The sequence below is a fragment of the Rhinopithecus roxellana genome, chromosome 1, assembly GCF_007565055.1.
Source record: "Rhinopithecus roxellana isolate Shanxi Qingling chromosome 1, ASM756505v1, whole genome shotgun sequence".
NCBI lineage: Eukaryota > Metazoa > Chordata > Mammalia > Primates > Cercopithecidae > Rhinopithecus > Rhinopithecus roxellana.
Genome location: NC_044549.1, coordinates 28,650,193 through 28,794,371, shown reverse-complemented (window position 1 = coordinate 28,794,371; position 144,179 = coordinate 28,650,193). Strand labels below are relative to the sequence as shown.

The 144,179-nt window shown below is 40.8% G+C and overlaps 1 protein-coding gene across 8 annotated transcripts; it reads left to right on the top strand.

Moving 5' to 3' along the window:
- Positions 1–30,943: 30,943 nt before the first annotated feature.
- CD47 (CD47 molecule) lies at positions 30,944–76,800 on the top strand. 8 transcript variants are annotated; one of them, XM_030940635.1, is made up of 13 exons: positions 31,316–31,503; positions 40,332–40,433; positions 41,294–41,377; positions 42,298–42,651; positions 49,423–49,512; positions 59,647–59,754; positions 60,942–61,034; positions 62,050–62,142; positions 62,914–63,006; positions 68,476–68,507; positions 69,839–69,863; positions 70,789–70,821; positions 72,803–76,800. In XM_030940635.1, the coding sequence occupies exons 4-13, from the start codon at positions 42,387–42,389 to the stop codon at positions 72,805–72,807; spliced, it is 837 nt and encodes a 278-aa protein (XP_030796495.1). In that variant the 5' UTR covers positions 31,316–31,503; positions 40,332–40,433; positions 41,294–41,377; positions 42,298–42,386; the 3' UTR covers positions 72,808–76,800. The 8 variants fall into 8 exon arrangements, 5 of the variants coding, with proteins under 5 accessions (XP_010384913.1, XP_010384912.1, XP_010384914.1 ...); XR_004060017.1 differs by lacking the exons at positions 40,332–40,433; positions 41,294–41,377 and adding an exon at positions 64,908–64,954 and having other exon boundaries at positions 30,944–31,503; XR_004060016.1 differs by lacking the exons at positions 40,332–40,433; positions 41,294–41,377; positions 70,789–70,821 and adding an exon at positions 64,908–64,954 and having other exon boundaries at positions 30,944–31,503.
- The last annotated feature ends 67,379 nt before the right edge of the window (positions 76,801–144,179 follow it).

Here is a 144,179-nt window from a genome sequence, read left to right as displayed (position 1 = left end):
TTGCTACATCTGGGACCCCTAGAATAAAATAATAATACTTACTACAGAAAGTTAATGAGAAGATTAAATCAAGCACCATATTAAAAACCCCTAACGGCATGCCTAATTGGGAAGTTGAAGAACAACTAAAATTTCTTTCTTCTCGCTTTCCTCTGCCATACTCATCTGAAAGGTTAGACACTTTTTATAGAGCCTGGAAGTACAGAGCAAGGCCAGTAGCAGTGGACTGGTTTTGACTCAAGACAAGAAAAGACCTTTCTAATAGGTTGACTGAGGCAAGGGGTCCAAGCCCAGGCCCAGATGCCTCCTGAAGAGAAGACCCAAGCATCAGAAGAGTGACTGGACATAACCTTTAAGATCTCTTTCTACCTGAGTTTCTGAACTAGTATTTGGAGCTGCTTTTCTTGTGATTAAGCACTGGGAACAGCTTCGGAGGACCCAGAAGTACAATGAGGAAGTGTGATGACACAGGGAGCACCCAGCGCAGCAGCAGTTTGTCCAGCGCATTCACAGTGATTCTCAGGAAAAGTCAGGGATGGAATCCAATGCTAGATTTCACACTTCGAGGTGCTCAGCTGGTGTTCTGATGATCCATCTCACCAAAGGCACCTTCAGGTTTTGTGAGGCATGAGGCTTATACAATTATGGGAGCCCTCTTTAAGAAGAAGAATGCAAAATTGCAAATACAAAATTAGGCATGAAAGCGAATATTTACTTAGAATGAGAAATTATATCATGACAAATTACAGGAGTGCTGGAGAATTAGTTCCTTTTCTTCTGAGATCGCTTTAAGCAATTTACCCGAAATGCTGACATAGAAATGTTTCCTGATTGTAACCCAGCTTCCTCTCTCCACCTGGAACTCTATCACTCTTAGCAACCCAGGCTTTCACAGGGGCCCTGCATGGGAAAGGACCTGTAACTCAGGTCCTTTGTTCATTAAACTTTATTCGTTTTATGATAGATCTTCTCTTGTAACCAAGTACTTTTTTGAAATATAATTTTATTCTTTTATTTTTAATCAATACATAATAATTGTACATATACATGGGGTACACGTGATATTTCCATACCTGTATATGATGTTTAATGATCAAATAAGTATATTTAGCATATCCATCATCTCAAACATTTATCATTTCTTTGTGTTGAGAACATTCAAATTCCTCTCTTCTAGCTGCTTTGAAATACACAATAAATTTTTATTAACTATAGTCACCCTACTGCACAATGGAACACTAGAACTTATCTAACTGTAACTATTCTTATTTTTTATTTTCATTTTTTTGAGATGGGGTTTCAAAAATGTTTAAGCCTGTCATCCAGGCTGGAGTGCAGTGTGTGATCACGGCTAACCGCAGCCTGGACCTTCCCAGGCTCGGGTGATCCTCCCAGCTCAGCCACCTGAGTAGCTGGGACCACAGGCACGTGCCACCATGCTTGGCTAATTTTTTAAAATTTTTGTAGAGATGGGATTTTGCTATGTTGCCCAGGCTGGTCTCAGACTCCTGGGCTCAGGCCATCTGCCCACCTCAGCCACCTGAAGTTCTAGGATTATAGGTGTGAGCCACCACGCCCAGACTATAACTGCTATGTCACTCCTATCTAACTTCCTCCTGCCTTACTGTAACTTTGTACCCTTTCACCAACTTCTCCCCACTCCCCACCCTACTCTTCCCAGCTTCTGGTAACCACTAGTCTACTCTACTTCCAGCAACTTCCAGCTGCCGTGGGTGGACTCGTATCACTCAAGTCCCCCTGACAAGCCCATTGGCTACACCTCCTTTACTTTTTACTTTTTGGATTCCACATATGAGTGAGATAATGTGGTATTTGTCTTTCTGTGCCTGGTTTATTTCACTTAACAGAATGGCCCCCAGGCTCATTCATATTACTGCAAATGACAGGTTTCATTCTTTTTTATGGCTGAATAATATTCCATTGTGTATATATACCACATGTTCTTTATCCATTCATCTGTTGATGGACACTTAAGTAGATTGCATATCTCGGCTATTGTTAATCACCCAGCTGAATAATTTTAATATCATGTTTATTACACAGGCAATGTTGTAAGAGTGTTAATGGAAAACAAAAGAATGAAAAGGTGGAGAGGGAACTCTCATAATCCCATAATTTCAACCAACCATCTGTTTCTTTTTTCCATACTTCTTTTTCAGCTCATGCTTCCATATGCACAATTTAAGTACTTGAAAGCATGGCAAAGATAATTTCATATTCTTTTCCACTTAACATGCCATCATTTCCCTATGGCTCTCCACTGTCTTAATCAGTGTGATATTTCAAGGCTGTATGATAATCCACTAGCCTGCCGTTGTGATAAATTCGTATTACACAAACAAGAATTATAAAGATGGGATCTGAATTTTAGCCTGACTACAGACGTTCTACACACACGCACACACACAAATGTAAAGGAAAGAAAGACCATAGCAACACTGTAATTCACAGAGGTGTAAATAATCTGTCAATTTAAATAGAAGAATCAGTCAAACCCATTATGAGGTGTGGACAGATAAAGAAACTATCAGCAGGTTGGATTTCCACTTTTCAACTAATTTCTTCAGTTAAGAAATTGAAAATCCAGTGAGGATGACCCTTCTCATGGGGTTATGAAGAGGAATAAATAGAGATTGTTGTGTGATTGGATACTACAGTTGATGGACATTTTTTCCCCTCTAAGGAGTATTTATTTCTTAATGGAAAGTATTTCTACTGGAGCCATACCATGCAAATTCTGTGGCAATAATTCAATTATGCCGATTAGAATGCAAATTATTCTGTAAAACACTATGAAGACCCTCCCTCTGAGAAACTTCTGAACAAAACATTTCAATAGTGCTCAGCAGCTTTCCCTTCCTGGGTGGAAATTACAAGTCGAGTACAATATGATTCATAACTTCATGGAACAGTTGCTGTGGGTGGACTCGTGTCACTCACATCCCCCTGACAAGCCCATGGCTACGCCCCCTTACCTTTTACTTTCTCAACTTCTCAGTGGGATGCAGCAACCAAACAACCCTGTCGGGTTTTGACTTTTTAAAACTCCAGTGTAAAAGACAGGCAGTAAAGACATGGCAACAGCATCCAAAACTCCTATTCTAAATTCTCTGCGTGTCATATCGGGCAGCAAGCTCAGAGTTTGAAATATCTTTTCCGTGGTTTGCAACTGTTCCCACAGTCTATCCAATTTATAAGCAAAGGTGATTACAGCTTATCACAACTCACTTATAGCATTATACCAAGATGGACATAAGCTATTAAAACTACAGCTAAGTCATTTTTAGGATGAAGGTGCACACTAACGGGTGTGACTCACCTTATTTTGGGATTCCTAATATGACAAAGGTTGTTGCAAAGTTTTCCTCTTGGGTTTTTAAATCTGCAACTCTTTTGTTCTCCTATTAAGGGCAGGATCCTGAGAGCATTGGAGTAGAGACTGGGTGCTGGGCCAGTTCTGAAAGCACAGTCTCCGTTTCAGCCGGAGGTATCTCGGATCCTATGTTGTGACGACATCAAGGTTTAGACACTCCCTAATCCTCAACCTGTAACATCCCCTCAGACTTTATGGCTTCGATTCCTTGCAATGAAAAACAGAAATTGGTGAGCAACTTCAAAGAACTGATTCCACATGGTCTCCTCATGTATCGATCTTCCTTCTGCATCAGGGACTCACCTGGCGTCACAGGGATGGTGGTGATCAAAGGGCTTCTTCTCGGCAAAGTTAAAAATGTGTACAATTATTTTTTTCTTGTAATTTTATAAAAGACAACGTGTATGTGAACCAAAACCAGGGAATGACATTCTGACCAGCCAATTTTCTCACTGAAGCTTTTGTAAAATGAAATTTTCTTTGCTTCCTATTTTTATGCTGTCTTCTAGTGTGGCTGGCATGGGTAACAATCATACTTGGCACTTCTGTCGCGCTTTTCATCCAAGGATTTCAAAGTGCTCCACACAGGATTTCATCCTCACGGCGGGGCTGGGAGGAAGGTCAGTTCTGTTATGCCTAGTGAGCAGATAGGATGCGGAGAGGGGACATGACTCATACGTGGGCCCTGCAAAGCTTCAGTGACAGAAGCAGGTTAGAGCCCAAGCTTCCTAATTCCTAACTCTGTCTGCTGTTCACTTGTCTCAGCTGATACGGCCTTTTCTTCTAAGGACTGAACATTAGGCCCAGCATCGCATATTATGAACAGCTTGTTAAGTGTCTGACCCCGAGGAGAAACGAGAAGCCCACATAAAAAGAGGTTTGATTTGTTTCTGAGAACTCCTTTTCAGGCTTTAAGAACTTGTACCAATAAGCCTTAAAAGTGAGGGCAATTCTACTGGGTGAAAAATGGCTACCAGATTTCAATACTTGAAAATATCAAAGTATTGGCAAGAAAGTCAAGCAACAGGAATCTTATATTCTACAGTTGGGAATGTAATTAGTACAGCCATTCAGGAAAACAATTTAGCAATGGCTTGTAAAATTGAACATGCACTTCGACTTCAACCCAGCAATTCCACTCCCACATAATATATGTAATAAGAATACAATATAATATAATATTTCTCTAGGAGAAATTCTTGTACATATGCACCATGAATACATACATACATATAGATGAGAAATGAAATGAAATATTATCCAGTGCTGAAAATGAATGAACTACATCTTCTCATAAAATATGGATAAACATACACAGTACTTACTGAAAAAAAAGCAAGACTGAGACGAAGAGATAAAAGAAGAATCTAGTTTTGTAAAGCTCAAAAATATTAAAACTAAACATATGCTTAGAGGCACAAACATATATAATAAAACTAGTTTTTTAAAAGCAATCAAATAACAAAGGCAAAAGCAGGATGACAATTCCATATTGGGAAAATTAGGGATCTGAGATTGGGGAGGAACACAGGGTATATGTTCTAGTGCGTGAACTAGGTGTGTTCCACTCCTTAAGTTGGGTGGTGGACTCATGTAATTTTGTTTTATCTTTTCTCTTTATGATTACATATGCATTGCACATATTCTTTTCAAATATTACCAAATAATTTTAAATCAGCACAGATGGGCTAAAAGTGAAAAAAATCAGAGACTTTTAAAGGAAAGCATAAACCTCTAACAAGTGCGTATGTATATGAGTACAGGGCTTAAAATACTGCTTAAAGAGCATAAACATTTAAACAGTTTTAGGATATTTTAAGACATCTGTCAAACAGTGAGTCAAAAATGTATTTGAAACAATTATGACCTAAAAAGACTTATTGTAGTTAGTCTGTAAAGAGTTCACATAAATTGAGAAGACATGACAACTCAATAAATTATCTGGAAAAATATATGCACAAACAATTTCCCAGGAAAATTCAAATGAGAAAGATATGAAAGAGGTTTGGACTTCATTAGTAAACAAAGAAATGAAGATTGTCTAGTATAACTTTTTTAAAAAAATCTATAAGATGAGTGAAGATTGAAAAAACTCTCAGTGTTGGCAGGAGTTCAGTGGAGTGGGCATTAACACTGCTGATTTACCGCCTTTTCCAGAAGCATTTTAGAAACAGGATTCAGTAGCTTTAACTAAGCCCATAACTTTTCATCCAGTAAAGTCCTAGAAACCACTTCAAAATAAACCATTAGAAACCCAAAGATCTTCACAGCAAAATTATCATTAACAGCAAAAATTAGTTTAAGTGCTGAACAATAAGAGAATGATTAAATAAAATGTAGTACATCCTCAGTGGAAATTATGCAATCAATAGCAATGGTGTTTTCAAAAAATACTTATTGATATGGGAAAATGCTTATACTAAGTGAAAATCAGCATACAGAATTGTTCTTACTGCACAATTTTAGATGTATAAAATATGTGTGTACACAAACACGCAAAGAAAAACACACAAGATGTTGAAAGGTTTAAACATTGACTTCTGCATAATGAGCTAGTGAATGGTTTTTAGTTTTCTCTTTGTTTATCTCCATAGTTTCTATAGGGAATTTCCTAGGCCAAAAAAAAAAAAAAAAAAAAAATCAATATTTTTTTGAAATAATACAAAGTAGTTACAGTAGAGGGGCAGATATTTCTGTAACATAGCAATGTTAGGCCATAAAGTGTCCATTGTAGGGTGACCGATTGTCGCAGTTTACCTGTGACTCTCCCAGTTTCAGAGAGGAAAGTCCCATGTCCTGGGAAACCTATCAGCCCCAGGGAAAACTGGGACACCTGATGACCCTTCCAACGCCTGAGAAGCTCCTCGGAGTGGAAAGATTTCCCCACCCTAAATTGCAACCGGAGTCTTGATCATTCCTCAGTCTCCCTATAGAAATGGCTATTGTGACCTTGCCGTTATTTTTTTAGAAGATTTTTTAAAGTCACAACTTAAAGGGCTTGTGGAAAACAGAGCAGATTGCATAAATGCTAAGTAGGCTAGTTTAGCTGCGTTACACAAGCTCTGAATGTGCAGTCAAATAGGTCAGGAAACAAGAACTAGCTCTTGTCTTAGGGAAGAGGAGAGTATTTATCGCTCATTTTGGTATTTGTGCTGTACATAGTCTTTCCTTTTGCAGAATGGGAGTGGCAGGTGTATCACGTTGCCAGAGGAAAACTGAGTGCTGGGGAATGCAGCTTACAGGGTGAAGCTAGTTCTCCAGGTTGGAGCTAAAGCCCTGCGGATGAATAGATTGAGGTTGGACCTGCCTTCACACAATCAGGGCACATCTCCTCCTACGCTAAATCTCCAGGAAGTGTTTCTACATTTCTGCTTAGGAAAGCATCTGGGAAATATAATAGGACCACGATACTGGGTATGCTAACAGCAATCTCTATGTCACAGAGAAGAGCAGTGAGTGGCAGTTAAGGGGGCGGCAGGGAGTCACCATGTCTGTGTTTGAGGCAAGCCTTTGCTACCTCCCAGGAGCATGAATTCCTCTGGGCAGCCACTTAGCCAGTCTCTGTTCCTTAGTTTCCTCATGCATAAAATGAAGATGTTAACAGCACCCACCTCAGCGTTGTGAGGATTACATACGTGTTAACAGGGTAATAAGAGCTTGGAGCAGTGCTTGCAGATGGGCACGCAGGCGGTTTATTAGGGGGTGCACTTAAAATCAGCCCACGGGCAGCGAAGGGAAGGAAACAGGATTGAGCAGAGCAGAGCAAAAGGTCGAACTGCGATGAAATCTTGATAGAGCCTCAGTGGGGACCACCACATCTTCCCTGACTTGGGGCTAGAGATGGGTCCTTGATATCCCTGCAATCAATCACCCAGCCACCCCCGAAAGGGGCTGGGCCTTGACTTGGCAACCCTGAGAGTCACCTCAGGTTTCCTCCCACAGCCCCCGGGACTGAGATCTGAAACCCATGGCTGCATTGCACCGCACAGGCTGCGCCTTGCCCTGGATGCTCCCAGCCGATAACAGAGCCAGCGGGGTTACTGAAGCAGGCCCCTTGCTGGGAGCAGGAGACTGATCTGATAGCTGATTTTTATCTGGGGAAATCCCCGATGACCTTGCTGAATGTTCCCGAACCTTCACGGTGGTCGAGTATTCTTCTGCCCAGCCTTCCTTCCCTCTCTTCTGTACTTTGGATTAGCCTTCTCTGGCTTCCCTAAAATTGATGATGAACACGGTGATGTGCCACCCCAGTTCCCCTTTAGGAACAAATTTTAAAATTTGCTATTTTTAATCCTCTTTAATTTTATTTTTTGAACATATAAAACTTTACATGGCTCAAAAGCCAAAACTCAACTAAAGAAACAGAGAAAACCAAGAAGTATAATCAGAGAATTCAGGCATCCATTCTGAAAGGCAGAAAGCAGTGCAGAAAAATTGTTCTAGACTAAAGGAGACTAAATAACATGGCAGCCAATTGGTTCAGGAGGCGGGGAAGGGAAAATCTAGCTAGCTATATATCTTGCTAGATATAAAAAAACAAATATAGCAAAATGCTAACAATTGTTGCTCTAGATTAAGAACACTGTAATATTCTTTGAGTCTTTCTGCAGATTTTGAAAGTTTTTGTAAATGCGAATTCTAGGAAAAAGTAAGACATTTCTTTTTGCTGAAGTGTCCAGTATTTGAGTTCTTATTTATCTGCAAACATATTAAGACATAAAAGACAACTAACATGGCCTAAAGCATAGCAAATAAGTAAAACACTACACATATGCCCTAATTTCTTAAAAGTAAAGCAAGAATTCATAACAGGAGATTTCTAGGTTTAAATATAAGGCACCTTTTAATTTTCAATGAATTTCTAGACAGAAGAGTTAAATACATGATTTGTGAGCACTTAGAAAGGAAAGCAATGATCACTAAGAGAAAACATATGTTCATTAAGAAAAGGTCATGCAAAATACATCTCTTTTTTTCCTTCGGGGGGAAACATCAAAGACACAATATAATTCAATTACAACAAAACATTTGAAAAAGCTGATCATATTGGCTTTGTGACTAAAACGAAGAAATATAGCTGAATTATTAGTTGAGCACTGCTTCCACCCTTCATTCTTTCTTTTGTTCAGTCATTCATTCAGTATTAATCATGTGTCCAACACTGTACTAAAAAAAAGCACCCTATTAAAATTAAATGAACATGTTAATGTCAATTTAGACCAAAAGGAAAATTTTGAAGATATGTCTAAAACTGTAGCCTAGGACAAAAAGCATCAGAATCAAATGTGGTGCTAGTTAAAAATGCACATTCCTGGAATCACATCCCAGACTTATTAAATCAAAATTTCTGGAAATGGGACTTGGGGATCTGCAAGTTTAGCAAATGTCCTGGGTAATTATTTTGCACACTAAAATTTTAGAACCACTATTAAAAGTGATTCTTTGTCTTCTATTCTGAAATTCTAAACATTTTAATCAGTGAATTGGGTGAATTTCAATAAAAACTTTGCCTATCAAGTTTGTAGATGGCTGAAAGTTGGAGGTAAAGCTGATAGACAATATTAAAGAATCAAATTTGAAAAAGACCTTGGAAAGGAGAAGGATGGAATGAAATTAACAATATACAATTTAATAGGGTTAAATGTTAAGTTCTGCGTCTAAGTTCAAAGAATCAACTACTTAAATATAAGGTAGGAAAGCTCTGAATTGACAGCAGTTCACTTGAAAAAGATTTAAAGTTCAATGAGAGTCAAAAATGTGATATTATTTCCAAAAAAAACCTGATACAAATTTTAGGATGCATTAATAAAAACCAAAACTAGAGATGAGAGGGGCAAGGTTGTACCCACCATGTTCTTCAATGGCAGAGCATATCTATTTTTAAATGTATATATATATTTTAAAAAGACTATCAAACTAGAGTGTGTCCAAGGGAAAGTGACTAGGTAGTAAAGTGCCTTAAACCCACATCATATGAAGAATTGATGAAACAACAGACTATGTTTCACATAGAAAAGTGAAAAGTCAGGTGTGTTAATAGCCAACCTTGTAGGGTTGAAAGGCTATTGTGTTGGGGGAAGAAATAGACATTTCCTACATGGTTCTACAAGAAAGAACTGAGGACATTAGGGCAAAGTTAAGGGAAAGTTATTTTTGGTTTAATGTATGAAAGAATTAACTAAGAATTAGCAAGTTCAATATATGAAATAGGCTGTCGCCCTTATGAGATAGTAAGTTCCAGCAGTAGGTTAAATCCCTGTCAGAGATTATGAAAAGGATTCCAATCAATCAACCAATCAACGGAGGTGCTAGGGCTTCAATGTTTTTGTCCGCCCAATGCAACAGTATTAAGAAGTGTGGCCTCTAAGATGTAGTTAAGTCACGAGGGCTTCATCTTAAAAAATGGTATTAGCATTAGGCCCTTTAGACCTCAAGGTTGGAGGAAGCACCCTTTTGCCCTCCCATCCCTTCCACCATATGAGGACACTGCATTAACCCACTCCAGAGGATAAAGCAACAGGCACCATCTTGGAAACAGAGACCAGGTTCTTACCAGACACCAAACCTGCTGGCATCTGTATCCTGTACTCCCAGCCTCCAGAACTGAGAGAAATAAAATTATGTTCTTTATAAATTACCTAGCCACTGATATTTTGTTACAGTAGCACTAAAGGACTAAGGGGGTGATGAACCAGTAGTAATGGTGGAATAGGAACTAAGAAGTATGTTTAACTGAAACCACTGTAGCTGAAATACAAAACTTAAAAAAAAGGAAAGGAAAATAAATAAAAAAGGATACCTGCATTATATAGGACATCTATCCAAACAGAGATTCCATTCTTTAAATTTCTGTGCAACTACTTACAAATTGGGGTTCATTACAAAGCCTTCAAAGCCTTATCTGGTTATACCATTTGTGTACCATACCAAAGGAATCAGTTTCTGACACCTGTTAGCGGGGCTATTTTGAAGAGGGCAAGAATCAGAATGACCATGACACACTTCCATGGTCTTCTGCAGAGGAAACCTGACCACGGTGAATCCTTAAGTTGATATATCTCAATTCTTAGTCTGTGTCACCTTGCTACAGAACAACAGCCAGCCTTGCCAAAAGTGGGAAGTGAACTCAAAGGCAAACAACTTGTAGACTGGCCAGTGCGCTACAGGCAGCATGGCACAAATCTTTGTCAAAATGGGGATGATGGTGATTAATTGAAGGAATGATAATGCCTTCTTTGGCTGAATTTTTTATTTTTTTTATTTTTTATTTGCATTTAATGCACAAATTGGTTTGAGCATTTGGAAGATGGAGTGGAAGCAGAAGATACCCAGAGAAAAAGTCCACTGTAGATATTGTGAAAAGCCATTGGGTATACTGAAATTAGAAGTGGGCAAAAGCTATAAGAAAGCTGCAACCAAAAGATAAACAAAGGGCAGGAAGCATAGTTGGTTGGTGGGAACAAGGACTGTTAAAGCAGATTATATGTATACCTTTGCCAGAGTTACCTAACGGCACTCTACTGCTGAGGTGATGTCAAGATAATTCAGTTGCTAGGGGTCGTCTCGCATGTTCGGGGGAATTCTGTTCTTTGACTAGCATTCCAGTCTCCAGTATCAACTCTTGTGCAGCTCTTGTTATTGTCCTTATTTCTACATGAATCTTATACAACACTTTTCTGACTTTTCTACTAAACAAAAGAAAAGAAAAGAAAAGAAAGAAAAGAAAAGAAAAGAAAAGAAAAGAAAAGAGGAGGAGGTACCAGTACTACTAGCAGTCTGGGGCACAGCCCAAGAGGCTTATCACGAGCTTAGCATTTCTTTGCTGTCTCATGTTGTTTTCATCTTCAAAATTCCATTTACATTTTCCTCCTTGAGAGATTGGTATTATTTTTTATTAAAAATGTTGCATTCATTTAAAATGGATAATTTAGGGAGACATGACGTATTTTTTGTTTTGGTTACTTCCCATATTTTTGGCTAATGCCATGTAATCCCTTGAGACATGGCTACCTCGGTTTGAGACATATGACCTTACAATAAACTTATATTACTTTACGTTATCTGGGTGACTGTTCCCTTAAGATCCTAACTAATGCAGTGGTTTTAGGGAGATATAAGAGTGTGTGTGTGTGTGTGTGTGTGTGTGTGTGTCCCATTCCAGAATGTTATCTGAATTACAAAAGTCAGAAAACAGCATTTTACATGTTTTTTAAAGTACTTGATAATTTATGATAAAATTAAACACATGCTACAGAACAATGCAGCACGTGAATGATGAAGTTTAATGTTCAAACCCAAATCTGCTAATTTGTAGACATTTTATATCTTCTTGTATATAAACATAAATATTTTGTTTTTCTTAAGTCAGTGTCACTTTACTTTATTGTAGGCCTGAAGGAACTCCATCTTCTTTCACATAAAACCCACTCAAGAAATATAGGAAAAGAGAGAGAGAAAGCAACAGACATGAGCAACACAAAGAGAACCAAGGATAAGACTTAGAATTCAAACTTGGTCAAGGTGTAGACTTCCGTGTGGAGTAATTGTTTCCATTAGATTCTATATGCTGAAGTGTCATTGGTAGTTATTAAATGTTATTTATTAAAATCCTAATAAGAATTAGACTTTAAATTAAATATTGACTCCCACTAAATTAATTTAAATAATTAAGCCTAATGTTACTGGTGAGGGATGACAGGAGGGAGGAGGAAAAGAGTCCATTGTGAAACCCATTTTTTTATAGAAACTTATGTATGTAAATAATGTGCTAAAAGATTATGATTTTCCAAGCCACTTTTTTTGTCCATTGCTAATATCTACTTTCTTTAGAAACTGGCTTATACTTTCCAGCCATTATTACAATCCATGAAATTTACAGAGAACCCGCTAATGACTGTGCACACCAGTTCACTTCAAAAGTCTGTACTGGAACACACACAACGATGGAAGAGGACTAAGACACGGTCCCTGCCCTTCAGGAGCCCACAGCCTTGAGAGAGAAAGGGACTTTTAAACACACAGTTACAGTGCAGCATGAAACGTGCAAGACAGGAAATATGTACTGGGCATCAAATCAGGAGGCTTAGAAGAGTCTTCACAGATGTGGTGATCACTGGGTAGGATTTTGACAGATTACTAGGTAGGACTTTGACAGTTAAATATCAGAGAGGAGGATTCCAAGCAGAAATACTCTGAGGTGCAGAGATGTGAACCGGCATGCTGTGTTTGAGAGACAGTTTTACTTCGGTAGGACTGGGAGAGGTTAGAGGAAATGAATTGTAGCCTCAGTGAGAAAAGAAATGGGATCAGGCTAGATTCACCTTTTCTTCTCTCTGTGTGACCTGAGGCAAATTATCTGGTCTCTATAAGCTTCCATTTACTTATTTATAAAATTTCTCCCTAGAGCTATGTTGTTTATGATTATGGACAAAGACCTGGCCCCTAGCACTCACTGAAGACTAGCGGCACGGTGTTGGTGGAGTTTGACATGGTTAAGTACACGAAATGGGGACACCAGGCCTGTCGTCTCATAGGACCACCTCAAACTCACCACCCTGCAAACATCTGTGAACCAGTGGTATAGTAAAGACAGCGGTGTGGGTGGGGTGTGTGTTGTGTGAGACAGACAAAAAGACAGAGATAGAAAGACCAACCCTGGGAAGCAGGAATTAATTCCAACTGTGTCTCCTACTTTCTGACACCACGCTGATTATGTACTTCACATATTTTTCTTTCTTTCTTTCTTTTTTTTTTTTTTTTTTTTTGAGATGGAGTCTCGCTCTGTTGCCCAGAGTGCAGTGGTGCAATCTCGGCTAGCTGCAGCCTCTGCCTTCCAGGTTCAAGCAATTCTCCTGCCTCAGCCATCGAAGTAGCTGGGATTATAGGCATGCGCCATCACACCCAGCTAATTTTTGTATTTTTAGTAGACACAGGGTTTCACCATGTTGACCACACTAGTCTGGAATTCCTGACCTCAGGTGATCCTCCCGCCTTGGCTTCCCCAAGTGAATACTTAACATACGTAAAAGTTAGTACTGCCCCTTTTCTTCTCACCCTAATGCCTGTGCTGGTCAGCCATGGAGCTTGTGGTAATAGTACATGTTCCCCCTCCACTCTCTCAGAAATCCACAGAAGCCTGGCAAATGAACACACCTACATGAGTGATGCCTGTTATGATGAAACTCAATACAATTTTAATAAAAGTCTTAACATCAAAGTTCAAACAGATATCTTTCTGGTTTTTGATAAGACAGCATCTCAAATTCACATGTCTGAAAGCTAGTCCCCCCGAACTTTGTCTCCCAAGCTTGCATCTCCTTCTGTGCTCCCTGTGCTGGCCAATGGCATCATCATACACCCAGAGCACAAGTCAGGATCTTACAAGTCATCCTCGACCTCCCTCCTCTTCACAGTTCACACTCAATCAATCACCAAGGCTCAGGAAACCCAACTCTAAAAAAACGAGCTTGTCTTCTTCCTTCCTTTCTTACTGCGGCTTCCTCACTTCAGGTCCTTGTTACTTCTTGGCAACATAATTGGAAAAGCATCTTCACTGGACTCTCTGTGTCCAGCAGGGCCATTCCACATGGTGGCAGGGAGATCTAAATTATAGAACTCTGCTTATAATCATTTCAGGGTCCTCCATTGTCTACGAAATGAAGCCCAAACACAGGAATCAGGTCCTGCGTGCTCTGACCCAGCTTGCTTTGACTGTCTCATCAACCATCATGTAATGCTTTGCAGTTTGTGCTCTGATTATACCAAGTCACTGATTGTTTCCCAGAAAAAGTCTTCCAAACCTTCAAACCTTAGCACCTTCAATCCCCTCTGTCTAGAACTTTGCTACTGAAAATGTGACCCATGGGCCAGGAGCATCGGCGTTATCTGGGGGCTTGTTGGAAATGCAGACTCTCAGGCCTCACCCCAGAACCACTGAAGCAGTAGCCACATTTGAACAAGATCCCCTGGTGATTCATGTGCACGTTAAAGTTTTAAAGTGCTGCCTAAAATGTTCTTCTTTCCCCATCTCACTGGTTCTCATCCTTACAGACCCATTGCTCTCCTTGGCATATATTAAATGACATTAACCTGCCCTTTACAATCTTGGAATAAATGTTATGGATAACATATATGATCTATACTCATAATTTAAAGAATTCAATATAATGCTTTCACTATAATATTGAAAAAGACAAGAAATATGAAATAAAATATCTATATCTCTATTATTTTTAATTATACTTTAAGTTCTGGGATACATGTGCAGAATATGCAGGTTTGTTACATAGGTATATATGTGCCATGGTGGTTTACTGCACCTATCAACCCATCATCTAGGTTTTAAGCCCCGCATGCATTAGGTTTTTGTCCTAATGCGTTCCCTCCCTATTTCTCTATTTAAATGTGTTAGTATGACTATACTCAAAGACATAACAAAGTAATGAGATGTTTGCTTAGGATCACTGGGGACTGACAGATACAAGACTGATTCGGGTGTATTACACTGGACATACAAATACCATGAGCGATGAGATAGTCGGTGATGTGGTTTTCCAAGATGGTGAACTGCTTTTGGCAAAGTTCCAAAGATAGCAAAACAAAATATTCCTTTGATTCATAAGGGATTCATATTTCTGCAAAATGCAGCTTTCATTAAAATTGTGTAAAGTATGCTTTGTGTACATGTGACATGAGTTAGGTTTTAGATTCAGATAATTATAACCACATTTTCACCTATGTGGATATCTTGCGAGACATTCAAACATCATGCTGGATACAGGATGAATCTTTGTTGTGTAAGATTAAACCATAGCACAGCAGGACATCTAGCATATCTGGCCTTCATCCACCATATGCCAGAGCTGTCCTGCCATCAGTGACCACCAGTAATGACCCCTAAAATTTCCAAACTCCCCGAGAGGCCAATGCCTTTCCTACTGAGAATATTGGTCTGCCTGTACTATAGTTTGGATACTCGACCCTCTAAACCTCATGTTGAAATTTGATCCCCAATGTTGGAGGTGGGGCCTACTGGTAATTATTTTGGTCATGGGGGCTCATTCCTGATGAATAGATGAATGGCCTTCCTAGGGGAGGAGGGGTAAGTGAGCTCTCGGTATTAGTTTCTGAGAGATCTGGTTGTTACAAAGAGCCTGGTATCCACCTCCCCTCTCTCTTGCTTCCTCCCTTTTGCCACGTGATCTCTGCATACATCAGCTCCCTTTTGCCTTCCACCATGAGTGCAAGTGGCTTGAAGCCTTCACCACAAGTGGATGCTGGCACCATGCTTCTTATACAGCCTGCAGAACGATGAACCAAATAAAATTCCTTTCTTTATAATTTACCCAGCCTTGGGTATTCCTTTATAGCAACACAAATGAACTAAGACAATCTGACACACTCTAAAGCTTCCTTCAAGCCTCAGTGGAAGGAAGGAAGTCAATTGAGAGTGACACAGTTTCTCTCTCCATCTCTGGTGATTTCCTGGTTCTTTCCTTCCATGGTGCTCTCCCAGCTCCCCTAAATGTAGTTCTAACCCAGTCCTTTTTAGTATACTCAGCTGTTAGCAGAGCAAGAGTTTTCCTCTCTCTGGTTTGAAAAGAGAGAAATCTGTTGTCTCGCAGTTGTGGAGGCCAGAAGTCCGAAATCAAGGTACTGGCAGGGCCACGTTCCCTCTGAAGGCTCTAGGGAAGAAGCTGATGTTCTATGCCTCTCTCTTAGCTTTTGGTGATCTCAGGTATTCTTTGGCTTGTAGATGCATCACTCTATTCCTCTATCTTCACATGACATTTTTTCCTCATCTCTGTCTGTCCTCTTCTCATAAGGACATCTGTCATACTGGACACCCATCATACTGGCCAACCCCACTTCAATATGACCTTATCTTCTTAACTTTACTAACTACATCAGGAATGCTTTTTAATTACCTTTGTAACCCCCAGGACATCACAATCTGAAACTGAGTAAATGTTTAACAAAAATTGTGGAATAAATGACTTTTAAAAAAATTAAAAAGAAAAACTGTGAGAGTATGTAGATATGATATTGGCATCCATTAAAGTGGAATGTTTTCTAATTTATCTATTTTACCCTGAAGATAGTATGATAAAAATGGACATTTGGTAATCTTTCATTTTTCCCTCATTATAACGGCAACAATTTCTGCAATCTCTGCTCCTTTTTTCAACATACTCGAGTGTCAATTGTGTGCCAGGCACTGAGCGACAGATTCTTTTGGCAAATTCACAATGCATCATGAGAAACAGCTACATACATAACTTGGTATCGTTAAATGTGACTTTATGCCTCCCTAGTGGCACCAAGGGAAGGAGTGATTAACTTTGACCAGGGGATTTGGGGAGAACTTTTCAAAAGACAGTTCTACACAGTTCCAAAGATCCACACCTTCCATATTTTGAAAAGATTCATATTTTGAAACTCTCATATAAAGGCAATATGAAGAAATATGTGATTTATTCACTAATGGTACTTTTCAAAGTCTCTCAAAAAGAACTGAAGGCAAGCATTTCCCCAAAGGTTCCTTGTTATGGGTATAATGTATAAGCCCTCTGTTGGGTGACTTGGGGTCCTTTCCTTGGAGCCCAAATCCTGCTGGCTGTACCTTCGAAATACAGCCAGTATCTGACCCCTTCTTGCTTCCACTACTATTACAATTCTGATCCAAAACACCTTCATCTGCAGACCTGACATCAGCTATTAAAACTGTCCTTTCCAAGTGGATGTCACCATCATGGTACTCTTCTCAAACTGGTGATTTGAAATTAATATTGTTGCCCTATTCCCACTAATGCATTGAGTTTGTTACTTGTACCCCGAGGAAATTTACCACTAAAACATATACTTCTTTTAGTTCAAATAGTGGAAGAGGCTGTGAATATATTTTTATTTTTAGGGGTGGGTTAGGAGATAGTGATAAAAAATTAAAATTAAAATACTTTCAACATGTTTAATCTTTAGTAATTACAACATATCTCTCTGCCTCGTTGTTCTCTGCCTCAGAGTATTCCATAGATTCTGCCATGTCTGAGCCATGTCACAAACATTTTTCAAATGAATTAATGCATGCATGCATAAATGAAATGGGCTATATTTCCATTTGTTCTGAGCTTCAGGATTTTTGTTCTATTTACTAGGCTTTAAGGAAGTAAAAAATATTAAAGAGAGCAACCAGGAAGGTTTTTGTTTTTTCCAGTCGTAGAGTGAATGCTGTCTTTGAGGCACCGAGGACTCAAGGTCAGGGAACGCTGTGACCTTCCGAACCTAGCACAAAGGTGGCCTTTTTTTCCCCTCCTTCTCTTCACTGGTTTCATGAGCTGGTGCCAGCTGAGTCTAGATGGTGTGCCTTTACACTTGAATGAAACACTCCCTGCCCTCAGTTCTGGGAGCTCCACTCTGCTGCCTCCATCTGCTGCTTCTGATAAATGCTCATATTTTAAATATATTGCTATCAGCTCACTCCCAAAGTGGTTTGCCGGCTCTCCATATAGCAAACAATCCCACTGGCACACAGCCACTTTTTGGGTGGAAAGAATTTGGGCAGACAGAAGACATATCTCCCAGTGATGAGAGGAGAGAGAAGACAGAGGAAATTGCCTGGGAAGCTAGTGACAAAGACCATGGCTGTGTCCTGCGGGCGTATAGAGGCCATCGGAATCCACATAGGGCTCCAGGGCATCTCTACAGAGGGTGAGCACAACTGAAGTCTGGCCATTTGGACCATGGAGTAAACGTGAAGTTTAAGAAGTTGCATTGCTCTTTTCTGAAAACATGTTAAAAATTAGCCTGCTCCACTGACAACACTCCATTACTAGTAAACCCTCAGAAACTAAGATACACAGGAACTTGCCTCCAGTCCTCCAAGCCTCCTCCGGCACATATACTGTTTATGACACTCTTCCAAGTCCCCCTGCTAGTTTCAGCTGGAAGTTGCCTCCCTTTCAGCATTTCTTCCTTCCAGCAACTTATCTCTAGCCAACATAATCACCAATTGCATTTGGGAAGGATGGAGTAACGCAGTGTGGAAGGTCTCCCTGAAGAACACGATCACAGCAGAAGCCACTGGGGTAGACGTCATTCTCTCACAGTTGTACAGTCATAGAATATTAGAGCTAGAAGGGGAGTTACAGAACATTGAATCTAATTCTTTTATCCTAAAGGAATCCCAAATGTTCATGTCCCAAATGGATTCCTTATACCTCTCCTCCTACCTACCTCCCCTTTTGGTTTTCCCCATTTCAACAGTGTGACTCTAGTTGCTCAGACCACAAACCTTGGAGCATTTGATCTGACAGCAAATCCTGCTGGCTCTACCTTCAAAATATAGCCAGTATCTCACCCCTTCTTGCTTCTACTACTATTACAATTCTCCTCCAGATGATTGCAATAGCCTAAGGGTCAACATGGACAAAATCTGTCCTATGAACTGCTTTGGTAAATAAAGTTGTGTTGGAACACAGCCCTACTCATTAGTTTACCTTATCTGTAGCTCTTTCATGCTATAATGGCAGAGTCAGGGAGTTGCAAGAGATCTCACAGCCTGAAAAAATATTTACCATCTCTTCCCTTTTACGGAAAAAGTTTGCTAACCCCTGTGATAGCCAATTTAAGTTGTAAGTTGAATAATATTATTGTCCTGCTCAAAACTCCCTCATTCAGCGTTAAAGTCTTCTAAGGCCCTGTATGAACTGAACTTCCCCATCCCCACCTCCCTTCCCGTCCCCGTGCCATGATCTCTCTGATCTCAGCTGCTGCTGTTTTCCTTTCTCACTTTGGGCGGGCCAAACTGACCACTCCCTGAGCCCCTGATCTTCCTCTATAAGCCAGGCATGCTCCTGTTGCAGGGCCTTGCATGGACCTTCCCCTCTGTCTGAAATGATCTCTACATTGACATCTGCCTGGCTTGCTCACCCTTTACTCACTTTATACTCAAATGCTATCTTCTCGTGAGCTTTCTCTGACCACCTTATTTCAAACAGCATCCCCTCAGTGCTTTACTTTTCTCCATAGCATCTAACACCATTTAACACCACATTTTCCTTATTTATTGTGTCTGTTGTCTCTCCCCATCTCACCACTAAAATGCAAGCTCCACGAGGGCAGAGGGTTTTGCCTGTTTTGTTTTCCTGATACCCCCACGGTGTATAGGCGTGCTCCAGGTGTTTAATAAATGAATAAATTCTTTGAAGCAATAATGCTACAGCAGAGGTAAAATGTATCAGTGTCTCAGCAAGGGTTTCCACAAACAGTTGTGCTTAGGACAGTCACTAGGAGCCATAGGCAGAAATGACCTGTGGACTTATGAAGGTATTTTTATCTTCCACTTTCCCACTTCCCTTTTGTCATTTCATGTCTTACCACATCATTATTGTCCTCATACTATTCCTTAAGTCTGTGGCTTTAGTTTCTACAACGTTTCAGAACTTACTCTTTCCTCTTTGAACTGTCATTATTAAAACACATCTCTTTGACTTGCATTGCCAAAAGAGGACCCTGGCACATTCTCTTAAGTTGATAGATTCATTAAAGCCCAAATATTAATGAATAATAATGTCTCTACCTTGTGGAAAATAATTTGCATTTAAACAACTTTCAATGCCTAAGTCCAACTTTCAAAGATTGTGGGAATTTCCAACAGGCACTTGGCCTGGACCAGCTGGGGTAGTCGTTGAGAGGTCCCTGAAGCAAAATCCAATCACAGCCCGTGGACAACTGTCCACTCTGGCTCTGTAGGGTGGGTTCAGCCATGTATGACCCCCTCAGAATGTGCATGCGCACAGATATGCAGGTGCCAATTAGGGACACTGAGACCATCTTAACTTCCATGGAAAAAAGCTGTCACTTGTGATATGCGTGCTCACTTACATATACTGTTTCCCTTAGCACTTTGATACCTTTTTGTCTAGCTTACAGTCCCATTAACACAAAGCATTTCTTGGAAGAAAAATGAAGCCAGATAGGCATAAGGCTCAGACCCTGATATGGTTTGGCTATGTCCCACCCAGATCTCATCTTTTAATCCCCATAATCCCCACATGTCTAGGGAGATACCTGGTGGGAGGTGATTGGATCACGGGAGTGGTTTCTCCATGATGCTTTCATGATAATGAGTTAGTTCTCACAAGATTTGATGGTTTTATAAGAGGCTCTTCCCTCTTCACTACTCACTTTTGTCCCTCTTGCCTGCCGCCATGTCAGATGTGTCTCTTCCCTTTCTGCCATGATTGTAAGTTTCCTGAGGCCTCCCCAGTCATGCAGAACTGTGAGTTAATTAAACCTCTTTTCTTTATAAAATACCCAGTCTCAGGTATGTCTTTACAGCAGTGTGAAAATGGACTAATAGACCCCAAAAAGGCAGGCAGGATACAGATTATTAGAGCACAAATCACAGGATTCTATTGGCCTCCTGGGGCCATACTTATCACACTCCAAAACACAGTGAGAGCTCTGAAGGTGGAGAGGAGGACAAGATTAAGAAGTAGAACTTTTTCACATAAAAAGGACAAAAAAAATATCCTGATTCACAGACTGCGCTGTGCAAGAAACCAGTGGGTTTTCTGAGGCAATTCAGTACTATCAGACAAAATTAAGAGAATTATCCAGACGACTGAAGAAGCGGAGTTCATCGGTTAGGTCTGACTGATTCGTCTGCCAGGAGCCCAGTGCAGCACTGATGCAAGCCCTGTGTAGAGAACGCTGCTTTCGAGGACAGGGCAGGTTAGGATGAGCTCTTTACCTTAGTGTGCCAGAAACAGCTCCAGGTGGTCTAGCCCAGATGGCTGTCAAAAATGAACATATCATTTTCTTTTGAATTATAGAGTATGACTCATTTCTCCTCTACTCCACACACTGCCTCATGGGACCCACTGAATTTGCCACCTGGTGAAATGGGTTATTGATCTGTCATTCCTCCAGGGGATCCCCCAGTTTCGTTTCCTTCATTCTCCAGACAAAGAGACAAAATTGCATAACCATATGGACACTTCCTGTATTTTATCAAAATGGCATCTTGTAAATGGAAACTCACAAGAGATTAGCAAAGATTTCAGATACAAAGTACTTTGATAGACACACAAAAAGGGCATTTTGTAAACCACAGTGAAACCAGTTTCTTAAAGTATTTCTAAACTCACCAAATATAGAACTAAAGAGATTCTCAAGCCACTTTGAAGTACACATTGGTTTCTATCAGAACAAAGGTAGAACATGTGCTGCTTTAACAGATGTTAGAGACCCTGCTGTCCACATGAGAGGCTTCACTTGTAGCTGACTTGCTTCTGTCTCCTGGGTGCTACACAACCCCGACTAGCACTTGTGACCTGAAGCTAATACAAAACACCCAGGAGGCCAGGATACAACTTGGGTTCACAGGGATTCTCCACTCTACTACAGGTGGATCCCTCCTGACCAAGCAAAGGGGACAGAGGAACCGGTGATACTTTTACCAAGATAAATCATGGAACAGGCAGGCCGCTTGTCTTCTGAGGTCAGACACTAAGCCAGTGGCTCACAAACTTTAGCATGCCCCAGAATCACCTGGAAAACTTGATAAAACACAGATTGCTCGGCCACACTCCAGTGTGTCTCCTTTAGTAGGTTTAAGGCTGGGCCCAAGAATTTGCATTTCCAAGTTTCCCGGTGCTGCAGATGCTATAAACCCAAGTAGCACCCTTTGAGAACCACCCCTTTAAGCTCAGTGTTGGTAGAACATTTTTCTTTCTTACTACCGTTGTGGTTCCCAGGGCTTGTGGTTGGGGAAGAGATGAGGGAAGTTGCAGCTTCTGCAGCAGCAGTTAGTATGTGGGAGCAGTCAAACCCAGGGACTGTTCAAGACGGATTAGTGAGGTGGGCGGGGCCTGGAATCAGGCAGCCTTTCTCATGATTCCAGACATGTCTGTCTGTCTTGTCTGTTTGAACCCAGTTTATCCATTTCGCTTTTAAGGCCCCCTAAAGATAGTTTGAGTCCATTGGCCCACACCCATAGCAATGAGATCAGTATCAGAGAAAAGAAGATTGGCAGATGGAACTCAGAGAGCTCATGTAGTAGCATCAATAAGCAAACTTCATTTGAAATTGTCATTTGGAATTGTCAGTCTGCAATGCAGACAGCTACTCTGCAGCTCATTTCAGAGAACACCCATGTACTCTAGCCTTCATTTTCTTTTCCTACAAAACTTGTCCCTCTAAGGATACAAAAGGCAGTCTTTGGAGATCTATTTCTTTCTATACCTTGGCCCCAAAGAGGAATTACAGTGCAGTGAAATGTTGCCAATGGGGTTGGGATTAAAAGAAACAATGAGTCGATAGAATGGTTTCGGTCAATTCAAGGGTGTTTGTGTGAAAGGAAGGAAGTAGGGAGTTACCGTGGCTGCCGGCAGTATCTCTGAAGGGATGGGCTGTGGTCATTAACTACCGTACATACGTGGCATACTTCAGGAGAGATGACACATTTATTTCTATTTATGTTATGTTTCCTTTGTAGGTCACCTAGGGCTCTGCTCTGCCTCATCCTCACTCTAGGACCCAGGCTGAGCGGGCAGCTGCTGTCTGAGCATTGCTGATTGCCATGGTAGAGGGAAAGAAAAAAGAAAAAATTGCAAGCTAGGCCTAGAAACTTTGGTCCAGATGTACATGTTTATCGTAAGTTGAATTTTATTTATTTATTCATTCATTCATTCTATTGTTTTTGTTTTTGTTTTTGAGACGGAGTCTTTTGCTCCATCACCAGGCTGGAGTGCAGTGGTGCCATCTCGGCTCACTGCAACCTCTGCCTCCTGGGTTCAAGCGATTCTCGTGCCTCAGCTTCCTGAGTAGCTGGGACTACAGGCATGTACCACCACACCCAGCTAATTTTTGTAGTTTTAATAGAGACAGGGCTTCATCATGTTGGCCAGGATGGTCTCGATCTCTTGACCTCATGATCCGCCTGCCTCGGCCTCCCAAAGTGCTGGGATTACAGGTGTGAGCCATAGTGCCCGGCCTCGTGAGTTGAATATTATCCACCCCACCTCCCTCCACAAATTCATGTTCACCCCAAACTTTAGAATGTGATCTTTGTTTAGAAATAGGGTCTTTGCAGGTATATTTAGTTAAGGATCTCAAGATGATCCCTAAATCTAATGATGGTCCCTAAATCTAATGATGGATGTCCTTATACGAACAGGAAAGCACACAGAGACAGAGAAGATCCCGCGAAGACAGCAGCAGAGCCTGGAGTGATGCAGCTCAAGTTAAGGAATGCCAAAGGCTGCCAGGCTAGGAAGGCAGGATTCTTCTCAGGAGCCTTCGGAGAGGGCGTGGCCTTCAGAATAGTGAGAGAATAAACTTCTCTTGTTTTAAGCCTTCTGTTTATGGTAATTTGCTATGGTCATCCTAGGAAACTAACACACTGGCCTGAGTGAGTCCCACTGCCATACCCGATTTCAACGGCACAGGGAAGGACAGTCTCACAGTGCTGGATAGTCTCTCTCAGATCCACCCTCTACCTTTCTATACTCTGCTCTGAGCCTGGAAAGTTAAAATTCAAGAACTGCATAAACAGACTCCCCTTTCCTCTGGCTCCTGGTTAAGATTTGCCAACAGTGGGAGTTCAGAGGGAGTGAGGAGAGTGAAGTCATCTAGTTTGCCACCTACTTCCCTGCCAGGCTGGTTGTAGCGGTGTTCCACTATGGAAGGCCACAGCTCCAGCCAGGCAGCTCCTCCTTCAGTTTCTCCTTTCTCTCGGGGTTCTAGTAACTTGTTTCTTCCCCATACTCCTCTAGGCATGGGGTGCAACAGCTGTTGTTAGCCAACGTGCTCTGTCATTCCTTGTTGGTTTCCCATTGCCCCACTCACAGCCTTGTAAACAGTCCTTTTATTAATCTCTTCTCAATAACTTCATTTGAGCATGCCATCTGTTTTCTGCTGAGACCCAGCAGACACACATACCATGCACCCAGGAGGGGAGTTAGAAATCTTTGGTGGACACAGTGACGACCTTGCTAAATTGAGAAGCAGCTCTAGTGAAATAATGGTGGGAAATACAATGAGAGTGGCAGGTCAAACGATGGCTTTGCTTCCACCCCTCCCTCTCTGTCAGAGGAAGAAGTGTGAGCTCTGAAGCAAGATTCAAACCCTGGCTCCCCCATTTATCAGCGGTAATAGGAACCTCTCTGAACCTCAGCTACTATACGTGTACCATCGGTATAACAATGCTTCCTTTACAAGGCTGTTACATGGATTATGGGAGAAAAATATGAAAAGAACCTAGCTGTGATAGGCAGAATAATGTCCCCCAAAGATTTCCAAGCCCTAATCTCTGGGAACTTGTGAATACGTTACTTTACATGGCAAAAGAGACAGTGTTGATATGATTGAGGTTACAGACCTTAAAACAGGAAGATTATCGTGGATTACCAAGGGGGCCCCATCTAATCACTTGAGCACTTAAAAGCAGAAGTGGAAGGCAGAGGAGTTTGTCATAGAGATGCAGCACAAGAAGCAGAGACAGAAGAGATCCAGGGTGAGAAGAATTTAATATGCCATTCCTAGCTCTGGGTGTGCAGAGGCTACCTACAATGACTCAAAAGAGGCCTCTAAATACCAAGGGAGATGCCCAGATGGCAACCAGCAAGGAAACAGACCTCAATCCTACAGACACTGATTTCTGCCGACTACGTGGATTAACCTGGAAATGGACTCTCCCCTAGAGCCTCCGGAAGGGAAAGCGGCTCAGCGAATGCCTTGATGTCAGTCTTGTGAGACTTGAAACAGAGAGATCAGCTGAGCCTACTGGACTTCCGACCTACAGAACTGTGAGATAATAAATGGGTGTTGCTTTAAGCCCCTAAATTTGTAGTAATTTGTTATGCTAGCAATCGAAAGTAAATCCACTAGCACAGCGCAGTCTTGGTGCGTGGTATATGCCCACTGCACGTATGTTACAGACTCTCAAAGAGGAGAGGTAGGCAAGATACAAAGGGGTCTTCTCCGGACTCAAAACAGTACATGCTCTCAAAGAAATAAGCCTGCTGCAATTTTACAATGTAACACAGAAGCTGGCTTTCTCTAGTGCTTTCAAGCTGTCATGAATATGGGTGCCCTACATGAGTGGCCTCCAGCAGCAACTGCAGAGGGAGGAGTAGAGAATGTTGTGCATCTTGTGGCAAAAGCAAATGAATCCTTGTTATTCATTTGACATGCAGAGGAAAACACATACCAGATCACATTATCATCTTTGTAGCAGTATATCCCTTACCTAAAACCCTCAGTCCTATTATCTCCTACCTTGAGGCAGTTCCTGCTTCTAATATTTGTCCCTAACTGAAACACAGGCTAGCAAGAAAATGATGTCCTGCTGCTGGAGCCTTCCTTCCGTTCTCCTAAGCCAAATCTCTCTCTCCAACCCCACAATCCCATACCAGTATCTTCCAGCTCCCTAACCATCCAAATCTAACCCTTGACCAGACAGCACAGACCTTCGTTGCTCTGCTGCTTTATTTGATGACTGGGGCTCCTATGCTTTTATAGCTGGGTCAAGTTGAAATAGCATCCTAGGAGACTGGGCTCTGAGCCAGGTATCAGAGACATGAGTCCCTCAGCATTGAATCACCAATGAAATGTGAAGAAAAAGCAAATTAAGGGCTACCCACTAGGCATAGACATACGCATCTAGCTTCAATGAAAACTGTTGACACTTTTCCAACTCAAGGTGCTCCTTCAACGCTCCTGAGCCGCAATTGGTGATTCTTTTGATAATATTTTCACCGCCTTTCTAGGAGACCAATCTCACTACATAAGATGATTATTATAATAAGGGCTAATATTTATTGTGTGCCTACTGTGCCTTGGGCACTGCTCTACATAACTGTAAAGGTGTTAACTCATTAAATTCTCAAGCCATGTTCAAAAGTTAATTTATATTATTTTCATCATCCTCACTTTACAAATGAGAAAACAAGGGTTCAGAAAGGTTAAATAATGTCTCCAAGGTTAACAGGTAGTAAGTGGCTTGAGCTATAACTCAGACCTAGGCTAAAGTGACTCTGTATACTACATACCACACTGTGAGTTTTCTTGATTGATTCGACACACGTAGGTCTCCACCAGGCACTATGTTTGACTTTGGAGATTGTGATGGTTAATTTTAGGTATTAACTTGACTGGATTAAGAGATAGGTGTTAAACCATTATTTCTGGGTGTGTCTATGAGGTTATTTCCAGAGGATATTGGCATGTGAGTTAGTGGACTGAGTGGGGGAGATCCTCCTTCCACGTGGGTGGGCACCATTTAATCGGCTGGGGGTGTGGATAGAGTGAAAAGCAGAGGAAAGGCTCTCTTGCTCTTTCTACTGGAGCTGAGACACTCTTCTTATCCTGTCCTTGGTCATCAGAACTCTAGGTTCTCCAGCCTTTGAACTCTAAGACTTGCACCAGTGGCCTCCTGGCTTCTTAGGTCTTCAGCCTCAAGTGAGAGGTGCACCAAGGGCTTCCCTGGTTCTGAGGCCCTCCAGTTTGGACAACCATGCTACTGGCATTCCTGGGTCTCCAGGCTTACAGATGGTGTATCGAGGAATGTCTCAGCCTCTTTAATCACATGAGCCAATCCACCTATCTCTCTATCCTATTAGTTCTGTCCCTCTAGAGAACCCTAATACAGACATGCAAATATACTCAGGACACATTTCATTTTCTCCAAGCTAACGTGATAGAAGAGGAAGCTATTACGTAGAAACAAATATCTACTGACACATTTTGTTAGTGTATGAACAAAGCATCATGGGAGAGATAACTAGAACTATGAAATGATGGAGACTCATGGCAAAGAGGAAAAGTAGGGTTGAGAAAGGCTTCTTGGGGGAAGTGATATTTGATCTTGGCCTTGAAGAATGAGTTGGAATTCTTTGAGTTGAGGAGCAGAGAAGAAAACATGAGGGAGAATTATGAGAAGCAGAGCAAACAGCGCAATTGAACCACAAAAGCCTGAAAGTTGCATAGTCCAGGCATGGAATAATCCAGTGTTGCTAGTGTTGCCTGGCCATGCAACAGATGTTAGTTTGCATTCCATTGGCCAGAAGTATTAACAAGTGAAGAATCTTAATTACAAAAAAAAAAAGCACATATTCAGAGACACTAAGAAGAAAGAGATAATACTCAGAAACTACAACCAGCTGATGACTGATAAGTCAAAAATAGGAACTTAATGATGCTAAGAACCTCTAATATGTCAGGTCAGCTCCAAGGTTAGTTCAAGTTTCATTCACATATGTTTACACAACACCCTTTTATGCTGGGTGCTTTGTCAGACACTGATGGAAGATATGGTTCCTGACCCTGAGAGCTTTATTTACTCATTCAGTCATTCATTTCTTCATTCTATTTATTCTTTTAACAACCATTTGTTGAGTACATACTATGTGCCAGGCAAAGGGGCTAGCAGTAAAGAAGACTCATATGGTCCCTCCCCTCATTGAGCTTACAGTATAGGAAGGAATTATTACTGAACAGGAAGATAACTATATAAACAGATAATTTCAATAAAAGACGGTAACTGATATGCACCAAAGTAAGACTAAAACACAGAGAAGAGCAGTTAACTTATACTGTCATTATCTTGGACCTTGATTTTTTTTTTTTTTTTTTTTTTTTTGAGACGGAGTCTCGCTCTGTCGCCCAGGCTGGAGTGCAGTGGCCGGATCTCAGCTCACTGCAAGCTCCGCCTCCCGGGTTTACGCCATTCTCCTACCTCAGCCTCCTGAGTAGCTGGGACTACAGGCGCCCGCCACCTCGCCCGGCTAGTTTTTTGTATTTTTTTTTAGTAGAGACGGGGTTTCACCGTGTTAGCCAGGATGGTCTCGATCTCCTGACCTCGTAATCCGCCCACCTAGGCCTCCCAAAGTGCTGGGATTACAGGCTTGAGCCACCGCGCCTGGCCTGGACCTTGATTTACTGTGGGATCCTTTGCTGTTATGTTCCCTTATGTTGAAAGATGCATCTGGCCCAACACAAAACACAGAGTATGAGTAGGTAGGCACATACAGTTCTAAGCCAACCCCTGGGGGTACCAGGAAACAGCACTGTCTCATGCTGTTGCATGACATACCACCATGGGGCAAAACATTTGCTGAATGAAAAGTTACAATAAAGATACAATTGTATCTAGGTAAACGTTTAAAGATACTATCATATCCATACCTACTATGTGGCAGGATCTTGATGTTGTGTGGGGAGGAAGATAAAAGTAGATATATCCTTGAGACAGAAATGAGGGAAAGGGAAATTTTTACGCATTGAGAGAGGAAATTTGTGAATTTTTTCACTGGCCGTGAAGTCAGGGAGACTTCAGTCCAACCACAGCCCCTCCCTGAGCTTGTGACCAAGCCTCACTTTCCTTATCTTTGATGACAGGAGTGATTTTTGTAAGTTTATTTATCTGTAAAGGGGAAACTGCAACAACTTTGATATTATAGGGTCAAAAGAAAAAAGGATGAAAATGAGAACAAGGGAAAGAGACGAGAGAGAGAGAGAGCAGTGTCACGTATAACTGTGGGCAAAGTGCTCACCATGCTTCTTTCCCTTTGTCTCCTCATCTCAAAAAGGGATATCATAACATTTATGCTGAGGTTGTTACGAAGAGTAACTTAGGTGATATAGCTAATGTGTACTTCCTGTGTTCAAAACATTCTAATATGTATTATTCCCTCCCTCTCCACCCAAGAATGAGCTCAACATCCAAATTAAAATGCTTCGAAAAGTTAAAAGGGAAACCTTTAAAATGATTAAATATTGAAAAGAGCTTAAGGTTATCTCAGGGAGAGGATAATCAAACCTAGGCAGGCTGCTTTGGACTGTCTCTCCTGGGATAGGCCTGCTCTTGCCTCACCACCAAAACATACCCCAGCTAGATTCCCAAGAGCAGCAGTGGTCACCCAGGTGGCGTCTCATTCCATTTTCTGCACAAAAAGACATTAAGCATATAGCTCAGTAGCTCCCAGTGTAAAACAGAACATCACCCGATCTCTACCTCTGAAGGTTGGGGACAGTCCTTTCTAGTCACTCTTCAGCTTTAGGGGGGTTGGTTGATATCAGGGACAGCTGACAGCCTTATTTAGCCAACCAGCTGCTCTGTGATACACAATGTCCCTAATGCTCAAAGTCTGGTGGGTGATTCTTTTGTATCCACATAAGCAGCAGTTGGAGGAGAATCGATGAGTCCCTTTGGTTGCCTCGGGGTGTCAAGGCTGCCATTCAAATCATTACCACCATAATTATTAACCATTGTTTTAGTGAGATGTCTGCCAGACAATTGTTTTTCTTTATTTTTTAATCATTAAAAAAGCAATCAAATTTCACTAGAGCAAAGCTTGCCTCAAGTTGCATCAACACATTTATTAAACCCCTTCTGTTTGCCGAGCTCAATGGAAAGTCTTGGAGGGAATACTTTAAATGCTCTCGGATTTAAAAGAATTGATAATGCTGTGGGGAAGAGGTTCACACAAAAAAACAATTACAGGAAGAACCTCGATAGTACACAATACACTGGCACAGAGTGTCATAGACAGTGCCACTTTCATACGCTGGGTTTTATTTCTGTGGCAATGGGGTGCTTGGGAGGAGCCGCACTGTGTAGAGGATTTGGAGAAGTGGGGTATTGTGGTGGGAAATTGCTTTCTTTCCCAGCAGGTAGGAGAAAAACAATCAAGGAGGTGGACAGGATGGGCACCCCATTAGAGCAGCCACACCAGAGCCTGACTTTTTGATGAGAGTACATCAGTTAGAACAACTGTTAAAAGTATCTTCAAAAGTAAAAATACTGTTAAAAGTATTTTTGCTTCAGGATGAATGACGTGGCCTGTGTGATTCAGCGATAAATTCGGAAGCCTTGTCCCTATTGTGGCTTGCGGCCACATTTCGAACCCATTTTTCAAGTATGTTAAACCCAAGCGCAGCGCAGAGGGCTGCACACGGGGCAGTCACAAACCAAGCTGAATAACCTTGCTGGTGGGGATGTGTTGGATACGCTGCTAATGCCTGTTTCCGACAATACTCGCTAGTCCCGGTGGTGGCGGTGTTCGCAGGTAACAATGTTTACCACCGTTAATGGAATTTGTTTGATTAACCCTGATCAGAGGATGAAAACACTAAAGAACCAAGTGAGAAAGAGGGAAGAGAACCACATAGGAAACAGCAGAGCGAGTGGACGAGCGGAAGGCAGAGCCCGCCAGGACCAAGTGGAAGCTCCCTGCGGGCAAGGACCGGGCCGCCGCCCTGCCCTGGGCGTGGCGGCCTTGGGCTCAGGGACGCACTGGAAGCAGCGAGACTCCCCCACGCGGAGTGCGCTTCGGGGACAAACGGCCGCTTTCGGTGGAAGTGGGTGCTGGTGAAAAAGCCTAGAAGGCGTCCGGGTCCACGCGCGCAACCGGACGTCGGGTCCAGGAAGAGACGAGGGCGAGGGCGAGGGCGAGGGCTAGGGCTAGGGCTAGGGCTAGGGCTAGGGCTGGGGCGGCGCGGGCGGGCCTGGCCCCTGAAGCGCGAGGGTGGGAGTGAAAGCAAAGAGGGAAAAAGTAGAGCGATAGGACAGTGCGGCCCAGCGCCGCGCGAAAGGCAGGAACAGACCCGCGGAGAGGGACGGGTGCAAGGAGGTCCACGGCGAGCGTGGGAACACAGGGTTCAGCCTCCTGCGGCGGGAGAGCACGCGGACCAGGGGCGGGCGGGTGCGACAGGACGTGACCGGGAAGCGCGGCGCGTGCCACTGCCCTGGAGCAGGCATCTGGTCTCCGTGGAGCGGGCAGGCGGGCCCCGGGTCTGGAGCCTGCGACTGGGGAGGGCGCCGCGTCAACGGCCGCGGTTGCGGGGCGGGGCCGAGTGCGCGTGCGCGGCTCTCGCGGGCGGGGAGCAGGCGGGGGAGCGGGCGGGAAGCGGTGGGAGCGCGCGTGCGCGCGGCCGGGCAGCCTGGGCAGTGGGTCCTGCCTGTGACGGGCGGCGGCGGTCGGTCCTGCCTGTAACGGCGGCGGCGGCTGCTGCTCCAGACACCTGCGGCGGCGGCGGCGACCCCGCGGCGGGCGCGGAGATGTGGCCCCTGGTAGCGGCGCTGTTGCTGGGCTCGGCGTGCTGCGGTGAGTGGCTCCTCGCTCCCAGCCCTGCGGCTGCTGTCGCTTCGCCCCCGCGGGTGTGTGGGCTGCGCCCCAGCCAGCCCGGCGGCGCCCTGAAAAGAGGGTGGCCGGGGCGCAGAACGCTCGGGCCCCGACCGCCCGAAGTGCAGACGTGGGAGGGCCCCGCGGGGGAATCGGGCGCCCCCTTTCTTCCTCCGTTCCTTTCCCTGGTCGTCTTCTTCCCCCTGGGTGAGAGCGGGGCTCATCTCCTCCACCCGGTTCTCCATCTCCAAATGCACACGCAGAGGAAGACTCTAAACCGCGCACCTCGCGTAAAAATTAACTGGAAAGAAAGGGCGCGATCGGAGGCGAGGGGCTGCAGCTGCCAGGGATCCCCTTCTTTCGCACCCCTCTCCCTTCTCAGTGCTTAGACGCATTTGGGGTTGAGGGAGGCAGTGGGAGGGCCCGGGCCTCTTGCGATGGAAGTGCGCATTTTGGCGAAGTCGGTGAGAAGGGGTTTCTGCCGTTTGCCTCCCACATGAACATAGGAGCGAAGAGGACGTAAAGGACACAATTAAGTTTCATTTTCAACTCAGCATTCAATGAGAAGAATCTTCCGGCCGTGTAATTTTTGCTGTAGTTTTTAATCCTAAAAATAAGCTTGCTGGAAACTCTTTCTTTCTCGTGACCCCCACGCCCCATCAGCCACTTGCATACATTCTAAATTGTACGTTGAAGTTTTTCCCACTTTATTTGGGGGAACCGTTTTAAAAGTAATCTGGATTTCGCCTGAAATAGGAAGACAGTAACCTCCAGTCAAAACATGTGCAACAGAATGGGATTTGGTGTCTTTCGACGCCAAAGAACCTCCCCCCCACCCCCCACACCGAGCTTTTGGAATCCATTTCGCTTTTGTAAAACGTGTGCTTCGTCTGTAAAAACTGAGCAAGGAATAGAAACATTCGTAGCTCTACAGTGAGTGCCTGTCACACTTCACATCTATAGAGCCTTTTGTGAACTTTTGTAAGATTCAGAATTCAGCTTGAGTACCAGTAACAGCAATTGTTACATTTATCCTAGAATGCTAAATTAATTCAATTTTAAACTGATTATTAGCCTCAGTATGCCATTCCTAAAGGCTTGTGACTTTAGCTATTTCCAAGATGCCCTTAAGTCTCTGCTGACCACTTGAATCTACATCTCCGTTATCTAAATGATTGATGTTAGATAGTGTTTCCTGTCATCACGTTTAGTATGCTTGTTGCCTTTACTATCATTATTGCCAAAACTGCTTTCAGAGATGTGTTGTATAATCGCATAATAATTTCAGAACGCTTTCATTTTGATCCAGATATGAAGTGATACAGTATCACTTATTCGAACTGCCTAAATAGTAAAAAGTATAAACCGTATACTATTTTTAAAACAGGTAGGTTAGATTTAAATCAAGTAGATTAGAACTGTTGGAATGGTACTTTGAGTGATAGGATTTATGTTAGGCCTTCTTTAGTAATAGTTAATATCATGTAATTAGCATTCGTTTACACACAATTTTAATGTGTTCGAATCCCTGGAGTCATAGAAATCGTTATTTATAGTATTTTATTGTACTTAGTTAATATTCACCTGAAAGACTGCAAAATACAGGCATTATGCAATTGATTTAAGTGTGGACTGTAAAACAGGAAGTGATAGTATTTGTTATAAAATATGTTTTTGTATGTGTTTAATATATAGCTTCGAAAGGGACATGTATGAAGAAAGATGTCTCAGCAAACCGAGGGTTTGAGAGACTGACTTTAGAATCTAGAATGAGTAAGAAAGTCATGGATCTGTACATTCATTTCTATTGAAGTTTGATTTTGTTTTCAGTTTCATTAATTAAGCCCCAGGAATCAGGGACCTTTCCTGGCACCCTCTACAGTGTTAGTGGCCTTTGTGGTAAAAGAAGTTATCTCAGATACTCATTTCATGCAATTACAAGCAAACTGCAAGGCACCTTAATGGTTTGCGAGATGTGGAATGAATTACTATGTTGCGTTCCACTCTGCCCCCACTCATGTCCAATTATACTTTGTTTAAAAGTGCATAGTTTCAGTGGTATTTATTAGCTAGCAAATAAAACCTTAAATAAATAATGATGGTGTTGTGAACTGTCTTTTTAGTGGTTGAATGATTTCTCTTTGTTCAAAATGAGTTTTTTTTTTTGTTTGTTTGTTTGTTTGTTTTAAATCAGGGTACATATGATTAAATAAAATTTTTTTCCATTATCCAAGTCTAGTAGTAATTCGGCTTGTTTAAATAAAAATGTTTTCTCTTAAAGAATATATTATTTTTAAATACAAGTTGCCATTTTAAGGAAGTAAACCCCTATTTAAAAGTACGTATTTATGGGGCCACCCCAGCAGTCTAGAGGCAGTGGTTTTTTAAAGCATTACACTGAACACTACCATTAGGACACTTGCTCATGCTGTCATCTGTGTTTTGGCAGATGTTTTATCTTTGCCACTGAGTTGTTCATGGAGATTTGAAAGGCCAGGTTCTAAAGATGAGAGATAGATGACTTTCCCCCCAGATTGTTGCATATTCTAAATCCAAAATAATCACGCATGTTAGCAAAACTAGATTTGCATTTCATAATATGAATTCAGCTTATAGCTAGTATATAGGCATTGTTTTTAATATAGTAATGTTCTTTTTGTGACATAATTTTCAACCACTTTCCCTATCTTTTAGGTTTCTGCCTACCTTTTTATACAAGATAAACATTTCTATTTTCATATCTTATCTCTCAGTCTGATTTTAATAATATTGTCTTGGGTTATCATGAAGATACTTTCACTTTGTATACTGGTGTAGATATTTCTTCTGTGATAAAAAGAGCAACAATAATAGTGTAGGATCAGTTTTGTTAAACTCATTGTAGTACTGAAGTAGAAAATACAGAGCACCCAGGAAATTTGATTCTGATATGTCTAGACTAAGACAGTAGAATCTGGGGTTTTCCTCTTTATGATTATACAGTGTTAAAAACAGAAATCAAGCTATACCCGCCTCTGAATATTTCATTCCAAATCCATGGAGCAGTTGCATAAGACTCAGACTCTGGTCAGTCTTATGGTTTGAGATTCAGATTAGGAGAATTAATGTGCATATTTGAATATATATCACACCTGTAGGTTAAAAGATAAAGCAAGGGGTTTGGCAAGTTCAAGGTCTGTCAAAACCACTTTTTCCATTTCAAGCAAGTATGGGCCTATGCTATGCACCAAGCAGTTTGCAAAGCCCTCTTTGGCATATAGACAAATTTCAGACAGTATGTCTCTTAATGACTTAAGATGTAGTATATAGACCATAGGGATATCTTGTTTTTATCCCCTGATGGTACTTAGGTGCTTGATAAGGCCATAATTCTGGATGTTATTGATTTTAAACTGCCCTGCCCCTTGTAATTCTAAGTTGGCTTCTTCCATTCTTACATTCTTATAAGGCCACCTTTTTTTTTTTTTTTTTTTGAGACAGTCTCGCTCTGTCACCCAGGCTTGAGTGCGGTGGCTCCATCTTGGCTCACTGCAAGCTCCGCCTCCCGGGTTCACGCCATTCTCTTGACTCAGACTCCCAAGTAGCTGGGACTACAGGCGCCCGCCACCATGCCCGGCTAATTTTTTGTATTTTTAGTAGAGACAGGGTTTCGCCGTGGTCTCGATCTCCTGACCTCGTGATCTGCCCGCCTCGGCCTCCCAAAGTGCTAGGATTACAGGCGTGAGCCACCGCACCCAGCCAAGGCCACTTTTAAATTCATTAGGGGGATTGCTTTGGGTCAGAACTAAGTACAACTTGTGGACACCCCACTCTACCCCAGACCTTTATTTTAGCATTCATTGAGGAGAGATCTGACTTCATCCTTTTTGTACATAACCCAATTTAGTTAGAGACTCCAGTTATTCAAGCCAGACACTAGTTCTAAGGGCAAAAGTAGCTAGGATTCCTTTCTGGCACGTATCTTTACTGATGCTCTTTGCTTCTTTACCTTAGAGGCTGCTGAGACTTCTTACCCTATTCCTGAACATCCATTCCCAGCAGATAATTAACTTCCTACTCTACCGCAAAAAATAGTGGTGTGTGGTTTGGACTCCCTCAGCTTCCCTCCCACCATTACTAAACTGATCTATAACATCTTAGATAACCTTCATCTCATTCTCTTCCCTCATCCAGCATCAGAAGAAAACCTACTCACCTTTCCAAGGAAGGGACAACCTGTCTACCATCTTTTCACTTATACCATCTTGGAGACCTGCTCAGTCAGCTTAATTCTTCAGTCTTGCATCTTAGATCTTTCCCTCTCCATTGACTCCTTCCCCTTAGCTTGCACACGTGATCGAATTTTACCCCATATTAAAAAATAAAACAAAAAACCTCAGAAACCAAAATGTCCTTGCCCTTGTCCCTGCCTCCACATTGTCAGTTGTTGCCTTCTCTGCTTTCTTACATTGCCAAATTTATTGTAAAAGAATCACTGCCACTTAATATATTTTAAGTGCTTGATAAAGCCATCTTCTTCCTCTTTCACGTCTCAAACATGGTGTACATCAGATCTCAGTAGTCCATTAACAGATGGAAAGATATTCCCCACAAATATTTAAGCCTCTTTTCTCTATAATTAACCTACCCTTCAGCTAGCTATGCATACTATTTTGGTTAACCATTTTAATTTTCCCCTCTTTATCTCCCCTGCTTTCCACAGCTAACTTCTGTTGATTACTGTAAGTTTTAGGTCTTCTCTCCAGTTGTTCTTTACCTGGACTATTGCAATAGTCTCTTAATGGATCTCCCTTTCTCTTTTCCCTCGCTGCCCTCAGTCCTTCCTTTACACTGCTGTCAATGTTTTTTTTTTTTTTTTTTTAAATGAAATTAAATCTGAGTGGTTTATGATTGTTTATGTTATCAAGTCTAAACTCAGCATGACTTTCAAGGAAGCCCTTTAGAATTTTTCTTAATCGTCTTTTCCAACCTCATTTCCTAGAGCTCACTTAAATAATTCTCTGCTTTCTGTTCTTCACTTTCTGGCTGTACATGTTACTCTGCCTAGAAAGCCCCTTCTTTCCCATAACATTTTTATTCATCCTTTAAGACCCAGTTTAAACATCACCCTCTAGGAAGATCATTCACCCTCTAGGAAGACACATTCTTGTGATTTTTAAGGAACTTTTCTATCCAACCATACAAGTGACTTGAGATTTTCCATGAAAATATGCAGCTTCATGATTTCATAATCAAGTCTATACAAGTGAGAAGCAGTGGCAGGTTCTCTTGAAATATGGAAGAACAGTGTATCTTCTCCCACATGATTTTTAGATTTTTCTTCTATGGAATTTATACTTTAAACTTTTTACATTCACAAGGAATGTATTGAATCCTACTTTCTGGACCCTGTGTTAGATTCTTGGGATACCAAATGAAGACAGTGTCTTACTTTCTGAGCCTGGAGAGATCAGTTAAGTAACATAGTAATTATACAGTAGTAGGTACAGTGACAACATTTGAACACAAGGCAGTGGGAGCAATAAGGAGGGGAAGAATACATTTGAGTAATGGTAGGGAAGGGAAACAAGATTGAACAACTCAACTGCGCCTTTGTAAGAAGAGCAAAAGTTAGCAGCTGTAGCTGCCATTTATTGAATACTTGCTGTATATGTGAAAGGTGGTACAAAAACATGTTCATTATCTTATTAAATCTTAACAATATCTCTATGAGGTATATACCACCAGTATTCACATTTCATAGATGAGAAAACTGAGGGGCAGAGGTAAGTAACTTACCTAAGGTTATACAGCTAAGAAGTGCATGAGCTGAGTCTTAAACCAGGGTCTGACCCCTAAATGTGTGCTCTTAACTATTATACACCCTATGTACTCAGTGGGGTAATAGTGTATAATAGTTAAGAGGCTATTTAGGTTTGAGGAACAGTATGTGCTAAGGCATGGGGATGAGAGTGCATTTGCATAGTCATGGAATTGCAGTAAGGTCATTATGATTGGAGCTTAGAGTGGAAATGAGGGAGTACAGGAGGTGGGGCTGGAAAGGATCTTGAAGGACCTCGTTTGTATTCCATGCTAATATACTTAGAATTTAGCCTGAAAAGGGTTGAGGGTGTTGTTAAAGTATCTTAGGCAAAGGAGTGCACATTTGCATTTAGAACAGTTATTTTGGGAACTGTAGAAAATACGTCAGGGCCAGGATGGAGAAACCTTGAGGATGGAGGCAGGGAGCTGGTTAGGAGGGTATGGCAGTAGTTCGAGGGAGAGGATGAGTGTCTAATTCATTCATTCAACAGACATTGGATTTAGGAACTATTAATTAGGTTGAACCTACAAAGAGTTCTCCATGGCTAAGGAGAGGGAGGAATCTAGCATGATTCTTAGGTCCAGGTCTGGTTCACTGGTAGATGATAGAAAATGCTTTAGCAAAGTGATTTAGGCTGAGGGTAAGAAGTGGCGGTACATAAGTTTTTGGACATACTGACTTTGCAGTAACTGTATTATATCCAAGTGGAAGTGCGCAGCAGACAGTTGGCTGTCCAACATCTGCAGTTGAGAAGAAAGGCAGTGCATGATTAAGTTTTTTATTTAAAAGTTTGCAGGTGAAGAAAACCATGGGAGTCAGGGAAAATACTGGGGGGCAGAGGGTGCTGAATCGGAAGCCGTTAGGGACACTAACATTTAGTGTGAATCAAGGAATAGATTTCAACAAAGAAAACAAACTAGGATCGGGGTGGACCAAGCAGGAGGAAATTCATCATCAGGAGACACCATGGAGGCCAAGAGAGAAGAGCAAGAAAGAAACCACCCACTGGCTCAAGAACTGTGGAAAAGTCAAGACAGAAAGTGAACCATGCATATTTGATTTTTCACAAGGGATTGGTGGTGACTTTGGCAAGAGCTGTAGTAGTGAAGAAATAGGGGTGAATGGGTGGAGGCCGGTAACAGATTTAAGGATTGAATTGGAAGTGAGGAAATGCTTATAGATTGTTAATTTGGGATGCTAGGGAAGAGAGAGACAAGTATGAGGGATTTTTTTTTTTTAAGTTGGCGAATATTCAAGCAATTTTTAAAGACACACACAAAACACCTTGTAAATGGAATGGGGGATGTGGGAGGCTGATAATCAACTAAGGGAAGTCCTTGAGGAGACTGATGGGTATGGAGCAGAAATGGAAACTAGCTCTCAGGTGATGGGATTCATTTCTGAAAAGGAAGCAAAAAAAAAAAAAAAAAACGGTGTGGATAGTTGGGGTTGCAGGTAAGTTTCTAGGCAAGGAGTATTGGAAGCTTCAGGATTCTCCTCTGAAGGATTCAGTTTGTATTAAATAGGGAGACAGGACTGTTAGAGAGTATGGGATAAAGGGCAAAAGGGAGTAATTTAAGAGTTGTTAAAAAGAAGAGAACATTTACATGAAACATGTAAAAGGATAAAGATTGAAGGCCTGGAGGAGCAGGGACTATGACATTCTTCTGTTTTTGCCTAGTAGCAACACAAATTTTCTTAGAAATCTGTAAGACCGATTACTCTTCTGCCCATCCATAAGGACGTTATCCATACAGAGAAGATAACACTTGTAATCTTGTATTATATAAAGTACTTATCATCGCCCATATGAGAATTGTAAGCTCCTAAAAGATAATAACTATATTTTTTCATTGCTGTATGCCCACATCCTGTCACAATATTTCATCACAGGTAATTCTCAACAAATGTTGGCTGCATTTTTAAAATTTCTAACCTGAACTTGTGTGCTGTGACCACCATGGATTGAGTCTTCTCTGCCACTACAATGCTGTTTTCTAGACTGTGATCTGCGATGGTTTGGGCTGATAGTCTATATTCACCAGTACTTGTACAGTTCCAATGAAGGTTTCAAGTCTAATACTTTTGGCATTTGATATAAAATTATTTTCCCATTTTATTTGCTAGTTTATCTATAACTCTGGCATTACTCTTGGTTACATTTGTCTACTATGTGAATTAGACTGCTATAAGCATTATTTTGTTTATTCAGAGTTTTCTTATTCATGTTAATTATCTGTGTTTCTTTATTTGCTCTCTACATTTTAAATAGTTTCTTCACTTTGCTGTTTTATGAGAAGGCAGTAGGCAAAAGGAAGAAACCCCAAATCAGACAGTTTTACTGCTTAATAGTTTTTTAATGCATCTTATTATAGAGATTGAAGTTGTAGTTAACAGCTAGAGTGATATTTTTGGCCTGCCCTTATTTATTAATTACTAGTGCAAAGGTTATTCAAATTATGGTTTATCCAGGTCAATTTTACTGTTATTTTTACTAATAGCATTTGTTCTACTTAAATTGCTTCAGCTATAAAATGTTTTTATTATAACAAATAATGCAGTGCAATTATTGCTTTCTGTATTCCTTTGAAAATTCATTCTCTAAACATTTATGAAATTGTGGATTGTTCACCAACTACTTCTTACTTACTTAATTAAAGCCTTTGCAAAAAGTTTCATAGGATGACTGAGTTAATTTGTACCTCTTTTTTTTTAAAGAATAATCTCTAAAAAGTCAAACCATGATTTATGCAAATATAAAATGAAAATGTGTCAAAGATTTTATTTTACTCATTAATTAACAAGCAAACCAGCAAGAAGGCAAAACCCTTTTAAAAGAAAATTGGAAAAACAGACACTTTTATAGGCAATCAAGAATGCCTAAGTGAATTTGCTAATAAATGCAAAGTTGGTCAATATCCTCAGGGCAATAAAATGTAATCTTTTGGAGTCCTCTCTTCCACCAGGTGGAAATCAATTGCAGAACACGATTTATTTTTATCTCTAGGGACACCAATCCATTTGAATTACCTTCAGTTTTCTACAACTTATGAAACTGTAAAACAGCCCAGTCAAAGTCAGTGAAAGGCGCACGCTTCTATAGAGTCAGGTAATTCCACAGGGTCTGTTAGACATTGCCCAGCACTTCACTGAAAGAATACCCAGTAATCTTTGTATCCCTTTCAAAATCTTTACCATATTTTCTGATACTTTCCTGCCTTTGTAATTTGAACATCTTCACCCCCTTTTTCTTCTCTTGTATACTACATTCTCTCTCCCTCAGTGTTTCTCTCTCAGGGGAAAGAATTCACAATTCTAAGTTTTAAAGAATGCAACAGAAGTCCAGGTTTTGCCTTGGGCTTCCTAATATTTGGGTGGCTAGAAATGTAGAAAACTGGTAAGAGGTTAGCTATGGATGCCCATAATGTAGGTTCAGACTGCAGTTTCCCAGAAATATAACCGTTTGGACTAGTCAAAGAAGGTCCACATCATTACATTAAAATGCCAGATTATCTAGTTTTTATAGTATCGCCCTACATTTTTACAGCATAGTATTGTTTAGAGAGCACTTGCCGCTGTATTTTCCACGTTAATGCTCAACACAGTTCTGTGAAGTAGCCCAGTGTTTGTTTTTGATCCTCCTATTTAAGAGATCCTCCTATTTTAGAGAGTAAATCAAGGCATAGAAAAGTGAGTTGCTTAAGGCAGCATATTAAAAAGGGGTAGAAATAGAATTTTTACTCGGGTGTTTTGAACATTATCCAGTACATATTCCACTATGCATCCTTGCATTCAATTCATGGGGTATTTATTGAATAAACATTGTGTTCTTACAATAGAAACATTCTATGCCTCTGATTTTTATTCCAGTTTATGTAGAAGGAAATCTTAATTGTGAACTATTAACAAAGTTGATATTTTATTTGTATTTGTTAGTAATTTGTGTTTTGTTTTTGTTTATATTTTGAGGGGAAGGCCAAGTAGCTACTTAGATAAAAGAATTGCTGAGTGGCTGAAGAATATGGAAGACAACTATAATTCCTACACATTCTTGTACGTTTTAGTTGAACAATGAGTGATTACATTTATTTACCCAGTCCCTCTTCTATAAGGCAACAACTGATAGTTTATCCTATTGAGAAGTATTGAAAGGATGCTTGTTAGCAGTAACTGCTCTTGGTTTCAACTTGTATCTACTTAGCTTTTTCACTGTTTTGTGGTTTCTTGGAGGAAGAATACCTGTAATACACATTTGGAGATTGTTGTTCTGTAGTGTCAATGAAATGTAGGGGTGGGAAAATGTCATTCAAGAGTCCCATACAAAATGTCTATTGCTGCCTATATTTTGCAATGGGAAAGTAGCCACAGATATTGGGTTTTTTTCCTCATTAGTATTTTAGGATTTTCCATCCTAGTGGAAAGATATGATTTGATTCATCCTATTTACTTTGTATATTATAGTACAGTAGAAGCTGCCACTTTTTTGGGAAATGCAGCATAAGGGTAAAGATAAATTTCATATCAGTTCAGCAAGTTCTATTTAGCAATGTATTGAAGCTGAGACTGAATAAAATATTTGGTTTGATTTTCTGTTCAAAATTTTACCTTGATAAGTACAATATTTTTCTACATATATCAGTAGGCAGTAATGATTACTTCACAGCTTCGGAAGCCAGATAGTACACCTGCATGTTCTAACATAGTTGCTGAATTTATTCCCAAGATGCATGTAATATATACTTTGTATTATTGAGAATGAATAAAGAAAAGTCATAATGATGCCTTCCAGCTGTGCAAGTTAATATTAAAATATAATTTGTTTCCATGTTTCACCTAATAGGTCTTCTTCATTGCTATACTGTTTACTTAAGTGAACAATGGAAATGTTGCTGTTTATCTTAAGGATTTGTAACTTAAGATCTTACAGTACAGACTTCTATAACTAATGAAATATTTTTCTTTTTCCTTTCCAGGATCAGCTCAGCTACTATTTAATAAAACAAAATCTGTAGAATTCACGTTCTGTAATGACACTGTTGTCATTCCATGCTTTGTTACTAATATGGAGGCACAAAACACTACCGAAGTATATGTAAAGTGGAAATTTAAAGGAAGAGATATTTACACGTTTGATGGAGCTCTAAACAAGTCCACTGTCTCCACTAACTTTAGTAGTGCAAAAATTGAAGTCTCACAATTACTAAAAGGAGATGCCTCTTTGAAGATGGATAAGAGTGATGCTGTCTCACACACAGGAAACTACACTTGTGAAGTAACAGAATTAACCAGAGAAGGTGAAACGATCATTGAGCTAAAATATCGTGTTGGTAAGACTTCTATGAAAGTTCCTTTTTTTATTTGTCCTGGTACAACCTGATCCTCTTTCGAGAGGAGGCCAAATGGGGATAGGTACTCCTTTGAATCAAAAAGCAGGCTATTAATAATAAATGTTGATGTAATGATTAGCAGGTTTAAGGTTGTGATTTCTATCCTATTTTATCCTACTCTTCACAGTAAAACACATTTACTGTTTAATTTGTATTACTTGTTAATTTGTATATTGGGTGGTTCTCAAACTTTTGGTCTAAGGACCATTCTATTTGGGTGATTGGTCCTGGGGTAATGTACTCTTCATTTCTGTTTGCCGCCATCCAAATACTTGCTTTCCTGTGACTAATTTTAAAGTCTCTTTCCAATTATTCAGCCTTCTGGTATTTTTTTTTTTTTTTAACCTTACACTTTGACCAAGGGTTGGCAAGTCCTAGCCATGCTTCCTTTGGAGAGAATAGAGGAGAATCAGGAGATTAAATCACATTATCATGGATGATTTCTTCAGATTTTCTGTGCTTAGCCTTACTTTGGTCTTCTTTTTCTCGGCCAAAATATGAGAGAGGTAGGGATTCAAATTAATTTATTCAAATTCAGACTTGATTATAGCACCATGATTCTGCCCTTTTTGTCACAAACTTGGGTTGGTGAGGTGTAGAAGGTAGTAAAATTAGCTGAATAGTCTCCTCTCTTTGCTCTTTCCTGCTGTGCTAGCTGAGTTCTTCAGCCCCATATGAGTCTGTTCTTTCTGTTTTGAAATCTCTATTTAAAGTTACCTGTCGTATTATCCATCATGGGTTAACCACATTCTGAGAACCTTAACTATGGATAGCTTCAGTTCTGTTCAGTTGGATCAACTATTTGTCTAGCTTTTGTAAAATAATCTGCTACCAGATTAGGAATGGGGTGTTTGGTTTGATGAAATGTTTGGACATTGCTTAGGATTGAGAATCAGGAGGTCTGAGTTATAGCCCCTGTTCAGCAACTTACTATTCACCTGTGTGATCTTGAGAAGGTACTTAACCGAGTCCAAGTGACCTCATGTCCAAGAGATTACAATAGATACTTGCTTTTATGTATTCTATAGTCTAATGAGCATCAAATGAGATCCCATGTAAACATGTTTTTTTGTAAACCAAAGTGTGTTGTAAACGTTAGTTGTTTTCCTGGGATGTTTATTTTGTGAAGGAAGGTATCAAGTTGTTGAAGTTAGCCTGGAGCATTGTGAGAGGGATTTGTGTGCCGTGAGGAACGGGCAGGGAATGGCTCTGAGTAGGCAAGGAGAATTTGAAAGGTGTTTCTGCTAAGAAATCTCTCTTACCTTGTAGCTTTTACTAGTGATATTAATTTGGGCCAAGGAGCTTTTTTTGTTGTTGTTAAGTATACCTTTCAGGAAGGGTGTAATCAGTCAGTCATATGCACTGCGGCTAACTGGAGTTAGATCATCTAATACCTAGTTGAAATTTTTCTGAGGGAAGGTACAGTTTTGTGGAAATGAAAGAATAAGACATGGGGGAACAGTAACTTTGGGGGGTAATATAGGTCACTGAGAGGTAAACTGGAAAACTCAAGATACGAGATTTGAAAGGCCAGAAGATGAAATGAAGATGGAAGAGAAAGGAATGTCAGGATCTGAGAAGAAAGCAGGATCTGAGAAGAAAGCATTATTTTGCATGTGATTGAAAGATTGTTTTATCTTTCTTTGTTTTCCAAATATCCTATAAAAATAAGAACTAGACTTATTTTGGGGGGCATTAAAAGGAGAAAGTGTTGTTTTATTATAGAGAATGTAGAAAATTCTACCAGAGTTTGAGACATTTGGCTTTGCATCCATTTTAATTTTTTGAAATAATTATTGATTTATAGGATGATTCAAAGATAGAGAGGTTCCATGTGCCCTTCACCCAGTCCCCCCAATGGTTTCCTCTTATGTGACAATAACACAATATGAAAATCAGGAAGTTCACAATGGTGCAGTGTGTGAATGGTTCTCTCTCATTTTATCACGTGTATATTTGCATATAACAGTCAGGACATAGACCTATCCATCATCACAAACATCTCCCTCATGCTTATTCTTACTAGTCATACCACCGCCTCCCACTGTCCCTAACCTGGCAAGCACCAATTTGCCCTCCATATCTATAATTTTGTCATTTCATCAATACTATATAAATGGAATGATACAGGATGTGACCTTTTGAGGGCTTTTTCACTCAGCACAGTGCCCTTGAGATCTATTCAAGTGATTGCGTCTATCAATAGTTTTTTTTCCTTTCTTTTTTTTGCTGAGTAGTAGTCCCTAGTATGAATATATCACAGTTTGTTTAGTCATTTACCTACAGTAGGACATTTTGGTTGTTTCCAAGTTTGGGCTGTTACAAATGAAACTGCTATGCACAATTGTGTACAGTTTCTTGTGTAGACACAGTTTTCATTTCTGTGGGATAAATGCTCAGAAGTATGGTTACTGGGCTGTATGGTAAGTATATGCTTAGTTTTTAAAGAAACTGCCAGACTTTTCCAGAGTGGCTATTTCATTTTACATTTCCATCAACAGTGTAAGAGTGATCTAGTTTCTCCACATCCTCAGCAATATCTGGTACCACTATGTTGTAACCATTTTTAACTGAAAAAAACAACAAGCAAACAAACAAACAAAAAACAGTTAAAAACTTATCGGCACAAAAAGTTAAATGGGGCAGGACTCTTACTATGGAGAATTTTACCTGTTACGGACTTTGAGGATTTAGGCATTAGAAACCATTTTTACTATGTTGTGATTTTTGCAAATACAGGCATACATGAGAAACAGAATTTACTCAATAGAGAAGTGAATTATACTTAATAGAACGCAGATAATAGTGACCGTTCTTTGTGCCTTTTTTTATTTTTTGGAGGACTAGGACTGAATACATGGAAACACTATAAGATACAGGTTTATGTACCTCTGTGCCTATGTATAGTATAGTCCACTGGAAGGAGCACTGTACTTGAATTTACAAAGCTGTTTTCTAGACGTCACTGTTTTCTAGACTTCACTGTTTTCTAGACGTCACTGTTTTCTAGACTTCACTGTTTTCTAGACTTCACTGTTTAATAGCTTAAAAAAAGTTAGATAAGAAACTCAACCTATCTGGCCCTCAAATTTTTCTTAGTACAATAAAGATGCCATCACCACGGAAATGTTTGAGATATAAATAATATCTCTCTTACTTAACAAAATTTTACTAAGTGCCTACCATGTGTCAGGTACCATGCTAGGCATCACAGATTCCGTGATGAGGAAGACATCATTGGTGATTTCAAGGAAGTGGTTGCAGTACAAATATGTAAAGTGACCTAACATTTATTTGCACATGTGCCACATACTTTATGTAAGTCGTGTCCTGTTATCCTCTCAAGAACTCTAGGAGATAGATGGAGGTCTTACCGTTTAACAAACAGGGAAGCAAAAGAGATTCGAGGTTGTTCAAGGTCAGAGTAATAGCCAGGAATTACACCTAGATCTCTTTGGCATCAAAACCCAGTATTTTTACCACCATAGTATGTGGTTCATGTGACAACACTTTGTAAATAACTAAATACTAAATGCAAGTAATAGTAATCATAAAATTTGTCATTAATATTTCTATTCTATTAGCAATACAAAAACTTGAAAACTTAAAATTTATTTTTCTCTAAGCTATTAAGAGTTTTGTTTAGAAAGGTCAGTTCAAGTTCCACAGAGTTGCCAATTCCATTATTATCAACAAGACATACAGTCTGTTCATGATGAAGACATGAAGGCATTGCAAGATCTTTGTATTAGTTTTCTAGTGCTGCATAACAACTACAAATACAACAGCTTGAAACAATACTCATTTTTTAGTTCACAGTTTTGTAGGTGGCAAGCCTGGTCATGGCATGACTGGGTTCTCTGATCAAGGTCTTGAAAGACTAAAATCAAGGTATTGCCCAGGGCATACTTTCATTTGGACTTTGGGGTCTTGTTCTAGGCTCACATAATTATGGCAGAATTCAATTCCTTGTGATCGTAAGACTGAGGTCCCTGTTTGTTTGCTAAATATCTGCCAGGGAATTCTAGCAGCTCCTAGAGATTGCCCTCATTGCTTGCCCCCTGGCCCCTTGCATATTTAAAGCCAGCAAAGGAGAATCTTCCTCTTGTTGAATCCCTCTCACATACTGAGTTTATTTTGCCAGGAAGAACCCAGACCCTTTTAAGAGAACACTTGATTAGGTCAGCTCTCTCTCCCTCAAAAATAATCTCTCTTTCTTAAAGTCAGCTGATTCGGGATCTTAATTACGTCAGCAAACTCCCTTTTGCTAGGTGGTATAAGCATGGAAATGAAATCCAATACATTCATAGTCTCAGTCTCCCACACACAAGGGGAGGGAAATATAAAAGATGCATGGCTAGGGCAGTGGTTTTGGGACCACCTTAGAATTCTGGGTTTGATTAAATAAATAATGGGACTGTAGCCTAGCAAGTCAACACATCAAAAAAAGCCACTACAATCCTGAAACATCAAGTAAAAATTTGGTTTGCATTTTAGTATTGTAAATGTTACTGTGGGGTGTGTGTGTGTGTGTGTGTGTAACCTAGTGTTCCCTGTGTTTGTGGAGGTTTGAAGGAGACACTTTGTTGATAGAAATGGTGTCTTCACTTTTTTAGGTTGTCTCATTTTTGTACAGTGGTAAGACAAATGAGGTCCTGGGTTTTAATAACACTTAAGCTTGGAAGTAAAAATTAGACACTCGTTCATAGACTACACCCTTGTAATATCACTTCTTTGCCTTTCCACTAGCAAGAAGTTCATTTTCGTGGAAGCCATTCTGCCTGTCCAGGAATTGGAGGAGAGTGATAGACACAGTTGTCAGCCATAGCTTGGGTAGAATAAGAATGTGAATGTTCTTGGCTTTTCTTTATTAATCTTGTGATGGAAAAATATCTGACATTGTTTAGTCCATTTTAAGCTTAATTTATGTTCTTAGTGGCATAGAAATTCAGAGCTGAAAGAAGTATCATGTCTCACTCTCCCCTTGAGAAACAAGAGTTAACGTCATCTGACAATACTACCATAACAAATCAATAGATTAACAGGCATGCAAGTGTCTTTATATAAAACGTTGGTTTTTTTCTCCCAGCATCTCAATTGGTTCTTAGATATCTAATTCAGTGATCCTCAAATTTTTCCCACTGTAACAAATTAGAGAGAGGAAGAACACGTTCATCAGTGACCATAGCTCAAATCCAGCAGAAATGTGCAACAGTGATTTCAAACTGAGAGAATTATGGATGCTCTTCTCCATTGCTTGCCCTCCCCATCCCCTACACACACCAGGGAACAATTTAAAATCCTGGCACAATAGTGAGAAGGGAGAGTGACAAACTGATAAGTTTCAGTTAAGAATCACTTAGGGTGGGTGTGGCAGCCCGCGCCTGTAATCCCAGCACTTTGGGAGGCTGAGGCAGGTGGATCACCTGAGGTCAGGAGTTTGAGACCAGCCTGGCCAACATGATAAAACCCTGTCTCTACCAAAATTACAAAAATTAGCTTAACACAAGAAATATGTGGCTATCATTATGGAGTGAAATGTTGGAAAATTCCTCACCTGTTGACCTGAGGGGTAGTGCATGGTAGAATTCGAAAGAAGTGTTGATTTCAGAGGAATGCCAGTGCTTGCTTAAGGCAGTATCAGAAGTACTCTTCCAACCGCACGGCCCCTTGTACAGGCAAACTCCGGAATACGTTCAGTCCATTTACTTGGCTTTATTGTTAGAGCAGACATTTCACGGCTAAAATTATGGTCTTAGGGGTTTATAAGAGGCAATTAAACTTAATTTTTAAAAGTTCTCACAAATCTCATTTGAAGTCTTAATATCTTAATTTCCTTTATATAGGATATGTGGATATATTTTTATGATAAAAGTAGCATGTGACCCACTTAATAACAGCTTCGTTAATACCCTAAAGCCACTCATGTTACTTTACGTATAAACAGTCCTTCTGAAGCCTAATTGTGCCTGGATAATTGCAGAGTGAGTTTGAGAAAAGACCGACCAGGCACATCTCTCTCCATCTAAGCCACAGTGAGAATAGAGTACCTAGTGGTGCATCTTCCTCGCTTAGGTTCCCTGAGTCTGTCTTTACAGGAATGCTTCACTGTTACTTGAAGGTACATTCTTGGGACTTTACATACACAGCTACTCAGCACATGAACACATACTAATTTTAGTTAACTGAGTAGTTGGTGAGTGCTAAGCTTTGTTTTAAGCCCTTTGCATGTACTTTATTAATTTTGTTAGTAGTTACAACAGTCCTTCAAGATACAGGTACTGTGCTATACTGGTGTAACAGTTGAGGACACCGAAGAACAAAGAGGTGTCAAGTGGTGGTCATGGTTCCACAGAGTGTTAAGTCAGAGTTGGGTTCAAACCCTGGCAGTGTGGCACCAGAGCCTTGTTCTCAGCCACTGCACTGCACTACCTCCTTCCTTGAAACATAGGAAAAATGTGAGAAACGCTTAAGTAAGCGTAGTTTTTTTTCATAAATAAAATTTACGTAAGTACATTATATGTGTAATTTGTTTTACGTATATGTGTGTATACATAAAATATGTGTGTGTATAAATAAATATATGTAAAAATAAGGCCACAGTTTTAATTTTTTTCCATCTCCATAATAAAGCATGTATTATAGATCATTAGCAAGATTTAAAGTGTTATAGTAAATATTAATTGTGACTTTTGTTTTCTTTTTCCCCAGTTTCATGGTTTTCTCCAAATGAAAATATTCTCATTGTTATTTTCCCAATTTTTGCTATACTCCTGTTTTGGGGACAGTTTGGTATTAAAAGTAAGTATTATTTCTACTTTTCATTTATGCTTCAGTGATGATATAGTTATTTCTAGGAGACATTATCAGTGAAATATTTAAAGTTGTACTAGGAAAAGTGCTATTATGATAAATATGAGTATGTAATTTGAATACTGCTAGTCTCCTTGAAGTATATGTTGTCACCCACGTTTTGCTGTAGTTCACTTTTAATTCCTAAGAAGGTGGTTTTCATTTGGTGTTTTTTTTTTTTAATCTCTTAAGAATGGATAGTGGGAATATTAGTAACAACACCTGAAACTCATGTCACATTTTAATAGTCACAGAACATCTACACACACACTATGTTACTTGGTAAACAGGTGGTGACAGCCTGCATTAGTTTTGAGATAGGATGTTATACTTTGGAGCATTTAGATTCCCCTCTTTTTATTTTCCCAGTTTGAATTTCTCTGTGTACATGTGTTCACCCTTGGAAAAGTCCAGTGGAACCATGTTTTGTCATCCTCTCTGTGCAGTTCTGCAGCCTCTAAAGAAGCAGCCACCAGAGAGTTATGTTCTCTGACCTTGCTTTCCTATGATAGTAACATAACCAGACTTCTGAGGGCAGACCTTGATGCTGCACTAGATTTAGCTTCAACAATGTAGAATTGTCATTACTAGGCAGATAGGTAATATGTATTATGGTTAATGTTTAATCAACCATATTTTCATATTTTGATAAAGAAAATTTACAAAATTAATGAAGTTCTGAGGTGACAGTCTAAACTTTTAAGCTTTTTAAATACAAGATTTATTCCTTCTTTCCATGTAGCATCCTGAAGACCAGTAAACATTTATATAGGCAAGGAATAAATACTGCTTATTTAAGTTATTCTGCAACCTTTAAACATACAAAAGCTAGCAAAATATTGCAGTGGATTGCCCAGTTGTATATTTTATGAATTTTACTTTTACTCAGCAGTTTAAGCTGTGTATATCTATGGTGATGTATAAACATGGAAGGGAGATGACTGAATGATTATATGTTTTAAGCAGTTTTCTCAATGTATGGCATTCTGGAAATGCTCAGTGATTTCAGAAATGTTCTCAACTTTTGTCTGAAAGGGAAAAAGGGGGAGAAAGGAGTGGCAGTGGCAATTGTCAAGACATTGAATAACTTTTACTTTCAAGATAGTGTCTAGACTTCTTTTTGAAATTTTCCTAGAATTTCTTAGTTTTTTATATCAAGAAAAGGACTGGTATAGCATTAAGACCTATTCTGACATCAGTGATATTAGGGAAAGCTTTTAACCATATTGGCAGAGCCAGGCTTTTTAAGTGCTAAGTCATATGACGTGGGCAGGGAAACAGCCTTTTTTAAAGATCATGAAATTATTTCACATACTGCAATTTTTTGAGTTTGGCTTGATGGATGTTTGCTGATCCAGATGTTATCATTGGTGACATTATTTTTAGTGAAATACCAGGAGTGAGTGTGTGCACTGTTGGCTGTATTTTTACAAAATGAGCTTTACAATATTTTTTCTGACTTAAAAAAAAATACATATCACTTTAGAACACCTCATACAAAGTAGGAAGTTATTGAAAAAAAAAAAAAAACTCATCTGTAGTCACCAAACCTAGAAATAAACTATTGGTGTATTCTAGTGAATTTCCTGTTTCCCTTGCTGTCTTTTTCTATTCATTTTTGTTATTTCTTTTTTAAAAAGGTAACCATAAATGGACTCATACAGCTTATATGCTTGTACATTCTGATTTTCCCCCGTGTCTTCAGAAATCTTGTTATAGCTGCCTGTGTTCTACTTTTGTGAATGCACTATAATTTACTTAACTCTCATCTTGATGGATTTTAAGGATGTTTCCAATTTTTTTGATACTATGAAAATAACTCTGCTAAAGATATGAAGCCTGGAAATGGCAGAGATATTTTAAGACTCTAGATACGTACTGCCAAAATGTTTTCCAGAAGCGTTTGTATCAACTACTATTGCAGATGAGAATACCTGTCTTTCACCTCAGTTATAATTCTGGTATTATAACTCTAAAATCTCTGCTAATTCGATGGGTGAAAAAGCATCTTATTTTAATTGTAATTTTTATGTTAGTAAGGTAGAATGTTCTTTTTTTATATTTTTTATACTAGTCATATTTTAAGGAACGTGCTTATAAACCTAAAGAAATATTTTGGTGGGAATTTTTTGTTTTGGCTCATCTTGAAACAGGTAGATGTGTGTGTATGTGCATGGAAGAGGTATGTCTATACATGATTCACCCAGCCTGCGCTCACGTTTAAAGGTGTTGATAATAATAGTAGCTAGCCATTTGTGGAGCTCTTGCTCTGCATGACAGGTTCTGTGCAAAGTACTCTATATCTGAAATGACATTTATTTCTCCCAGGAACTCTATGGGCATAGGCACTGTTGTTATTCCCATTTTGTAGATAAGAAACAGGCACAGATAGATTAGGCAATTTGCCCGCAATCACCCAACCGTTTCCTGGTAGTACTAGGATTTGAACTAGTACTGTGTACCACTGCACTGTACTGCTGCCTTCCCGTTTTGCATTTATTTTGAGGATTTTCTTTCCATGAAGGGTGAACCTGTATCTAAGCACATAATACTGAGTAGTTAAAACTTATTAGGAGAGCAGAATGTTGACCTAATGTGTTTACTTACTCTGCAAATACCTAGTGATGGGGTGCCTGCGGATTGCTGGGCACCGAGCTAGCTACATGCCTGAAATGTGGGTGTGACGTGCATATTGCCCTGGCTTTGTAGCACCCACATTTAAGTCATTGCAGCGAGGGAGACATGTATGTATGTGCATCTTGTGCTTTGTCACGTCTTCGAGATAGTCATGGATCCACATCTAACTTTTCTGTTAGTGCCTCCTGTTGATGGCCTAAGCATTCCACCAAATAGAAACAAAAAGCATCTCTATTTTCCACCTGCTTAGATGTGTGTTTTTTAGAATCCAATATGGTAAAGCCCCTAAAGCATTCATAATAACTCAGACCCATGACTTTTATTTTATAGATTTCTAGTTCTCTTTAGCTTTTCCTGATTAACATTTATGGTCTGTACTTGGCTACAGGTCTGTACTCTCAGTGGTTTCTCCAGCTCTGCATGTGAGACTTTGTGGTCCAAGACAAAACCTGGACCTTTACTGGGCTAAACTTTCAGTAAAGACAGCAGGTTATGCCCTCATTTGCTCACTCTGAGGAGAAAGCGTTTCTTTATACCAGAGCTGTATCTTGAATGATATCTCAGGATGCCATTGGTCCTACTGAGGAAGAAGCCCAAGAAGACTCTTAAACTCCCAGAGCCCAGCCAGGACTTGGTGAGCCCTGGACCATGTTTCAAAGATAAAGGCCTCTCACAGGGAAATGTTCCTGAATACCTTCATCTTTAGCTTAGCTTTAACTTAGGAACTGTCATGCAGAATCTCTATGCTTAGCAAACAACTCTGAGATTGCTAGAATCAGACACCAAGCCTTAACTGATAGTATTGCATTTAACACGCTTTGTTTGTGTTCTGAAAACTACACCAACTCAGTTTGCCACTCTACTGACAATTAAGTTCCTGGCTGATTTGCAGGATTCTTCTTTCTCACTCTTTGATATCATTTTAAGTTCTGTCCACCTACAGCTCCAGTTCCTGCAGGATTAAGGTCCAGCTGTATGTAAAGAACTGGCTAACATTTTGAAATTCTTTGAGATAGGTCTGTCTGTTCTTTCTTTGCCTTTATAACTGTGTCTTCACACAAACAATACTTGCTTCACACAAAACTGCAAGACCATAAACATGACCATGTAAGCTGAAACTCTGCAAAGCAATCTTCACGATGAATGGGAAAAACTATTATTGTATTGTTCCATGACCTTAAAATTTTTTTTGTTAAAACCTTAAAAACTCTGTTATTATCAATAACAATGACATTGAGAAATGAAAAATAGTAAAGCCAGTATTTAGTATGTGGTAAATTAAATCATTAGAAACATTGAGAATGAAAGTGTGTTATCAAGAGTAGTTTGAACAACACTTGTGTGTTCTTCTTGTATAACTTTGGATACAGAGCAAGCATCTTCTCTATGGCATGGTGAATTGTCATACCCCTTTCTAAGTTTGGTCAGTTTCTACCGTTTTATCCTTTGCACTCTCAATGTCATGAAAGAATTCCTTTAATGTTTTTGAATGTTTAAAGTTTATTTTATTGCCAGTGACTTCCTCTGGGACATCTTTATTCTTTTTGTTACATCCTCCTCACTTTCCTCTTTTATATCAGTAAGTCCACCTTCGCTGAGTTCTTCTGGCTTCGTCTCTAGAGTTTCTTGCATTGCAGTAATGTCAACATTCCCACAATCAGCTATTTCTTCTCTTATTCCGTTTATGGTCTATTCAAATTTCACTCCCAGCATTTGTCAGTTTTTATTTCTTTACTCTTTCATGGTTCTTGCCTAGTTTCCTCTTTTGATTTCTCCATTATAAAATGTCACATGGGTTTATCACTGGGAAACAAGGAGGTAACAAAACTCCATACTTTGCTGTCTGTGCATGACCTAAATATCAGATGTACAGTGAGTAGTCACCAACAGTCTTCAAAAGAAGTGACATGATTGACCACTGATCATGATGGGGCATCTGCTGTTTACATAGTTATTTTTGAACTGAAGAAATAGCAGTGAAGTTGTACTTCATGCAGTTACTCAGTTAATATATTGTGGTAATTGAAATTTGGACTATTTGTGAGGAATTTATTTGATTAAACCATGGTAACTGGAATTCCTATCAGAATAGTGCAAAGTGAGGACTGCTGTAATTGATTCCAAATTTAAAATAGTGTATTCTAGGCATCTTTAATTTTTTTTCAACTTTCCCCTCCCTACTCAAAATTATTCCACAGAGATTTTGGTTATGGCTCAGATGTCTTTGAGTAGATGTTCCTGTAGAAATCATTGTTAGAAAATTCAAGGAAAAAAGTTCTCATTATACTACCTTGAGATCCTATTAAGTCCTTGAGTTTTGACTTGAGGACAGCTTAATAATGAAAGTAATTCGGCCGTGAAAGCATATTTAAAATAAGTAATGGGACAGGAAATCTCTTCATAGATTAGAAAAATTATTCTGAAAAAGTGAAGACATATCCTAACTTGGACTAGGAAATTTCCATCCAAGAAAGTAAAATATACAATAAATATTATCACAAAGAATCATTCTGTGACCTGGTTGATGGCCCCTGATAATGAGACTTTGTTATTATGTTTACTGTGAATTCTTTTTATTTTATTTTTTTGAGATGGAGTCTCTCTCTGTCGCCCAGGCTGGAGTGCAGTGGCCTGGTCTTGGCTCACTGCAACCTCCACCTCCCGGGTTCAAGCATTTCTTCTGTCTCAGCCTCCCGAGTAGCTACAGGCTACTGGTGTGCACCACCACACCTGACTAATTTTTGTATTTTTAGTAGAGACTGGGTTTCACCATATTGACCAGGCTGGTCTCGAACTCCCGACCTCATGATCCGTCTGCCTTGGCCTCCCAAAGTGCTGGGATTACAGTCATGAGCCACGTGCCTGGCCCCTTACTGTGAATTCTATTCAATAATCTTGAACTCCCAGTGCTTTCCCTTGGTCCTGTCCATATAATGAGCACGTTCTGTTATTAATGTGATTATGTGCTGATTTTATTGTAGGAGGAATTGAACAAATCTATAGCTCAGCATTTTACTCTTTTGTAGAAATCCCTTGACCTTTTCCAAATCCAGACATCACAACTTTCTCCATACACTCTAAAATTGTGAAATCCACAAGGCAGGGAAAGTTGATAATGAAAAAAAGGAAGTTTGGTCTGTTGGACATCCTCTTCTTTCATCTTTTATGTTCAAAGTACTTGATGCACAAAGCCTGGGCTCTTTTATCTCTATCCTATAGACTGATGTCTAGTCAGTATTCATTGTGACAAAATTGTTTCATCAGAGCAAGTTGGATAGTGTATGGAGTTTATTATAAAATTATTTAACTTGCCTTCTGTCAAGTAACCAGTTTATAATGGTATTAATGTTCATTTTTTTCCCAGTACCAGTTTCAGAAGCTTTCATTTGTGTGTGCTTGTGTGTGTTAAATAAGTGTATTAGATATTTGAAAAATAGCAATTTAAATTTAAATAATTTAAAAAATGAAATTGCAATTTTATGTGTAAAGGTGTCAGATGTGCTTTATTCTGCACTGAAAACAATATTCATTTACAGCTCAACAGATACAAAAAAGATTCTAAAATTACTTTCCTAGAGTTATCAGAAAACAGCACTATAATAATGAAATCAAACCCATCTTTCTTTATGATTTATTCTTAGTCTGATACACATCAGCCTGGTAAGCCTTCCTGTCTCTCTCCTTACTTACCAATCACTCCAAATGTCATGTCTTTGGGCAGGCATTAAATTCTTAGGTTTTGGGTTTTGTTGGATGGACTGCAGTCTGTGTGAGCCTATATGGGTGTGTCAAATCCAGTCTTTGGGGTGTCATGGAAACTTAACATGATAGACTTGATTTTATCCCCAAGTTGACTTGGTAATTTCATTAGATTTCATCAGTCACAACCTGCATTTTATCTTATATGTGCTGTCTGTCGGTCACAAAATCAGAAAACCTTCTTGTCCATCCATAACATTAGCTGTTTTCTCAGGTGGCTAGAGGGACATGTCATTGCTTCATCTGAATGAATTTGAAAGATTAAATGCATAAAGGAATTTTCTTAGACTAGAGTAGGCCTTCGCCATCTATTTAACTGGGAAAGAAGTTTTGGGAGTAACATACTCATCACTCACACTCTCCTGCCCTTAAACACACACACTCACCCATTAGAATGTAAAGGCTTTGGAGGCAGGCCTTGTGTTTGCTTTTTATGTTCACCATCAGCATTGAGAATAGTGATTGTCATACAGATTGATAGTGCTCAATCAATTATTGTCAAATTAAGTAATCTTCTACTTGTTCCTTGATGTAGACTAGCAAAAGGGGCTGGTACATTGTAGGTACACAGTAAATATTTGTAGAACAAATGAATGAACCAACCCAACAGATTTCTGAGAAGTAGGCTGCTTTTGGTTACTAATTATTTTATAGAACATATAAAAGAAAATTTTTGAATACCTAATTTGTTCACAAAAATGTTATATTGTCTCCCCGATACTTGGTTTTCCTGTGTCAGGCTAAGCACTAAGGTTATAAATTTTTTGTTAAGCGTGTAACTACTGCTATTTCTCACGTACTTTATTTTGTGTATTGATTTCAGTAGTTGTAGCTGAGGGGAATCCTTAAGAGCACGCAGATTTTAAAAATTACATAGATTGCCTTGCCAAGCAGTCTGAAAATCATACTAGGAAATTTGATAAGAGCCTCCTGTTAAGAACACATTAAGTTATTTTTGTCTTAATACTAGGTGGAGAATTACTTGAATTTATTTTTTTGTTGCATTTAATGTTTTGATACATGCAATAAATAAGGATAAATCCACTTATTGAAGGATAAGAAAAGATCAATAAGATCCTTGAGGTTATTGGGTTCTATGGTATCTATTATATCAAATTCCTTGCCCTTTTGCTGCACTGAGAAATTTGACGACTGGGCTAGCAACAAGATACCTACCCCACATTTGCCATGGTACCTGCTGAAATGTGGCTATGCGAGCAAAGAAAATGAGCCAAAAGAAACTCTTTCTGAAGATTCACTGAAGAAAACCTGGAGATCCTCTTTCATTGCCTGTGGTTACTTAGGTACACCCCACAGAGACTGGTGGAGTGTCCGTCCTGGGACCAGAGTGTTTTGGATTTCAGATTTTTTCACACTTGGGATCCTCAATGTGTGTATTTGTTGGAAATGGCTGCTTAATTTAAGGAAAAGGTTAAGGTGGCCTGGAAAACAAGTAGTAGTTGAACTAATCAACAGGCCCCAAAGCTACTTCCAATATATAGTGTACTTATAGTCAAAGGGAGACAGACCATTTTATGATAGAACCCTGTCTATGGTAGTATTTTGTGGTGTTTTATTTTTGTTGCTATTGTTCGCACTGTTTTCTCCTATAACAGCTCTTCTAAGCCTAAAGAGGATAAATTTTATATGAGATTCAAACTCTTATTTTTATTAAGAAGGATGAAAGTTACCGGGAGCAGTGACTCATGCCTGTAATCCCAGCACTTCGGGAGGCCGAGGCGGGCGGATCATGAGGTCAGGAGCTGGAGATCAGCCTGGCCAACATGGTGAAACCCTGTCTGTACTAAAAAAAAAATTCAAAAATTAGCAGGGCGTGGTGGCACGTGCCTGTAGTCCTAGCTACTCGGGAGGCTGAGGCAGGAGAGTCACTTGAACCTGGGAGGCAGAGGTTGCAGTGAGCCGAGATTGTGTCACTGCATTCCAGCCTGGGTAACGGAGCAAGAGACTCTATCTCAAAAAAAAAAAAAGAAAATGGAAGAAGAACGTAAGTCAACCTTTTTCTATGAAAATATGCTGTACTCTAAGGCAGATTCTTGTTGCTTGATCTTAGTAGCTCTTTTATGCATTGACTTAAACCTGGAAGAGTTTCTTATGAATGATTGATTGTGAGGTGCGTTTGAAACAGCTTCTATTTTATAATCCTTTGCAGAACCTTCAAGCTGTATTTAGATCACAATATATATGGGGTTAAAATGGAAAATGTGACATATGTCTAGAGAAAGTTCCTTTTTCTGTGTGTGCGCCTTTTGTGACTTACACACTCAGTTTCATTCTAGCCAGCATTTTAGCCTAGAAAATAGGGAAGCTGTAAAAACTCTGTGCCTTATAAGAAGGCAAGGCTATGACTATTAGGCACATAAATCCCAGGGCTGGGCAGAAGTAACGAATCAAATAAAAACTTAGGGAACTTGCTATAGGATGTTTTCTGATTAATATGGGTTCTCTATTGGTTATTTATTGCTTAGGACTTATCTCCCCATAAAGAGACTAAAATTGAGGTTATAAAGTATGGGTAGATAGAAATTCCAAAAATATTTAGGTACCTGTCATATACCTTAAACATAGATTTTTATCACGATCATTTAGGGGCTTATTTATTGCTTTTACTTTATTTAATGTTTGTCACTGCAGAAGAAAAAAACCTAAATGCTAAATATAACATTTAAAATATTTTTCCCTTCATGACAGTCACCCATTGATTACTGGCATGGAGAATATCTCTATGTGAATAACACACAGAAGCATTTCAGTCACACACAGTTTCTTTCTGCTACTCAGTTTGCTTTTAGGTTACCTTAAACAACTTCCTTAGTGAAAAAATCAATGTTAACCAAAATTTAAAAGATTCATATATAGTAAAAGAACTAATATTTGCAGATTGATCTATTCCATTCGTCTTTCAGAGGAGGTATGAGATACATGACAGTAGAGCTAGCAGCAGAAACAGTAACATGTATGATGAATCCTGTGAGTCTTTGCAGTTTGTTTCTATTAAAATATTTTACTTGAACAATTTAAGCTTTTTTTCTTCATCAGGATTTCACAAGGGTGTAATTTGCCCAGTTTTATTGTCATTTTTTTCAAAACAAAATAACTAGATTTCCAGATGGTTTACTAATTTTATATAAGGTAGAACAACATTCTCTTTTTCTCAATATTGTTAATTAACCTGTTATTTCCCATTAGTATTATGTACCTCAGTGTTGTGTTTTCAGTCTGGAGTGGTTTTGCTCATCAGGGGACATTGACAATGTCTGAAAACAGTTTGATTGACATAACTGGCATCTAGTTACTAGCATCTAGTATGTACAGGCCAAGGATGCTCCTAAACATTCTATATTATGCAGAGCAGTGTCCCCCCTCCCCCAGAAAACTTATCTAGCTCAAGATATTAGTAATACATCGACCGAGAAAGACTGATGTATAGAACTTCATTTGTTAGTGTAGGAAAATAAAGTGTCACCTATAAATTCACCATCCATATTTATATTGCCATGACAGTATCCATTTGCTTGTGAAAGATGTGAGGTGACTTGATGATATGAAGGAGTTGTTCCTCAGAAGTTATTACGTTATAGTACTTTTGTCACTTTGTCTCTGTATAAGTTATTAAAATGGCTTCACTTGTGATTGAGTTCATGTAATTCTTTTTTTTTCTTTTTTAAGCACTTAAATATAGATCCGGTGGTATGGATGAGAAAACGATTGCTTTACTTGTTGCTGGACTAATGATCACTGTCATTGTCATTGTTGGAGCCATTCTTTTCGTCCCAGGTAAGATGTGCAGTTCCTAGGCAGGAACACAGGCGGTAAATGAGTGCATTCCAAGGTAAGGAGGGCTGCATTAGTTTCCTAGGGCTGTTGGAACAGATGACTGCAAACTGGGTGGCTTAAACAATAGCAATTCCCTCTCCACGCTGGAGGCCATAAGTCTGAAATCAGGATGTCATCAGGGCGATACTCCCTCTCAAGGCTCTAGGGAAGAATCCATTTCTTGCCTCTTCTAGCTTCTGGAATTTGCTAAAGAATGAGAGTGTTTATTATTCCTTAGTTGCGACAGCATAACTCCACCCTCTGCCTCTCTGGTCACATTGCCTTCTCCTTCCTCTATGTCTTTGCCTCTGTGTTTTTGTTAAATCTCCCTCAGCCTCTCTCTTACGAGCACATTTGTCACTGGAATTAGAGCCCACTCATATAATCCAGGGTAAGCTCCTCCTTTCAGATCCTTAACTTCATCATATCTTTTGCCATATAATGCAGTATTCACTCTTTTGCTTTATTAGGTAATATTCACAGGTTTTGGAGATTAGGAGGTAGAAATAACTTTAGGGCCATCATTCAACTCACTACAGAGACAAACTCCATTGGCCAAGACATGAAAGTGGAATGAAGGTGGAAATTGGCAGTTGCATTTGGAGGATGGGAATGTGAGTGGGAAATGAGGATATGTAGCACATATAAAGAAAAGCAAAGGAAGGCTGGGACTCCACCTGATAGCTATAGCACACCATCGTTTCTGGAGAAGAATGCAGTACAAATGTAATGCTTAGGAACCTGGGCTTGGCAGCTCTGTTGGTATCTGAAGTTAGTGAAGACAACGAGAAGAAGGAGGTGGATTCAGAAGACAACTTGAAAGAACAGTTGAGTTGACTTTGGGACATACTGAACACAGCAAATGAAGGGAACGGTGAATGATGAATACACAGTTTCTCATCTGGAATTCTGTAAGCTAGTTAAGAAGGAGGCAGAGCCAATTCAAGGTTTCAGCATATTGAAACTTCAATGTTGAGATTTAGATGTCTTAAGTTTGGTCTTAATGAAAAAATAGTCACTAATTTTGTGTGAGGTTTTCAGGGAAACGTATATTTTTTAAATTTTCACAGTTGTTAAGCGTAGAATTTAGATTAGTACATTTAAAAAGTATGCAGGAAAATATTTTAAATGTTTTTATTTATTGACAGGTGAATATTCATTAAAGAATGCTACTGGCCTTGGTTTAATTGTGACTTCTACAGGGATATTAATATTACTTCACTACTATGTGTTTAGTACAGGTGAGTATTTGTTGTTACAGTATGACTTTGCCTACCTTTTTCATTTACAAAACAGTAGTTTTGGTGAAAATACTCATAGTTTTTTTACAACTCAATAAGAGTTGGTTTATTAAAAGATTTTTCATGCTATTCTTAGTGACTTTTCCCATTCATATTAACTTTAAGTTTATTCTAGGTTAGCTATTTTGTAAAAAGTGATTTTCGTGTGTGTTTGATGCCAATCAGCATAATTTTAAATTATGCCATATCATTTCTTAATGATTATTTTCATATTCTAATTTCAGTTTTTTGAAGTTATAAGTGGATGCTAAACAGTCTTTCTCTTCTTTTGCTAAGCTTCTGCTTCTGTATTAAGAAGACTGGTTCTATAAAATGGAATTATGAATCACAAATAGTAGAAACTTGTTTTAATTATTAGCAAACCTTAATACTGTAGTTTTAAAAGATGGTATGGATATCCAAACTATAATCAGTATCATTTACACCGCATTTTGAAAGTAGATCACTACCATATTTAGTTATTACAATTAAAGAGTCACATTTAACACTTGGTCTTAGAGCCTATCTCTGGCTTGTTGTACATTGGAAAGGTATTAGTTTGTTATAAAATGACGGATCTAGAGATAGAGAGCATGATGTTTACAGTCACGTATTTGCATAATGGTTCTCTCAGCAAGAGCAATTCTGTGTGCATGTGGAGAAGCCATTCATAATAGCCGTTCATATTGTAAAATGCACGAGTGTGGTAAAAGCAGCATTGTTCTAAGATTCAGGGTAAAAACTTCCAGTCCAGCTTAGCTGACTGTGAAAATTAAAGGCTGCTGAATGTGTGAATTTGGAGCTGACTACTTGTGTGGAATGGTTAGATCACTGAACTAACATCTACCATCAGACAATGAACTCCAGAGTCAGTCTTTGGTCTTAGGAGATCCCTGATTATACCAAATGCAAGTGGAGGTGATTGCTTTTTAAATACTCTTGACACGCTTCTGTTACATCCTTTTGCTTCCTCCAGCGATTGGATTAACCTCCTTCGTCATTGCCATATTGGTTATTCAGGTGATAGCCTATATCCTCGCTGTGGTTGGACTGAGTCTCTGTATTGCGGGTAAGAGTCATCTTTCTGTAGACCTAATTTGGGTTACTCCTGGACAGAGCTCTTCTTCCTTTTTCTTCTTTTTCTTTCTCTCGTTTTAAAAATATATAAACTTGATTTTTTTTTTTATTGCAGTTTTTGGTTCATGGCAAAGTTGAGTGGAAAATACATTCAAATACATATTTTTGTGTGGACATAAGTTTTCAATTCAATTTGAGCAAATACCAAGGAGTGCAATTACTGGACTGTATGTTAAGAGTATGTTGTAATAAACTGCCAAACTCTCTGTATCAAAATGGCTGTACCATTTTGTATTATCACCACCAATAAATAAGGGTTTTTGTTTATTCATATACTTGACAGCATTTAGCATTCTGAGCTTCTCTTTTTAAACTTCCAATTTACCCCAGTGGTAGTAGTGCTTTCCTCCTTGCTACAAAGATATTAGCTGTATCTATGACTTGGTGGCTGATTGTTCTAGCATGCAAACTGATATGCCTGTATTTGTGGAAGAACTTTTAAAATAACTGGGCTCAAACTGGTTGGAGCCCTAGACTTGAAACACTAGTTCCCATTTCTTGATATGATAAGGTATGTGTTATGCAAAGGCGGGCTTTGTTCTTATAATAATTTTGAGTCATTTTACTGGTTAAGTTAATAAACATATGGATACTTTTTGTTTTTTGATCATTAGAATAACTCTTTAAAACTTGGGATTATTACTGTTTTTTAATAAGCTGTTTCATCTGCTTTTCTAATACAGAATCTTATTTGTTTTTACAGCGTGTATACCAATGCATGGCCCTCTTCTGATTTCAGGTTTGAGTATCTTAGCTCTAGCACAATTACTTGGACTAGTTTATATGAAATTTGTGGGTAAGTCAATCTTATTTTCATTAACCTATGCCAGTAATTTCAGATATATCACTTAGAAAATGCTTTTTAGTTTGTTCTTCCAGCTTAGGACCAAAAATGTGAAAATACAGTTGGAGTGATTTGAGGTTAATTAAAGAGGGTAGAAGACATATAAGAGTTTTAGTTAGTTCTTCCAGTTTAGGACCAAAAATCAGAAAATACAATTGGAATGATTTGAGGGTAATTAAAGAGGGTGGAAGACATATAGGATTAATGAAAAGTTTGGTTTTCAAACTAGTTTAAAGAAAATGGCTTTATCTATTAGAATGTGTATCTTTTTATACTACGTAAAAGGGGAGCGATCTTTGAGGATCCATGTTAAGTAATAGAATAGGAGTTTTAATTGTTGCAGTGTTTCTGTGATAGAGCTCTCCTGCAGAGACCTGTTTGTTTATCACTTGCTCTTTTTCTTGCAGACATAGACACCCCTAGACAGGAATTAAGATTCACAATCTATCAGTTTTGTTCATTTAAAGGACAGTGACCTCTAATGCATGACTTTAAAACAGTTCTAGTCAAAACCAAATTATGAAAACATCGAGTTTCAAAATTTAGACTTACTCCTTTTAAAATCAATTATTAATAAGTATGGAATTTACTTCATTGTTTCTTTTATATTTAATCTGCCAATTTTCAAGTAATGTTTCTACATAAATTCTTATTTTTATTGAGATATGTGCCCACAGAGAGATATTTTTAATTGTGCCTGAAACTAATGTTATCTTACCTAAGCTCAAGATGTTCCCAATAATGTAATTTATATTAGTTTCCCTTTTTTAAAAAATTATATTTTTTTATGAAATAAAACATACTTTTAGCCACCTATCAAAATAATCCAAAGTTATAAATTAATGGAGTAAAAAAATAGTGTTTCTGCTTTGCTGTAGGTAAACTTTGCTGTATGTGTTTCTAAAAACTAATACAAAACTTGAATTGTTACAGTCAAATAATTTCCCATATGACTCACATAATAGTTTCGAAAAAATTTTACCTTTATTTCTGAACTTTTGGTTCTTGGTAATTGGTAATTGAATTCAATTCTGTCATATATTCTGTGTCTTTCTTTAATTAATGCTTATTAGATAATTAAAATACTTAACCAAAATCTGCCTATCTTTAGCATATGAGTTCATAAGTCTTAGTTGTTGCTCAATGAAATTTTCTAATTTTATACCACATAATGCCATAAAATACAATGGAGACATCTAAAGCAGAATGGAATCCATGTGGTAGCTACAGTGAACATCTTGAATGTTGGTGCATATTCTATTTTTGCTACATCTTCCAATCACCATGTGTCTGGTTCTGGAAGATGACATTCCTGGTTTTGTTGCTCCCCATGAATGCCTGAGAATAGTGTGTGATTTGCAGTATCCATACAACTCTGGTGAATTAGTATTAGATACCTTTGGCTGATGGGCAGCACGCTCTTATTTTTTCCTCACTATCTGGGTTGTCCTCCCTTTTACTCCCATGCCACCCCATGCCTTCCGTATCTAGCACAGAATGATCTTCAGTACAATTGCTAGCAGGTCTAGTGACAATGCCTCAAGTGGAGCTAAGCATTGTCTATCTGCCACCTCCTTAACCTCACTCTCCTGCCTTCTCCATCACTTACATTCTTCCAAGCCTGTGAAACCACTCTACTGTACCTGTCACTGTTCTGACATTAAAATTAAAGTGACTGAAATCCTGACAAGTACCCCAAATTATTTTTTCTTTGTCATAGGTTAGCATATAAGTATACTATATGCTAAAATGTATGCTATATGTTTAAAATTTAGTGCAATCTTATTGATAGTGTCCTAATTTTATTGATAGTATCCTAAGTTAACTTTTTAAATCAACTTGTCTGATGCCAGAGTTCAGAGGAACACCTACGGTCAGTTGAAAGACAAGAAGAGACAAGGTACAGGAAAGTTGCTCTTTAGATAATGTGGTAGACTAGGAGGAACATTAATATGGTTTGCTTATATAATCTGACTGTGTAAATCTGAATCTATGTTACATTTAGGTTGCAAATTTGAGCGTTTGTATTAGGAAGTTAAAATTTTAAGTGTCTCCAAAACAATTTTTACTCATTGCACGTGTTCTATTTTAGAAAACGCTAATGATTGTGTTTTGATTTAAATGCAATAAAATCCTCAGATAGTTAAAAATCCAAGCTTTCTCTTCAAGAAGAAGTTAATGTCACTATGAGATTTTTTAACTTTTATAATTTTTATTATTTCCAACTTTAAATTTGTAGCCTTGTTATTTTAAAGAGTAGGCCTTTCACTTTCTACAACTTTCTGTGAAAGTGACTTTCACTTTCTATTTTTAAATTTTTTTAACTGTTGGGTTTTTTTCTTTTATTGGAAGCATTTTAATTTTATAAGATGAGACAAAGGACTGGGCACAATAACTTAATGTGAAAGCATAGAAAAGATTACAAGCAACTAACCAAACTCACTAAAGTTGGGCTTGTTGTTTGTAGAGAACGTTTATATAATTATAAGGGTCAATACTTTCTCATTTTTAAAGCTATTACCAATTAGTTCAATATAAGGGCATATAGTGTTTTGATACAGATCAGTCTAGTAGCAGTAAGAACCATATTTACCACAACATCCCAGACATTTTAGAATGATGCAGATGCAGAATGTATATGTAGAATTTATATCTATGTATAGGTATAAATTCAGATATTTTCTTGTTCCATTTGAGAGGTAAATTTGGTATCAATAGAAAAAATGTTTTTGAAAAATTTAAACCCTGGAAATATATTTATGGCATGGAGTCAGATGTTTCAGGGAGAGAAGAACAAATCAAGAAGCACTGCAAGTAAGCTCGTATGGAATGCTTAAGGCTTGTGGTTAAAAAATATATGTATATGGCTGTCAGTGTCTTAGGCTCATGGTAGCAGCAGCTTAATCATAATAATTCTTTTGTCACATGGGTTATATCCATATTGGAGAGAATTAACTCAGGTGAAATTAACTTCTACACTATTTGGTTTTATAATATTTAGAGGGATCACAACTGACTGATGTCCCTTTGAAGTACCGTTCTTCATAAATCTCTTTTTTCAGAATGGGCCAGCCAAATGTGACAACCCTTGGATGTGAGATTTAGAACTAGAAACTATTCTTTACACATTATTAGGGAAGAAAAGGAGTTACTTGGCAGTTAGCAATATTCTATTTTGTTTTGTTTTGTTTTTAGAGACAGGGTCTCATTATGTTGACCAGGCTGGCCTTAAGCTCCTGGGCTCAATCTATGCTCCCACCTCAGCCTCCCAAGTAGCTGGGACTACAGGCATGTGCCACCACACCTGGCAACGTTTATTCTGATAAGTAAATTTATGAGCTCAAAAATGTAACTCTAAAACCGTATCTGTGACCTTTCATATTATCATCAGAAATTTAGGTAGCTGTTTAGTTCTCTTTTTCTTTGTAGAACATAGATATAAGGCATGGTTTCATTGAAGTTCAGTTGTATATACATGTAACTATCTTGATGTTCCCAAATAAAGCTCTGTATTTCTAATTGGTTTATTGGGGAAGCTGCTAAATGTAGTGCATCCCAACCCATTTTACCCCGTTCTACTTTAAAAAGAGGTTGGCTCCTTGTTTGGATGCAAGGACCAGATCACTCCCCCAGGTTCCTCCACAGTAAGGGAGGTCTATTTAAAGCCACCCATGGCACTAACGGAGACTGGACTCCTGTGAGCTCAGGTACATAACTGGGCCTCACAGGGGTGGGACAGTATGTAGTCTAGGAATTGGAAAGATCCATTCCATCTCAAAGAGCTGAAGCATCGTGTTGCCCTCTCAGCCGCGAGAGTAAGGTGATGCTCCTGTCAGTTATAGTTCCTGAGTTCCTCTGTCTTTGATTCTTTGCCTATTAGCCAGCTAGCTCACCCTCTCCTTTATGCCCCCATTTTTCATCCTATTCATGCCTTCTCACAGACAGCTTTTCTTACCTACAGCTTTGAGCTCGTCCTTGCCTCCTTTCTGTTTCTTTTTCACTTTCCCTTCCCATCACCAACTTTCTGGTCTTTTTTCTGTTTCTCCTTAGAGTCCAGTGGTGGGGAGAAACTTGTCAGTCCAGTCCTTTGCCATTTTTCCTGTTGGAGAAAGACTCACCAGCTTTTGGCTGGCTCACAGATTGGCTTTCCTTGGGTCAGGACCTGCCCTTTTCCCTGCCAGCTTCAGAAGCTTAACAGAGTACAAGTGTGCAGTGGTGGTAAATAAATAGTAAGGAACACAGAGCAGTCCTGGAGGTGTGCCTCGATCTGCTGATGAGAAAATCCAATGCTGTCATCCAGCCCAGGTCTCAGTGGAATGGACCTCTCTGTTCAGTAGGATCCCCCTCCTGCTGAGTGGTTCATGGCATGTTTCTGTTTGACGCTTTTCCATCTGTAGGATTCTAATTCTGTATTTATTTGGTTTTTTGGGTTCTTTTATTTTTGAGACAGAGTCTCACTCTGTCACCCAGGCTGGAGTGCAGTGGCGCGACCCCAGCTCACTGCAGCCTCTGCCTGCCAGGCCGAGGGAGATCCTCCCACCTCAGCCTCCCATGCAGCTGGGGCTATAGGCATGCACCACCACGCCAGCTAATTTTTGTATTTTTGGTAGAGACGGGGTTACATCATGTTGCCCAGGCTGGTCTTGAATGCCTGAGCTCAAGCAATCTATTTGCCTTGGCCTCCCAAAGTGCTGGGATTACAGGTATGAGCCACCACGGCCGGCCTTCTCATTTGTTTTTTTTTAATAAGAAAGCTATCTCTTCTTCCCTACCCAACTAGGGTATTCTTTTCCCTTTCGTCACTTTGCTCATGTCCTATATTCCTTCAACTTCATTAATGAATCCATTTAGAAGCAGTGAAAAAGGCGAGTCAGAAAGCTAAGAAGAAATACATACAGGAATACTCAGAGCGATCTGAGTATTTTCTTTAGTTTGTTAGCTCTTTGGAGCTTTGAAACTGGAAAGACCCAGGGAGTGGTGTGAAGAAAGAGACTGAGCAGTAAGAAACAGGAGCAGTGAGCTACGGGAGATGGAGTAGTGGGGACAAATTCTGGCACATTCTGTCCACACTGGGTAGACAGAGGAGGGAAGATGGAGCAGCCACAGTGGGGGGATGTTGGTGACAGCATTTTCCCACCAACCAGTGTAACAAGTGGCTGATTTGGGGGAAAGATGGCTTTAACAAATGAGAGAATGTGTTTATTATTTGATGTAGGTGGGTTATTTGCTTCATTTTTCAAATCAGTATATATAATCAAGAATATTCAGCATGTTTGAATAGACAGAGCTGGAACTCTTTCATTAACATCTCTGGCACCTTTAGTTTTAGCCCTGAGCATTTTATCTTAAAATTAAACATTACCAAATGCCTTAGTTTATTTCATTTATTAAATTTATATTCTTATTTGTTATTTATATCAGCTTCCAATCAGAAGACTATACAACCTCCTAGGGTAAGTTAATGTTTATTAAATGAATTGTGAATGATCATTTGAGGGATTAGACTGAGGAAATTGGTAATTGAGATATTTTGCTATCTGTTTAGTGTCACATCAAATTAAGAGAAGTTTGAAGTCATTGCATGACCTCTGCATGAATGGGCCCAGTTCTATTTTAAAACCTGTGTTTGGTCATTTTAGTATCAATGGGATGGAACACATGATTTCTTAAGATTGTACTGACTTCTCACACCCAGAACTGCAAAGTAGGAATAATGGCTATATTATCTCTGCAATCAGAAGGAAGCTGATTCCAATATATCACCTTACCTGTTGGATTCATTGGATGTACATACACAGAATGACAATTTCAGGCTTAAAAATGAGGAGAAATTCATACTAAATTGACATCATTAAAAATGATAATTATAAAAGTAAATGTAAATATTGCTGAAAACATCTATTTGGAGTTATGATTCGATCCCCTCCCATACAAATGTTTTACACATTTTTTCGCTTAAAACCGTGCTTAAGGTTTCATTGTACCTTAGATACGTTATTAGCCATCTGAGAAAATTCCAAGAAAGGAGTAATTTTAGGAGGGCATAAATGAAGAGAAAAGCATGTTTAAAAACATAGACTTATCACGGTGACAGGCCCAACGGCTATTTTGTGGAGATAAGCTCTGGAAAGGATTATATTGTACTTAGCTTCCTTTTACGGAGTGATGATAGATTTATCTGGAATGCCAAAGAGAGTCTTCTGTCTGTGGCCAGAGGTAGAGGTCACATGTGCTTCTAAGTCTGACAAGCCTCAGTGTGCCTAAAGGGCAGGCAGGGCGGCTATGTGTGTCTACCACAGGCGTATATTCTAGAAGAATTGGTGCCATAGCTACGTTGGTCACAAAAGGCCAGCAACTTAACCGGACCTGTAAATCCTAACACGTTTTCTTTCGTGGTTACTGAGCGCAATTTGCAATACTTGAAGATGATTCTGTTTTGCTTCCACCTTTTCACTGTATTATTTATTCTCTTGTTGCTATTTATGCTTGCACTTTAATAGTTTTAGAAGTTAGAATTTCTTGAGCTGAGAGTGGTGAAGTGGGAAATTCTGTTGAGAAAAATAATATTAAGAGAATAATACAATTATTATTAAACTATTAACCGGACTTGGCAAGCTTTGCTTTAACATTTATAGCCTTATTTCATGTTGTTTTTTTTTTTTTTTTTTGACTATAGGATTTACTGCTTACTACATAGTTTAAATATTAGCATATATAAGTTTTACTATAAAAGGACATCACATAAATTATATTTTTATGTAAATATATTTTAAATATTTTTCAGAAAGCTGTAGAGGAACCCCTTAATGGTATGTGGTTATTTCACTCTTAATCCCTTACCAGATCATAATTTGAACTGGCCCGCAAAACAGTAGAATGCCCCGTCTATGCCTTAGGAAGAATATAGGGTTTTTTCCCTCTTTTCCTCTTGCCTTGGCATCTCTACTCTTGATTATTCATCAAGAATTATTGGCTGGGCACGGTGGCTCACACCTGTAATCCCAGCACCTTGGGAGACCGAGGCGGACAGATCACGAGGTCAAGAGATTGAGACCATCCTGGCCAACATGTTGAAACCCTGTCTCTAGTGAAAATACAAAAATTAGCTGGGCATGGTGGCACGCGCCTGTAGTCCCAGCTACTCAGGAGGCTGAGGCAGGAGAATTGCTTGAACCCAGAATGTGGAGGTTGCAGTGAGTCGAGATCGTGCCACTGCACTCCAGCCTGGCGACAGAGCAAGACTCCGTCTCAAAAAAAAAAAAAAAAAGAATTATGAATATTTTATAATATTCTCACCTCTGGGAAAAATGCACTATTCTGTGTCTAAGTAGTTGCTTACCTTAGCCAAGTGCTATATGGGCAAGGAGATCGTTGCCTTTTGGTACTGGCTGAGATGAAGCATGACACCCCCTAGTAGAGAAGGATCCCAATTACTTCCAATTTCTGATTTACACGTTTTAAAAAGATACACGCTGTTGCCACAGAGTGAGACCAAAACATCTCATTTCCTTTCTTTGTAAACCTAGATCTGATTTCCCTGCTAAGTCTGTTTCCTTTGTGAATGCTGTGGGTATGATCCACAAAAAGGCAACATAATAAAATGATAGCTTTACAATTAATTTGGCTGTAGAGTTGTAGACTAGTTAGCATATCATGGCATATTTGTTGATTTAGAAATGATTTCCAATTGTGGAACCTTACTAACTGCCTGCTTGGCTTGTTACTAATCCCTAGCATTCAAAGAATCAAAAGGAATGATGAATGACGGTAAGTATAAACTGCACTTAATAATTATAGATCAGTTAAAACACGGACATTGAAAAACAAAAAAGCTTCTTGAAAATGTGGCTCTTTTTTAGTAAAAGGGACACTGTCAGATAATAAAGGTTCACATTTCTTGGTGTATACAACTTAAAACTACTTCACTAAAAATTGCAAAACTACTACTATAAAAGCTGTAGGGTGTCACGAATCAGACTCCAGTCATATGGCTCTCAGCAAAGAGAAATTACCACTTTTTGTAAAACGTTTTTCAGATTCAGTGTCTGGTGACTGTAAAATGCCTTTTATAAGGCACGTAAATAATCTGGCACAGATCTTTATCATTTTGACAAAGTTTCTTTTTTGCTTGTGTTGGTGATTTTGTTGCATTTAACCCATGAGGACTTAACATCTCTGCTTTTCCAATCAGGAGCTTGGTTCTAACATTTTGGGAGATGATTAAAGAGCGAGAGAGAGAGAAAGAGAGATGTTTTGTCCTCAGTTTTTGCTGCTGCTGCTGCTGCTTTTTTTTTTTTTTTAAGGACTCTGGGCTAATAATTTCTAATCTTTACAGAATATTTCAAAGACATATATTTGTTCTTAAAGATTAATACGTTTGAGATATTGAGTGCTACAAGCATTCATTTTGGTTTTACCTTAACATATTATGATTCCTCAGTTTTGTTGGCATTTAGTAACTATGTTTACGTTTTTATCTTATCAAAAACATCTTCTTACCTTTGATATTTATAATCACTCCTCGGTCATGTAAATAGTTTGCTTTATATTTTACTGTTTTAAAGTCTGTGACCTTACCTGCCCACTTCTGTAGCAAAGTGCAGCATTTAACTCAGGAAGCTATATTCCCCCAAGTACCGTTAATATTCGCATAAGATTAAAAACACTTCATGCATTGGTGAACAAAGTTTAAAACCATGTATATTCAAAATGGAGTCACAGAATGATCCTACTTTTGTACGTTTGTGTCACAGCCTTTAAAAGCATGTTTTGTTATGTAAGCCATTACCCTCCTAAAAAAGACTTCAAGGAATAAATTCACAGGAATAAACTAAAAGACATTAAAAAAACAAAAAACAACTGGTACCAGGAATTGTGGCATGGTTTGTTCCAGTAACTGTGGCATGGCATGGTTTGTTCCAGGAATTGTGGCATGGTTTGTCCATGTTTACATTCTGATGTCCTTTTTTTTTTTTTTTTTATTTCTATGTCCTTTCCTTTTCCTTGTTAGTGTCATTGTTCTGTAGTCGTATGAAGAAACTAAACTTTTCTCCATTTTCAGGAAAGCAATCTAAGAATCTTGAGCGCCTCTTCTTTTGTTAATTTCTCTTAAGATGTGACTTTTTTAAACTACTGCATCAGGAAATATTGTAAATCAGTTTTGCCTTGAATATTTGTGATGAAGTCTACGATGATCTTCAAGATTCCCTTAATTTTGCTAATATTCACCTGATCAGCATTTGTTTTTAAAATGTCTGTCTGGTGGGTCCTTCCCACTGACAGCTGCTCATTGCTCACAGTGTGTCTGCCTTGTCAATGAATGAGGTTCAAGGTGCTTCCTAGGGATCAGAGTCAGGACCGTTCTTCTCTTTCATCTACAGCTGATCAGATGTTTATTTTACTTACATTAAATGAATGGTGGAGATCCAAAGTGAATATTATAGAATATTATTCTAGGATCAATGTCTTTTGCTTTGAAAAATCAACATCTCTTGGCTTTTCCTCAGCCAACCGAGCAAACAGAGATAATCAGACTGTGTTGACTTTTTACTTTGATTTGGCATTGGCCTTTTTCTTACTGAAATTAAAAAGGCTATGATTCGCCTGGTTTCTGTCTCTGACCTTTGCAGATGTATTTTCTTAATTTTTAGATACTATATATCTGAAACTATTTTTTAATGCATCAACTTTTTAATGGATAGAAAATAGACACCAATAGTGATTATATGTTCATTTTTCAATTTTCCAGAATAACTGAAGTGAAGTGATGGACTCCGATTTGGAGAGTAGTAAGACGTGAAAGGAATACACTTGTGTTTAAGCACCATGGCCTTGATGATTCACTGTTGGGGAGAAGAAACAAGAAAAGTAACTGGTTGTCACCTATGAGACCCTTATGTGATTGTTAGTTAAGTTTTTATTCAAAGCAGCTGTAATTTAGTTAATAAAATAATTATGATCTTTGTTGTTTGCCCAATTGAGATCCAGTTTTTTGTTGTTATTTTTCATCAATTAGGGGCAAAAGTAAAATGGACAATTTCCAAGAATGATGCCTTTCAGATCCTAGGGCCTCTGGTCTCTAGGTAACCAGTTTAAATTGGTTCAGGGTGATAACTACTTAGCACTGCCCTGGTGATTACCCAGAGATCACTATGAAAACCAGTGGCTTCCATCAAACCTTTGCCAACTCAGGTTCACAGCAGCTTTGGGCAGTTATGGCAGTATGGCATTAGCTGAGATGTGTCCGCCACTTCTGGGTCAAGGGAATAATAAATTAAGTACAGGCAGGAATTTGGTTGGGAGCATCTTGTATGCCATCTCTGTATGACGTGATATTGATGGAGATAGTGGTCCTCATTCTTGGGGGTTGCCATTCCCACATTTCCCCTTCCACAAACAGTGTAACAGGTCCTTCCCAGATTTAGGGTACTTTTATTGATGGATATGTTTTCCTTTTATTCACATAACCCCTTGAAACTCTGTCTTGTCCTGCTGTTACTTGCTTCTGCTGTACAAGATGTAGCACCTTTTCTCCTCTTTGAACATGGTCTAGTGACACGGTAGCACCAGTTGCAGGAAGGAGCCAGACGTGTTCTCAGAGCACTTTGTTCACACTTTTCAGCAAAAATAGCTATGGTTGTAACATATGTATTCCCTTCCTCTGATTTGAAGGCAAAAATCTACAGTGTTTCTTCACTTCTTTTCTGATCTGGGGCATGAAAAAGCAAGATTGAAATTTGAACTATGAGTCTCCTGCATGGCAACAAAATGTGTGTCACCATCAGGCCAATGGGCCAGCCCTTGAATGGGGGTTTATTACTGTTGTATCTATGTTGCATGATAAACATTCATCACCTTCCTCCTGTAGTCTTGCCTCGTACTCCCCTTCCCTTATGATTGAAAAATAAACAAAACCCACATTTCCTATCCTGGTTAGAAGAAAATTAACGTTCTGACAGTTGTGATCGCCTGGAGTACTTTTAGACTTTTAGCACTCGTTTTTTTACCTGTTTGTGGGTGTGTGTTTGTATGTGCATATGTATGAGAAAGGCACATGCATCTTCTGTATGGACAAAGATGGGGTACCTACAGGAGAGCAAAGGTTAATTTTGTGCTTTTAGTAAAAACATTTAAATACAAAGTTCTTTATTGGGTGGAATTATATTTGATGCAAATATTTGATCACTTAAAACTTTTAAAACTTCTAGGTAATTCGCCACGCTTTTTGACTGCTTACCAATACCCTGTAAAAATACGTAATTCTTCCTGTTTGTGTAATGAGATATTCATATTTGTAGTTGCATTAATAATAGTTATTTCTTAGTCCATCAGATGTTCCCGTGTGCCTCTTTTATGCCAAATTAATTGTCATATTTCATGTTGGGACCAAGTAGTTTGCCGATGGCAAACCTAAATTCATGACCTGCTGAAGCCTCTCAGAAAACTGAACATACTAGCAAGACAGCTCTTCTTGAAAAAAAAAATATGTATACGCAAATATATACGTATATCTATATATACGTATATCTATACACACATGTATATTATTCCCTGATTGTGTAGCTGTCCAAAATAATAACATATATAGAGGGAGCTGTATTCCTGTATACAAATCCAATGGCTCCTGCAGCACTTTTTCCTTCCGAAAATATTTACACTTTGCTAACATAATTTGTTACTTTAAAAATCAGTTTTGATGAAACGAGGGAAAAGCAGATGGACTTGAAAAACATCCAAACTCCTATTAGGAAAGGTATGAAAATCTTTATAGTAAAATTTTTTATAAACTAAAGTTGTACCTTTTAATATGTGGTAAACTCTCATTTATTTGGGGTTCACTCTTGGATCTCATCCATCCATTGTGTTCTCTTTAATGCTGCCTGCCTTTTGAGGCATTCACTGCCCTAGACAATGCCACCAGAGGTAGTGGGGGAAATGCCAGATGAAACCAACTCTTGCTCTAACTAGTTGTCAGCTTCTCTGAATAAGGGACCACAGCAGCAGGAGTCCTCCTGCTTGGGCATCATTGGGCCAGTTCCTTCTCTTTAAATCAGATTTGTAATGGCTCCCAAATTCCATCGCATTACATTTAAATTGCAGACAATGTTTTGCACATTATGTATCTGTTTTGTCCCATAATATGCTTTTTACTCCCTGATCCCAGTTTCTGCTGTCGACTCTTCCATTCAGTTTTATTTATTGTCTGTTCTCACAGTGACACCATTTGTCCTTTTCTGCAACAACCTTTCCAGCTGCTTTTGCCAAATTCTATTTGTCTTCTCCTTCAAAACATTCTCCTCCAGCCCTGCAGCCCCTTCCCCCAGCTATCCTTTGCAGTCTTTCTCCATCTGTGTAGCTGCTCTTTTATCTCTTAACTTACCGTTCCTACAGTACTTTATGCATCTTTGCTTAGTTCTATTAGTTTTTTGGTCTTGCTCCTCTCCCTTGATTTTAAAATTCCTTCTATAGCTAGAGCTTTTCTTCCATTCTCTCTTCCTGCAGTGTTTTGCATACATCAGAAGCTAGATACATAAGTTAAATGATTGAGAGTTGGCTGTATTTAGATTTATCACTTTTTAATAGGATGAGCTTGAGAGTTTTCTTGTCTTTTTTTTTTTTTTTTTTTTTTTTTTTTTGACAAATGTCACATGCTCTAAAAACCTTCAAAGGTGATTATTTTTCTCCTGGAAACTCCAGGTCCATTCTGTTTAAATCCCTAAGAATATCAGAATTAAAATAACGGGCTATCCTGTAATTGGAAATATTTCTTTTTTCCGGATGCTATAGTCAATTTAGTAAGTAACCACCAAATTGTTATTTGCACTAACAAAGCTCAAAACACGATAAGTTTACTCCTCCATCTCAATAATAAAAATTAAGCTGTAATCAACCTTCTAGGTTTCTCTTGTCGTAAAATGGTATTCAAAAAGGGGGATCTGTGGTGTGTGTGGAAACACATACTCCTTAATTTACCTGTTGTTGGAAGCTGGAGAAATGATTGTCGGGCAACCGTTTATCTTTTATTGTATTTTATTTGGTTGAGGGATTTTTTTATAAACAGTTTTACTTGTGTCATATTTTAAACTTACTAACTGCCATCACCTGCTGGGGGTCCTTTGTTAAGTCATTTTCAGTGACTAATAGGGATAATCCAGGTAACTTTGAAGAGATGAGCAGTGAGTGACCAGGAAGTTTTTCTGCCTTTAACTTTGACAGTTCTTAATTATGATCATTGAAAACCAGCTTTCTCATAAATTTCTCTTTTTGAGAAAAAGAAAGCATTTGTACTAAGCTCCTCTGTAAGACGACATCTTAAATCTTAAGTGTTGTTACCATGGCTGGTGAGAGAAGAAAACATTTTGTTTTTATTAAATGGAGCATTATTTACAAAAAGCCATTGTTGACAATTAGATCCCACATCGTATAAATATCTATTAACCATTCTAAATAAAGAGAACTCCAGTGTTGCTATGTGCAAGATCCTCTCTTGAGAGCTTTTTTGCATAGCAATTAAAGGTGTGCTATTTGTCAGTAGCCATTTTTTTGCAGTGATTTGAAGACCAAAGTTGTTTAACAGCTGTGTTACCGTTAAAGGTTTTTTTTTTTATATGTATTAAATCAATTTATCACTGTTTGAAGCTTTGAATATCTGCAATCTTTGCCAAGATACTTTTTTATTTAAAAAAACATAACTTTGTAAATATTACCCTGTAATATTATATATACTTAATAAAACATTTTAAGCTATTTTGTTGGGCTATTTCTATTGCTGCTACAGCAGACCACAAGCACATTTCTGAAAATTTTAATTTATTAATGTATTTTTAAGTTGCTTATATTCTAGGTAACAATGTAAAGAATGATTTAAAATATTAATTATGAATTTTTTGAGTATAATATCCAATAAGCTTTTAATTAGAGCAGAGTTTTAATTAAAAGTTTTAAACCAGTCCAATGTGTTTCATAATTATTTTTTAATTTTCTCCATGGTGCAGTGAAAACATCACATGAGAAAGCAGGAGACCTGGGTGCTAGTTCTGGCTACACTACCAGTTAGCAGAGGACCTGGGAAAGCTACTTCCCTGGATCTCAGTGTCCGTCTCTACCTGTAGAATGAGATAAGTCTCTTCAAGACTGAAATGTATGGTTCTCCATTTTAATTATCAGTTAGGACTATTTTGATTACAAGTGAAAGAACACTTAAATGTAAGAAAAATGGGATCTACTGGCTAACATAACCTGAAAATTCAGACATGCAACTGGATCCTGGGCCTCTGAAAAGTGTGATAAGAACACAATGTCTTGCCAGCTCTCAGCTTTACTGTCCTTCATGTGGCTTTACTCTCCCAGGTTTCCTGTGATGGCAAATGGCCAGCAGCAGTCCCAAACCCATTTTCTCCCAGGTTCAGGGAGAGTAGAGGGGTGAAAAAGAGCACATCTCTCTCTCTCTCAATAGTCCTGTCCACCCTGGGTTGCACCTGACCTCAGTGCTCTGACTGAGTCATGTGCCATGCCTCCTTCAGTCACTGAGGCCAAGCGTCTCTGGTGCTCTGATCAGGCCTGGCTGACTCCTGAGTCTAGACCGGAGTGGAGGTTCTGGGCTCCATCGGAGCACATGTACCTGGCTGGAGGTGCCAGGCGGAGGGGAAGTTCACCTGAAGCAAACTCTGGGGGTCTTTCCAGATGATGAGATTTGATTTGAGGCACAGTATTCCTAGTCAACGCTTCATTCCTTCAGGTCTGTACTCTATGATTCTACATTATATGTGTGATTGTAGACCATTTGAACAGAAAGTAATATTTGGCAGCAAAATACCGTCTCATTCCTTACCTCATAGGCAATTTAAATTTTATGCACTTATGAGAACTTTTCACTCTCAGCAGGGGTAACTAATGGAGTTCAGAAAGCATTTAATGGCCTGCCTCCTGCACTGAAAGCTGCTCTGTGCAGCACAGAACTGTACTCAACTTGATTGAACTCCCACGGAGGGGTAGGCTTCCAAACGCAACTGAATTTCATTTTGGTGCAGCACCTGTCCACCTCAAGGCCTTAGCTTTGATAGCTTTAGAAAATAATGGATACGGTAACACTATGCAGGTAAGACATGATTTTACCAGTGGCTCAGAGATTTAAGCACAATTGGCAGTGTTTGGTGTTAGAAGTAATCTTTATTTTTTGTAAGCTTCACACTAAGTACCCATTCACCAAATCAGAGGGAAATGAAGTATTTACTCCTAAGTTAGGGATAATTGGCCTGGTTATTTTATGTATCTATGACTACATAGAACAGTAGGCTAATGATTAGAACTCTATGTACTTAGCAAGTATTTATTTAATCACTTGAATAGCAGGCAGCAACTTTGCAGCTCTGATGATAGCCAGTTGTGAAAGACTAGGCATATTTTCCAAATCTGGATGATGAGAAATGCTTGGTAAGAAGTCCAGTTTGGAGAGAAGTGATTTGTAAATCTAAAGACAGCAGTCTTACGTCAGTTTTGAAGCCAGACTGCAAGACTGCTACCATTGCTCACTTAATGGACAGGCTTTCTGGAAGCCTCTACTGAAAATAATCTTATCTGATCGTAGGCCTCCCCTAATAAAAAGCAAAACTATAATGTTGCTTCCTACTTTTCTCTGGGTTGCCTAAGAAATTCTTCAAGATTAAACTAACAGCCTGTAAGTGGTTTGACTTTCTAAACAAATGGATTATTTGAAAAATTTAAACGTATTGTTTATAACACAAGCCGGACACTGCCTCACTGCCTCACCCAGCACTTAGGGAGGCTGAGGCAGGTGGATTGCTTGAGGCCAGGAATTTGAGACCAGCCTGGGCAACATGGCAAAATCCTGTCTCTACAAAAAATACAAGAGATAGCTGGGGGTGCTGGTGGGCACCTGTAGTCTCAGTTACTTGAGAGGCTGAGGTGGAAGGATCGCTTGAGCCCTGGATAGAGGCTGCAGGAAGCCATGATCACGCCACTGCACCCCAGGCTGGGAGACAGAGCGAGACCCTGTCTCAAAAAATAATAATAATAATTAAAATAACAAAGCATGGAATGTGTCTTTCGTGGAGCTCTCTAATTTTTACTCATTTTTGTTAAAAATACTGTTTGTGGAGGGCATTGTAGTTAAGCTGCACTGTGGGCAGAATGAACCCCTGTGTCTCTACCAATCATCATGTATGTCACAGATTCTGTGGGGAAATATGTCTCTGGCATGTTAACTGGGAACAACTAGACCCTTTGCTCTCCCTACCATTGCAGCCTCCTCCCCCAGCAGTTGTAGGACTAGCCACCCCACCATATGGGATGAGAGCCCTGTGTCGGCTGCCTTCAGCCCCTGCCTCCCAGGCAGCTCATTCTAGGAATGCTCCTTATACTCTGGAGAGTTTTCATCCACAGCTCAACCTAATGTTTTTGGAATGTGATGTTATAAGTGTCACTTGGGCAAGTTGTATATATTTGGTAACCCGAATAAACCTTTGTTTATTGCAATACTATCAAGTATTCACTTCTCACAGTTGAATTGGTTAGGTACATATCCTAGATTTTTAAATTTGATTATCATGGATTCAGTAGAGCCCATGTCTCTTCCCGTCTTTAGCTGTATGCCTAGCTATCAATGGGAATTGTCTGCTAACAACTATTACTACATGGAACAGAAAAGATGACCATGGATCCTGTGCGAGAATGTTTGAAAGCATCCACAAAAATCAGTTTTTCTCATTTCTGCTCAAGGAAAGTTGTCAGAAAATTATGGAACCTTTCTGCTTTAAGCTGATGATGATAGAAGATGGGGCATTTATTAATTGCCTAAAAGAATGATCCTTGAAGTTATACCAAAAATTTTGTTTTTAGTTTTTTTCAAAAACACTATAGTAAAATTCATTTTTTTTTTTTTTTTTTTTTTTTTAGACAAAGTCTCGCGCTTGTCCCCCAGGCTGGAGTGCAATGGCAGGATCTCAGCTCACTGCAACCTCTGCCTCCCAGGTTCAAGAGATTCTCCTGCCTCAGCCTCCTGAGTAGGTGGGATCACAGGTGCCCGCCACCACCCCCGGTTAATTTTTGCATTTTTAGTAGAGACATGGTTTCACCATGTTGGCCAGGCTGGTCTCGAACTCCTGACCTCAGGTGATCCCCCTGCCTGGGCCTTCCAAAGTGCTGGGATTACAGGCGTAAGCCACCGCACCCAGCCAAGTAAAATTAAATATTCTTGTATTATTTTTATGTCTCTGGAAAGGTATTAAATTCGTTCTCCTGGAAAAAGCTTCGCTGAAGGAAGGGCTTGGCTGGACTAGTTTCCCATAGCTCATCCTTGGGCCTTGTGGGCAGAATCGTTTTTCTTTATTGTGTGGGTAGATCAGACTCAGTACAGAGACCAACAGGCTCTCCGCCTTCTCCTCAGAAGCAACTGGGATTCTCCAGAGTAGTCATAAGGTGACAGAAAGGCCCCAGAACAGATGTTTCGTGTGTGCCAGAGCCTCCAGGGAGGCCACTCCGTTGCTGTAACAGTGCTAATGAGGCCAGGTTGCCAGTGGGTCCTCACCTGAGCCAGTTATTTATTTATATGACTCCATCTTGTTCTTCAAGGCTTTAAAGTGCCCTGTTTGGGCCAGGTGTCTTCACACTGAGAAAAGCGGCGTTCCACGGTCACAGCCAGGTGAGTGCACTCGGCCATCGGCATGGGCATCCAAGGAGAGCAGGGCCGTGGAGGGTAAAATGCTGTCTGCGAAACCTCGCCTCTAACTGCCTTGCTCAAAGCAACCCGCCACAGAGGCCGAGAGTGTCACTTACTCATATAAAGAACAGTTCTTTCTCCCCCACCCCTGAGAAGCAAAGCCACCATAATAATTTTCACTATAGGAAATTTTTTTTTTTTTTTTTTCCCAAGATGGAGTCTCGCTGTGTCGCCCTGGCTGGAGTGAGTGGCGCGATCTCGGCTCACTGCAAGCTCCGCCTCCCGGGTTCACGCCATTCTCCTGCCTCAGCCTCCCGAGTAACTGGGAATACAGGCGCCGCCACCTCGCCCGGCTAATTTTTTGTATTTTTTTTTTTTTTTAGTAGAGACGGGGTTTCACCGTGTTAGCCTGGATGGTCTCGATCTCCTGACCTCGTGATCCACCCGCCTCAGCCTCCCAAAGTGCTGGGATTACAGGCGTGAGCCACCGCGCCTGGCGGAAAAAAGTTTTTAAATCAAAAACGAAACGAAATTCCCAATTCAACACATTCTGAGGGATGTCCAAATCAGCCTGGCAGTGACACCAGCACTGGTGGAAACCACATTTTATGAGTCTGACTTCACTCGTCCTCCTGGGCATTTTTTATTCCTTCAAACTGGAGATAAAAATAAGGGTTAGTCTCTCAAGGTTAGGAGGAGGAGAACAGCATATGTTCTTCAAAAGACTCAATAAGGTAATAGATTTTTTAAAAAGCTGTTGCTAGTGTAACTTACTTATCGTTTCAAAGGGCTTTTTTAAAATGAAATCTTTGCAAGCAATTGTAAAGAAATCCAGAACCCCCTGAGGTGATGGTTAGAGTCCTGTCAGGGATTTAAATCTAATTATTAGCCTGAAAGTAAAAAGGAGAAAGAACTGGCCAAGTGTCAGCCGGAAAACAGTAATCGCCATGGTGGTGTTCAGCAGCCCAGTTAGTAGTGCCTTCGAGGATAGTTCAGCACATTTATTCTTGCCCTTGAAAGGCAGCCACAGAAGTGTCGATGTTTTCTGATAATTGCTTCTTTTTCCATGGAGTAGAAGTGCTTCCTGTGCTCCTAGGTTTCATCTCTTCTGAGCACCTGATGAAAGACAGTGGCTGTTGGTGCAGGCACTTAGAAGAGAGGCAATGTGCACAGAGCTGAGTGCCCCAGCCTGCACTTCCCCACCTGTGTGACCTTGTGCACGTAACCTGACTTCTCTGTGCCTCAATGTCTTCATTTGTAAAATGGAGATTAAATGTGAAGATTAAATTAGAGAAGCATGTCAGGTGGGTAGCATGGTGCCTGGCTCAATGTAAGCTCTCAATACATGTAAGCTGTTTGTCTTTTTCCTCTTATTATGCTTTGGCCAAGGTGAAAAAGCTTGCCATGACACAGTCTAACAATGTACATAACATATGCTGGAATATGTATTTTCCTATGCTTTATTGCCAAAGAAGCAAACAGAACACAAAATGACTGAGAATATAAAATAATATAACAAGTGCAGCTAAGTTGCAGGCATGTTCACTCCAAGCACAGCATTCACGTTAGGCCACCCTCTGGTTCCCTTAGTGAAAGCAGAGGACAGAAGGTGACATGTGGCATTGGGTAATCCTATTTGCCCTTTCCTGGAATGCAAAGAAGGTGGAAGGAAAGGAGCCCGCTCCTGTAGCACACGAAGAGGCTTTCGGACCCGGCGCCTCCTGCCAACATCACTCAGCTCATTCGTGTATTTATTCATGTCAGTGACAGATTCTCAAGACCTCTGAAAATATGTTAAGAGCAGGCTCTCCAATCACACCAGAAAGAATATGATTAGGAACTTAGAGCTGTCTTTAGGCTAATAACCAGCAGAAACTAAATCCAAGTATTTGGGAGTGAAGATGGATGTTGAAAATATGGAGGCCTAGTAAATATTATTTAGCAAATGGAAGTATTTCAGTCGGGGGTTTTGATAAGGCTTAGGTTTATACTGTAATCAGCCTGCTCTCTTCTCTAAAATGATTAGAGTCCTTGTTCCATCAGTCCTCCTGAGTGGCTGTGGAATGCAGAAAAGGCAGTTGGTTACATGCTGTGAATTGGAAGTGGCTTCTATTTACCTCTTCTCCACCTACTCATATGGCCACGGATGGTGCCCAGTTCAAGCAGGAATAGAACACCATGCAGGGCTAACTGGCCTAAGTCCTTCGAGTGGAGCACAGAAACTTGCTTTAAGAGAGCCTGATTAAAGGCCCCGAGTCCATTTGAAGGCATGGTTTTCTATTAAGCCTTTAATCCTTACAGAAGTATATATTTTCCATATAGAGGGAACCTAAACTGTCCTAATATGTAGGCATTTTAGCTCCTGACTCCCAACTTGGCCAGAGATGTGTGGTGAATCAGTATGTCACATTCCATTAAAAGATGCTTCCCTGTTTATGTTTGTTTGGTGTTTAGAAATGCAATAACTATACTAGAGTTCTTTGTTAGGCTGTCGTCTGCCTCTGAGGGAACAGAAAGTGATGCAAAGAGCCAATCTCAACACCGTAATTATATCGGAAAGCGTATGCTTGTGTCCTTCATTAGGAACATTGCCATTCTATGCTACCAAATGAAGAGGATCTTATTGACACCTCCCTCTTGCTTCTGCCTCCAAACCAATCCCTGCTTCCTTCCACCCAAAAATAAAAGGACACTCTGAGTTATGGCATTATCAATGAATTTTCAGTGGGTAGGATGTTCTGAGCAGTGAAAACTATAAATAAATTGGTTCTGCACTGGAATTAGCTGTGGAACCGGAAGGATAAACATGGGACAACTAATTGCAGCCGCACGATTAACAAGAATGTTGTTCTAAGGAGAGGAAAAAGTCAATAGCATTAATGAAAATTAAGCAGTATCTCAGTGGTGCTAGTAAATAAATAAATATATGTCTATGTTTAATTAAAAGCAAGACCCAATTATGTCTCACTTCTTACCGAGCTACTTAAATCGAGACAGTCTAATGTCAAATGAGAAAAATCAACTCAGGACACTGTCATCTGCATTTAATCAAGACTTCCGTGTCTCACACAAGCTTTTAAGATGAGTAACGGTAGGGGTGTAAGTAGGAGTCTCATGCAAACTTCCCATTGCCCTGCAGTGGACAGGTCTATAGATCTCCAGTTGGAGTATAGAAATCTTCTAGAAGAACTGTGACTGTAAAGCCACTTCTATAACTCTTACTCTGTGATTCTGATGAAAAGATACCATGTTGGGCTAACATAAGCAAAGCTTGTATCTAGAGCTATAGCTAAAAGTATCAGTGTGGTGTTATTTTTTTCTGACAATAAAAGCAATACATAAGTGCTCAGCAAAACGTTGACTTAAAATTTTGCTTCTTTTCAACAAAATTTGTTTAGTACACAGTAAATGTCAGGTGTGGAGAAGACAGATTGGGGGGCAGAGGTTGTTTCTACCTGCTTTGTCTAAACACCTTACCGCAGTCAATTTCCTTAGTTGTTTTGTGTCTACCCCCATTAACTAAAAACCCAAGGTGAGATAATCTTCCTTGCTGAGTTTAATGACAGTTCTCTCCTAGGTGAAGGGGATGGGGTAAGAGGCAGAAACCCCTCTCTCCAGAGGAATCTGAAGAGAGAGTGTGCTTTGATGACCCCGGGGGTGCAGGAAGGAACTGGGGCCCAAGCAGACAATGACTATGCCTGGCCTTGGAGTTGCATACTTGGCCCTTACTCTATCATTTCTTGTCTCACTTCCTCTCACTTGTCAGGAATATTGCCAGCATTGGTGAAAGAGACAAGTGAGATACCACGTCAAATAAAGCCAAATCCTTGAAAGAAAGATGTGATGGTCCACAAATCAAAGTCATTTCTTATTTCACTAGTAATGATGCAAATGTCTTTCTTTTCTTTATCTCACAAGGTTTTTTTGCGTGTTTTTTTTTTTAATCTTTCATGAAAGGCTCATCATTTATTGACTCTCTTACCCTGGAAATAACATTATCAGAAGCTATTTGTTGAGCATTTATTCTGTGCTGGGCACTATGCAAGGCCTAAGAATACAGTCAGGATCAGACACTGTCCCTCCAAGATGGGGGATATAAATTTAGTACATTTCTTACTTTCTCTGAACCTTGATCCCCTCATTTATTACATAGGACATTTTTTTAAATAGTGATACATACATTCTGGATTTTTTTTTTTTTTTTTTTTCCTGAAACAGGGTACTGCTCTGTCACCAAGGCTGGAGTGCAATAGCATGATCATGACTCACTGCAGCCTTGATCTCCTGGGCTCAAGCAATCCTCCTGCCTCAGCCTCCCAAGTAGCTGGGACTACAGGCATGCACCAGCATACTGGCTAATTTTTTAAAAAGCATTTTGTAGAGACATAGAGACTGGGTCTTACTATGTAGCCCATGCTGGCCTCAAACTCCTGGGCTCTAGCAATCCTCCTGCCTTGGCCTCCCAAACAGCTGGCATTACAGGTGTGAGCCACCATGCCTGGCCCTGGAAATATTTTGAGGACTACATAAAATAATGTATATAAAAGAGCCTAGTGGAATATAACTAGGAGCTCAACAAATGTTAAACTTTTTTTCCCCCAGTCATAAGCAGGAAAAGAAAAATATTAAATCCATACATTTCCCCATTAACAGTTTTTTTTTTTTAAGGGTGGTGTTGGGAGAAACCTGAAACTTTTGATTAAAAAAAAATAGCTACTTAGGATTAAATAGCAAATCGTATGTCAGAAATGACAGGACAAACAATTCTTTAAGCCAAGCTTTTTCTGTCAGGATACCTGCCAGAGGGGAGCAGACCCTTTGCTGGCAGTGAGAAAGGTGCTCGCTTGAATCAAGCAACAGGCCAGTGAAAATTGGTGGAGAGCCATGGAAATGCCACTGCCAGGTCTGTCCCTCATGACCTGATAGGCACTTTGGACATGAGCGACTCCAGACCCTGGTGACAAAATAAGCAACAGACCCTTTTCCGGGTGGATCTCGGGTGAATTCTGCTCACAGCCAGAGGAAAACGAGTGTTTCCAATTCTTCCTCTCCCTTCCTCAACTTTTCCTTTGGCCTTACCTAGGTCCCCAGGCTCAGTAGTGAAGTCCCATCATTCAGTCAGTTCAAATCCCAACTAAACTCCAGAGATGGCTGGGAGGGGCTGAGTGTACTCTGTAGAGACAGAGGCCAAAAAGCACAGTGGATGAAGCATCGGGTGGTGGGGCGGGAAACACGGGCTCTCACCCCTTAGCTGTTGCTGATGAACTGGGGACCCAGATAAGATGCTGTGGCTTCCTGCATCTCAGCTTGTTTGTCTGTAAAATGAAGGACTTGGCCCAGATGGCTCAATGGCTCGCCCAGCGTTACTTGCCTATCATCTCTCCCGGGAAGCTGGTCGGGTTTCCAGGATTGCCTTTCTTCTCTAATCTCCACCCAGGCAAAGGCCAGAAAGTGACCTTCAGAAGAAGCCAACACCCCAGTTCCTGCCTCAGGGTGATATGAAGACCCCAGGAAGGAAATTATGCTGAGAAAAGGAGATCACACTTCTGTCCAGCCTGCACCATCCCCTTGGCATGCCCTGAAGACACGAGGCCTAAGTCAAGGTCAAAGACACGGCCCTCCTGGTTATGAAGATTCCAAAGGCTCCCAGTTGCATAAGGAGGTTACCCAGAATGTCAGATTCAGAGCGATTCAGCAAGAACCCTTCAAAATTCAGTGTGCTGTGTGGAAGGTAAGAGGCAGACAGGCCACCGGCCGGTGGGTTTTATTTGGTGTGCACAAAGTTTTAAAAAATACATGTGCACCATTAAAAAGGAAAAAGAAGAAAAAGAAAAACAGCAAAAGCAGGAGACTCTACATTTTAAAAAATCTGAATTTCCAGTTTCTGTTAAATAAAGAAGTAGAGGATCTGGCTACACTGGGCCCACATTACTCCCCTCCCCTAACGGTGAGCTGGAGTTGCACAGCTTCGGTCCTCTTTGGGTAGAGTGCATATGCTTCCCAATTCTCCAGGGCTCCTTCCACAGTTGCTACTTGAGCCTATATTTTAGTGTTTTGCTAGTAGTGGAGAAATATTTATCTGTGCTCATGAATCTACAAAATGTGAGAAAACAAAACATATACCCAGAGGACTGTGTGTTTTACCAGCAAGTGCAGAAAGTGCCTTTGTGGAAGCAAGGAATAGTGCTAATATTTACCATGCAAACCCCTGGCATGCACCACTCATTCTCATTACCTGCCTGGCTCTTAAGCGTATTTTATTTTGTAGCCTCTGCCTGGAAGACTTGGAGGATGGAAATCTGTAGATGGTCTGCAACTATTAATCCACCCATTTCCCATTACATAGGTCATGGCAGAATTACCATGGCACCTACTTTGGCAAAAGTTCTGCTGTCTTTAGCCCTTACATGCTTAATCACCTGCAGTAAACTTAAAGACTCTTATCCATCAGTCTTCAAAGGGGTAGGAATTTGAGAGATAACCTTTAGCTCTTTTGCTTGGAATACTAATAAACACGAATTTCTATGATGGTCTTCTCCATCTTTCATATACATGAGGGAATTCAGGCTCAGACAGATAAATGTCTTGCCCAAAGGGTAGAAGTGGAGTATTAGCTGGTCTAGAAAGAAGGTTGGGAAGGACACATTTCCTTGCTCCTTCACCTGGGCAAAGCAAGGTGCCCTTCCCCACACCCTCCTCTGTCCCCCAGCATGCATACAATATGCACACACACTAGCCCACTGGTTACAGGCTGGCTAGCTTCTCCCAGCCTCTCTCCAGGGGGTCACCCTCATCTAGCAGATGTGGGCAGGAAGAGAAATCCACTGGTGCTTGCTGCCAGAGGAGATGGCCACTGCCAATTGAGGCTGATCATGAAGAGTGGGTTCCTGGAGTCCTCAGCAGAGCATTGGCTATTCATGGACAAGGACAAGTGAGAAGCCCTCCCCATTTTCTGCCTCTGGCCCTGTAGTGCTGCCTAGTTCCCATCAGGGAGGGGATGGGGAAGGAGTTAAATACTCATCCCAACTCAGAAGTGGAACTGAGACTGCTCTGCCAGGGCGTTAATATCATGGTGCATAGAGAGCATGTAAGCATCCTAGAGGCCAGGCACGGTGGCTCACACCTGTAATCCCAGCACTTTGGGAGGCAGAGGTGGGAAGATCACCTAAGGTCGGGAGTTCAAGACCAGCCTGGCCAACGTGGAGAAACCCCATCTCTACCAAAAATACAAAAATTAGCAGGGCAAGGTAGTGCATGTCTGTAATCCCAGCTACTTGGGAGGCTGAGGCAGGAGAATTGCTTGAACTTGGGAGGTGGAGGTTGCCGTGAGCCAGGATCGCACCACTGCACTCCAGCCTGGGAGACAAAGCAAGATTCCATCTCAAAAAAAAAAAAAAAAAAAAAAAATCCTAGAAAAAGAGCAAATGCACAGCATTGGCACTAGTGGTGCGAAAGCACAGCCCAGGATGCCTTTTCAGTCACAGTCACTCACTAAAGCTACTTGATGAGCACCTAGCATGGGCTAGGTACCTAGATCAACACACAGTTTCACCAACATCCCTGGCTAAGGTCACATGATCCACAGAGATGCTTGTTTGCTGAGCATGAGTCAGATCTGGAGAAAGTCCTGAGAAAGTCCCAAGGCTTCTGTGTCTGAAGTTCCAAGCCAGGATGGAAGCAGCCAGTTCACCTGCTATAGACTAAATGTTTGTGTCTTCCTCCCCTCAATTCATATGTAGAAATCCTAATCCTCATGGTACTTGGAGGTAGGGGCTTTGGGAATGACCGGGTTAGATTAAGTCATGAGGGTGAGGGTGGGGCCCTCATGATGGGATGAATGCCCTCATTAAAGAAATGGAAAAACATGAGATCTCTCTCTCCACCATGTGAGGATACAGCAAGAAGACGGCCCTCACTAGACACAGGATCTGCCAGCACTTTCATCTTGGGCTTCCCAGCCTCCACAGCTGTAAGAAATAAATGTCTGTGGTTTAAGCCACTCAGTCGATAGTATTTTGATACAGCAGCTTGAGCTGAGATATCACCTGTATCGATTCTTTGGCAATGAATTCAGCAAATGGTTGCTTTGTAGAACGATCAGTTAACTGCAGGGACCAGTCGTCAGACAGAGCTAAAAAGTCACATGCTCAGGGAGCCTCACCCTGGTTCCGGGAAAATGTTAAGAAGAATAACAACTTAAGCTTCTACATATCCTAACACTGCACCAAATGCTTTAGGTATGGTGTTACTCATTTAAATCCCAGAACACGCAACAGCAGGTTTCATCAGATATATTTTATCCAGGGGGAATATAAGGTTCAGAGAATAAAAAGGATATCCAAGGTCACCAGGTTGGCAACCAATACAGGCAGGTTTCAACCCAGTTCCTCTGACTCAAAGCCCTGGCCCTGTTCTCCATGACTGTGCCCAGGAAGACTGTGCCGAAGGTACCGTTTTGGTCTCAGACTCTTGAATTTTCCTTGACTCCTGGAAAACAGTTTAAAGCAGCTGCAAACATGGTTTCCACAACTGCATTCTTGAAGCACATACCCAGAGTTACTTCTTGTAACAGCATTTTCTTCCAGATGACTGAGATGCGTCTGCTGGTGATAAGTTCAGATTAACCTATTTCAACTTGATAGCTAGATTCTGACACATGGAAAAAAAAAAAAAAGAAAACAGAAAGAAAAAACTATAGGATCAAAACCCCAGTTACACTGAACACAGTATTTTCCCTTAGGATACCCTCGGATTTTATAACCAGATATTTACTATAGATCCAAAAGAAAGTGAGAATCAACATTCTTCCTTGATCTCAAGATATATAGTTTGGATAGTCTGAAATTAGGATGTGTCTTAAAATCAATGTTTAATTTGAACATGGTGGTCTTTTTTTCCCCTCTCCCACTCTAAGTGAGCATTGACCTTCGGGAGACTTCAAAAGCTGCAATTAATATAATTGTGTGTCTTAAAATAAACGGCATTTTATTTTATTTTATAGAGACAGGGTCTCACCCTGTCACCCAGGGAGGAGTGCAGTGGCATCTTCTTAGCTCACTGCAGATTCGAACTCCTGTGGCAAGGTTATCTTCCCACCTCAGCATCCTGAGTAGCTGGGTCTATGGGCACAGGATGCCATACCTGGCTAATGTTTTTATTTTTACTTTTTGTAGAGATGATGTCTCACTGTGTTGCCCAGGTTGGTCTCCAAGTGCTGACCTCTAGTGATGGTCCCACTGCAGCCTCCCAAAGAGTTGGGATTACAGGCATGTGCTACCCTGCCCAGACAAGTGGCATCTTACAAAGGGGAAATAAGAAGTAATGATAAACAGTCTAGCCGGAATGCTAATTTGTTTCTATGTCTCCAATCCGTAGTGTGCAACATGATTTCAATATATGTTTGTTGAAATGACAAATACATCTGTAAAATAGACACTGAATTTTTTTTTTATTAGGAAAAACTTCAAACATATACCAAAGTGTAGAGTGTATTACAATGAACTCCCTTCACTCAGCTTCAGTATTTTCAACTTATGTCCTATCCCACTCTGCCCCTACCCACTCCCTCTCTGCCCCAGATAATTTTGAAGGAAATCCCAGATGTTAGAGAGCATTTCATCAGTAAACAGTTCAGTGTGGATCTGTAAAAGGCAAAGAGTGGCCTTTTTAAAAGCAACTATGACAGCATCGTGACACCTCCCTAAGAATCATCACAGCTCCCTAAAAACCAATATTAATAATTCTGTAATATTGTCAGATGTTCATTTAGTACTTACATTTTCCTAATTATCCTATAGATAGCCTCTTTCTACCTTGCTGTCTTTTCTTTACTCACAGTTTATTTGCCTCAGTATCCCTGAGGCATGAAAGCTCCATCCTCTTTTTCCCTGTTTGCTGTGTTGTTAATGTTGTTAAAGGAACTAAATCTTCTTGTCTGGTAGTCTCCCACATGTTGGCTTTGGTTAATGGCATTCCCATAATAACATTGTTTAGGACGTTTCCTTTTCTCCTGTGTTTCCTGGGCATTGGTACTTAGAGCTGTAGGTTGTGCAGACTTAGTTTGCATTTCTTGGTACTGTAATGAGGAGGTGCATGATGTCTGGTTGTCTCTCTCTTTGGATGTTATCAGCTATTAAGGATGATCGCTTAGGTCATAACAAACACCTTTGATGTGACTGCCCCATACTAAAGCTACCAAAAAAATATACATTAAAAATAATGAATCTGAGATGTTGGGTATGTTACCTGTTCAGTTTTAGGTCCTTATGATTACAAGAGAGAGCAATTCCCTTGGGTTGACCCAAACGACTGTAGGCACTAGTATAGTGTGTTCTGCAGTGATGTGAGGGTGGTGTGCCCAGGCAACCTTACCTTAACAAAAACAGCATTATACACACTTTCGTTTCAGTTAACCAAAAAAAAAAAAAAAGAGGGGCATGGGGACTGCAGGAATCTCTATAACAAAAGCATTGTCTATAGTTTTAAGTATATAGCTAAAACACTGAAATTGTAAACGTAAAAATGTGGCGTGTGATTCCATCCAGCTCTTGCTCAAGAATGATGTCTTAGGCCATCACAATACTTCTTAGACATTTCCATTACTTTTAGCACAACAAAGAGGCTGTGGCACTTATGCAACAGGCCTTTCTCTCTGCCCACACACTCTACTTCTGTACGGGTCATAAGAGGGTCTACACATGTCTCCTAGTTAATCAATCATGTTATGTCCCATTTAGCATATGGAAACTCATGCTGTGTATACAGATAGGAAAGAAAGGAAAGAGATACCTCACAGGCAATCACGGAAGAAAGATGTGTATGAGGAGACCTCCTGGGGACCTCAACTCGTCAGAGGCAATGGTAGGGAGCCGAGTAGCCACTGTGAGTATGCTTCCATATGTCCCTTTCTTATTTTGGCTCTCGCCATCTCTTTTCCTAGTACAGACTAGCTTCATCACACTCTGCATCTCTCTGTAAGTGATTCAGGCATTAGAATGGCTTGAGCCTTCAAATGTTTTTCCTTTTATTTTTAGTTGACATATAATAATTGTACATATTATGGGATACAGAGCACTATTTGAATACATGTATATAACGTGTAATAACCAAATCAGGGTAATTGACGTATGTATTACCTCAAACATTGATCTTTTCTTTGTATTGGTAACATTCAAAATCCTCTCTTCTGGATTTTAAAAAATATACGATAAATTATTGTTAACTATATTCACCTACAGTTCTATAGAACACTTAGAACTTATTCCCCTATCTATCTGTAATTTTGTGTCTGTTAACCAACCTATCCCACTATGCTTCCCAGCCTCTAATAACCACTAGTCTACTCTCTACTTCCAAGAGACCAACTTTTTTTAGCTCTCATGTATGAGAGAGAACATATATTTTCTGTTCCTGGTTTATTTCACTTAACATAATGTCCTCCAAGCTCATCCAGGTTGTCACAAATGACGGGATTCAGGGTTTCATTCCTTTTTTTTTTTTTTCTGAGACGGAGTTTTGCTCTTCTTGCCCAGGCTGGAGTGCAATGGTACGATCTCGGCTCACTACAACCTCTGCCTCCCAGGTTCAAGAAATTCTCCTGCCTCAGCCTCCTGAGTAGCTGGGATTACAGGCATACGCCACCATGCCTGGCTAATTGTGTATTCTTAGTAGAGATGGCATTTCTCCATGTTGGTCAGGCTGGTCTTGAACTCCTGACCTCAGGTGATGCTCCCACCTCAGCTTCCTAAAGTGCTGAGATTACAGGCGTGAGCCACCATGACCCGCCCAGTTTCGTTCCTTTTATATGGTTGAATAGTACTCCATTGTGTATACATGCCACATTTTCTTTATTCATTCTTCTGTTGATGGACATTTAGGTTGACTCCATACCTTGGCTATTGTGAATAGTGCTGGAATAAACATGGCAATGCAGATGTCTTTTCCATTATTGATTTCCTTCCCTTTGGGGAAGTAGTGGGATTGCTGAATCATACGGTGGTTATGTTTTTAGATTTTTGAGAAACCTCCATGTTGTTTTCTATAATGGCTGTACTAATTTACATTCTTACCAAAAACGTAATGTAAGAATTCCCTTCTTTCCACATCCTTACCAACACTTGGTTTTTGTTGTTGTTGCTGTTGTTGTTTTGTCTTTCTGATGGCAGCCATTCTAATGGGAGTTGGATGATATTTCGTGTGATTTTGATTTGCATTTCCCTAATAGAGATGTTGAACATGTTTTCATATTCTCGTTGACCATTGGTACGTCTTCTTTTGAGAAATGTCTATTGAGATTCTTTTCTCATTTTTAGATTGAATTATTTGTTTTTTCAAACTTTTTTTTACCATCATTTAATAAATTTTTATCATAACCAAGTACACACAAACATGTAGGTGTGTAGTCAGCATGTATGGTGTGAAATAGATATATAAATAGACACACATATTATCTTTGAAACCAAAGTTTTACATATTATCATCCTTGCCATGTGTTATATATCCTGATATTTTCTTTTCTATTCTATTCCTTTGTTAAAAAAAAAATACTGGTTGTGGCCTATTACATTTATTTCAAAACCCATTGGTGGGTCATAACTTTCATCTTGAAAACCACATCCTATAGTGAAGGTAGAACTTGAAGAGCATCAAACTGAAGTTCTTGGGAACTAGACTGATTCCAAATACAAGAATTATAGCTTAAGAAACTGGAGCATCATTACACTGTGAATTAGATCAGAAATTGGAGCATGTCTATATTTGTCACATAATAAAACATTATGTGACATAGGTAGTCAAACAGCCCTTTGGTTTTAATGTGTGATCCGGTTAATCTTGGAAGTGAATCAGTATCCTATAGTGATCCATTGGAGGAGAGAAGCACACTGGCCTGATGAAAGCCATCAGGAGCCCTGCCTTTTCTATTGTAGCCTTGATGGATTGGCACTTCCAAACACTCATCATCCATCACACCAGCCCAGTTCTATTTTTTCTAGCTCGACAGAACACACTGTGTTCTCTGGAGCCACAAAGAGAAGAAAATATTCCCTCCAACACTCCTGCATGATGAATTTTTCTACCTCTACATTAAGCTCTGCTCACAGGGCATGTCTTTTTGGCTTTTTGAGTGTCCTGACTATGACAGGAGAACTGGTAAAAGACCAATAATGCTGCTACTATCACCAACCCATATTGCCTGACATTTTTCACCTCTTTTCTTATAAAGAGCTCCCAGCTCCAAGAAGAGAAAAAAAAAAGAGGAAAGGAAAACCCACACAATATCAATAAAGTTTACCCTTGAGATTAAGTCGCATTCTCGGATGGTGTTTTCACAACATAATTTTTTATGCATTCTGCTTAGATTGTAAGATATTTGGGCAGAAATCAAAATTTCCGTCCAGTTTTTATTCTGCAGTAAGTGCTAGGTTTCTGCCTCACGCACACATACTCACACAGATATTAACATATGTGGAAAGTGACTTCTATGATAGAGTTAATTTCCCATTTACTATGAGCAGGGAGTTTTTTCTAAAATATGATCAACTTGGCGGTGCTAGTGTATAAGTTTAATAATATTTTTGGTAACTAGAAAGGAGGAAATAACCCATGAGTCATGAAAAACCTGAAAAGACTATTCTGATGTTTGTTTATCTTGAACTAAATTTGCAGGGAAATCAAATCACTCTAGCAGCTAAAACTGCACACTCACATTCTTTTGTATGAATTAATTATACTTAACTGCTCTGTAATGTCCTGATTAATTATTTCCTGTTCCAGTCAGTTCATTGTGCATTTTGATACAAAACCTGCATTATGATGAGGATCTTGGATCTATTTCTCATCTTGCATGTGGCCCCCGTAGAGCTGATCTGAATGACTAGCTTCAAAGAAAGCCAACATCTTCATCAGCACCCCAGGAGAGCTGTGTTGGACACAGGCAGTGACAATGGAACTGTATTTTTGGCCCAGGGTATGGAATCACCACTTATGCATGAGGAGCAATGAGCTGGGGCATTGAACACTGCACAGCTTGTGAGAAATATAACTCTCCATGCTGCACAAACTCTGGTGACTTGTCTCCCACCAACAGACTCTCATGTGTATGGAGTGATGGGGCTCTCAAGAGCAAGGTGAACGTGGCTAGGTAAGTCCTGAAGACAGGAGAAGCCAACTGTATCCATTTCCGATTGTTGAGATGGGGGTAAAACAACACAAATTCATTATCTGGCAGTTCTGTAGGTCAGAAGTCCTAAAATCAAGACATCAGAAGGGCTGTGTCTCTTCTGAAGACTCTAGAGGAAAATCTGTATCCTTGCCTTTTCCAGTTTCTAGAGGCTGCCATGTTCCTGGCTCATGGCCCTTTCTTCCATCTTCAGAGCCAGCAGAATAGCATCTTCAAACCTCTGACCTCGACATCCACCCCCACATCTCATTCTTTCATTCATCTAACTCCTTTCCCTTATAAGGACCCTTGAGATTACATTGGGTCCATATAATCCACAATCATCTCCCCATCTCAAGACTTGATTAATGACATCCGCAAGGTCCTTTTGCCATATAAGGTTCACATTAGCATGTGGAGGTCTTTGGGGGACTGTTACTCTGCCACAACATTGAGTATCCAGATTGAGGAGGGATCAGTGTAGATCAAGCCAGAGCCTAGGCACCCTGCCCCCACAGTAGTAGGGTAGTGTTTAGTCAGGCCTTCACAGCACCAGCAGAGCGGGGCAGGAAGTCTGTAGGTGTGAGTTCTAATCCTAGCAAAATGACTTACACAATGGCCAAAGCTACCCTGCGTTTTACCTGTTACAGGCTGATTTGCATTCAGCGTTCTCTAAAACCATAAAGCTGTTACTGACAATCCATGATACCAAATTAGCTTGTAAGTGTGCGTAGGACTGAGGACAGCAGGAAGGTGCCACCAAGAACCTGAACAATGAGTTGCCCCTGTTAATTTTAAATTCTTAAAATCAACACAAACGTTGATTTTATACAGTTGTGTGGTCAATAGGCTAATCCCAGGCTTCAGTTAGCATTCACACATTGAAAAGAAGAGTGTTACCGAGGGTTCTTGGGCTCTCAGTGCACTAATTGACATGAAGCCAAAGAGTTTTCTCAGACAAGACTTCATTGGAGTTTATGTCTGGACATAAGGGTGGCAGCACAGGAGAGAGAGAATTCTCTGACTCTCCAAAAAGAGATGACTGGGCTTTTTTATTAGGCAAAACACAGGAAATGACATCAGGAATAGGGTATGCAGGCTGGACTTGGAAGGGCAAAGCACTGAAGGGTAGAGTATGCAGGTTACCATATTTGGTTTCAATGGTTATCTTGAGTAACGGGCGACCCAATGGTTTGGCCAGCAGCAACAAGGCTGTAAATAAGTTGTTCAGCATTCCTTTCTGAGGTGAAACATTACACAACCTTGGTTTGTATATCTGGATTTCCTAAGGCCAGTTCCCAGACATCTTTAAGTAAAAGGCAGGGTTAAACCTAATGATGTCAGTGAGGTAGTGGTGTAGGGCTTGTGATCAGTGGGAATGCATGAAAGAATGCTGTAGTGGAAGTGTCCTGAAGCTGTTAGACTATGTAGGTAGGCAGACAAGAGCAGGGCAGGAGAGGCCCCCACCGCAAGGAATGTCGGTGATGGTCAGGTAGTTGATGCCAAGGAAAGACAGTCTCCCGATAGAAAATGCCTGATGCTCACGATCAGCAGCTTCCTGCTAAGATCTCATGAGCTGGGCAAGTGGGCTCAAGCATATGCACTAAGAGGCAAAATGGCAGAATTTAACTGGTCTATGACCTTCCTCTAGGAATGCTCAGCTGCTAAGGGAAAAACACCTCAAGTGGGCATGTCAGTAAACACACTGCATGTGCGGCCCCTTCCAAGTGCTGGCAGGCCTCTGCATAGTCAGACAGCCCATCCCAAGGGAAAAATCAAGGGAGGAGAAATGAAAACCCTGGAACCATGTCAATGTATGAAACCCCAAGTCAAGGGCCAAACAGGGAACTTGGATCTCTCAAGTTGCCCACTTGGCCCCTCTGCCAAGTGTACTTTACTTCCTTTGGTTCCTGCTCTTAAACTCTTTAATAAACTTTCACTCCTACTCTAAAACTTGCCTCAGTCTCTCCCTCTGCCTTAAACCTACTTCTGCCCCTTGGCCAAATTCCTTCCTCTGAGGAGGCAAGGATCGAGTTTGCTGCAGAGCAGTCAGATTCACCACTGGTAACAAGGCCAAGTCTTGTTCCTACTCTGTCTCAAGAGTACGAGAATCAGGAGACTGAATGAGCTTTGGCACAGAGAGGCACAAAGAGGTTCCCATGAGCAGAGACCCCACATTGCCCCTTTCCCCTGACAAGCCCCCTGAGCCTGTCCCCAGCAGGCGGCGGATGCATCAGACACAGAACCTGAGGTTTGTAAATCTTCAGGTCGTGTAATAACTGCTCTTTCCTCTGATTTCAGGCTCACCACAAAACCCTGGGATAATTAGGCTTCCCAGGGAGCCCCTCACACAGGGAGAGGATGGGCTGTCAATCTCTGGTCTACTTGACAGATAGACTCTGTTTCTCATGGAAAATTAACAAGCCAGCATGCTGGCTTGCATATATTCATGTCTTGGGAGTTTAGTTAGTATGAGTCAGCACCTCAAAGCTGTCAATCTCTGGTCTGCATGACAGATATACTCTAATTTCTCATGAAAATTAACAAACAGCTATGCGGATTTATATTTATTAATGCCTTATGAGTTTAGTTAGCACGAGTTGGTATCAACTCTGATCAGCTTAGAGGTCCCTGTAAGACCTGAGCTGCAATGAGTTCCCCAAGATTCTCCTCTGGTCAAAAAGTCCAACCCTGCCCCATGCCCCACCTTATTTCCCAGCCCTCATTCTAGGCCATTTTCTTGCACATCTCCAGGGGCCCATTGACAGACTATGATGTAAGAGGTGCCGTCCCCTGGAGTTGTGCCATCCTGCAGCCCTACCCTGAATAACTCCACAGGGCTCCACTTAAATTCTGCTTCCTTAGCAGGCACCTGCAGAGTGAAGAGCCCCCCCTACTCCAGAATTATCTGCCTTCCTTGTTTTATGCTCTAAGAATCCTGCCCTTTCCTTTCTTGCACTTTTCACCCTTGTTTGCCATCTATCTGCCCCACCTTGAAGAGGGCCAGGTTGGTTTTACTGACTCTTAGATGCCCCATGATTATCATAGTGCCTGAGACAAAGTAAGTACTCAATAAATATCTGCTGAACAAATAGATAAATGGATGCTGCCCTGACCTCCCCTTGTGCCTCTTTTTCAACCACTAGAGAGTGGAGAATGGATGCTAACACAACAAAAGATTCAGGAGCCACTATTATAAATTAAGGAAAAGGTCACATTCAAGATAAGACAGAGAATGCCTTTGTAGAGTTAACAGGAAGCTGTCTTCCCAGGAGAAATGGAGAGACAGCCCATCAGGACAGACTGTGACAGGACACTGCTGTGGCAGTGGCAGGGCAGCAATGAGCTGTCTCTAACAAACAGCTGGACATTTCTATTTGAATGTCCTGACATTACCACAACTCAACACGTTCAAGTTCAACTTGAATGTCCCGATTTCTAGGTGTCCCTCAGCCTCCTAACTCGCGAGCTGAGATTTCTCTCTCTTTAAAGAGACCAATTAATAAATCAACAACTCACATAGGTTTCTAGCCTTATCATTACCTTACTCCAAGTCCCATCCTGTCATACACCTGGGCAACTGTCACAGTATCTTGAGTTGGCTTCTTGTTCCTGGTCTCACCTTTTCTTCGTGCCTTAAATACTTCTTTGAAGAAACAAATACCACTTTAATAACCTCAACTCCTATTTCTCCTCCTATTTGGAAACTCTTTCAATGGCTCTATGACTCCACATTTGCAGCAGACTGGCCTCTAAGCCCTGCGCATCTGTGGTTTTTTCCATCCTTATCTCCTACTGTTTCATATCCTAACCCTGCTCCTCTGTTCCCAAACCAGTTCTGCCTCCTCCTCTGGAGCAAATGAATTCTATTCCTTTTCCTCTAGATACCCCTCCCCCTCCTGTCCCCATATGTTTGTTCAGGCTGGATGGACTGGCTTTCCTTGTCTTTCTTCCCCGTTGAAGCCTGATCTAACTCTATGACTCAGCTTAAGACCCAAGGCTTTCATGAAGTTTTTCCTTGATTGTTTCAATTCACACAGAGAGACTTGCAGAGAAGTACCCGGTGTTGAAAACATGTAGACCTCAGGGTGCAGCTTCCCTTTACCACTCAGGAAATTGAGTCTGACAGAGCCTAACCATGCTCCCTTCCTGAAGTCACCACTCTTCTTTACCATTCATTATGACAAGTAATCATCATCTTTCTTAAGAGGAAGGTTGGCCCCAGGAAGATGAGGAAATCCATTAGGCTTCTTCTATAGCAACCTCAACATCTCATTCAGTGAGAGGCTTAAAAGACTCTCCATAAATTAACACTGAAGGATACTCAGAGAGAAAGTGAGCTGTGCCAGTATAGGGAAATTAAAGTAAAAGACAAAGAGCTTGGCCATGGGTATTTCCAATCATTGCCAGGTGACAAGGTAGCCTAATTCTCAGTGACCCATCCCAATATTCAAGCCAATATTCAGGTCACCTGGTCTAACACACCTCTGCTACGAAGAGGATCCCACAAATGTGTTGGAGATTGTAGTGGACCGGATAGTGCCCCCCCCAAAAAAAAATATAGATCCACCTCCTAACCCCCAGAACCTGTGGTGTTGACCTTATTTGGAAAAAGGGTCCTGTCAGATATAATTAAGGATCTGGAGTTGAGATCATCGTCAGGGTGGGCCCTAAATCCAGTGACACATGTCTTTATAAGAAACAAGAAAAAAAAAAAAGACACAGAGAAGGCAAGAAGGTCATGTGGAGACAGAGATTGGAGTTGTAGAGCCACAAACCAAGGAGCCACCGAAGCTGGGAGAGGCAAGGGAAGATGCTCCCTTAGAGCCTGTAAAGGAAGCGCAGCCTGCTGAACCCTGATTTCCAACTTCTGGCCTCCAGAACTGTGCAGAATACATTATAGTTGTTTTAATTTGTTATGGAAGCCCTAGGAAGCTAATACAGACAGCAAGTACCTCCTTGATGCCACACCTGAAAAGTGCATCTGCCTCTGCCATACTTTCCTCAGAAATACTCGTGGACCCTTCAAGCATAAACAGGGCATCGTTACTTGACATGAGGAGTGTTTCTCATGTTAATTTCCCATGAAAATTAATAAACAGCTATGCAGATTTATATTTATTAATGCCTTATGAGTTTAGTTAATATGAACCTTTAGAGGCACTTAGAAGTTAGCATGAGCTGGGAGACACACCTGTCTAATCGGTGCTCGGGTAGCGGGAGGAAGGGCAGTCATGGAGACAAGGAAAGGGAACCTGTTCAAGGAGACCAAGAACTGAGTCTTGAAGAATGAGAAGACATCATCTGGGGGAGGAAGCTGGACAAGGCGTCAGGCAGGGAGAATAGCACAGCAGTCCACTGTTCACAGAGAATCAGTGTGAGGCAAGAGTGAGGAAGGCTGGAAGCTGAGAAAAGGGCCAGGTGTTGGAGGGCTTTGCAGGCTATATTAGGAAGCGCACACTTTTCTCTTAGAGATTATTATCAGCTGAGGCAGCATAGGGCATGTTTGGAAATTTGCGTATCATCATTTAGTGGCCTTGCAGCCAGGGAAGCTTACTGTCTTTCAGTGTGATGGACAGTCCAGCACAAGCAAGATGTTCTTGTCCCTCCCCAAATTATAAAAGAGCTCCATTCCCTTGAGAAAAACTGCTGGGTGACGATTGGAACCACTGAAGAGGTTTAAAGAGAGAAGTGACAAGATAGGAATTGTGAACAGATCATTCGGGTGCAATGGGAGTGTGAGATTGGAGAGACAGGAGTGAAGGCTTGAGAAAAATTAGGAAGCCACAGTTCAAGTACTTTCAAGGGTAATGGAGATAATACAGTCTCAGCCAGGGCAGGGGAAGGAGGTATGGCAGGAGAGGAAAGAGTGTTGAAAGGAAGGGGCTGAGAGGTTTAGGGGCTGGGAGGTGAGAGATGTTTAGGTAAAAACAGCAGGATTTTGTATTTGAATAAGGAGTCCAGAGTGCATTTTGGATTGCGAGTTGGGAGGTTTCATTAACAGATATTAAGAATAAAAAGGAGAGTAACCAGATCATAATTTATTTGAGACGTGTTATTGAATTGCCTGTGGAGATAGCTAAGCAGAAATGCCCTTTAGGCAATTGGAACCTCATAACATTTGAAGGATGCTGTGAACATTGTAATCTCTAAGGAGGGTATTTTCAAACAGGCTAGCAGAAGGTGGAGGTCCCCATAAGTGGAGAATTTGGAGCCTATAAAATTACTAATCTCACACTAAATGGATCGGGTGCTTATAATTTAGTGCCATTTCACAAGGAGTTAGTTCCTTTAAATAAAGGGCAAAAGAAACTCTTGACCTTCAAATGAAGGGCTTTGTTTGCACTCAGATTAGTTAACAAAGGAAGACAATTGCTTGGGTGTTCAGCGGTCATGCCACCTTCATAATGAAGACCTAGGTTGTTTCTTGTGAAACAAATAATTGGAAAAAACAAAGCATTACATCAGTGTAGACAAGTAAGACTAAAACAAATGTTGACTCTTGCCCTTTGAAAGAGGACCCTAGACTAAGGAGGATGGTATTTCATTGTCTTTATTATGCTACATGATATTTCTATCTACACTTGATATTTCTATCAGCTTATGTTTGACTATAGAAATCACTTCACTACTTGGCTTCAATTTAGTGTAGAGGAAATTCCCAGTACTATTCTTTCTTTTTTTTTTTTTTTTTTTTTTTAAAGCTCCTTCTAGTCCATGAGGGTTCCCAAAAGGTTTAGGAGCTCATTCTCACTTCTTAATTTCATAGCTATATGTAAAATCCATGAAGGCAGGGACCAGATCTGTCCAGTTCACCATCAAATCCCACGGTTGGCACACTGCCACACACATAGTGGGCACCTAGGCATCTGGTAAATGTTTGATTTTTTAAACAACAACAACCAAAGCTTAGGCAACTAATTACAGCAGTAATTCTTAAATCACCTTTTGATGAAGTCTGCTGAGCGGAAAAACAGGTAGTGATGAGAAAGAATAACTGGTAATATTGATCTATTCTGGGGAGAGGAAGACTTCGTTGAGAGTCATTTGAGTTGAGGCCTGATGCCTAAGATGAGAAGCTTTTATGACAGGAAGAAGGAGGAAGCGAGGTAACGGATGATTAAATGCCATGATGGGTGATACAAATGAGTGATGGAAGCAGGAGATTTGGAGAGAGAGAGAGGTGAGGCTGTCAGCCTCCATTTCCTGAGCTATCAAGGGGGGCTGTGCCCTGAGGTCTCAGTGCTTTCAACACCCCGTCCTGCTCCATGAGTCTTTGTATGTGGGTTGAAACAATCAAGGAAAGTTTCATGAAAGTCTTGGGACTTAAACTGAGCTGTCAAGACAGACCAGGCTTAAAAAGGGGGCTGAGAGAAGGGAGGACATGCTAGGTGATAGATGAACCCTGAGCAGAATCCCAGGAGCAGAAAGGAGCATCGACCTTCTGGATGGAAAAAGGTAAGATCTGCCCTTTCAAGAGGAGTGGGAGAAATGAGTAAAGGAAGAGAGAATGGCTTATGGTAGAAAATACTAGGTCTAATCACTTACTGAGTTAGGAACTGATTATCTCATTTAACCTCACAAAACTCTGTGAGATCAGGACTGCACTCTTAATATCCTAATTTTATATTGCATAAATGAGAACATTGAGGCACAGAAATGTGAAGGAACATGCCCAAGACACAGCACAATCAAGTGGTGGGGCAGGAATGTGGTGGCATGGGCTGTCCGACCTCCTGGCCAGCACGGGAGGAGAGGGGATGGCCTCAAGGGTGGGGATAACCAGTGAGCTGCTTTTCTTATTTCTCATTTCTGTTCTGCCTGATGCCTCCTAGCATGATTTAGCCTATGTCCTTTCTCCCCAATAAGGGTATAAGCCCTGTGAGTGCAGGAAGAAAGACTACAGTGTTTCTTTTGTTTATCTTTTCCTTCCTTCCTTTTTTTTTTTTTTTTCACTGGGTCTCTCTCTGTCACCCAGGCTGGTGGAGTGCAGTGCTGCGATCATATCTCATTGCAGCCTCTTACTCCCAGACTCAAGCGATCCTCCTCCTACCTCAGCCTCCTGAGTAGCTAGAAGTACGGGAGTGAGCCACCATGCCTGGCTAATTGTTTTTTTTGTTTTGTTTTGTTTTGTTTTCCTATATTTTGTAGAGATGGGGTCTCACTCTGTTATCTCTTGTCTGTTGTCTAGTGAGCAATACTGTTGAACTCCTGGCCTCAAGTGGTCCTCCCTCCTCAGCCTCCCAAAGCACTAAGATTGTTATCAAGGGCAGGCTTGGCTGCTCACTGCTTGCAGCTTTGCAAGCAAATGACAAGGATGAGATTCAATAAAAAGAAAGCTACTTTATTCTAGAGCTTAGCAGTGAGGAAGTGACCAGACTCACCTCTAAAGGAACCACTTCAGATTTCTGGGCAGAAAGCAGGGTCTTAAGAAGGGAAATTTTGGTATGCAGGGCATGCAAGAAGGGCATGGAGGTGTGGCGCCTAGATGATTTGCTCTGAGGACTTATCTTGAGCAATAGGCCATCTGGTGGTCTAGCTGGCACCACTGTGGGCATGACCAGGTTGTAAATTAATCATTGCCTTGAGCAGTCTCCTGGTGGAGAATTTTGAATGTACCTTGTTTGTCTTAAGATTTGGTCCCTGGAACTTCTAAGCAAACATATAATTAGGTAAGCTAGCAGTCCTTGCAGGGGAGTACCTGGTGGAAAGAAAGGAAGGTAGCGATTACATTTGAATTACTAAAAGGTTAATACAAAGAGCTGCAGAAGAAAAAGAACATAAGAAACCTTCAAAATAGGGTACTCAGTTTTAGGATTACAGGCCTGAGCCACCACACCCAGCCCCCACGTTTCTTCTCGTTCTTTATAGCTCTAGAGCCTGGAAGAGGACTCACTCCTACATTTTTCACTGGAGAAGAGGCTCCTAAAATTGCGCCTGCCCTACCCAGAGCCTCCATCTTCCCAGGTGCCTTGCCAGTCTGGCCAGGAGTGGACACCTTAGTCAAGGTCAGTCTGTGACCTTGAGATTAAATATTGCTAGAGCTCTTGCCAACAAAAATGATCTCCACTAGATTAGAGTGTCTATTTCAATGTATCAGACCCTGTTTTATGTGGAGTCTGAAAATGAGATATTCAGAGACAATCATCAGCCAGTAGCAAGGCCAGAGGCCAGGTGACATACAGAAAGAAGGCAGTGTGCAGAAATTACAAAGCAGAAAAAAGCAGAGTAAAGTCGACAAACAGTGAAACAAGAAGTTGAAACAGGGAGTGGCTGAGTTACTACAGAAAATTATGGCCAGGTGTGGTCGCTCACACCTATAATCCCAGCCCTTTGGGAGGCCGAGGTGGGTGGATCACTTGAGGTCAGGAGTTCGAGACCAGCCTGGCCAACATGGTGAAACCTCATCTCTACTAAAACTACAAAAATTAGCTGAGCATGGCTGCGTGTGCCTGTAATCCCGGATACTCAGGAAGCTGAGGCAGGAGAATCACTTGAACCCGGGAGCCGGAGGTTGTAGTGAGCCCAGATCGCGCCATTGCCCTCCAGCCTGCGTGACAGAATGAGACTCAGTCTGAAAAAAAAAGAAAGAAAGAAAATTCTAGGACAGAGAAAATATGATTCCTAGAAGGACTGGCTTCATGGGCATGTGACCTGTGCTGAGAAATGCCGCCACTTGCTGTGGCTGGCTTGAAATTCTCAGGGGTCTGCATTTTCATTTTGTACTGAGTCCTTCCTGCAAATTACGATGATGGTGGTGACCACAATGACAAAAATGATTACTATTTTAAAAAAGGAGTCAGGCACTTAGGCAGCCTTGTGATTGGGAGATACTAATATTGTTCTTTCCATTTCTCTTGCCCTCAGGTCTCCAGACCTACCAGTCATGCCCCATTCAGGATTCTGTGAACTGTCTCCAGATCACTTCCATTTAAAACCTTCAATGACTCCCAATGCCCCGTGTGATTTTGAACTTGACCCTCTGCAATTCACCTGTCCTCATCTCAGAAGTAGGTCAATGATAAGCTTGGAGCCATTCCACTGGAGCAGCTTCTCTGAGAAACACCAAATGTAACCTGGTATCAAATTGTTAGCAGAGAAATATCTCCTCTCAGAGATTTCTGCATGTTTTTGGAAAGCTTAAGATACTTGGGGATGGATGAGGGGATGAGACCCCCAAGGGGTATGCTGGAGGAACAATAATAGATGGTGGCTGGAGTGAGGCGTGAGGTAGGTTGAGAGGGACAACTTGGAGGTAGTAGACCCCGTTTCCTATAGACCTTCTGTTTTGCCGAGTTGGCCATGATGTTTGAGGTCGGAGCTAAATTAGAACAGTGGCACAAATGAGTGCAACCTGTCTGCTGCCCTTTCCCCAGGCAGAGCTCAGCCTCTCATTTAAGCAAATGTTGGATAAATACTTAAAGAACAAAGTTTTAAAGGGTGCCAAATCATCAGACAACGTGTTTCTGTCTAGCCTTGCTTACTCCTTCCTTCTCTGTCTGTCTGTCTTTCCTTTCACACCCATATTCCTTTGTCCTCCCATTCCATCTGCCCTGCCCCTTCCCGCAGTGGCCAAGAACACAGGCTGAGTCAGATGCCCACACTGGATTCTCAGCTTCACCATTTAATAAGTAAGAGTCCCTGGAAATGGTGTTTTTTGTTTGTTAGGTTGTTCTGAAGTTTTGTGGGCTTTTTCTGTACTTTTGAAATTAATCTCTGTGTCTGGTTTCTCATCTGGAAGTTGGGATAACAGTAGTGCCATACCAACTACAGAGCTGATAGGATTAAATGAGATCATTTATTACCTGGCACCATAATTGCATAAAACATTTTTATTATTAACATTGTGTCTGACACTTGGAATTATTTTAATCCACTCAGCCCAATAAGCACTTAATAGATGTTCTTTGCATTGAATTGAATGCTAAATCCCATTGCTAATCTCCTATCACCTCATCCTCACCTTTCTCTAACCTCACTCTCCCCCTTGCTAGAACTTCTCATCTGAAGTCAAGATAAGAATGAAAAGAACAATCCAAATTCTCTATTCCCAGATCCCATCAAATATTTTGAATTGCAAACGGAAGCAGAATGTTTTCTGATGGAATACTCTGCTATATTTTCCTGAAAGACTATTTTAAAATATTCATCTACCCTAATTAGTAAAAGAGGGTCGATTTGCAAAGCAGGTGAACGATGTTTTGAGGCTCACTCTTGAACAGTAGAAGAGCGTCAGTTCGTGGGAATTTATTGTATGGAGTGCCTAGGGTCTCGGGGTCATGATGTTGGCATTTAAACCTTAGCAAGAACAGTGCTGAAAGCAACGCTGACATATATAAGAATGAGTGGGCCCGGGTGCTGCCTTTCTGTTCTTTCAAAAAGAGCATAGCATATTAATGGGAACGACTTCTGGTTCTTCCTTGGCGGCTGCCACATCACTCTCAACACACGATCCTTCAGTTCTCTGGATGGTCTATTTGGTTATGATGGAATGAATTTTAACAGGGTCCTTCCTCCTTCCTCTCCCCTTCCCTCCTTCCCTCCTTTACTCTTTCTCTCCCTTTCTTTCTTCATTTCTGTTTTCCTTTATTAATTCACTCAAGGATATTTAAGGCTATCTACCACAGGCCAGGCAGTAAACCATATTGAGTTGGTACTTACTCTTGTGATTCTTACAATCTAGCTAGGAACACAGACATTGAATGTTAGTAAATTAGAAGTTGCCATGGGAGTAAGAAGAGATAAGACCGAACCCATTTCTGCAGGATGAGAGAAGGTGCCCTGGAAGAAATAATTATCCCTGGAGATGTGAAAAATGAGCAGTTCAGCTGGGAGAAACAGGCTAGGAAGAGGGAGCGTGGGGGCCAGCAGGGGCAGTGGGAGAAGGGTATGGGAGCTCTTTTGCACTCAAGCAGCAGAACGTGCTCCTGGCCTCAGCCTGCGGCTGCTCTGAGGGATGCCCGTGGCCCTGGGCACTTCCGGAAGATCTCGTCTACTACATCTGTGCTAGGGGTGGCTTTGCTTAGAGATGAAATCAGCTGCCACATCCTGCTGTGAGTTAAGGGGATTTTGTGCCACACTCTGGTCTTGGTCATCTGTGATCACTTCCAGTTTGCACACGTGGAGGTCTAGTCTCTGAGAAGCAGAGCAACTTGCCCCAGACTCAACACTCTGAGAGGCAGAGCTGCAATTAGAACCCAGGATTGTCTGTCCCTAAAACGTGTGCTTTTTCCTCAAGACTAAGGTAACTGCTAGAGGTTTTCTTAGGCGAAACTTCCTGTCTGAAAATACCATCTTTACACAGATGACTGCAACCCATCCACCACAGAAAGGTTAGGTCTTAGAAAACAACATAGTTCAGGAATACCGTTTGACCTAGCAGTCCCATTACTGGGTATATACCCAAAGGATTATAAATCATTCTACTATAAAGATACATACACACATATGTTTATTGCAGCACTACTTACAATAGCAAAGACTTGGAAACAACCCAAATGCCTATCAGTGATAGACTGGATAAAGAAAATGTGGCACATATATGCCATGGAATACTATGCAGCCAAAACAAAGAATAACAGAGTTCCTGTCCTTTGCAGGGACATGGATAAAGCTGGGAGCCATCATTCTCAGCAAGCTGACACAGGAGCAGAAAACCAAGCACCGCGTGTTCTCACTCATAAGTGGGAGTTGAACAGTGAGAACACATGGACACAGGGAGGGGAACATCACACTCCAGGGCCTGTTGGGGGCTGGGGGGCAAGGGGAGGGAGAGCATTAGAACAAATACCTAATGCACGCGGGGCTTAAAACCTAGATGACGGGTTGACAGGTGCAGCAAACCACCATGGCACATGTATACCTATGTCACAAACCTGCACATTCTGCACATGTATTCCAAGAACTTAAAGTAAACTAAAACTAAAAAGAAAAAAGAAGAAGAAAATAACATGGTTCTTTTCCCATGCCCCTGTTGTAATTATCAAAAGAAACACTGGGCAAGCTTCGAAACGCTGAAAATGCTTACAATAAAGAAAAGGGGACCAGCAGCTTCTTAAAGCTGTCCTTACCGTTTAAACTATGACTACTTTTATATCTTGAATCTTCTTTACCTTAAACTAATACATTTTAAAAGTTTTTTGATTGTAAAAAGCAAATACTCTTTGGGAGGGGTGACCTATTGAGTCAGTAACACTTAAGGGTGTATATGTTTACTGGGATATTTTCATCCCAACAAGAGAAATAAATGCAGTACACAAATTATAAATGCCCACAAAAGCTGAAGATGGAGAGGCGGAGATTACAGTGCTGAATATAAATGTCGCGTTCTTCAGGATTTCACCTTGTACCAACTATTTTAAGTTATTATAAAATATTCTGAATTCCCTAAGCCTAGTTCACGTTTCCACTGAACATTTGCTCCAAGTTTTTTCTCCATGTGGAATATCTTCTTACCCCTTGAAATAGATTTTACCTCCTCCAAGAAAACGTCTCAGATCCCCTTAGTCAGAAATAGTCTGTGCCCCCTCTCTCTTCTCATGTTATACGGTGATATGTCTATTATTAAGGCTGATTGCATTAGTTCTCATCCTACCTAAGGCTAATTAGACATTTGCCCATTCATTTCCTCTTCTAAATTGTGAAATCTCAGGAATCATACCTCATTAGTTTGTGTACCTTCCACAGGGCCCAGCCTAGTGCTGTGTTCACAATAGGGGCTTAATCAATGTTTAAAGACTTGAAATGAGAATATGTTCTCCCCTGGTTTGAGTAAATCTTTATTAGAAATTTCTCCATAAATAGTCAAGATGAAGAGTTTTTCAGCTTGAACCATTTGTAGGATTGCTCTGGCCTTGATGAGTTTTCTTTGATGAAAAAAATTGTAACCCAAATGTACTCTCCTATGATAAGAGTTAAAATTTCAAGAGACTGAGCTGTTCACAGCCAAACACTTTGAATTCTGTGCTATGTTCTGAGCCAATTAGAAGCAATTGGATTTATGAATTTTTTATTTTCCTGATTGATTTTCTATTTAGTTTCTCCTGAATAAGTACTTAAAAATCTTTCCATAACATTCACCCTTTTTGTTGATTTCTAGCCCTAGAGAACCAACCTTTCAGCAATTATACAAGCCCTTCACACAATTTTTTTTTTTGCATTCCACTTCTTTTAAAGTAGTTTATTGAAATCCTCTCCAGATAAAAACCTTGAAATCATTAAGCAGATCACTATTCGGAACGACATTAATTCTTCTATTTTTCTCCTTAAAAGAGATGGCTGGTAGACAGATTGGAATAGCAATAAGGTATGGTATTTATCTATAATACCTCTTCCATGATGAATAACTAATTTATTAAAAATCCCATTACTCGGAACATTTCAATCACAGTAGAATGAGGTCTCTGATCTGGGTCCTGGTTAATTTAGAAATAGCCTCTCTCCCTGGGGACATTTAGAGTTGCTGAAGCCAGCTGGTGATGGGGCCTGAATTTGAATACTGCAAAGCTAGGAGTATGAGCCATAGCTTCTTAATTCCTGGCTTAAAATAGCCTGCAAGGCCTGGGGCCTTGCCCATCACCATTGTTTCCAGAGATTTTGGCCCCTGTCCTGAAGATTCTCTCCCTGTTCGAAATGGTGCCACAATGGTCCTGGGTGACTTTTGTGTCTACAGGGGATTGGACTTCATCAGCACTTAGAGCTGTTGAGCTTTGAAGGGCTCAGACTTCTGGAATCTCCTCTTTGACCACAAAACCCTTCTTTGAACACAGATCCTGGGAGTCTCCTCTTTAACTATAATCTCTCCTGGCCTGGTTCCCTGGCTCTGACAAGCCCACTGCTTCCTTACTTACAGAGGAAGAGAGTCATAGAGTCCTAGTGGTGGACGGACCTTTTGAGAGCATCCTACTCAGGCTATTTAGCCTAGGAATGCTTTCCTCAAATGAATCATACACATGGAAGTCCCATAGGAAAGAACAGAGCTTCTCTGACTGAAGCATATATGTAGACTTCAAGCCACTGATTTCAGCTTATGTTCTGGTTTTATACATCACCTGGGATTTTGAATACATTGGGTTCATAGCCCTAGGCTTGAATTCCTAATAGTGAATGTGGGGTCTCTGTCCCTGCGATGTCCCCCTTCACTGCCACCTCTTCCCGGATCTTCTTGGAAGGCTCCAGAGAATTTCTCACCTATGATCATGAATGAAATTGGCCAGCTCCCCACACAGCACCATCTCCCTGCCTTTGTTGCCCTCTCGACTCCATGCAGGGTGGAGTCTATGCTCGTAAATCCAACAGGCATTGCTACTGCTTTTGCTGGGCATGTCTGCTGCCACCTTCTGCAGTGAGTATCCCCGCTAAGGCCGTGGAGATGGGCAGGCTCTGTCTAAGGTTGACCTCCTTCTTTTATGCATTCCATTGTGGTAAAAGGATACTAAAGCCAGAATCATCATGAAAATAAACTTTTTATGTTGGTTCACAGGCTTCTTCCTGCAACAGCATAATTGAGTCAGTGGAAGGCTGGAATGAGGATCAAACTGTATCACTGAGGACTGTGGCTTTGGTCCTAGATCAGGTTTGTGGGCTGGATTCTTTCTGCTTTCCCAAATGAGTTCCATCAGAAGGCTCTTCAGTGTCTCAGGCAAATTGTTTCTTCTGGCAGTTCACTAGATGCAATGAATGGCAGTGGTCCATAAGATCAGGCATCAGCTGGGCCATTTCCTTTCACCCCTAGCCAGGGACCCCTCTCTACTCACCTCTGCCCCCAAACACGGAGTAGGAAAACAAGGTTTGGAAGAAACTTTTTAAGTCTGAGATCTCTTGATTTGTCTCTCTTCAAGGGAAAACACATTTCTAAAAAGTGATCATTGTATTTATCACAGCAATGAGAACTGAAACCTAAGCAATTAATTTAAAATTTTGATCAAGTAAACCAATCATACCGTGTGATCTAGAGACAGAATAAGGATATAACTGGTCACTAGGATAAAAAGTCACACCACGCACACACACCACACACACACACACACAAACACACACGCACGCACTTCCCTAAACCACAAAGGGACCTTTCCCCATTCCCATTTTTTTCCCCTTAGGATTGGTTTAAAGGTTTGCTACTCAAAGTGTGGTCCACAAACCAGCAACATCAGCATCACTTGGAAGCTGGTTAGAAAGGCAGACCTTCAGTCAGACCTCACTCCAGAATCCCAGATCCGAACTTGCATTTTAAAAACATAGGAGCTGGATGTGGTGACTCATGCCTATAATCCCAGCATGTTGGGAGGCCAAGGCGGGTGGATCACTTGAGGTCACCAGTTCAAGACCAATCTGACCAACATGGTGAAACTCTGTCTGTACTAAAAATACAAAAAAAAAAAAAAAAAAAAATTAATGGGGCATAGTGGCAGGCAACTGTAGTCCCAGCTACTTGGGAAGCTGAGGCTGGAGAATAGTTTGAACCCAGGAGGTGGAACTTGCAGTGAGCCAAGATCACGCCACTGCACTCCAGCCTGAGTGACAGAGCAAGGCTCCATCTCAAAAAAACAAATAACAAAAACAAACAAAAAAAGTAAGAGGTTCATACCTACATCCAGTTGTGAAGCACTGCTCCAGATTTTATCAACCACTTACAGATAGAGACAATATGTTTCTGAGCCTTCACTGTTCACATGTGGATGAGGTAAAGGAAGAAAGAAGTCTTGGGGAACTTGGAGGAGGATCAAGACAAAAAGTGCTAAAGAAGGATGCTGGGAATGTTCAAAGGAAAAAAAACTTCATACTTCTCAGTTTTGCCAAAAATTGGCTCTGGGCACCAGCTTTTAGAGTTGAAGCCAAGAAAAACATCATCCAACTGTATAATTTCAAACAGGAACTGTGGTGTTTTCTCCAATTCCACTGCTAGGCTAAGATCAGGGCCGCTGGCCCAGCAGACCAGGACCTCGATTTCCCCTTTCCTGGCAGATGAGAGTCCCGGAAGCTCTGTTTAATAATTTAGTAACTGGCTTGAGAAAGAAGATATAGTCACCATTGCTTTTTCCCTTGAATGCAATCAGTAAATGCTCTGACAATGTTGAAGACATGTTGCTGGGGGAAGAAAATCCTAACATTAGTAAGTCACAATGATATATCCGGAGATTTTTTTCTGTTTAATCCTCCTTATGCTAGGACATTTAGATATCTGCAGAACAGAAGTAGGTAAGTACCTGGCTTTGCAAAGTAATGCTATTTTATTTGCAGAAGATGGTGAAGCTTAGCAACTATAATGTCTAAAAACAGATACCACTTCCCTGGACTCAGCTCTCACATTCCTGGGCATCCTGTCCTACTGATGACAGTATCAGTAGGACTGATACTGTCCTACTGTATCAGTAGGGAAAGCACCAGATAATGGTATTGCAGGAATGGGGTGAAATCTGCACCAACATGCCTTTGCTGTGACTTCTCCAGCTTACACTTTGTCCAGTGATGAAATCAGTCAGGGATGGAAGTGCAGCTGCACATGCACCCTGTGCTCACACCCTGCTCTGGGTAAATACCATTGCCCCGGATCATTTTCTTTTCCACTGAAAGAATCTATCTTGGTGACCCAGGAAATCCAGGGCTTGTAGCCAGATACCGTGCTGTGGGTGTGGGGCCTCTGCCTGGCCAAATAGCCGCGTAGAACAACACAAAATTAGAAGTGGAGTCAGGGCAATGCGTCTCACTCACCACTCTCGTAGCTCTGGAGACAGGTCGCTATTAATCACTCCGACCGCATCTATCAGGCTTCTCTCATTTGGCCACGGCTCATAGTCACAGAGGCACAACCAGGGTCTCCTGATAAATGAAATCCAACAGTTCTATGATAAGGATGACACAGGTGAATGAAGGACAAAAGCATACAGTTGTAGCCATGAGTCCACACCATTAAAAAAGTGGAGGAAGAAAATTTCTGCAGACTGATAACCAAGTGCCAGAGACTATTAATTACTTTCTCTGCCTCTGCCTCTTTCTCTCACTCTCGCATTTCTATCTTATTCTTTTTTATCTCTCTCTATACATAAAATCTTTTTTTTTTATTTTGAAACAAGGTCTGGCTCTATTGCCCCGGCTGGAGTGCAGTGGCACAATCTTGGCTCACTGCAGCCTCTGCCTCCTGGACTCAAGCCATCCTCCCATCTCAGCTTTTTGAATAGCTGGGACTACAGGTGTGCATCACCATACCTCACTAATTTTTGTATTTTTTGTAGAAACAGGGCTTTGCCATGTTGCTGAAGCTGGTCTCAAACTGTTGAGCTCAACCAATCCACTCCCCTCAGCCTCTCAAAGTGCTGGGATTACAGGCATGAGCCACTGCGCCAGGCCTTCTATATATAATCGTATAAAACCTCCACCACAACCCTATGAAGAAGCCAACATTATTCCTGTTTTAAGATGCGGAGACTGAAGCTCAGGGAGGTTAAGAAATGTGCCCAAGGTCACACAGTTAGTAAGTAATGAAGCTAGTATAGGATGATAGCAGAAAGAATTAGAATTATTCTGAGAGGAAGATTACATGGTAGGAAACTGAGTCTGGGGGGCAAAGAGAAAATGAAAAGAGAAAGAAAAAAGGGAGCAAGAAGACAAGTCCAGGAGCAGAAAGCAAGCTGCCTGTGTCACTGAAATTCCTGCCCTGGGACCTCAGCTCTGCCACACACAGGCTGGTGACTTGGTACAAATCATATAACCACAGTTTCTTAATCTGTAAAATGAGGTTAGTAATGAAACGGGAAGAGCTCCCTTATCCCCCTCGCAGGGCATGTGATGGGGGTGTGGTTGCTGCTTTGGTGCCCCTCTGCTCAAAACCCCTAGGGGGAGCAGGCAGTCGGGCAAGCTGTGGGGTTCCGATCCCACCGCAGTGTCTAGGGCTGAATGCTCACACCTCCTGAGGTCTCAGTGGGCATGTGTTACACGGTGCTCTTTTAGTTTAGCCGTCCGTAGGCGGCTTACGTTTATCATCTCAATTAGACCCCCTGACTTATCACAAGGACAGAAGGCTTTCTGTATTGCAGGGTTTCTTGCCCTGGTGTATAGGAAGAATCGGCTCACACGTGGGCTTGGAGAATGAGTGCAAGGTTTTACTGAGTGGAAGTAGCTCTCAGCAGATAAGGGAACCAGAAAGGAGACGGAATAGAAAGGTGGTTTTCCCCTGGAGTCAGGCTGCTCAGCGGCCTGGGGTCTTCTCTGACAGCACCGTTCAAATTCTGGCTCATTCCTCCCGTGGGTCTGTCGGTGTGCTCTTAGGCAGCCGCACCCCTCTTGACGTCCAGCCACTTGTGCCTTCTTCCGCTGATGCGTTTCTCTGGACATCCAGCTGCTTGTGTGTCTGTCCGCTGGGGTCTCAGGGTTTTTATAGGCACATGATGGGGGGGTGTACCGGACCAGGGTGGTCTTGGAAAATGCAACATTTGGGCACGAAAGCAAGAGTGCCTGTCTTCACCTAGGTCCACGGGCACAGGCCCAGGGGTGGAGCCCAAGCCAGGGACTGGCCTTTCTCTTCCCTGACTGCGCTGCTCCTGCATCAGTGGGATCCAGCCAACTGCTTCACTGGTTTGTTTCCAGGATCAAATAAAAATATATGTGAAAATGTCTGCAAATGGAAGCTATTATTCAATGGTGTTTTAAAAAATAATTTAATTTAATTTAATTTTGAGACAGGCTCTTGCTCTGTTGCTTAAGCTGGAATGCAGTGGCAGGATTACAGCTCTTTGGGCCTCAGCCTCTCTGGGCTCAGGTGAGTCCCTCACCTCAGCTTCCTAAGTAGCGGGGACTACAGATGTGCACCAGCACGCCTGGCTAATTTTTATATTTTTAGTAGAGACAAGGTTTCACCATGTTGCCCAGGCTGGTCTTGAACTCCTGAGCTCAAATGATCTGCCTGCCTCAGCCTCCCAGAGTGCTGGGATTACAGGTGTGAGCCACCACACTCGGCCTTTAATGGTGTTTACAGGAGCTGTGTCTATATAAGTCATGTGGATAGATGAAAATCAAAAGGCCAGGCCTCCAGGTCACAGTGAATGGGAACAGCTACCAAGTGGTAAAGGGAGCCCAGAGAAAACCCGCCCCAGATTGGGAGTCACATTGTGTGAGAGCCTGCAAATCTCATTTCTTATAGAATTGACCCCATATAGGGAGAGATGACCCTGGTGGTTCCGGCTAGTTTTTCTGGAGAGAGACAGCAGAGAGATGAGCCTGCTGGTCATTTTGCCATTGAAGTTTCAGAGTGAAAACCCCTTCTCTCAAATCCTGCATGAGAAACCAAAGTAATCACTTCTTCCTGGGTCAAGAAAATGTCACTGAGTTGCCCAAAGCTTGTGTTTCACACTTTTATTAATGACAGCCTGGGAAGAGAGCAAGAAGTGAAAATGCGGTGAATGCTTCCTGCTACTGGAGGCTGGGGATGGAGATGCGGGAGGGAGGAAACAGAAAGTTTGAATGCAGGGGTCCATGCAGGATAGCCGTCACACAGTTCAGAAATTGACGAGAAAACACTGAAATGGTTTTTAGAGAAATAGAGTCTAGAATGAAGAAGCCAGAGGGAAATAAGTTATTGGAGACTCTTCTCTAGCATTTTTGTCCAGAGCAGAGCGCCAGAAAGAAGAAAGATTAATTTGGGTAGTTTCTCCGAGATGAGGACCATGTAGGGATTTCTGACACAAGATCAGGGAACTCCTGGAAGTGTTGTCTGGCCTGAATTGGAAACAATCCTGGACTGAGCTCATTAACTTCGCCCAACTAAAGAGGACCACACACCTGCGTTGGTAAAATCCACCTTTTTAGTGTGTGCCTCAGTTTATCATTTTTGCAGGGGCACTGCCTAGAAGATACTGAAGGAAAGAAGCTACAGAATGAAGGGGAAAGACCCAGATCTAAAGAGATGTTCCTGGAGGAGGAGGAAACACAAAGCCTTTCTTTTCTTCCAGGTCGCAAGAAGGTGGCGTGGACTGAATGGGATCCTCACAGACATGACCACCTCCTAATCCCTGAAAGCTGTGAATGGTATCTTATTTGGGGAAAGGGTCTAAAAGTCATCACTGGTAGCCTTTGAAGAGTAAGGCAGGGGGAGATTCAACAGACACAAAGAAGGAGCCAGCGATGTGAAGATGGAGACAGAACCTCCAAGGAATGCTGGAGTCACCAGAAGCTGGAAGAGACAAGGCAGGATTCTCCCCGAGAGCCTCTGGAGGGAATGTGGCCCTGCTCGCACCTGGATTCTGGACTTTTGGCCTCCAGAACTGGGAGAGATCACACTGATTTTGTTTAAAGCCACTAAGTTTATGGTAATTTATTACAGAAGCCACTGGAAACTAATATAGGTAGTCATGCGAAGAAGTTGCCCAGTGGCAGAAGCAACTCTGAATCTTATGACTTTTCTTAAGTCCAGGACTGCATCCATTTATCAGACCAGGAAGGCGATGGTGTTGTCTGGCACTTGATCTGTGCAGAGGACAGTGCCGAATCTCAGAGGAGAAGGAGACCACACAGTGCGTGCTCTGGATGAAGGTGCTTGCTGAAATCAGGAGCCAGTGGAAAGAGGTAAGTGCAACACTCCTAGGGATAAGGAAGCAGAAACGTAAAACTGTAGATGGATATCCAGAGTCTCATCACACCCCTTGTGAGTTGGAAATTGAAGATCAGAGTTAAATGGCTGAGGAGTTGATCAGACCCTCGTTCAAACCCTAGCTCCACCACTTAGTTGCTATGTGACCTCTCCTCTCTGACTCCAGTTTCCTTGTCTGTAAAATGGAAATTGTAAAACCTACATCACAAGCTTGTTGGCATAAAGTTCATAGCACTTCACAGAGCACTTGGCTGCCTGGAAGGGCTTGAGAAATGGCTATTGCTATTATTCCCCAAGATTACAGGACTGGTAAGACAAGCCTGTCTGCTTTGGGAACTATGATCCTTCTAGAGCCTGGGGCTGACTCATCATGCAGGACTCAGACTATCTCTGAGAAGGTGCTCATTTCCACAGCCACACAACATTGATTTGTACAGGAAATTGCCTGCCATGTATAAACCTCTACTTTTCTGCATTATCCTCCAGTCACAAGGGCTAGAAACCTGCAAACTACATTCCTCAGACTTCTCTGCTAGAGGATTTCAGTTTAGATTCTGCTTATGGAAAGCACTGGCATGACAGCAGGAGGCAGGCAGAGGGATTCTCATTCTGGCTGCAGCCTGGGAAGCGACAGTCTAATGCCAGCTCCTGCAGAGTGAGTGGTGGCAGCAGCGTGATTCTCCAGGCCGTGGCTGATGACAGCTGGCTTCTGAAGCAGCTGAGCAGGCAGCAGAGATGCAGAGTCCCATGAGCTCAGGGGCAAGTGGCTTTACACAGGGATCAAACAGGTAAATTGCAGGCCTGATCTCCGGGCAGCAATACTACCCTCACTCCCATTTGTGTTTCTCCTTTCCTTATAACAACTTGGGAACTTCATTCCCTGTGTTCAATCCCTCCTTGCTTGAAATACCTACAGAGACTTTTATTTTCTTGCATGAATCCATAACCAATACATCAGTCCTCTGCAAAGCACAGAGGCCACGGCATAGAGATTTTAGGGGCTCTAGAAGGCCATCTTCACCAGAAAATACAATCTTACATTCTCAATTACAGATAAGCCTTAAAATGAAAATGTGCCAGGAATAGCTATCATATTTGCTCAGATACTTACCAGGAATCATTTGATTGTATCAGAGTCTGTCCTTAGAGAAGGTTTTCTGTGTCAAGGAGGAAGAAGGGACGGGGTGCTAAAAGCAACAGGGCAGGAGGAGGAAGCTGTAATGAGAAACAGTAAAGAGAGAAAAGCCCTCAGCTTGAGGAAAAAGTATCAGTGGAGAAAAGTGCAGGCCTGCCCAGGCAGCTCTAAGTATAATTTGACTTTTTTTATGTTTTAAATTTTTGTAAAATATACATAACATAGATTTTGTTATTTTCACCATTTTAAGTATATAGTTCAGTAGCGTTATGCACATTCATATTGTACAACCATCACCATCATCCATCCCCAAAACTTTAACATATTTCCAAACTGAAATTCTTCATCATTTATACAGTAACTCCTCATTTTCCCCTCCCCCTACCCCCTGACAACCACCATTCCACTGTCTGGCTCTATGACTTTAATTAGTCTAGGAACATGATATCAGTGGAATCATACAATAATTTGTCCTTTTGTGTCTGGCTTATTTCACCTAACATAATGTCTTCCAGGTTCATCCATGTTGTAGCGTGTGTCAGAATTTCATTCCTTTTTAAGGCTGCATAATACTCCATTGTGCGTTTATACCATATTTTGTCTCTCTATTCTTTCATCAATGGATAGTTGGATTGTTTCCACCTTTTGGGCTATTGTGAATAATGCCACTGTTGAGACGGAGCAGGGACCTACCTCTCTTTGGGCCCTGCCAGCCACTGCCTCCTCAACCCCAAGGATGGAAATAAAGGAAAATCTTGAGTTTCTTCAAGAGAAATTACAGGGACCTAACTAGCCTTGTGAAGGGAATGAGCAACTTCATATGCATGAAGGTTAGTAATGACAAAACAATAGTCACCCAAAAAGGTTAGAGCCACAGGCTGTTTGGTTCCTTATAAGATATAAAGAAATTAACTTTATATCTTGACATATGTCCCCGAGTTGTTTTTCAGAAAGCTGAACCCCCACCAGATGGAAAATGCTGAGCACAGTCACATAGACCTCAGGTAAGAGGGCACTGAGGACTGAACTCTTGAGTGCCACTTTTTTGTTCTAAATTTCTCCCTGGAGAGAATGGGCCTGGAGAGTCACGCCCACAAGCCAAACCTCAACATTCCTTTCTGATGACCTGAAATTTTAGACAAGGCTTTATTTGCTTAACCAATTGAAAATCAAATAATCTCTAAATCTACCTATGACCTGTAAGCCCTCACGTCAAGGTAGCCTGCCTTCCTGGGCCAAACCAATATATGATCCTCATATATTGATTTACAATTCTGCCTGTGACTTTTGCTTTTCTGAAATGTAGCCCTGTCTTTAAAAACTCTTGCTTATAAGCTATGAGGGAGGTCAGGTCTTAAACATTCCTAATTCTCCCTGCATGGTGCCCTGCAAATGAATGCCCTCCTTCCTCTCGCTGCAAACCTCCATGTGGATGTTTGGCTCTACTGCACCAGGGAGGCAGATCCAGGTTCTGTTTGGTAACACTATGATCATTAATGTATAAATATCTTTTCAAGTCTCTGATTTCAATTCTTTTGGGTAGAAAAATTCTACATGAAAGTGGAATTGCTGAATCACATGGTAATTCTTGGTTTAATTGTTGAGGAACTATCATACTGCTTTCCATAGCACCTGTGCTGTTTTACATTCCCACCAGCAATGCACAAGGATTCCAATTTCTCCACATCCTCACCAACACGTGCTGTTTTCTGCTTTTTAAATAATAGCCATTCTAATGGGTGTGAAGTGGTATCTCATTGTAGTTTTGATTTGCATTTCCCTAATGATTAGTGATGTTGAATATCCTTTTATGTGCTTATTGGCCATTTATATATCTTCTTGGGAAAATGTAACTTGACTTTTTACATGAATTAAAAAAAGAGTAAAGAAATTTAAGTCTGTAGGAAGGGAAAAAGGTGATTCCATTGGGGCCTCAGAAATTATGAAAAAAAAAATTGTAAAGAATGTGTGAGATCACATTCCTTACATAAATTGGGTAGGAACAAATGCAGATTGGGACTTCTCTGCCTAGTCAAATAAACTTAATCAAAAGGCAGATTTCAATATAAACTCAAACAAGTTGTGAAATAAAATGCATTAAAGCACATGAATTTCTATTAAACACTACGTAAAATCCTATAAAAATAAAACTTCTTATCATTCAAATTGCAATTTTATGACTCTGGGCTTCAAATGATGGGAAGTTGCAGTTCAGGTTCATGGGGTAAGAAGGAGGGCAAATGTGATGGGCACAGTGAGTCAGTAAAAAAATAAATAAATAAAGAGAACTGCTTCCTGACTTTTCTCTTTCACATCACACTGAAGGCCCACACAAGTAATACTTGGAACTGTGCAGGAGAGAAGACTCTGGTGGAAGTAAGGAGGTGGATCACCTGCTCACATTTGCTAAGGGCATTTGCTTGAAATGGATGCGTGGGAGGGAGTCTGTCTTCAAACCTAGACATAAAAGAGATTTTATTTGCTTTCTTGATTCCTTTTCTCTCTCTTCTCATATATTTACTCCAAAGTGTGTGCAAATTATTCAAGCATCTGGGACCCAATGCACCATCACTCACTGCAGCTTTTATTAAGCTTTGTGCCATTCACAAAAGAATTGCAGTGAAGTTAATTAATGGCCAAATTAGTTGGAAGTTACTTGGAATCTATATTGCAGCAAATTTCTATCTCAATGTTTTTGGCAAGAAGAATAGAAAAAAGAAAAAAAAATTGCACAGTGATAAGCAACTAACAGAGTGGCTGACACATAACAGATGTTCCGTATTATGAATGGATGGGTGAATGAATGAACAATTGAAATGATCTGAGTGACAGTTGATCAGGGCCTGAACTAAGCTGTGGCAAGGACGATGGGGAGAAGCAGAAATACTGTAGGCTTAGTTATAAGGCAATACAACCGCCCCTGATGATGGACAGGAAGAGGAGAGGGAGCAGAGAGGAATTAATCTTAGCCCCCGCTATTTCTTCTCTAAATTATTACAACTGCTTCATAATTGCTCTCCTTGCATTTCACCTAGCTGCTGTCCACCAGATGGTATAACTAGGAATCGCCCTTAATTCCTCCTTGGTCATTCTCCTCTTCTCATCCATTATCAGGGGCTGTTATATTGACTTCTAAGTCTACACTATTTCTGCTCCTCACTATGCTCTTTGCCACAGCTTTCTGTTGGCCCTGATCAACTGTCGCCAAATTATTTCAATGGCCTCCTCACTGTCTTCTTTTCTGACATTCTGTCTACATCTAATACATATGCTAAAATTTCTATTTTTATTTTATTTTATTTTAAGACAGGGTCTCACTCTATCACCCAAACTGGAGTGCAGTGGCACAATCTCGGCTCACTGCAACCTCCACCTCCCCAGTTCAAGTGATTCTCCTGCCTCAGCCTCCCGAGTAGTTGGGATTATAGGCATGCACCACCATGCCCACCTAATTTTTGTATTTTTAGTAAAGACGGGGTTTCACCATGTTGGCCAGGCTGGTTTCAAACTCCTGACTTCAAATAATCCACCCACCTTGGCCTCCTAAAGTTCTGGAATTATGGGCATGAGCCACTGTGCCTGGCCTATACACGCTAAAATTTCAATACAGTGACCTTCCTTTACAAATTGAATGACATCGAGAGGCGGAGCAAGATGGCCGAATAGGAACAGCTCCAGTATCCAACTCCCAGCGCAAGCGACACAGAAGACTGGTGATTTCTGCATTTTCAACTGAGGTACTGGGGTCATCTCACTGGCGAGTGCCGGACAATTGGTGCTGGTCAGCTGCTGCAGCCCGACCAGCGAGAGCTGAAGCAGGGCGAGGCATTGCCTCACCTGGGAAGCGCAAGGGGGAAGGGAATCCCTTTTCCTAGCCAGGGGAACTGAAACACACAACACCTGGAAAATCGGGTAATTCCCACCCCAATACTGCGCTTTAAGCAAACGGGCACACCAGGAGATTATACTCACACCTGGCCGGGAGGGTCCCACGACCTCGGAGCCTCCCTCATTGCTAGCACAGCAGTCTGCGATCTAACCCAAACGGCAGCAGTGAGGCTGGGGGAGGGGCACCCGCCATTGCTGAGGCTTAAGTAGGTAAACAAAGCCGCTGGGAAGCTCGAACTGGGTGGAGCTCACAGCAGCTCAAGGAAACCTGCCTGTCTCTGTAGACTCCATCTCTGGGGACAGGGCACACCTAAACAACAAAAGGGAAAGCAGCAGAGGCCTGTGCAGACGCGCAACGGCTCTGTCTGACAGCTTTGAAGAGAGCAGTGGATCTCCCAACATGGAGGTTGAGATCTGAGAACGGACAGACTGCCTGCTCAAGTGGGTCCCTGACCCCTGAGTAGCCTAACTGGGAGACATCCCCCACTAGGGGCAGTCTGACACCCCACACCTCACAGGGTGGAGTACACCCCTGAGAGGAAGCTTCCAAAGTAAGAATCAGACAGGTACACTCGCTGTTCAGCAATATTCTATCTTCTGCAACCTCTGCTGCTGATACCCAGGCAAACAGGGTCTGGAGTGGACCTCAAGCAATCTCCAACAGACCTACAGCTGAGGGTCCTGACTATTAGAAGGAAAACTATCAAACAGGAAGAACACCTATACCAAAACCCCATCAGTGTGTCACCATCATCAAAGATCAGAGGCAGATAAAACCACGAAGATGGGGAAGAAGCAGGGCAGAAAAGCTGGAAATTCAAGAAATAAGAGCGCATCTCCCCCTGCAAAGAAGCGCAGCTCATCGCCAGCAACGGATCAAAGCTGGTCGGAGAATGACTTTGACGAAATGAGAGAAGAAGGCTTCAGTCCATCAAACTTCTCAGAGCTAAAGGAGGAATTACGTACCCAGCGCAAAGAAACTAAAAATCTTGAAAAAAGAGTGGAAGAATTGATAGCTAGAATAATTAATGCAGAGAAGGTCATAAATGAAATGACAGAGATGAAAACCATGACACGAGAAACACGTGACAAATCCACAAGCTTCAGTAACCGACTCAATCAACTGGAAGAAAGAGTATCAGCGATTGAGGATCAAATGAATGAAATGAAGCGAGAAGAGAAACCAAAAGAAAAAAGAAGAAAAAGAAATGAACAAAGCCTGCAAGAAGTATGGGATTATGTAAAAAGACCAAATCTATGTCTGATTGGGATGCCTGAAAGTGAGAGGGAAAATGGAACCAAGTTGGGAAACACTCTTCAGGATATCATCCAGGAGAACTTCCCCAACCTAGTAGGGCAGGCCAACATTCAAATTCAGGAAATACAGAGAACACCACAAAGATACTCCTCCAGAAGAGCAACTCCAAGACACATAATTCACCAAAGTTAAAATGAAGGAAAAAATCTTAAGGGCAGCCAGAGAGAAAGGTCGGGTTACCCACAAAGGGAAGCCCATCGGACTAACAGCAGACCTCTTGGCAGAAACTCTACAAGCCAGAAGAGAGTGGGGGCCAATATTCAACGTTCTTAAAGAAAAGAATTTTAAACCCAGAATTTCATATCCAGCCAAACTAAGTTTCATCAGTGAAGGAGAAATAAAATCCTTTACAGATAAGCAAATGCTTAGAGATTTTGTCACTACCAGACCTGCCTTACAAGAAACCCTGAAGGAAGCCCTAAACATGGAAAGGAACAACCGGTACTAGCCATTGCAAAAACATGCCAAAATGTAAAGACCATCGAGGCTAGGAAGAAACTGCATCAACTAACGAGCAAAATAACCAGTTAATATCATAATGGCAGGATCAAGTTCACACATAACAATATTAACCTTAAATGTAAATGGACTAAATGCTCCAATTAAAAGACACAGACTGGCAAACTGGATAAACAGTCAAGACCCATCAGTCTGCTGTATTCAGGAGACCCATCTCACATGCAGAGACATACATAGGCTCAAAATAAAGGGATGGAGGAAGATCTACCAAGCAAATGGAGAACAAAAAAAAGCAGGGGTTGCAATCCTAGTCTCTGATAAAATAGACTTTAAACCATCAAAGATCAAAAGAGACAAAGAAGGCCATTACATAATGGTAAAGGGATCAATTCAACAGGAAGAGCTAACTATCCTAAATATATATGCACCCAATACAGGAGCACCCAAATTCATAAAGCAAGTCCTTAGAGACTTACAAAGAGACTTAGACTCCCATACAATAATAATGGGAGACTTCAACACTCCACTGTCAACATTAGACAGATCAACGAGACAGAAAGTTAACAAGGATATCCAGGAATTGAACTCATCTCTGCACCAAGCGGACCTAATAGACATCTATAGAACTCTCCACCCCAAATCAACAGAATATACATTCTTCTCAGCACCACATCGCACTTATTCCAAAATTGACCACATAATTGGAAGTAAAGCACTCCTTAGCAAATGTAAAAGAACAGAAATTATAACAAACTGTCTCTCAGACCACAGTGCAATCAAACTAGAACTCAGGACTAAGAAACTCAATCAAAACCGCTCAACTACATGGAAACTGAACAACCTGCTCCTGAATGACTACTGGGTACATAACGAAATGAAGGCAGAAATAAAGATGTTCTTTGAAACCAATGAGAACAAAGATACAACATACCAGAATCTCTGGGACACATTTAAAGCAGTGTGTAGAAGGAAATTTATAGCACTAAATGCCCACAAGAGAAAGCTGGAAAGATCTAAAATTGACACTCTAACATCACAATTAAAAGAACTGGAGAAGCAAGAGCAAACACATTCAAAAGCTAGCAGAAGGCAGGAAATAACTAAGATCAGAGCCGAACTGAAGGAGATAGAGACACAAAAAACCCTCCAGAAAATCAATGAATCCAGGAGTTGGTTTTTTGAAAAAATCAGCAAAATTGACAGATCGCTAGCAAGACTAATAAAGAAGAAAAGAGAGAAGAATCAAATAGACGCAATAAAAAATGATAAAGGGGATATCACCACCGACCCCACAGAAATACAAACTACCATCAGAGAATACTATAAACGCCTCTACGCAAATCAACTAGAAAATCTAGAAGAAATGGATAATTTCCTGGACACTTACACTCTTCCAAGACTAAACCAGGAAGAAGTTGAATGCCTGAATAGACCAATAGCAGGCTCTGAAATTGAGGCAATAATTAATAGCCTACCAACCAAAAAAAGTCCAGGACCAGATGGATTCACAGCTGAATTCTACCAGAGGTACAAGGAGGAGCTGGTACCATTCCTTCTGAAACTATTCCAATCAATAGAAAAAGAGGGAATCCTCCCGAACTCATTTTATGAGGTCAACATCATCCTGATACCAAAGCCTGGCAGAGACAAAACAAAAAAAGAAAATTTTAGACCAATATCCCTGATGAACATCGATGCAAAAATCCTCAATAAAATACTGGCAAACCGGATTCAGCAGCACATCAAAAAGCTTATCCACCATGATCAAGTGGGCTTCATCCCTGGGATGCAAGGCTGGTTCAACATTCACAAATCAATAAACGTAATCCAGCATATAAACAGAACCAAAGACAAGAACCACATGATTATCTCAATAGATGCAGAAAAGGCTTTTGACAAAATTCAACAGCCCTTCATGCTAAAAATGCTCAATAAATTCGGTATTGATGGAACGTACCTCAAAATCTTAAGAGCTATTTATGACAAACCCACAGCCAATATCATACTGAATGGGCAAAAACTGGAAAAATTCCCTTTGAAAACTGGCACAAGACAGGGATGCCCTCTCTCACCACTCCTATTCAACATAGTGTTGGAAGTTCTGGCTAGGGCAATCAGGCAAGAGAAAGAAATAAAGGGTATCCAGTTAGGAAAAGAAGAAGTCAAATTGTCCCTGTTTGCAGATGACATGATTGTATATTTAGAAAACCCCATTGTCTCAGCCCAAAATCTCCTTAAGCTGATAAGCAACTTCAGCAAAGTCTCAGGATACAAAATTAATGTGCAAAAATCACAAGCATTCTTATACACCAGTAACAGACAAACAGAGAGCCAAATCAGGAATGAACTTCCATTCACAATTGCTTCAAAGAGAATAAAATACCTAGGAATCCAACTTACAAGGGATGTAAAGGACCTCTTCAAGGAGAACTACAAACCACTGCTCAGTGAAATAAAAGAGGACACTAACAAATGGAAGAACATACCATGCTCATGGATAGGAAGAATCAATATCGTGAAAATGGCCATACTGCCCAAGGTTATTTATAGATTCAATGCCATCCCCATCACCAATGAGTTTCTTCACAGAATTGGAAAAAACTGCTTTAAAGTTCATATGGAACCCGCATTGCCCGCATTGCCAAGAGCCCGCATTGCCAAGACAATTCTAAGTCATAAGAACAAAGCTGGAGGCATCACGCTACCTGACTTCAAACTATACTACAAGGCTACAGTAAGCAAAACAGCATGGTACTGGTATCAAAACAGAGATATAGACCAATGGAACAGAACAGAGTCCTCAGAAATAATACCACACATCTACAGCCATCTGATCTTTGACAAACCTGAGAGAAACAAGAAATGGGGAAAGGATTCCCTATTTAATAAATGGTGCTGGGAAAATTGGCTAGCCATAAGTAGAAAGCTGAAACTGGATCCTTTCCTTACTCCTTATATGAAAATTAATTCAAGATGGATTAGAGACTTAAATGTTAGACCTAATACCATAAAAACCCTAGAAGAAAACCTAGGTAGTACCATTCAGGACATAGGCATGGGCAAGGACTTCATGTCTAAAACACCAAAAGCAACGGCAGCAAAAGCCAAAATTGACAAATGGGATCTAATTAAACTAAAGAGCTTCTGCACAGCAAAAGAAACTACCATCAGAGTGAACAGGCAATCTACAGAATGGGAGAAAATTTTTGCAATCTACTCATCTGACAAAGGGCTAATATCCAGATTCTACAAAGAACTCAAACAAATTTACAAGAAAAAAACAAACAACCCCATCAAAAAGTGGGCAAAGGATATGAACAGACATTTCTCAAAAGAAGACATTCATACAGCCAACAGACACATGAGAAAATGCTCATCATCACTGGCCATCAGAGAGATGCAAATCAAAACCACAATGAGATACCATCTCACACCAGTTAGAATGGCAATCATTAAGAAGTCAGGAAACAACAGGTGCTGGAGAGGATGTGGAGAAGTAGGAACACTTTTACACTGTTGGTGGGATTGTAAACTAGTTCAATTATGGAACTAGGAATAAACTAGTTCTATTATGGAAAACAGTATGGCGATTCTTCAAGGATCTAGAACTAGATGTACCATATGACCCAGCCATCCCACTACTGGGTATATACCCAAAGGATTATAAATCATGCTGCTATAAAGACACATGCACACGTGTGTTTATTGTGGCACTATTCACAATAGCAAAGACTTGGAATCAACCCAAATGTCCATCTGTGACAGACTGGATTAAGAAAATGTGGCACATATACACCATGGAATATTATGCAGCCATAAAAAAAGGATGAGTTTGTGTCCTTTGTAGGGACATGGATGCAGCTGGAAACCATCATTCTTAGCAAACTATCACAAGAACAGAAAACCAAACACCGCATGTTCTCACTCATAGGTGGGAACTGAACAATGACATCACTTGGACTCGGGAAGGGGAACATCACACATCGGGGCCTATCATGGGGAGGGGGGAGGGGGGAGAGATGGCATTGGGAGTTATACCTGATATAAATGACGAATTGATGGGTGCTGATGAGTTGATGGGTGCAGCACACCAACATGGCACAAGTATACATATGTAACAAACCTGCACGTTATGCACATGTACCCTAGAACTTAAAGTATAATAATAAAAAAAAAAAAACAAGTTGAATGACATCAGGAATATCATTTCGAGAAGCCTATGTAACAGAAACAATAAACATGACTACATGAAGAATATATATCTAATGATGCTCATTGCATCATAATTTGTAGCTTAAGAATTGGAAACAAACCAAATATCTACCTATGAAAGAACGCTTAAATTGCCTATGAATGGAATATTATGTAACTATGACAAAGAATTAGGAAGGTCTATATGAACTAACATGGAAAGATATCTGTGTCATCTTTAAAAGAAAATTTGTAGACAGAGCATAACGGCATTTTGTATAAAATGTACAGATAAATTGTGCAAGAAAGAATTAACACAGGAGGCCTGACTGCTATCCTTTGAAATATTTCTTGGCTGGCATCTGGGAACTTGGAAGTTAGGAGAGTTCCTGCCATTACCAACTGGTAAGAGCGGCTCCCTGCGCCCAAACTGTTTATAGGAACCATGTGGTTTGTGCTGAACATCTGCTTTCCTGTGGCAGATTCTGAAATATTGACATATATCAGTTAGAGGCTGCCTGTGTGACCAGTCCCCAGTAAAATGCTGGACAGTGAGTTTCTAAGGAGCTTCCCTAGTAGACATTTAACACATGTCACAACTCCTTGCCTGGGGAATTAAGCATGTTCCATGTGAATCCACTGGGAAAGGAACCTTGGAAGCTTGTGTCTGGTTTCTCTCAGCCTTTGCCCCACACACCTTTTCCCTTTGTTGATCTCATTCTGTATCCTTTCACTGTAATAAATCTTAGCGGGAGTAAAACTATATGCTGAGTCCTTTAGTCCTTCTAGCAAATCAGAGAACCTGGCAGTGATCTTGAGGGCCCCTAACGCATGCACACATGGCTTTATTTATACAGATGCACAGGAAAATGTCTGCAACTGTTGAAGATGTTTAATTCTCAGTAGTGGGTTGAAATGCTCACTTTACCTCTTACTGTATAATGTTTTTAAAACAATGGGAATTTGACTGATTTTGAGTTTTGTGTGTCTTCGGTGATTTACCATGATGTCATGATTGCTCACATGTGTGTGCCTACATCATGATGCGTCTCTTGGTCCTGTCTCGGTTTTTGGAACATCTCCAGTGACTGGCATTGGGCCTAGCACATAGTAGGTGATAGAAATGATGGTACTAATTGAATTTGAAAGAAAAGCAAGTAGATGGACATAGAGATAATTTAGAAATAACCTCAAAGGCAGTATTGACATGTAGACTCTTCCTTTCTTTTGATGTTTCAGCTTTTCAAGACCTTTGATTTTTCCAGCTAATTTCAAGCCTTTCCAGTTTTTACCCCCATTTGGAAGAGGGAAAAGGTAAAAATAAAGAACAAAAAGAAGAGGTGAGAGACAGATGAAGCTAGAAAAATAACTGCAATTTAAACTTCCCCTCTCCTCAGCCCAGCCAGAGGCAAACAGCTGGTTCTTTCATTCGACGTAGTTTATCCTAAAGAGGACAGCATGCCTTCCTCCTCAAACTACTCTCTGCTGGCAGCTTGACTGCTGTGTCAAAGGAGGACATTGTCTGTGTGATAGGTAGGGTATGAAACAAATGCGGAAAACTGTTTGGTTTTTTTCCTTTTGAATGTACAGTTCTGTAAGACTGATTAATTACATGGTTAACTATAGGGTACCATCATGTAAATATAAATGAAGTCAAGTGTTTATTCATTGCCTCAGGTTATAATTGAGACTGTTAATTTTAAGAATTTCAACTGGTACATAAAAGGAAACCATCATAGATTCAGATTCTGGTGCCAGATTCTGAAGACTTAGAGTATAGATTTTGAGGAAATATGCAGAAATACTCAACTACTGAGTGGGACGATAGGTCCAAGACACTTTGAGTTTTAAACTCTGTTTTAACTTAGAGTCTATAATTCAAGCTGGCATTGAGCCAGCATTTTCTAAATTTCTTCTTGCTTAATCATAGATTAACCATATATAATATAGACAGTTACAAATTGAGATGGCACAGAATTCCTTACTTCACATATGTGTATGAATTTTGTATCTCCATGTTGCAGCCAATCTGTGAAATATTCTAACTTGAAAATGAATACATTCAAGTGGTCAGGCTGGCCTTACCCAGGTTCTGAGAATAATTTAGAGGCATCCAAAACCATAATTTAAAAACCATTAAATTCCTACTACTGCCGTGGGCTTCCAGCCATAGCCTTGAATAGGTTTTTATCCTTGTGAAAGATCAGAACCTGTTTTGCATGCTGAAGCTTTGTGAAAAGGTGAATCCATCTACTCCAGTTATAGAAAGTCAGAATTTGCTTGACATTTTCATTACTAATAGCCATTTTTCAAAGTAAATTCACACTTCAGTTAGTTCTTGTTGGTCAAAAATGGTTGTCAGAACTTGCCTAGGGTTCATTCAGATATCCCTTGAGATATTCTTGTTATCAAGTGGACCTATTTCTTCTATGTGCCATAATATATAAACCACATGTGGCCAAATACAAAATCTTTAACAAGGAGGGCAGGGGAGGAGAGGAGTTACCTGTGCAGATTTATGGGCAGTTTTCCTCTGTCTTTTACACAGGTTTGACTGATTAATGAGAAACAAAAGCTTAAAGTCAAATACCTGGATTTAGAATTCAATGCAATGCAATGGAGTAATTATTTGAATAAAGCCCAGTAGGCAGCAAGTCATGCCAGTAGGCAGCAAGTCATGCCAGTAGGCAGCAAGTCATGTCTGTACTTTGGGGAGGACCATTGCAGGCAGAGCAAATAGTGCAGAGGTCCTGTGGTTGAAATGTAATGAGTTAGAGAAGAGCAGCAGAAGAGGAATTCAGAGAGGTTCCAGAGGGCCAGATCTTAGAGGGCCTTGCAGCCATTGTCCATTGTAAAGACTTTGACTTTACTCCACCAAGTTGGAAAGCCATTGATGGGAGGGTTTTAAACAGAGGAGTGGCATGATCTGATTTAATTTTGGCAGCATCAATTTACTGCATTGATTAGACCACAGAGCAGCAAAGGTGGAGCAAGAAGGGAGATGTTGGAAGCTGTTGAAAGAGAAGATAGTGTTTTGGACCAGGTTGGAAGCAGTGGAGGTGGTGAGAAATGGTCAGACTCTGGATGTGATTTGAAGGACCAACTCTCAGGTTTTGCTGGCCCGTGGAATGTGGGGTGGGAGAGGAGGGAAGGGTAAGGCCAAGGGTTTTCATCATGGGCGACTGGAAGAATGCAGCGGATGTGCCCAGTTTTATCTAATTTCTTCTTTCAGTAAAGTTCTCAGCTATTAGTTTTCTGAGAGTCATAACGATACAGCCTCAGTGAACCAATATGCAGGCAGGGTCTTTCTCAGTCACAGGGCAATTTCAAAAGTGTGCCATGGCACGTGTATACCTATATAACAAACCTGCACGTTCTGCACATGTACCCCAGAACTTAAAGTATTAGAAAATAAAAGTGTCCCTGGGGTCTGGACCTGGGAATGCCTAAGCTGCAATCAATATGAACCTCAGCAAATTGGTGCACCCAAGGCACAGGGTGAGGGGGGGCAAAGACTAGGGCGTGGGCCCTAGGAGTCTTTCTGAGGAACTGAAGCGTTTCCCAGAAGATAACTTTCCCCAAGGGAAAAGAGAGTAAGAGTCACCAGACTGATGACTATTTAGTCATTAGTAACAGAAAGGGTGGGGCACTTGCCGAGTCAGCACAGGCAGCTCCTGGCCCGTGGGTTTGTCCCCAGCCCAGAGCTCCACTGACTTCTCTCTGGGTCCCAGGGAGAAAGAATGATGTGAATAACACCTGAAAGAGAGCAGTGTTTGTTAAAATTTCTACAGGGCCCCCGCCCTGAGCAGAACCTAGCCATGACACTGCGTGGGAGTCCCAGTGCCTGTGCCCTATTGGGGGCTGCCAGGTGTATACAGAGAAGGACAGGACTGGGGAGAAGAAAAACAGGTTGGACAGAGTTCCTTTGTGAGGAAATGCAGGACAGTTGCTGGGAACTCCCAGAAATGCCTGGTGGGAACCACGCCTGCAGCAGGGACTGTGTAGGTCTTCTATTAAGCAGTGGCTTCCAGAGAACCTGTCATCCCAGCAGACCTTGGAATAGGATTGGCAGCCCATGCCCAGCTGGGACAGCCCCAAGTACGGCCAGGGTGACAAGTGCTATATGCTAAATTTGGGACAGAAACAACAGTGGAGATCCACATCAAGGGTGGGAGACTTCAAAGGGTTAAAACTTTTAAGATGAGAGTTTTTCAGCTTTTAACTCTATTCAATTTTGTTTTTTTCTTTGATGGAGTCTTGCTCTGTCGCTAGGCTGGAGTGCAGTGGCGCGATCTCAGTTCACTGCAAGCTCCACCTCCCGGGTTCAAGCTATTCTCCTGCCTCAGCCTTTCAAGTAGCTGGGACTACAGCTGAACGCCACCACACCCGGCTAATTTTTTGTAATTTTAGTGGAGACGGGGTTCACTATGTTGGCCAGGATGGTCTTGATCTCCTGACCTCATGATCCGCCTGCCTCAGCCTCTGAAAGTGCTGAAATTACAGGGGTGAGCAACCGCGCCTGGCCTACTCTATTAGAATTTTTTAAAAATTGTTTACTCCTTGAGTGAGAATTAAGTTGCAAAGTGAGAGTAGCTATCATATCAGGAGGAGAGGAGCAGGAGGGTGGTCTCAGAGGACATTTTTGCCTGGACTTGAAGCACACGTAGTCTCTGCTGTGGTCCTAGCAGCCACTGAGCACAGTGACCCTTAGGATGCATGCCGTTGGTATTATGCATAAAGGCAGGTGTGGAAATTTAGTGGGCAGGGCTCCTGCTCCCTCTAACCTCTAAAATGCTTCCACCAGCTTCCAGGATCCTTAAATAATTTCCATGGAGTATAATATATATAGTGGTTTCCTTCTACAAATAGAAAAGGGGTGTAGGGGTGTAATAATAAGAACTCATCGGTGTAGAGGTGTAATAATAGGTGTTGTAATGATGAGTGAAAGGGATAGGTATCACACACAAATTGGGGCTGGCCAGTCTTAATCCCAGCTTTACTCCCCAGAGTCTGTAGATCTTAGGCCAATTATTCAACCCAGTACAGGGAAGCTCCATCTTGACCGTACATGAAACACACCTGGGGAAACTTTAAAAATCCCAGTGCCTGAACCTCATCTCAGCTCAACCAAATCAGAATTATGTGGGAGTGGGATCAGGGATCAGTATGTTGCTAAAGCTCTCCAGGTGTTTCCAATATGCAGCACCTGTTAGAGCTGCATTTATTCTTAGGCTCTACCCCCATGCAATTAAAACAGCCTCTACAGGGCAGGCCTGGGAGTCCACATTTTAAAATACTGTTTGGGTGATTATAATGTACGGCGAGGGCTGACAGTCATTGACTCTCATTAGTAATGAGACAACCATGTCTAACTCATTAGGTTGTTGTCAGAATTAAATGAAGTAATACATGTAATGCATTAAGCATAGTGCTTGGTTCTCAATAAGCATTTAATACATGGTATTTTGAAAAATTATCATTATTGTTGCTATTATAAGATATCACAAGGAAAGAAAAGGATGCATGGAAGTGGATTGGAGGTCATGAACACAAGCGTAGAGGCATTCTGGGGGGCCAAATCTAACTCCACCAACTTCTATGTTAGGCTGAGTGTGGCGCCTGTAGGACCCCAGAGTCCCTGACTTGGTGGCTTGCCTGAAATCATCTCAGTCCCTATTCTGCCACCCTCTGTGGCCTGGCTCGGGAAGAGGAGGCCAGGGAAGGGAGCAGGTGGCCTAGGGTCCAGCACAGGGAAGGGAAGTCTGAAAAGAGAAAGCCAACCAGACTATTCATTATTTGGCTTTGCAAATCTACCACTACACTGGCCGCTGGGCACTGCAGTGGAATTAAATTAGAGGAGACAGTTCATTTATAAAAGACTGAAGTGCCTGTGACAAGCAGGCTCTGCTGAGTGCTATAAAGTGACTCTTGAATGGGATTTATAAAAGGACAAGAGAACCGAGGTCACCTGGGAGATGATGGGTCTGCAGGGACCTCTTTCCTCCCCAAGCGAAAGGCAAAATCACAGCTCTGGATTGCATTTCCTTGTCCCTGTTGAAACTCGGCATGCTGCTTTTCTAAATCGGTTTCCTCCTTGAAATTGGACAGGGCTGCCACCTACCACCTATTTGTTTGGACGACATATATAACCTCTCCGGACCTCAGGCAGCTCAACTAAATACTGGACTCATCATACATACTTGGAAGTTTACATTCTGAACAAGAAATTCATTCAATGATTGAATTAAATTCAGTGAAATGAGAGCGCATATGTCATGTAACACCCATCCCATGATAAAAACTCCCGAAGCACTATCCTTCTACTGGGGCTGGACTTTTCTTCAACAGAATAGTCTCTTGTTTTGACATCAGAAGCCATCTTCAGTGGGGAGCAAGGGAAGTGCAGGTTTGCTTGATTAAAAGTCACTCATAGGGAAGGAATTGGTTTGTCCTGCTCTGTCTGGTGCCTCCCTATGAACAAAGCCTTTCTACCATGAAGACACCATGTTGTCTCAAGAACTTAGTTCAGTAAGGACATGGCTGAGATTGCAGTAAGGGGGACAAAAGCTGCTGCCGTCCGAAAGGCCCATCAGACCCCATCCACCCCAACCCTGTATGCCCAGGAAGACGTTCCTTTAATGACTGCTCACTAGGCGATTACTAGGAATTAATTCAGTAGAGAAGATAATCAATAGATGGCCCACTGGGTGTGGTCCATTAAAGCAGAACTGCTCTTCTCTTGAGGTGTGATACATAGTGCATTTAAAGTATTCAATACTATAATAAAGGTTGTAATTAAGTGAGGCAACTTGGCATCTTAATAACTGCATGCTTGAAAAGATTTAAACTTCAGACCGAGACACGGAGTAACATTCATAATCCCTCAAATGGGTTTCCTTTCTAGAAGAGAGAAATTAATGTCTGACTCTTCTCCTGAGAAGCTGACAGGGCAGATCTGTCCCCAGATCTTTACGGAGTTAAAAGTAAGAGGTGACTTTGAACGCCTGCCACTGAGTCTTTTGTTCTCATGTTTCCTTGCTAGCTTAATTGTTACCATATTCCTAGTGGAAAGAAGAAGGCAGGAGCAGGAGCAAAAAGAGAGGCCTGGGGGAATGCAGTTCAGGGAGCCGGTAGCCCCAGCAGTATGCAAATCACTTAGCCAATATACAAATGACTTTGCAGAAGTACAGTGAGGCTTCCCAGACCAAATCATCTCCATTTGTTTCTTATTATTAAAAAAGAAGCACTTTCAGTCATCTCTTGTTCTTTTACCCTCCCCCATCCTTTGCACAATTTATATACACATACACACACAACATGCACACACACTTAAAATTCAATGTTTTCCTTTCCCTGTAGATTTTTAGTAAATTAAAAAAAAAAAAAAAAAACCCATGAACTTCAGATATCTTATAATTACAAATCTTCCATTCAGCAGTTTGCAAAACAGATGCATTTTGTTAATTGTCATCCCATCTGGATGACGTGCAGAAGTTGCTGGACATTTAAAAATGGATGTTGACATTGGCAAACATCCCCCAAGACTTAGGATTGTGAGCCTAAGGAAAGACTCAGCAAAGGAGAGAAAGGAAGTGTGTTCATTCTCACACATCTTTGTTTAAGTGCACACTACTTTTGATCATAATCTATGGACAATGTTTACGGAAAAATCATATACTAATCACATGGTTTAGTCCTGGGAAACTTTAAAGCCCTGTAAACAAGCAGAAAGCCTGCCCAAGTACAACCGAACTCTCACTCTGCCACCCAGCCCCAACTCAATCACAATGCTAGTGGGGCTTCCAATTGCTGATATTCCAAATTCCGAATGTTATATTTAGAGATCTCTAGAGGAGATCACAGATTTCAAAAGAGTGACACAAAATGTGGAGGCCATAAGGAACGTTGTAAAGCTTAATACTGTTACCAAAGTTCAGCTTCACATTAGGTGAAAATATCTTGCTTTGTATGCTGGAGAGAGGCCACATGTGTTCATATAGGGCTCGGTTCTTCTCTGTCTGCGAGGCAAACAGGGCTGCCCCAAGACGCCGGGGAAAGCAGAGCTTTCTCCCAGCTTCTCCTTCTCTGAGTTGAGCCTGGAGGAAGAAATTTCAAGCATAACTAAGGGGGAATGGACCAGCCCTGCTTCCACATGGCGGTGGTACACAGAGCAAGCTCTGCACTTTACATAAATACTCAAATCATGCACTTTGATATAAAATGTATTGACCCACCAGCATATATTGGACACTTAACTATTTAGATTTTTTTTAAAAAGAAAAACCAAAAAAAGATGCTTCTGGCAGGGCTGCCTTTATGCAAAGTATTAAAAGTGACTCATCTGGATTACGGCTTTTTCTAACCCCACCCTTCCGTGTTTGCCTTTCCTTTTGTTGAGCAAAACTTTACGCGAGGCGGGGCTCACTGCTAGTGAGGGGAATTTGAGCAGGGTTCCAGGCGTCACTTGTTTCCTTGTCTTGAGTGTCCTTGCAGTGATCCTTACAGTGACTTGGACTTGCCAGAGTGGCATCGGGATTGGCAGGAGAGTGCCCAGGGCTGCAGTGATGCATGTGGAGCTCTGTGAGTGGAACCAGAGTTGGTCTGGCAGGCCTGGTTCAAAGTGCAGAGGTGAGAGGCAGCACCAAAATCATGTAGGAACCCCCTAAGCATTGACATACGTGGTCCCACCCAGCATCTCGGCAGGTAGAGCCCAGGCAAGCATAGTGCTGCAGGGGATGTGTTAATGTTGTCAGTCCTGGAGTGTGAGGACATGGCTAGGAAGGTTTAGGGATTGGGCGTTGCAGATCCTGCAGGCTCAGCTGCCAGAAGAGGCCCCAGAAGGTGGTCACCATTGTCTGGATTCTTCCGCTGCCTTTAAAGTCAGAGCAGCTGGAGAAACTTTCCCACTTCTAGTCTTGCCAGGCTTCTTCTCCACCTAGGTTGAACAGACAAGAATCCAGGCCCCTGGTGACCTTCATTCATTCAACATATAATTACCAAGTGCTTTGTATGTGCCAGGCACTGTGTTAGGCACTGGGGAGACAGTGCTGAGCAAGAAAGATGTCATCCCTGTCTTCATGAAGCTTAACCCTAGCAGAGAGACCCTAAAAATATATATAAGTAGTCGTTACTTTGACTTGAATAACTAGACAAAGTGCAACACCATCATCCTTCAAGGTCTTGGCCAGGCACAAATCTCTTGACACCTTTTCTAAAGGAACTCAGACTTAGTTTGGAGATGGAAATGTATGTGTAGAGTCAAAGGGAGTTGAAAGACCATCTGGTACCCCTGCCTCCAGCTCACAGATGAGAACATTGACATACAGAGCCATGAGGAAACTTGCCATGGTCACATGGCTTATTGGGCCCACAAATAGATTTGAGAATGTATTCCCAACCACATACAAGATGCAAATGTGTATCCTAACATACTCTAATTATAAAACATGCATAATTATATTAGTGGATAGCAGGAAGTAGAGGGGTAGAAAGTCCCAAATCACAGTAACTGTATTTTTAATTCTGGAATGCATTTCTGCATAACATATGAACCTGAATACGCCTATAGTCCTGGGAATTCCCTTCAAACAAAGTGATGAAACTGCACAATAATGACCTGACTCAAGAGTTGCTGGGAAGCTGTCCAATATTTCCATGCTGGCTCTTGCTCAATTCTTCTGTGAAGTCTGTGTCTTCCTGTGAAAGTAGATTTCTAGGTCTTAGAGAATGATAGAAGGCCTCTCCTCTGCCCCACCTCTTTCATGCCTTTCATTTAGGCAAAGTAGACAGGGAGGGTGTTTTTTCCCAAACAAGCTAGAATCAAACTGACTTAGAAAAAACTATTCATGGTGAGTATCTGGACTGTCGCCAAAACAAGTATCTACTGTACCTTATGAGGACTTCACCTCCTGTCCAGGAGACCTGATTTTATTGGGCAGTCTGGGAAATCCCCTGGAGAGCTGGTCTGCTGCTAACAACAGAAAATTTCATAATGCTTCCCCTTGATGGTTTCCAGAGGCCACACATTACTCTGGCTAGTACTGTAAACACACAGTTTTAAAGAGATGATTTAAATTGAGCATTGGCAGGCCTGTTTGAAGGTTATGTTAATGCATTTTAATTGCAGTAGTAGAATTGGAAGATGTAGTAATAACAATCCCAGTGAAGCTGATGCGGACGGGAATGATTTAAATATTTAAATTGTTTATGTGGTAGGAAAATGTATATTTAAAAAAATGTGTGAATTTGGTTGATTTCATTCTGTAGTCACCCTCTGGCTCAATCCAATAGGGCAACCTGACCTCACAGCTTCACTCCATGGAAAGTGATTCCAACCCTGATAAAAATGAGGTTCTTGGAACAGGATGATCTGACGGGACAAGTTAGGCTTTCTGATCCCTGTGTTATCTGGAATCCCATGGGTTGCTCAGATACTTCACTGGTATTAAGGGAATTCACTCAACAAGCCAGCCTCTTACTGTTTCTTCTACCCAATCTCTCAGGGACCAGCTGGTGATCCAGAGGGTGTGGCAATAAACTTTTGTATGAGAGCAGCTTCCCCATTGGGTACTATTTACTCCTTTGCTCGCATCCACATTGCTTAATGGCAAATAGCTACATGGAAAAGAATCTTGCAGCTAAGGCAGGGGTGCACAGACTCCAATATAAATGTAAAAGATTTTTACATGGGTAAAAAGGATCATTGGGTGTCTTGTCTAGGGGTTATCTCTAACTTTCATTGTCTTTGAGCTATTTTACAGCTCTGTAAGTTATAGAAAACTGATCATCTAAAATATTCTTATCCATAGAAAGGAAAGCAGTGAACTGTGTCTGCTGAAATGCAATTGATTATTGCCCTGAGCATATTCATCAGTTTTTTACCTATTTATTTCAGCATTCCTGCATATATATACGGCTTCTTCTTGGAACCAATTGTAACATCTTACTGCTTATTCGTTAGTTAGAGCTAAATAAATAAAATCTTATTTATAAATATAAATACAAAATGAATAAATGAATAACATATATTCATTTTATATTTGTCTGAGTGTCACAATTTAAACTACCCCAAAATATTAGTATTTAAAATACCTGTAAGCTGTGTCTCATGCATACAGCTGTGGAAATATTTTTTAATATGGATTGTGATGATTACGAAGTAGGAAGTTGTAGCAAGGTCACCTCTATAAACCACCTAAAATGATAGCAGAGAACATTCATGAAAATAACTGAAATATTTAATAAAAAGGGTCTGTCAAGTCTTGGACTCCAACACACAAAGTGGGTGAAGTATTTGTGTCAGGGGATCAAGAGGCTGGACCCCGACTCTGGTGGGAGCTTCTGGTCATCACTTCCATGTCGTAACCACACCCAGTTGATTGAAAACAAGGCATCCCGACATGAGGCAGCTGTAGGACCCACTTCCCGTTATTATGTGATGATTAACTGGTGCCTGCCTAAGAGCCCAAAGCTACAAAAGGCCTGTCATGCTACCCAGAGGAGGATCCTTTCTTGGTCAAAAATAAATAAGCGAAGACCCAGTGTAGAGAGATGTAGCATGATGACCTGACAGGGTATAGTTTCCTTTCTTCACTGTCATCTCGTCTTTACTTTTATTTGCCAGTACTAGAAAAATGGGGAGAAGAAGTGCAACATGCACACAACCTAGAGATTTTATAAGCTATTGCATTTATTTTTCGTTTGTTCTTGCCTGACTTTCAGAAAACTCTATTCACTATGGAGAAAATTGAAGAATTGTCACTTTCAGGTTTAATGTTAATCCAAAGCAGACATTACTCTTTACACAAAAGAAAAAGGATTACAAACCATAGGATCCTCTTTTCATTTAAATATATATATATATTCACACATATATATATATAATGTCTGGCAGAATATATGCAAAAATTATCTTGGTAAATTGCAGGTAATTTTTTATTGATTTTATGTTTTGCTAACTGATTTTTTAAAATTTCCTGTAATAGATCTGAATTACGTTTATAACATGAGGAAAAAATTAAAAACAGATAAACTTAATTTAATCCTCAAGTCTATTAGGTAGGGTCTTTAAGCTAGCAAGAAAGAGACCTACATGGGTTACCTTCATGGATGGGCTTTTAAAAAAGAAAAGAAAACTGAAAACCCAAAAGGGACATCACAGCAATTTGTCTTATCAGCTGGACTGTCATCACTCCAGACCCGGAATTTCTAAGACCGGGGTATAGGGAACATCTCCCTGACAATTCGCTCAGTTAGTAAAATCTTTAGGGAGCTGCATCCTAGAGAAATGATTGATGTTATGACTCAGAGTTCATCATAGGGCCATGATTTTTAAACAATAGGGAATTCTTTTCAGACTGTGTTTGGCCTTCAAGTTGCTCTCTTCTGGCCAGTGAAGGAGGAGGTATCAAAACCTTTCACATGTTGCTGAATTCAGATAGTTGAAGCTCAGAGACAGAAAGACTGAGAACTTTTTGCAATTAATATAAAAATTCCTAGAGCTTCTGGATAGCTGAATATGTGGAGGTTCCTGGCAGGTGGCAGACCCAGGAAAGGCATGGAAGCTCCACACCCCTTCCCTGTACCTCGCCCTATGCATCTCTTCATGTAGGAAGAGATGTAGCATCCTTTATAGTAAAACAGTAAATGTAATATACATATATATACACATATTTATTATATATATGTTTATTTTATATATATGTAAATTCCTGGAATTGACCAATGGAAATGACTAATTTGAAACAAACTGAATGAAAATCAAAAGGATTAGCAAAAGACAGAGAATCAGGGTGACAATCCCTAAGAAAAGATAGGAAAAGAGATGTTTTACTATTTCTTAGGACGAAGGGATTGGGTTTAAACATCAAAACCACACTACATATTTTATATCGAACGGTCCATGACTGAGTCTCCAGGAAGGGCTTACGGTCTATACAAGTTAAAATTTCAGGGATGTCTATTAGTCCTGTGGGCAAACTTCAAGCCATCATTCCAGTGGGATACCAAGGAGCGTCGCGGCATGGGAAATTGACTGGACACTTTGAGGATGACCACTGAGCCATGGCTCTAAAATCCTTAAGCCAGAGGAAAACAAAGTTTACCTCTAAACACCCTCCCCTCACCCAGCCTCCAGCAGTGTACAGGATGGGCAGTGTTCCTTCCAGGCAGGAGCAGGAGAGTTGAGGTAAGCAGTAATTTCCTTAGGTATGCAGGTTCAATAGCAAATGCCAGATTGGCTACCAAGCCAGCCTCATTTGGACCAGTTCCATAAGTTAAAAGGAGAAAGGGCTATATGATACAGAGCAAAATATAATAACAGCAGTAATAAAGAAACATGCAAACAAAAACATCTAAAGGCACAGGACAGCACTGCTTTACTTACGGTATACCTTGAAGGGGTATTTCTTCTCTTCCATTTCAGAGAGAGATGTTTGGTATGGAAAGGAGGGGAAACAATGATCACACATTGGAAGAAGATTGGGAGAGACTTGGTAATGAAACTGGCAGTAGAAATAAAATGGGGCCCCACAGGCTCTGCAAGGCACTTCTGTGGCGGTGACGGACTTCCTGCTCTGGCCACTAGGACGGTGCAGGCAGCCATCTTTGCCAGTAGCAGAGAGGGTGCTACTTCTTCCACAAGCAATTGTGTGACACACTATGGGTTTGTGCTGGAATCAAAGATGGAATTAGGGAGAAGGCCCTAGAGTTGTATCTGAGAACAAACCCAGGAGTTTCTTATATATCTCTTAGAAAGACTGATTTGTGGGTGTGGAATAGGCAAACTCCAGCTAGTGACTCTGATTATTCTTAAATGACATATTCTGTTGTAACGTATAAATTATATAATAAAACACCCCTTTTTGTAGATGGCTAGATGTCTTAGCTAGGTGTATCCACTAGAAAATTTCAGCGATCCTTCTAGTGTCCACTTTTATATAAGGATGTTGGGAAGATAAAGTCGTATCACCTTTAGGAAAGCAATTTGCCGATACATACCCCATGAATTTTAAAGGCGCTTTTACTCTTTGTCCAGTAATTCCATTTTTAGAAACTTATCCCAAAGAAAGAATGCTAAATGCAAAGATCGATGCATAAAGATGTTTATTATTAGTGTGTTTTTTTCCTTTTCTTTAAGAGACGGGGTCTCACTGCTTCGCCCAGGCTGGAGTGCAGTGACTTGATCATAGTTCACTAGCACAATACTTAAAAAAGTCGAAAAGTGCTGTCAATCTAAATGCTCAAACATTGGAGATTGATTAAGTAAATTATGAAAATCCACACTATGGATGTAATGGAACTATTAAAATGTTAGTTGTAGTTCTTTTTTAATATCATTGAGGTGTGATATAATTTTAAAAGCAAAAAAGCAAGCTAGTAAAATTTAATACTCCATATACATTCTCAGTCATATAAAATAAAATGTAGTATACATAGAAATGGGAAATAGATTAAAAATTATATCTCTGAGTGATAAGGATCTCTGATTTTTATTCCATTTTCTTTCCTTTTTAAAATATTCTGTTTCTCAAATTTCTATAATAAGCAAATAATTTATAATATAAAAAAGAAATGCATACCTGTGTGTGTGCATATTTCTACATACACAGGCATGCACACACAGATACATATATGTATATATTTGGTGTCTTGACAGGGAAACAGCTCCACCTGTATATGACGGTTGCCTCCTGTGTCACAAGCTCATTATCTTTATAGATTTTTCCCCTTAGTTTGAATAACAGTTGTGAATATATTTGTACTATTCCTTTTATTCCCTCTCCCTATAAACTACCACACACACCCTACATACCCACACAACACACAGACATACCCACACATGATTAAAATCTTTGTCGACAGGGACCTGACATCCAATTGGATAATGTACATAAACTCCCCCCTCTGAATGTTTTCTTTTGGACTCCCTTCCTCTCGTTCTTCCTCCCTTTTTCACCTTCCTCTTCGCTGCCATTTTCCACTCAGGCATGCCTGTGGCCTGAGGAGAAACTGAGTGAGGTAGAGGTGGGGAGGGGAAGCAAAGGCCAGCAGATTCCCTTGGCAGGAGCAGAGGTGGCAGCGAGCAATGAGCCAGAAGCTGCTGAGACGGGGTTTGGGGCAGTTGGCAAAAGGCCTGGGAGGCAGGTTGGAATCGTTTGGATAAGAGGAGACAGGCCATTTGGAGCCCCAGTAGGTTGCCCTGCAGGAAAAACCAACATTCCAGAGAAGGCTCGCTGTAAGCACCGCCCCTGGCCAAGCTTGCAAGCCTGTCCTCACCTCCAGTGTGCCAGGAAACACAGCAGCAGTGCCGAGTTGTTCTTTTGCAGTGTGTTGAGGAGGATATTTCCTCTCCCCTTTCTCTATATCCCTGGCTTTGTGTACAACAGAGGTCACAGATTCAAGTGCCTCAGGATGAGGCTGTTATGTAAGTGAGGCGGGCTAAGTGTGATGAGACACGGAGTGACAGGGACTGCAACATACTGGGAAGGCTTGCTCTCTGAAGCGGTCTGGCATAGTTTCATGCCAGCACTTTTGCTTATCGGGTGTAAGGCCAAGGGTTGCAGGTCTTCCAGTTTCTTAAGGAAAGCTGAAAATCCAGAGGAGCTTGGAATTCTTGCATGTGCACACACCTCACGTATGTGTGTAAGAAATCTAACCATTTAAAATGTTGGCTCAATTACAAAAACACTGTGTGACCAAATAGAACATATCTGCTGGCTGGATTTAACCTATGTACCACTGGTTTGGGAATCTAAAATAAAATCATGTAAGACTGCCTCCCTTTTATATGGCTGGTAAGAAACATGATGTCTCTTGTAAAGAGACACATATTTAGTTGCTATTATGTACACAACATTATCCTAGACACCACAAGGGATCCACGAGAAAGAGTGTTGTTCTCTGCCTTCTGGGAGCTTAAAATATTGTTGAAGCGATAAGATTTTCACTCAGGAAAGTTAGATAATAGTGGTATGCTGGATATCAATATTGAGGCCTAAATGGATCAGATCAGACACACCAAAGTCACCTTAGAAAGAAAGAATGACTTTTAGATCTACAGCAAAACTCAGCCATAGTAAAACCAGTGGCGTGAAAGCATCTCGGGTATTGTTCACCTTTATATTCCCAGCACTTGGTGCGTAGTCGCTGATGTTCAACAAATATTTCTTGAATAAAAGAATAAAATTAATGAGCCATAGGAGGGAAAAAGTCTTGGGGGCTTAGGAAAACATCAGAACAGGGAGGCAGATACTTTTATTGTTGATATGACACTATTCACTGGAGAGAGACACTGAATTTGGGAGACTGGAGCATTTGGTCACTAGGGTCTCCATTGCTGTTAGGGAGCAGAAGTATGTAACCAGCTCTCACTGTAACCCATACTAGAGTTTACAGGACTATTTGCCTTCTTTGCTAAAACATCTACTCAACCTCCTAATGACCAATTAAGCTTCCCTGACATTTTGATGCGGGGAGAAAGCAGCCTGGACTGGAGACCCGGCACCCTGCTGATATGAATGGTCTGTGTCTCCTCATAATGAGCATTCTGACTTACATTTTGGTGTCTGGATTATTGGGTTAGCCTCCCTCCATGTCCCTGAGTCAGATGTCACTTTTTGGGATCCTGTCTTGGTAACTGCACCCAATCTTCCTTGATATACCTCCATGAAATCAGACCCTGTCAGACCCTTGGTCCAGTTCATCATCTGTTTCCTCCTG

What these genes read in the sequence shown, in the direction of transcription:
- CD47 (XM_010386610.2), top strand. Translation starts at nt 31,458, where the DNA reads ATGTGGCCCCTGGTAGCGGCGCTGTTGCTGGGCTCGGCGTGCTGCG. An exon ending in TGAGCTAAAATATCGTGTTG is followed by an intron (nt 42,652 to 49,422) that starts GTAAGACTTCTA and finishes CTTTTTCCCCAG; the next exon opens with TTTCATGGTTTTCTCCAAAT. An exon ending in GGGACAGTTTGGTATTAAAA is followed by an intron (nt 49,513 to 59,646) that starts GTAAGTATTATT and finishes TTCTTTTTTAAG; the next exon opens with CACTTAAATATAGATCCGGT.